General features: G+C 30.6%; 1 protein-coding gene and 1 long non-coding RNA gene across 2 annotated transcripts; one reads left to right on the top strand and one right to left on the bottom strand.

Moving 5' to 3' along the window:
- Window positions 1-315: 315 nt before the first annotated feature.
- LOC142320409 (uncharacterized) lies at window positions 316-33,858 on the top strand. Its single transcript, XR_012755376.1, has 3 exons — window positions 316-597; window positions 31,529-31,606; window positions 33,762-33,858. It is a non-coding gene; the product is annotated as an uncharacterized LOC142320409 (long non-coding RNA).
- A 1,898-nt stretch (window positions 33,859-35,756) lies between these two features.
- On the bottom strand, window positions 35,757-63,524 carry LOC142320408 (cytochrome P450 4C1-like). The gene is made up of 5 exons (XM_075358116.1): window positions 63,379-63,524; window positions 59,247-59,424; window positions 54,686-54,855; window positions 51,821-52,003; window positions 35,757-36,211 (listed from the first exon to the last, which is right to left on the bottom strand). Exons 2-4 carry the CDS (start codon window positions 59,407-59,409, stop codon window positions 51,860-51,862), a joined length of 477 nt encoding a protein of 158 aa, XP_075214231.1. The 5' UTR covers window positions 59,410-59,424; window positions 63,379-63,524; the 3' UTR covers window positions 35,757-36,211; window positions 51,821-51,859.
- Window positions 63,525-121,896: the final 58,372 nt, after the last annotated feature.

Genomic DNA, 121,896 nt, shown 5'->3' with positions numbered 1-121,896 from the left:
CACATCTGATATAGATCATAATCTGTGTTAGGGCTTGCTCTACAAGTCAGAAGTGAGTTTTCTAGATATGAAAATGGGCAGACAGATTAGTATTTGACCTTCATAATTTGATCTGTATTTTTATTATTCCCATTTTTTATATTTTTCATTATGAATCGTTGGGAAAATAGCCAAAAAATTATAGTCACTTCAGTTTGGGACGGAGAAACCATTTTTTATATTTTGGGGAATCACAGAAAGGACCTCGGCGTTGTTTAGGAATACTGATTACCTGCATTTATTTTCTTTAAAGAAATAGTACCAAAGTTACTGTTTATTTAGGTAGATTAATTACAGAGTACGATATTTTAGTTACGATTCGAAGTAACATCGATTACTTACATCAGTGTTGTCGATTACTTCACATCATTTCTTGTTAGCTGATATTCGTTTCAATTATAAACGTTAAATGAACTGTGATCTCTTTACAGACTGCAAGAATTATATGCGTGAAGTCTGTGCCGATTCGTTATTGAAAAATCCTCTTAAAATAGGTTATAAAAGAAAAAATTGATAGTCATGGTTATTTAAATCAAAACAGTACTGTTAATTAGTAAGGTTAGTGAACGTAAGTTAAGTTTTGTTAGATTATATTTATAAAGTAAGTGGTTATATCGGATGATTGGATTATTTCCCAACCTGGTTATTATTATTAACAATATTTCTTGCTTTTTGAGCTATTTCCAGGTGAAAAACTTGAAAACTTTTGTGGAGGGGGAGAAACAATAAAGTACATGTTTTTCTGATCGAAAGTTGATTTCTACAATTAAAAATGCGCGACCGAAATTAACATTGATAATTTCATGCAAATATGAGTGAGTGAATTGGATAAAAAAAAAGTGGGAAGGGAATGATAGAAAAGACCCGTATGATCTTGTAGATCAGTATTTAGAAAATTTTAATCGTTTAGTTAACCTTGTTATTTCTATAAACGTGCAATATTTGCAAAAAAGAATCGTCAATTATTCTTTAAAAATAACAATATCCATCTCTATACACAATACTTTAACTTATTATGGTTTCTGTACCATTTTTGATTACAAATCCAGTTCAAACATTTCCCCACCAATTTGTTTAAAATATAATTGAAAGATCTCTTTTTGACGTTATGTTTGAATTTTTTAATACTATTTAAAAAACCCCGAATTTTCTTCATCGCATTTAATGTGCATATAAATAATGTTCTTATATAATTTTCATTAACTCTTTATGAATTGATTTATTTTATATATTTAGGATCTTTATGCATTCCTATTTAACTAAAGTATATGAATCATATAGAATCTTATATATTGTATAGAATCTTATTCTAAAGTATATGAATCATATACTTTAGAATAAAAACTTGTTTATTTTATATACCAAAAAAGGTTTAGGAAGGTAAAATTAAGGAAGAATTCCATTCTACTGTCACAACCTTCATTTTTATTTATATCATTTATTATGTTAAGTGACATGACATAACACTGTTGTAATTAATGAACTTATCAGATATGATTGTAACTATGTAGATCATTTTCTGAATTATACTGGGTATTTAATAGATTATTATCTCAATCTTTTTATTTTTAAAACTGATCTCATTTAAAACGGACTATCATAGGAATTCATTTAAGAAATGTATTTAAAAAAATGTTAAGTTATCGCATTATAATTATAATTATTTCGTATTGTAATGTATTTATATACATTTTTTTAACATCATTTCAGCTGGGATATACAAAAACAAGTAAATAGTTAATACTCATTAATTTATTATGTTTATATGTTTTTAGAATATTAATATTATAAAATTGTTTAAAATTTGTGTATTACATTACTATTTATTTTAGCTTATTATTATTACTATGTATTAAATTGGATTAAAAGAAATTTTAAATTAAGCACCGTTGGACTATAGTGTTTTTAAACAGACATATTATTAATTTTTAAGCACAATATGCTTAAAAACCATGTACCATTCTTGAATGCGATAAAATATATAATTAGATTATTCTCCTGCTTCAAGCTATTCAATTTGATTAATTTTTTTTCAGCTTTTATTATTTTACAGAAAAGTTTAATCCTACCTTGAAAAGGCCCAGAAAAGAAGTTTCTGGAGCAGCACCCCCACTAATTTTAGCTATGAGCTGCCACTGCTGGCAAACTCCTAGATAATAATTTACAAGTGTTGAAAATGGTGTCCAACCATTTCTGTTCACTTCTCGGCACGTTTGAGTATGTTTCTGGCTACTCTTGTTAGATGTTTGTCTTCAATTCTTACAGCATACAAGGATTGCTTCTATAAACAATTTCTTTTAAGTAACTCCACAGAAAGAAGTCTGGACTAGTCAGATCAGGGAATCTAAATTGAACCATTTAAAAAAAATCTTGTTACGAGTTTATTTAAAATATAACTAAAATATTTTATTTTATTGAAATGATAATATTCAATTGATAAATCTCTAATATGAGGGTTATTTTATTTTGAAGGTCCAATCGGTCACGAAATTAAAACCATAATGAAAATAAAAAAATTTTTATTTGTAACAAGTACTTACATAGTTACGCTATTTCTCTACATAGTACCCACTCTGATTTAGACATTTGTCGTAGCATGGTACCAACTTTCCAATACTCTCATCATAGAACAGAGCCGCCTGTGTTTTCAGCCATGTTTCTACGCTGGTATGCACCTCTTGGTGGAAATCATGGAATGTGGCACGACCATCACTGCAGCCTTATACTGCATGACTCTTCAACATCTACAAAGGGCAATTCAGAATAAGCGGAGAGGAATGTTGTCATCAGGCATTGTCTTTCTCCATGACAATGCTCAGCCACACACTGCAGCTGTAACAAAGAAGTTCCTGCAGCATTTTCGTTGGGAAGTGTTTGATCACCCAACATACAGCCCGGAGTTGGTTCCATCTGACTTTCAACTCTTTGCTCACATGAAACGCTGGCTAGGAGGACAACATTTTGGCACAGACATCGAGCTGCAGACCGGCATAGAAACATGGCTGAAAACATTCTATGGCGAGGGTATTGGAAAGTTGGTACCACGCTACGACAAATGTCTAAATCAGAGTGGCGACTATGTAGAGAAATAGCATAACTATGCAAGTACTTGTTACAAATAAAAAATTTTTTATTTTTAACATACATAAATATTTACTAAAACAATTTAAATAAACTTGTAAATATTTCTGAGAATTGTGAATCACAAGATTTTGTTTTAAATAATTAATATTGAATTTAATCACATTTATTTTTTATTTTATAATAAAATTTTTACCATATTTTCCTTGATCCACTCAAGTAAATGCTGAGGCAGTTCCTTTTTATAACCATTTAGTAGCATATAATAATACAATGTATTATTACGTATGGATCAGAATAAAAAAAATTTAATTTACTACAAACTTAAATGTAATATTTTATCATTCAAGATTTCCATTAATAAAAACATTTTTTAATAAGTCATCGAATCCAGATGTTTAAACTGATTTTACTATTTTTATTTTCTCAATTTTCATTGTTTTCTGTTGGTATTTTGTATGTTAATTATTAGATTTAGTTTAAATATCACTTGTCATTAATAAATTGCATATAATTATTGTTAATTAGATGAAGCTTGTGAGTGAAGCGAGCATTAGGTTATTATGTTGATATCATATGAAGTTCAGGAAACGGAATCATTAGTTACATTACTAACCTTAACCTAACTAAATAAACTTAACTAAATTTCACCTAAACCAAGTTATTTATTTTGTAAATAAGAATATTGCCAACAGAAAACAACAAAATTCAAAATTGAGCTGTCCCCCATTAACACAAAGTGCAAATTTTATTATTATTTGTTATTATCGCTCTTTTTTCTATAAAGTTCCAGAAAATTAAATATTAAAAAAAATAAGCAAATTCTAACAGTGGAGGATTACAGAAAAAATTGATTAAAAATGTTTTAAAAAATGTATTATGATGTATTACAAAATTATTCTCTTATAAAATATTTTCAAAATAACCCAGAAAATCAGGTATGTTAAATAGTAAAGAGATAAAGATCTTATATTAATCCATGAATGGTTGAACAGAAAAATGGAGGATAATTAAATGAACAGTTTCTTATAATGACAGAGTTCATAATATTATCTCAAGTGATTTCTCGATATGTAAGTGAAAGGCTCGCTTGGCTAATTTTAGAACCAGTTATTAGTTAAGTAATTTATTTTGTAATAAATAGCAAGCATGTTAAAAAATTAATTCAAAACTAATGAATACTAAATTGTTGAATGCTCCCAAAAATTATACAAATTACACGAAACCTAATTTGTGGTGTATCAAATATGTCATCATTGTCACGTATGAAGGAAGATGGTTGGTACAGCAAACTTGTCTACAATATGATATAAAAACATACACAATTTCAATGAAACAGAGTTATTTGTTTGATTTGTTTTGATCTGTATTTTAATTATATAATATATAATTACAGTATATATGTATATAGATTATAAATAAAATAGGTGACAGATTGACAAATAAAATAATTTATAAAAAAAAAAATGAAAACAGACTTCAAAAAATAATATCCCTAAAATTTACAAATACTTATATTTTTATTTATTAACTAAAGTAAAGGGATTTACAAAAAAACTATTTTTGAAATCGGTTCTGCCAACATAAGTTAAAAAAAAAAGTACGATCTATATAATACAAATCCTACTTTAAACAATGCAAAATCGGTAATACAACAATAAAATGCAACATATAAAAATGTAAGAATTCTTTATGGATGCTTACGTACATATATTATCATGAAGTGTATATGCTTTAGCAAACTTAAGGAGAGGTAAGATCGTGAGATTCTTAAATGGTCTTGAGACCCCGCTTATGCATGGGAATCCTGTTTAGCTTTTACTTTGATTAAATAAAAATAAAATTATTTGTAACGTTTTAGTACTATTATTTGTTGAAATCGGTTTTAAAATAAAATAATGGTAATTAAGAAATTACTTTTTTCTGGGGGCCAAAAAACGCTTTCGCGTTTATCATTACACAGGTTAAAATAATAATAAAGGCTTCTTTTGGAATATTAAAATATAAGCGCAAAAATATAGTTTTAATATGATTAAAACTAAGATAATAATAGGAATAAAATTGAAACTGTAAAAGAAAAGCAACAGTTAGGGTAATACATGAAATACGAATAATCTTATTAAGTATATATTAATATTTATAATAATACCCGGTCTAATACAGCCTTGTCATTTCCTAGGATTCATCGTATTTCCCTTTGTAATTTCAGTTTGTAACATAAGGTGGCTGCACAGTTCACAAAGTTGTAGTGGTCAGTCGAGCGGCATTCGCATCAGACCCACGGTGGTGCATTCTTCGCTGACATCAGGTATCTGTGAGTAGCTTTGGTATGTCCTAATCGCAATCGACAGAGGACTCTTTGTGAGTTGTCCTGCATGAAGAGTCCCATGTTAACACTGTGTCTTTTATTTGTCGTCGTTTATTATCTACTGTAGCGATCCGGTCATCTTGCCGCCTTCTTCGAAGTGTATGTTGAATGCGATCGATGGAATCTGTAGTTGTAACTCAAGTGGAGAAAGGCGGTTGGCTACGTGCATCTTTTACAATGGAATCCATGTGTTTATTACCCAGGAATCGCACGCGTCTAGGAATCCAGTAGAAATTCACCTGTGTGTTGCGATGACTTAATTCAGCGATTGTTTTATGTATTTCTGTGACAATAGGATGTCTGGAATACAAATCCTATAAAGCTTGGAGAGCACTATACGAATAGCTACAGATAAGCTATAGGATGTGATGGTATTTTGATGGCCGGTTCAGCATTATAGACGCTTGTAATACGAGGTAGATCGAAGAAATAAGTTCTGTCATTTACAACAAAAGTGCAACCTACAGTATCATTTTGCTTCAAAATTAAATTATTTTAGAATTAAATTAACTTTATTTTTAATTAAACTTATATGTATTGTTTACATTAATTCCCGCAACAAAATAACCTTCAATTCTTACTTCAATAAAAAGCGAAAGAGTATGAGCATGATTAACCGTTATCTGGAGATACCTTATACAGCCTACGAACGCCACTCTCCGATCTGATGCGAGATTTCAATCCGTGTCCGAGGTGGAGGTGGCGCAGGCGCGCAGACTGTTCGGGAGAGCGGCTGTGTCCGAACACAGTCATCTTCGGGACATCTGCCGAGAGGACCCAACTCCGACAGTTGTAAGGAAGCGGCCTCACGCCGTACTGGACGAACCACCGTGATGGTGCGGTGCGGTAGCCGAAAATCGACAAACCAGGCTTAGGGGCCTTCATATCGCATGAGCCACAAACGGAATAGTGCGTCAGACGCGTTTCCGGGGTCGCGAGTGAATAGTTTTTCGCGAGTTATATAGTTTGAAGACTTCAAACACGGTAAGTCGCGCATAAAACAAAAACGAGGTCTAAATTAAAAATTTTTTTTTTTTTTTCCTCGTGTGTGTGTTCTGCTTCTTTTGTTGCAGATGCCAACAGCCACCACAAAAACAAATGGTTTCTTCACTGCGGCCACGCGGTCCCCCCAACCCCTTCTCAGACACACGCGTGTCTGAAGGTTAATAATTACGTGGAGAGAATAATTACTGTTTACTTCTTTCCAGAAAATCGCCGCCCCAAAACCGCGATCGCGAATAGGTATCACCATTTGTAAGTTCCCTATTACCTTCCTTTCCTTTCAAGAAAGAAGAAAGAGGGAACGAGCCCAGCAGCTATCAGCCCAGCAGTCGCAAGCCCAGCAGCCACCTGCCCAGCAGCCACTGACAGCACAGAAGAACGAAGAAACCTGCACTTTCCCCCGTTCAGCCCTTCGGGGCTTCGGGAATTACAAGGTTAATGGTATGTAACTTCGGTTACTACCAATTCTTGGAAAGTGTAGGCCAAAGAAGAACGAAGAGGTCTTCGGGAGAAGAAGAGGGAGAAGATGAAGATGAAGAAGAAGGAAGACTCGTCTCAACATCACGGACTGGAGTCCGGAACAGAGCCCAGCAGAGATGCGTCCTGAAGGGCAGCCATACCAGAAGCGGATGAAGAGCTTCTACACAACCTCTCCTATTTCAAAACTTACAGTAAGATAAAATAACCCAGCAATTGCGACTCCTCCGGAAAAGGGGACGCATTGCTCCCTCCTTACAGGTAGTGCCCCGTTGTGGCGTATTCCTGCTAGCCTATTAAAGAGTTAGCACCGAAAGGACTTCAGTGGACGGTCTGAAGGGGAATTACGTCGGGAGGACAGGCTTTATAAGCCTAGCCTTCCGCGGTCGGCCCATGAAATGGGTTCGATAACGCTGGTTTAACAACGGATTGGAATGCAATTAAATCCGTCTTAAATTCACTAAATTAATAATAGACAAAACTTGAAAAACTAGATCCGAGATTAAAAATAACCCTTTTAAAAAAACAAGCCCGATTAGAATGATCCAGCGCAAGGGACTCTGTCCAGGTTCTGCGATGGAGTAGGGAGTAATAAACTCCTGCCAACTTTGCATTCCATTCCATACAGCCATTCCATAAGCTAACAGGCAAGAGAGTAAGTCTATAACTTAAAATGTGAATTACAATGCGATACAAAAATAATATAATTTTACGCTTATTGAATATAAATAAATATTTAACTGCGGGTTAATATTATAAAGATTAATGGAATATTATAACTTAAATTTTTATTCGATTATAGTGTGAAATTTTTTTTAACAAAGTAAGTTTTTATATATTTTTTCTGGTTAAATCAGGGATGTTTTTTTGATATTCAAAATTCATTCATTCACCGCAAAAGCTTATATATGGAATTATACAAATATAGTTTTATAGCGTATGAAAGGTTCAGACGCTACCACTCCATCATGGAGATCAGCGATTCCATTCTGATACAGCTCTATTATGTTTGATATCTTCAATGAATGAAGTAATTTTTGATGAAGCTTAATTATCATAATCTTTTATCTAAATTACTGAAAACTATTTTCATTTTTATGTCAAATGCCTTTTTTTAAGTACAATGTTCATAACGTAACCGTTTAATTCTTTTAATTTATTTTACAATTTCTGAAAAAATTAACAAGTTTGTTTATTTGCTTCTAAGTTATCATTTAAAGTGATATAAATTAAGCTGCAGTATACAGTACTCGCAATTCTTTATGTAATTTACCATATTTGTATAAAATTTTATTTCGTTTAAGAAATTCTATTTTATTAAGTTATTTTAATTCTAAATGAACATAAAGCGCTTTGATTTATAATATACTCAAAATGCATATACCGTTGAACAAGCACAAATATTCACTGCGGTAATTTGTTGCAGCCGGTCCTGCCCCTATTTTTGGCGATGTAATGTTCAAACAAATATAATTAAATACACTAATAAATATTACAAACGGTAAATATATTTTTTGAATTAATATTATTTACAATAAATATCGGTTTTACAAATCCAATGAATAATGATTTTACGCTCGACGTAAACAACTTTAAAGGTAACTGAAGTTTTAATTACTTAAATTTTGCTGAATATTTAAAAAAATATCCATAATGGAGCAAAACATTTGTGAATTATTCCAAATTGATCCTATGGAGCGTAATTAACAAGTATAAGATGTTGGAAATTTATAATTAATTAAATACGGCAGCCCATGATATACACAAGAATTTTGGTCACCGACGTGTAACCGTAAATAAACTTCCAGCGTAATATGTAACTGAAAAATTTGTTTGCCGATTTCCTCACCGCCTAGCAAGTGGCGCGCTTTTTTTATAGTGCTGTCCCCTATAGGTGTAATGCACTGCTTTTTATTTGTACAACAATTACATAGATAATTGATAACCGATGTTCTATTTTAAGAAAAAGAAAAGAATAATATTAAATCAACACATTATTAAACCTATTAATAAATACCGCTCTTTGCCCGATTAAAAACAATACTGTTTTCCTTGAACACTGTATTCTTCCTTGAAAAATAAGTTTTATCGTAAAGTATTTTTCACTCGTGGCTCTGATATTCATTTAATGAAAATTTTTTATCCCTCAACACATGCAATTTCTTTACTACCTGCCTGAACTTTCCTTTCCGCTTAATTTTTTCATTCTGAAAAAAAAATTATAAATAATTACGGATATTAACAGTATCTTAATTTTTTTGTGGAATTTGTATGAAATTGTTATTATCACAAATATCTGTACCGTATCTATCAGATTAAAAAAAACTTTATTTTATCTCATAAGATTTGAGCCTTAAGATAATATGAAGTTTGGAGTATGTAAAACAAATTGTTGGGGATATAGGATGTAGAGGGTATACTGAAATGAAACGACTAGCTCTAGATAGGGAATCTTGGAGAGCTGCATCAAACCAGTCAAATGACTGAAGACAAAAAAAGAAAAAAAAGATAATACGAAATCAAAAACAGAAAAAACTTACAAAAAAAAATGTTCGTAACTTTGAGAAGTTTGTATACATTCATTGAAGGTAAACATTTTGTAATATTACTTACTACTGTCTTTACAAATAAATCTTTTTTAATTTCATGTTCTTATCGAACTCTGTTTTAATGTTGCCTAATATTACAACAGTCGAGTAAATTTTAATTATTTATTTAAGTTTTCATATTATAGCTTCATGGTTTCCTACATTATTAATAATAATTATACTTACGATGGGATCGTATTACGAGGTAATTGTTCTTTTACCATCCGTACTTTGATACTTAATAATCCCTTTTAGAGGTACAGTTAAATACCATGTTTTCTCTTTTCACCTGGTAAAATGACAAAATCATTATCACGTTGTGTCAAAACGCTCTTTTGTGTGATGTTAAAAACTACCGTGATCCAGATGTAGTATCTTTTTAAGTTAGTGCCCCTCCTTTAACCTCGCCCTTTGTCCTAATCCGTTTCTGTATAGCGATAACTTTTCCGGTCTGAGGTAGCAGAAGTTTCCTGATATATTAAAAATTAAAAAGTATAAATGTCTGTGTCAAGTATATCTTTAAAGAAGTACATTTAGCTTGTAGTTAATTAGATATAAACCGGTTTTTATTATCGTATAATTAATTTTTTAATACGTTAAATTTATTTATAGTTACTGCGGTTTCTTTACTTGCGTCTCGAGACAGGACAGTGAGGAGCCACGAACTCGCCTGAAATGAGCCGATCGCTTGCTAGAGTCTCCTCACAGTCGAACTGCGCGCGTCAAATTCAACATCTAATAAAGAAATGACTTGAACGTGAATTAAATTGACGGCTTTTTGTTTATAATTTCAACATTTAAATAATTATTAATTATTCGTAATTTTTAGTTATACTTTATGAAAAATTATTTACGAACAAACTATTTACGATTATTTTTGAATAACAAATAAATATTTGATTAATTATAAATGTATTATTTCGATTATTTTTATTTACATTTCTTTATTAGAAGTTGAATTTGAAATACGCGCGTGGCTCGACTGTGAGAAGAACTCGAGCAAGTGATCGGCTCATTTTGGGCGAGTTCGTGGCTCCTCAACGTCTTGTCACGAGACACAAGAAGTGGTGGAGTCGTGATATATTCAAAAAAAAATTATTTATGGATCGTTTTGACTCGTATTCAGATTATATGTCGGTTTCGTGAAACGAGATATTTAAGAAAAACATGGTCCTCCTAGGTGGCGGTTAGGTCGTGTTATTTAAAAAAAACTTGATTTATGGTCCGATTTGTTTCGTATGCAGAATATATATTACGTTCGGGAAACGAGATGTATTTGAAAAACATGGACCTACTAAATGGTGGAAAGGTCGTGATATATCAAAAAAATTTATTTACGGTCCGATTTGGCTCATCAGAATATATATTGTTACGTGAAACGAGATATATTTGAAAAACAAAAATATCTCGATATTAAAAAAAAAAAATTATCTAACAGTGCGATTTTGTTCATATTCAAAATATGCGTTAATTACGTGAAACGAAATATTTTTGCATAACATGGACCTCTTAGTTAGCATTGGGGGGTCGTGATATTTAAAAAAAAAAATTATTTATTGTCCGATTTGACTCTTATTCAGAATATATATTAGGTACGTGAAACAGATATTTTTGCAAAATACGGCGGACCTTCTAGACGGTGGTGGAGTCGTGATATTTAAAAAAAAAATTATTTGGTTGATATTCAGAATATATTTACTTACGTGAAATGAGATATTTTTGTAAAACATGGACCTTCTAGGTTGCGGTAGGATCGTGATATATCAAACAATTTTTTCTTATAGTCCGATTTGGTTCATATTCAGAATATATATTAGTTACGTGAATAGAGACATTTTTTCGTAGCGATGCGGTCGTGTTATTTCAAAATAAATTTATTTACGGTCCGGTATTGCTATAATTCAGAATATATATTAGTTACGTGAATAGAGATATTTTTCCAAATCGTGGGACCTCCTAGGTAGTGGTGGAATAGTGATATTTCAAAAATTATTTTTCTACGGTCCGATTATTACGTGAAACGAGATATTTTTGCGTGGTGGTGGGGTATTGTTATTTCAAAAGTTTTTTATTGTCAGATTCGGTTCATGTTGAGAATATATATTAGTTACGTGAAGCGAGATATTTCTGCCGATCATGGACCTCTTAGGTGGTGATGGAGTCGTAATATATAAAAAAAAAAATATTTATGATTTGATTTGCATCATATTCAGAATATATATTACTTATGTGATACGAGAAATTTTTGTTGAAATACCACCACCACCACGCAAAAATATCTCGTTTCACGTATGTAATATATATTCTGATTATGAACAAAATCGGACCGTAAATAAATTTTTTTCGAAATATCACGATTCCACCACCACCTAAGAGGTCCATGTTTTGCAAACATATTTCGTTTCACGTAACCAGTATATATTCTGAATAACGGCCAAATCAGACCGTAAATAAATTTTTTTTTAAAATAACACCGTTCCACCACCACCTAGGAGGTCCACCTTTTGCAATAATATCTCCTTTCTCTTTATCTATTATATATTCTGAATATGAGCGATGTCGGACCATAAATAATTCTTTTTTTAAATAACACGACCCACCACCTCGTAAAAATATCTCCTTTCACGTAAGTAATATATATTCTGAATATGAGCCAAATCGGACCGTAAATAAATTTTCTTGGAAATATCACGATTCCACCACCACCTAGGCGGTCCATGTTTAGCAAAAATATGACGTTTCATGTAACTAATATATATTCTGAATATGAACCTAATCGGACCGTAACTAAATTTTTTTTTTAAATATCATGTACCTTCCCTCTATCTAGGAGGTCCAAGTTTTACAAAAATATCTCCTTTCACGTAAGTAATTATATTCTGAATATAAATCAAATCGGACATAAATAAATTTTTTATGAAATATCACGACTTCACAACCACCTAGAAGGTCCATGTTTTGCAAAAAATCTCGTTTCACGTAACTAATATATATTCTGAATATGAACCAAATTCGACCGTAAGTAAATTTTTTTGATATATTACGACCTTACCGCCATTTAGTAGGTCCATCCACGGCTTGCTTTAAAATCAACTTTATTCAGCGATTTAGCGATTTGACGACCATATGATTGATATATTTCTGTCGTGACAGCATAACCGCATTTCCTTTTTTTCGATACAGTCGTACAACTTTTTTTCTATGTCGGTGTATTTCTGTTTTAAGCCACGAAAACCCCTTTTATTATCAGTGCCTTTCGCCAGAAGCGGTTTCTTCTTACGCCAGTCTAGAATGCAGCTTTCATCTACGTCAAATTTTCTTCCTGCCTCCCGATTTACAATTTTTTCAGCCTCTTCTATAACGCTTAGTTTTTCATTTACCGTAAAAGATCGTAGACGCTGTCCTTTTGTACTCATTTAAATGCCGTAATTAAAATAAATTACCGTATTAAACTTTACAAGATAAACTAAACAGATAAACTGCACATAACCGTCCACATATACAAACAGTACAACGGCTATGGCGAATAGGCAAGACGACGATGGGTAAGTGATACTGAAAGTAGAGTGTCATTAGAACCGGATGCAGCGTATATGGAAGTGTTCATTTTTCGGCTATACGTCCTGCCGATTCTAACATATGCTTTCCCGGCGTAGGGAGCTTTGTTGAACTCCACGCTTCAAAAGAAATTAGAAGCCGTCCAAAACATAGCGTTGCGGAAGATATTTGGAGCACCGTGGTTCGTCAGAAACGTCACTCTTCGCTACGATGCGGGATTATACACCGTATCCGAGGTAGGGGTGGCGCAGGCCCGCAGACTGTTCCGGAGAGCGGCCGTACTCCACAGGGTATAAGAAAACCGCCTCGTGCCGTATTAAACGAACCGTCGTGAAGAGGCGGTACGAGAGTCAAAGATGACAAACCGGGCTTAGAAGCCTCTATATCGCGTAACCTATAAATGGAAACCGCACGAAAATTCCGGCCGCGAAAGTTTGAAAAACCGTTTTCGCGATTAAATTTTGTTAAAACTATAAAAAGCTAACCTACACCCCACACCGTCCTACGAAGAGACCGCGATTTCATTTAGTCGGCATATGCGACTCCCTCCGGAGAACGGGGTGCATTTCTTCCTCCAAATAACTAGGGCTCCGGTAGGGGCACTCCTGCTAGCCCATAGGTGCTGGTACCGAAAGGACTTCAGTGGATGGACCGAAGGGGAATCACGCCGGGATTACTAGACTCAACAGCTTAGTGTCTCACGGTCAGAACCGGTAAATAAATTTCACGATGGTCCATACGGATAGGAACGAAAATTACCGTAAATAAAACTTAAAATTTATAACCGCCACTAAATAACCGATGAAATCCGCCCGACAATAGAAAGGTATAGCAGCAAGGGACATTGTCCAGGCTCTGCGATCTGTAGGGAGAAATATTGAAACTCCCGCCATTCTTGCGTTCCCGTATCCAAGTGTAATTCAGGAAGGAGAGTAAATGATGCAACACGCTATTTTAAGCCGCGTAAATTTCTTCTTGTGTAAAGTTCGGAAAGATTTAATCTTCTTGTCAACAGCAATAAGAGAATCTCCTACACAACGTTTAATAATTTCAGTGTATTTCTATCAGAAAAAAATATATCCAACAGCCAGGAAAATACGCCGTTAGATTGGTATCGAAAAGAAATTTCTCCGTAAAAGTAATAATATCACGTTGTACTGTTTCCACCGATGTAAAAAAACAGCGTTCGTTCGAAATCCTCTAACGTTTCGATATGAAACATCAACTAATTTGATGTCAGTTTTCAACGTCTACGTTATATATTTTGTGTTCCTTCAGCGCTCCATAAAATATAAGGGAAACATTTTCTTCGGCCAGAACTCTGGGTCATTATGACACTGTAATACGACCGCATGAAAAGTCCTGTATCCTTTATCCTCGGTTTTGATCTTCGCACAACCGGTTTTTATATAAACTCATTTTTTAAATTTTAATAGATCGTTAAATTTAACAAATACTGTCGTTTTATCTCCGGGATTTAAAGTTGAATTACAAGAACAAATAATCGGTTTACGTTCACCGTTCTGCAATCATCGCGTATGAATTTTGTCACACCGTTAAAAACTAGGAAGTCGTAATCTTCGTCCGTAATACCGATACATTTCAAATCCAATACCGTTGTTAAGCCGCAGAACGGCCTGAATGTATATAAGTCCATCTACCGACACTTCTTCGAGGTAGAATACAAAAACTGATAAATTTTATGTCGGCCAAAGTGCTAATGATGACCGAAAATAGAGGGCTGTGAAATTGAAAACTAGATTAGAACAAGTTATTTTTGTTATTATTATTACTCGTTACTATCGTTATCATTTACACTACACGATATTTTCTTTTGAAAATATCTTAGAAGAGATAGTCTGTACCTGGAAGACTAGAAGACTAGAAGCGAATTTATGATGACTATAATTACTCCACTGAGACGTATTCTGATTTATCAAATCCGTTAGGATATTCCTATGTTACTGTGTTTCTATCGCAGCAAACGCGTTTTCATAATGTTAGTTTTACTTTTTGGAATGCAGTACGGCATATAAGAATGAACTTTCATAACATTTTGCTTCTTTGAGAACCGATCTGATATCTTTTTTTATTTTATATAGATTGAGGGCGTTAAAGGATAACTTGGCGATCGGTAAGATACTAAATACTTATGTACGGTCACCTTATTACGGGATTTTCTCCTGACAAACGTCATCGTTTTAACTGCTGTCGAAGACAGTATTATAATTTTGTTACGTAATGTATCCATTATGTTTTCCTAGCGTGTGTTTATTTCAATGTATACGCTGATATATAAAACCCTCTTATTAAGCTTTTAATATAATTTGTAACCTTTTAGCACGTCATAGTCATCCTTGTGTTTATAAGAACGCATTACGTTGCTATAGATGAAACGAAATTAAAAAACGTTTGCGTAACAATGAATTCAACCGTTTTCGTCACTTTCTGAAGAAAAATAATGATAATAGAAGACTTCTTTTACAGAAAAACCGGTAATTTTGAATGTTTGAAAGCGCAAGTGTGCCCAAATACTAGCTAGGAGTACATCAATGAATTTTTTTTTAATAATTACTTGGACGATGGTGTAGGAACATGCAAATATGTATAAATTTCGGTTTTTATAAAAACGTATCAAATAAATTACTTAAAACTGTTTTTATCACTCTCAGAAAACTTGCAAATCTCATAATATTATTATTAAAAAAACAGAATTTATTTAGATTTTTTTTTTTTAACCAAAGTGATTTGTTTTTATTTTATTTTAACGCGTAGGTTGTACTGAATGTAAAGATTAAGTTGTTAATAAATAATTTATGAAATTTCAGCAAAAATCAATATACTACTATTTTATTAAAACTGAAATGCTATTTACGCGAAAAGCAGTCATTTATCATCGATTAAATTGTTGTTTTGTTATTAGGCGTAATGTAACTTTTTATTGTAAATTTTTACTATTAACGAATTATAATTTAATGAATGAAGTACAATTATATATATATACTTTAAATGCTAAGTCTTACGCAATAAGGAAGCAAAACCTGAAATATTTCTACACGATATGGAATGGAATGCAAAGTTGGCAGGAGTCTATTACTCCCTACTTTATCGCAGAACCTGGACAGAGTCCCTTGCTGCTGGATCATTCTAATCGGGCTTGTTTTTAAAAGGGTTATTTTTTTAATCTCGGATCTAATTTTTCAAGTTTTGTCTATTATTATTTTAGTGAATTTAAGACGGATTTAATTGCATTCCAATCCGTTGTTAAACCAGCGTTATCGAACCCATTTCATGGGCCGACCGCGGAAGGCTAGGCTTATAAAGCCTGTCCTCCCGACGTAATTCCCCTTCAGACCGTCCACTGAAGTCCTTTCGGTGCTAACTCTTTAATAGGCTAGCAGGAATACGCCACAACGGGGCACTAGCTATAAGGAGGGAGCAATGCGTCCCCTTTTCCGGAGGAGTCGCAATTGGTGGGATATTTTGTCTTACTGTAAGTTTTTTTTTAAATTTAGACCGCGTTTTTGTTTTATGCGCGACTTACCGTGTTTGACGTCTTCAAACTATATAACTCGCGAAAACTTTTCACTCGCGACCCCGGAAACGCGTCTGACGCACTATTCCGTTTATGGCTCATGCGATATGGAGGCCCCTAAGCCTGGTTTGTCGATTTTCGGCTACCGCACCGCACCATCACGGTGGTTCGTCCAGTACGGCGTGAGGCCGCTTCCTTACAACTGTCGGAGTTGGGTCCTCTCGGCAGATGTCCCGAAGATGACTGTGTTCGGACACAGCCGCTCTCCCGAACAGTCTGCGCGCCTGCGCCACCCCCACCTCGGACACGGATTGAAATCTCGCATCAGATCGGAGAGTGGCGTTCCTGACGAACCACGGAGCTCCAAAGATCGTCCGCAACGCGATGTTTTGGACGGCCTCGATCTTCTTTTGAAGCGAGGAGCTCAACACTGCCCCCCATGCCGGGTAAGCATATGTTAGAATCGGCAGTACGTATAGCCGAAAAATGAGGAGCTTAGTTGCCAGTGGGTACGGGCTGGCACTGTTCAGCACTGGGTATAGCGAGGCTCTGGCGGCCTTAGCCCTCCGGGTCGCATAATTTACATGTTCGCCGAAGGTAAGCCGCCTGTCCAACACCACCCCCAGGTACTTAACCGTTTTCTCAAAAGGGATTTTCTCCCCTGAGATTTCCAGCTCTCTGGTCGGTTTTCGTGTCTTGCATGTGAACATCACGGCCACCGATTTTTCACCGTCGACCCTGATTCTCCACATGTCGAGCCACGGTTCCACTAAGTCCAGCTGCCTTTGGAGCCTCCGGACCGCGTAATCCACATTTGCGGATTCGTAGAAATATGCCGTGTCGTCTGCGTAAAGGGCCGTTTTGACCCCTTCCGACAGCGGCATATCGTTCACGTACAAGGTGTACAAGAACGGGGAAAGTACTGCTCCTTGGGGAACCCCAGCGGCTATTTCTCTGGTAGAGGAAATCGTTTCCCCTACGCGCACGACAAAATGTCGGTCTAGCAGATATGACCGCATCAGTCTGACATAGCGGTACGGGATCGCCGATCGCGCTAGCTTATAAAGCAGCCCGCTATGCCAAACTTTGTCAAAGGCCTTGGCCACATCCAGAAAAACGGCTGCAGTCACCCGTTTCCTGTTCAGGCCTCCGACAAGGTCGTCTATTATTTTTACCAGTTGGAGGGTGGTTGAGTGACCCTCCCTGAACCCAAATTGCTCGGGCCGCACTTCTCCCTCCATGTATCGCCTCACACGATACACGATAGAACGCATAGACTTGTACGTTAAAAAAATGGTTTTCGAAAACTTGTATCAAATCGTAAGAAATAAAATGCTATCGTGAGTTAAAATTCACTTAAAAAAGAAAATAATCCGTTTATGAATGGTCTTCAGTCGCTGTCTGTTTTCTTAAGATGTGTACCATTATACCCTGCAGTTTACTGTTAAAAGAGGTCTCAGCGACCGATAAGAATAATAGATTTAATACTTCAATGTTTTGTAATATTTTTAGTTGCGGTATTTGGCTTAATCCGTGCAGTGAGAATTCACCAAATACTAGATTTCCTACTAACAGTTGCCATCGCGTACGGTGCACTTTTGTGGCAAGAATTAACAAAAACATATGGAGCAGTGTAACGATCTGTTGATTAGTGTCGAACGCAACATCGCCAAAAAGAAAAAAATATCGTGGATTATACGACGCCCCTTTGTGAGTGTGGTGAAAATCAAACTGTTAGCCGCATCGCAGAAGTTTGCCGTAGGACAGCTTATGAAGGGAATCCTTAAGATTTCCTGATGGCGACTCCAGAATCGGTAGCATAAGTTAGTTTGTTAAATCTTTGTAATTTTGACTGGTGTTCTGTTTTGGTGCCGTACGCTAAATAATCGTTTGATTATACTTCATATGTTTTGCTTAAGGCAACACTACTTCATTAATACTGTCTCTTATCTCTACGTTTTTCGGTAGCATCCTGTTTCACGCAATCTTAGTAAAATTAACCTTTGCGATAGATCTTCAAATCGGGATTATGTTGTATGTCGCTAAGGAGTTACTAGATTTTACGAATTCGTCTTCAAACTATTGCAAACATATCTACTCTAAAAATCCGCACAAAAATAATCCTGTATTAGATGAATCGTTGCGGAAAATGAATAGCTCTTGCTTCACGAAAAATTCTCTAAACGTATGAACGCTTTTTATTCAGCATTCGGTCTTTTTATAATATTGTTATTCGTATGTTTCGGAGAACGGTTGATTTTAGTTCCTTTGGACTTATTAGCGAAAGAAGAATCGACAATTCTTATGATCGGATCGCTTTTAGGAAGAATTATCTATTTGTTGTCGGTTTATGTGCTGGCCGACGTAGGAACAAAATTTTCCAATTTGATAAGTTGTAATTACAATTTCATCAATAAGATTTATGAAACTTTCTTGAAATCGCAAATCATTATCGATATCGAAGAAAATACGATGATAATAGTTCTGTACTGACTATTACGTTCGTTGAATTTCCAGAACGCGATGTACGATGCACACTTCGTCCGGTTAAGAAGTCAAAGCGAAAAAAAGATCTTTTTATCAATTATTACATAGGTGTTATAAATGTACTAAATTGTCTATTCGAGTCGAAAAATATTTAACTCGGAAAAGCTAAAAAAATGTCTTAAGGAGATGCAAAATGTACGCGCTAGCGACAAAAAAAATAAATCTCCTTAATTTCAAAGAATTCAAATTAGGTAAAACTTCTGTTTAAAAATGTACAATTAAAGATGAAAGCGACTTATTAAAACTCATACACCCTAAAATAATTACATTACTATTAACTAATTATATGTAAATAATCTTTCGATGTAAATGGCTTATCTTGAAACACATGCACACAAAACAGCTGTTATTCAATGTGTAAAATTAGTTCTATTCGTCAGAGAATATTCATTTTAAAAACGTTACCGCTAGTTTTTACTGAAGGTAAGGTTTTTCTTTGTAGAAATTGTAACGTAAAAAAAAAATTATTTTAAGCTAACTTAAAAAGAGGAAAAAAGACGTCGCAAAAGTCAATCGTTTCCTTCGGCTATTCACCTATGAATACGAGGTTCCGTATCCGTAGGTGAACGGGTGTGGGAAAGTAGTATACATCTCAAGGAATCTTGAAGTTAGCTGTTTAATAGGTGGAATATTGAAATATACGTAAAAAAATGTATCGTTGCTGTTGAATCGGCGATGGGATTTGAAATTGTCTTTGAATAAATATTCGGGTTCTCGTTAAAGCAGTTTATTACAGCAGTTATCTGATGGCAGGAATAAAAAATTCAGTATTTTTTATCTAAACATTTAAGTTACGGTGAGTTTATAAAATATTTTTTTATAAAACTGTATTCTAATTTACATTCAGAACACAATTTCAGACAGACTCTAAAGCACATGTAACAACTACTTTCCTGTTACTTCAAACATCTCGATATTTGCCTGTTCAAACAACGAACTAAAAACGCTCTTGTAATTTTCAGAATCCGTTCAGTTATTTATATAATAATTAAACAGACGTTACTCAGAAATTCTCAACGCGCTTTCAAATCGGACTGATATTTATTTTAGTAACGTATGTTAATTATACATTAATTGGATTACGGGTATCTAAGACCTATCGCTAAAAATATCCATCTATCCTTAATGTTACCAGATAAAAAGTATTTTTCACCTACGTTGAATCTTATTTAATTTATTTATTTACAGTAGATCTCTTCTTTTGGTATTTGTTTCTTTTAAAGGGAGAAGACATCTAAGACAAATTTTATTTGTTCGTTCAATTTCCTTTCGTTTTGTTTGTGAACAGCTGAAAGAATTTTAACGTAGAATCCTAGAAGATTGAAAGCGAACGGGCTATTTTTGTATCGGTTGAATGCCAAACCCCAATCAGATGCTATTTTTGTTCGTTACTCGATGTGTTCTTTATATTTTTTGTAACTTACATTACCGGGTTTAGGTTGAACCTATCCAATTTCATCAAATAATCAGTGGCGTAACCAGAATTTCTGTCTACCTTTCTTTCGACAGTTTCTTATTAATGTTTTTACTTGGATCTTATCCTAATAGACAACGTAGGGGCTCATGTATCCGTTCAGTACGTAACAAACGCTAAATATTTAAAGTATTATGTTTATTAAAAATTCAATATTTATAATCTCTTTTTAGCATAATCGCAGAATTTTCATTCGATCTCCAAGCTATAACCTACCGTATAATTTTACGGTTATACTCGTATATGTAGAAAAAAAAATGATATTATATTTGATTAGTTTTGTAAGCGGTTTTAAATCGGATAAAAACTTTTTGCACAACTTACGTACAACAATTAAATAATTTTCTTTAATACATTTTGAAATATAATAATTTTATCGACCGTCAACGTTTGTATAGTATCTTCAGATAATTGTATTAACTGAACGTTACATTATTTATAGATTATTTTTATAACGTTTTGTATTAAAATTATAAAACGCAAATGTTCAATTAATTAAATCATTAAGTTACGCGGCAGAACCTTTTAAATTAAATTTACATTAAAATATAAAATTGCTCTTTTATCACAATATATTTTTATGAAGCGTATATATAATTCATTTCCTAATTTATTAATTCACAAATATCGATACACTTTAGCTGCTTTGTGCAGAATATAAGCAACGTACTACTTTTTTAACAGATAAATTTTATTTGGTTAATCGTAAATAGTTACACGGGAATAATATAAAATGACGGACTCGCATTCGTTTTTATATAATTCAGTTCGAATAGTATTAAACATTTTAAAATTTTTCGGTTTACTTCCATTAAAAATAACAAGTCCCGAATTCGGATACTTCAGATACGACTGGAAGTGTTACGAATTTTGGTATTCGTATTTAATCTTAGGCGTTATTTATTCCTACTTGTTCTTTCCGGTATATTTTCACGACATAAATACGCAAGAAAATGACAGGTTTCATTCTTAACTATTAAATATTCTACTGTGTTTTTATTCATCGACTATGATTATACAACAGATAACACTGATACCTCTGTTTAAGAATATTAATAATATTTTTATAAAAATCGAAAGATTTGATAAAAGTGTTCAAACGTATTTTCCTTCCTATAATCTAAACAGATATTTTGAAAACGAGGACGATAAATATTTTAATATTGCTTTATTACTGACCGTCATTCCGTTTCCATTGTTACTCGCTTACCTGGACTACAAAAATTTCAACATTCATGCGGTGCTTGTTACAATCTTGTTTGTTTATTTAATGACTTTAACAGTTCGTATGAGTTTCACGCTGAATGTTATATTTTTATTATGTTTACAAAAAAGGATGAAAATTTTACATCATTTGCTAAATAAGTTCACGGTAAACATTAGACGAGGCGCATTAGAATACGACACACCATCACAATTTATAGGGAAAGTAAGATTGCTGCATAATGATTTAAACGAATATTTTTTAAAAAAACGTAATAATGCTCATTAAGATGTTTGCTAGTTATATTTACACAACTATTTTAACCATTATCCATACAATACTTCAATGTTTAATTCTTAGAAGAGATATCGTGGTAAGCCGACTTGGAATAATTACATTTTTAGTTTTTATAACAAACCAGATAATTTTAACTGTTAAAAAGAAATCACCTAACTGACTTTAAATTCAATTTTAAATATTGATTTCAGGAGACGAAGACATCTGTTGTGTTTAATAGATATCTTATTGCGTTTAATAAATGTTCTACAGAGTGATCTTTTAGTCCTATTACCCAATTTTAAATGTAATTTAAGAAAGGGAAATTTCCGTGGAATAAAAAAACGTATTTGTTACTTACTAAAGAGATTTAATAAAAAGCTATTACTTACATAATCGTTAATGAATATGCTCAAAATGCCCACCCCTTGATTCTTTTCAGCATAATAGAAGAAACCTTTTTAAGAGTCGCATTGGAAATATTCGTGATCAAGTCTATAATATTTACTTTAAGTTCATCGATAGCGTGAGGATTGTTTTTCAAGTCCTCGGACTTAATATAGTCCCACAAAAAGCAGTCAGACGATGTGAGGTCTGGGGACCTTGGAGGCCATAAGTCCTTGCTTATTATTCGATCATCAAAGAACTCTTGCGGAAACTCCACGGTTTCTCAAGACGTGTGGAATGTAGCGCCGTCTTGCTGAAACCAGCAATACCGTTCTTGAGGTTCCAAGAGGGACACAAATTGGCGCACAATATTCCTGTATACTTCACCGTTTACTATCTGTTCGAAGAATACGGGTCCGACTGTACGATGACGAGATATCACACACCACACGCCAATTTTTTCAGGATGCAAAATTTGTCTTGTAAAGCGTTAGGATTTTCAACCGCCCAAATTCGACGGTTTTGACTGTTCACATAACCGTCGAGATGGATCCAAGCTTCATCGCTAAAGAACACTGTATTTAAAAATTCGATTCCGTTACCGTTTACGAGAGACCTAAACCGACGGCGATATTGCAATCGCTTGTTTAAATCTGGAGGCTGAAGCTCTTGGACTAATCGCGATACGGATACGATTTCGATTTTTTAGCGGCTTTCTGAACACTCGAATATGACAAACCGACTTGCGTGGAAAGTTTTCGTAAACTTTTCCGTGGAGAATCGAGCGATCTTGTTTTCACATTCTCTAAAACGTCATCTGTCAAGCGAGTCGGTCGACCGCTACGTTTTCTGTCGCAAACACTCACTACCTGTCTCTCGAAATCGATTTTCTAGCCTAGAAATTGACATTTTTTCTGTCGGAGGAACACCGACAAATTTAATTTGAAACGATTCTTTTACACTCGCGTACGGTTTCGTAGCAAAATATCGTTCAAGAATTAAAACTCGTTGTCGTATGGTAAAATACATTTTGTTCGTAATACGACCGGAAACGGCACAAAATTTTCACAGTTGAAGGAGAATCAAGTCACATTGCCGCATCTATACCCGTCGAGTAGCGCTACCGACTTTGTGTCGCAAAACAAAATTTTCCTTTCTTAGAAAACAATTACCAGACATTAACGATCGGGTAACAGGACTAAAAATTCACTCTGTATTTGGATATTTGCAACTGAAATAATTTCAATAATATTTGATATTTGGACTTAAATATTCCATTTAGCTAACAAAAAAATGATTATATCATAACATCGACAGTTATATATTTAATTATTTTTGTGTTAATACTGCTATCTAACAAAACATTTAAATGTTTCATAACGATCAAAATATAATATTTTCTCAGGTTCGTGATATCATAAAGGATTTATTAAAGATGAACACAGTTCTTATTGATGACGACTTAAAAGATGAGGTAAATACAAATTTATATCGCGAGTAGATGTTTGCGTTTGTGGATGCACGCGAAAGTTGAGGATTTTATTTATTAGTTTTAGGTTTGTATGTAGACCTAGCACACACTCGATAGAAAAATGTTCACGGACAAATCGACTAACGTTTAGATAAAAAAATAATGTAAATCTAGAAAAAAGTACAAGTTTTGGATAAATGAGTGTTCAAGGAATATCGTCTCCTACTAATAATTTGCATATGTTCTAGTAAAACAATATCGTCTTGAATAATCCATTTTTATATGATATATTTTTAAAACTAAAATTTAGTTTTTACAAGCCTTCATGTCATGTATGCGTAATTAATAACTTTTTTACAAGTGGAGGCTCAGAAAAAGATTTTATTTTCCACCAGATTCCTTGAAAACTCACAAAAAGTACATTATCAGTTGCATCCAGACAAACTCTTATAAAATTACTTATTGAATTGTAATTCCAGACTTGATTTGATTTTTTTTTCGATTTCTTATAAATTTTTATATTCTAGTCAAGAATAATTTTTAAAGTTTCAATTTTACTTCTTTATAATTTCAGCTACAAAATTTTGCGGTATGAACAAATTTTGCGGTAACGAATGTATTGTCATAAAATTGTCAAAAAATATATTCACTTTGTAAATAACATGGAATGAAAAAAATTTTAAATTAATAATTTCTTTTATAATCCTTGGCAATTACGAGGGTAAGTCGATTATTATCCGCAATGTAGTTATAAATTTTATCGCAATACAAATAGGAATCTTGTATGCACATCAGTTTTCAACATAGTCCCCTTGCATTTCATCGCACTTGGTCCATCGTTGCACAAGCTTCCTGATGCCCTCATAAAAGAAGGTTTTCGGTCGAGCTGCGAGCCTGGAATGCACCGCTTCTTTCACCGTTTCGTCCGAGGTAAATCGACGGCCCCTTAATGCCTCTTTAAGTGGACCAAACAAGCGGTAGTCAGAAGAGGCAAGATCAGGACTATACGGAGGACGAGCCGGTACTTCAAAGTCGAGTTTCTGGAGCGTTTCAGCAGTTTGGGCAGCAGTATGTGGACGGACATGGTCGTGCAACAACACAACATCTTTCGACAGCAGTCCTCGGCGTTGTGAGTCCCAAAAAACCGTAAGCATCAGTTTTCGTGCGGGTGGAAGGGTCTTGAAATTTTTTTGCAGGGCTAATTTGGATGTCTCCATTCCATACTCTGCCGTTTACTCTCCGGCTCGTAACGATGGATCCGTGTTTCGTCACCGGTAATGATTCTGTCTAAGAGGAGTTCGTAACCCTACCGATCCGAATGTTTTTGGCAGATGTCCAAGCGCGTTTTTTTATGCGACTGTGTGAGTTGTTTTGGGACCCGTCTTGCACAGACTTTATGAAACCCGAGTCTGTTGTGGACGATTCCGTAGCTGCAGGTGTCCGTTGTCTTCTTTTGAAGGCGTAAACTAAAAACTATCTCGGGGTGAACTTTACCGATGTAGACGTCCCTTTGGGGCATCTGCGTCGGTGGCATCTCTGCGGGGCCTGAACTGAAAGCTGTAGTGCGCAATCAGTTTGAGGGCGAAAAGATGTCCTCCGTTAAAGCCACTACCGGCTACGAACGGAGGGGGTGGTGTAGCGACCGGACACGCTACGAGGCGGGATCTTCTCACCTCGTGGGGGGGGGGGGGGAATGTACCGAAAGTCTTCGATGAATTTCGGCCTCTGATGCACCTTCCGACCACAAAGAACAGATCACTGAAATAATACTGAAGCTTCCATTATTAGGGTGTGCAGTATCTTTTTCATGTAACCAGGTTGTGACAACTAAACTTAATAAGTTTAAGCATGTTTATGTAATGAATCACAAAACCCTAAAACACAAGATTAGGATGGGAACTAGATTGAAGTTCTATTAGACTATGGCAGTACCAGTTTTGTTGTACGGAAGTGAAATCCAAAAAATCTATAAAAGAGAAAAAGATCAAACCAAAGTTGCAGGGAGGATCTGCAACTAATGGAGAGAATACCAAATGGAAATATTAGACAGCATTTGAAGATTTTTAATCTGGAGGAAAAGATGAAAGAATATAACATTACTACATGGTTTTAAAAAACTTATATCATTTACAGCACCTTAAACCACTGACTTCAGATAAACCATTACCTTAAATATAATAGAATGAAATCTCATCACACCTGTGTCAACTAAAGACTACAAAAAACTCAATACTATAAAATATTTAGCGTGCACAAACAGATATCCCACACTTCTACATAAAATAAATAAACAAACAAAAAATACGTCAAATAAACCAAGAATTACAGAAAATATCTCACAAATTTAAAAAAATCTGCTGATTATCCAGAAGACCTCTTTGCAATAATCAAAAATCTTGATAATTGGGAATTTTTTTTTTTGTTTAACCTCTAGGTCCATCGTTAGGCATGCTTCAGAGGATGAGATGAATGATTTGTAGCGTATATGAAAATGCCATGCCTGACTGGGGTTCGAGCCTGAGACCTCCGGATGAAAGGCCGAGACGCTGTCACTTGGATAATTAAAAAAAGTTTACCTACCAGACTTATAATTCTAATGTTTAATGCATACCCTACATAGTAAAAGTAAAAAAATAAAAAAAAATAAATATCCCTAACTTAAATTAAAAAAGATACTCAAACCATGTATGCAACGTATAAAAAAGTAATTTGTTACAAAAATCCAGTGGGTAGAAATTTACAAATAAAGAATCTAAATTTACAAAAATGATCTAAAACGAATTAAAATTTACGATCTTAGTGTTTTATAAAAAATGTCATTTAAAAAACTTATTACAAAATTTATAAAAAAACACATTGAAGAGAATTTCTTAAAAATGACAAAAAATTATAGAACGTTTAATAGGATAAAACTTAGCGACAGTCAATAATTGAAACATATTTTAAAAAATAACTATTTTTTCTTTAAAAAGATATATTATCTGTTCCTGCTTTAATATTTTTTTATGAGTTACAAGATCACGTAATTATTTTAAACTATGAAACATATTTGGTGTTTTTCGATACAACAGAAAAAGAACAATATTGATTCCTCTAATTACCTTTTTATTTTTGGATGGAAAAACGTGCAAAGAAATAAAAGCAAAGTTGGATTCTCTCTATAGGGACTCTTCACCATCTATGACAACTGTGAGATATTGGTTTAACAAATTTAAATGTGGCCGTACATCTGTTTTGGATGAGCGCTCAGGTCACCTGGTAGAATGGTTACTGAGAAAATCGTTGAAAAGGTCCATGATGTGATTCTTGCTGATCACTGAATGAAAGTGCGCAAAGTAGCAGAGACCATAGATGTGTTGTACGGAACATCAATAAACATTTTTATAAGTTAAAATTGAGAAAGCTGTCGGCCTGATGGGTACCGGGATTGCTCACTTCAGACAAAAAGTGGATACAGCTGTCAACTTCAAAGCAGTGATTGGATCTCTTTAAGTGAAATCCACAGGAGTTTTTACATTAAGTCATCACCATTGATGAAACCTGAATCTGTTACTACATGCCAGAGACAAACGACAATCAAAACAATGTACTTTCTTTATTTCCTCATTTAGATGATTTAGGAAAGATGCATAATATTGCTCAGTGTTCATTCCACGCTTCTCTGGAAAGTCACCGAAAGACGAAGATTTTGCCATGAACATCCCAAAATTCCATATCTCACACACAAGCTTCAAGCTTATGTGGCAATACGAAAAAAAAAGGCAGTGGCCATCACATTTTCCACATATGGAACAGTTTTTGTCTTCTTTGGATCAAGTTTCCTGATTACAATCCACTGTTTTGACTGCTGCATAGTCTTAGATTAATTGTAGTGTATTCAAGTTTCATCACCTGCATAAAAATACCACTAGACTACATTTAAACATCTCCAGTACTGTGTTTAAAAATGTTTACTTGTTCATGGTTTTGATCAACTTTGAGCACTAGTCCTGCGAACTGTTTTCACATATATAAATGTTCATATAAAAATTTGATATACCATTTATTTTGATGCCAATAATTTTAGTGATTTCATGCACTTCAATCTTTCATCCTCCATTACTATACTATGGATTTTTTCAATATTTTCTGGAGTTTTAACTTCAACAGGTAATCTACAGATTGTACAGTATTGCTGTGGTCATCATGTGACCTCACCAAAAATAAACAAACCACTACTAGTAAACTGTTCTAATTGATGGAACTGATTCACCATAACACCGTAATACATGAATGTTGTTTGATTATTTCTTCTCTTTCATGTGGTTATAAAAAAACCTTTACTAGGAATTATTTCAAGTATTTACATTTTTGTTTAAATAAAAAAAATTTTTCTTATTTATAGACATAATGAAAATTTGATTACTAGACTTTTGAATTTTTGTTTAATTTTAAATAAAACCAAAATAATTTATGGAGATTTATTAAAATTTAGATACTTTGTTAACTTTTAACTAGCATATTAGAATTTAACATTTTTATCTTGGTCATTTTAACTCAAGAAAGTCTAAAGAGGTTTAATATTGTAACTTTTTATTGTTTTGTTTTTAGATTAAAATATGTTAATATACCAATATCTAATAGCACTACTGGGACTGCCATAGTCTAATAGAACTTCAATCTAGTTCCCATCCTAATCTTGTGTTTTAGGGTTTTGTGATTCATTACATAAACATGCTTAAACTTATTAAGTTTAGTTGTCACAACCTGGTTACATGAAAAAGATACTGCACACCCTAATAATGGAAGCTTCAGTATTATTTCACATCTTTGATCTCACTTGGTATGTTTGCAGAAAGCCATTTACCTTTGTTTTCTGAGCAGATATCTTTAAGCCGTACTCAGTATTGATATTTTGTAATGAATATATCTGTTGCTGCAACATGCCCTCACAATCTTGTATAATGTCTATGTCATCTCCATATGCAGTTATGCTGCATATATCTAGGTTTTAGTTACACCTCTGAGTCAAAAATTTGTCTCCTGGCAAAAATTTGTGTAATTGTCCAGATAAATACTAAAAAGTATCAGAGAAGTACAGCAGCCCTGCTAAACACCTCTATTGGTTATTGTATCTATCTATTCTAGGAATTCTATACTTAGGAGTATCTATTTATTTCCTAAGTACCATTAGTATGATAGTACCCAAGGTACCATCATATTAACTTTTAATTGTTTTGATTAAATGAAAAGGAAACCTCCCTTTTTTTATAACAAGCTCCATAGCTTAATTCAATCTAGACTGTTAGAAATTTTCAGAAAATCAGTATGCATTTCCAAATTACATCCATTCTCTTTTCAGTCAGCTGTTTAACTGTAAAAATGGCATCTGTTGTCAATTGGCCCTTTCTAAAACCTATTTGTTCTTCCCTAATTATGTATTCAGTAAATTACTTTCAATCTATTATTAAGTATCTAGTTTAAATCTTTTATATGCTATCTAACAGGATGATTCCTCTATCATTTTCACATGTATCTCTACTGCCCTTTTTAAACAATGGAACACATTGTTTGCTTTTAACCAACTGCTTAGGATTTTCCCCTGCTTCCAATGCATATTAAACAAATATAGAAATCTTAAATGTAGTAGAAAACTACCTTACTTTCTATACTCAACATTGATGTCACCCATACCAGTTGCTCTCCTATTTTTTTTGTGCTTGTATAGTATTTACAACTTCCTCAATTAAAATATCAGAACAAGCCAATATTGATGAAACATACATGCAAAGGATTATAATGGGAGATGAAAGCTGGATTACAGCTATGACTTTGTCAAAAGTTCAATCATCAAAAAATTTCACATTACAAAAATCACTATTAACACTTAAACACGTTGCACTCAAATAACAGTAACATAAAAACTAAACTAGATAACAACAATCCAAGAACACGTGGTTACAGAGGAGGTTATAAGGAACACAATTTTGCCAATTTCTTATCACTAAATATCTGCATTGGCACATAATTAAAAATGTACGTTTATTTTCTGAACAGACCTCATATACGAGGTGCGACAATAAAGTAATGCGACTGATTTTTCTTTGCAAGATGTGGCAACCGTGCAGCTTGCATAGGCACACCATCTTTGACCTTGGTCTATAAGCTACTTCTAGTCCAAGCGGCACATTGATGCAACTGCTCAGTCGTGAGTTGTGATGTAATAAGTGAATACGTGTTTGTGTCTCTCGTCACAGAAATGAAACTGCAAAATATTGTGCAACGGTATGCCATTTCTTTTTGCGTTAAATTGGGTGAAAACATGACGACAACTTATGGTAAGCTTCAGAAGGCTTTTGGAGAGGAGGTTATGTCAAGAGCTCAAGTTTTTCGGTGGCATAAAATTTTTAGTGAAGGCAGAACGAATGTTGAAGATGAAGACCGCAGTGGACGACCATCAAGCTCACGAACAGATGTCAACTTGACCAGGGTGCATGAAATCGTATGATCTGATCGAAGATTATCCGTGAAAATGATTGCAGAAGAACTCAACATCAATCGAGAAATGGTTCGTCTAATATTAACTGAAGATCTTGGTATGAGGAAGATTTGTGCAAAAATGGTCCCCAAAAATCTCACACAACAACAGCGAGAAACACAGAAAAATGTAGCAGCCGATCTGTTAGAGCAAACGGAAATCAATCCAGATTTGTTGAGCCGTGTTATCACTGGTGATGAAGGTTGGTTTTTTCAATACGAAACGCCAAAGACAAAACGCCAAAGTTCGCAACGGTGCTCAAAGGGATCACCCAGACCAAAAAAAGCTTGCATGTCAAAGTCAAAAGTGAAATGCACGCTTGTGTGCTTCTTCCATTCCAAGGGAATTTTTCATAAAGAGTGGGTGCCTCCTGGACAAACAGGTAACCAATATTACTACAAAGAAATTTTAGAAAGACTTCGTAAACGAGTTCTTCATGTCCGTGCCAACATCGCTGATAATTGGATTCTGCATCACGATAATGCGCCATCCCATACTGCTCTGTCAGTACAGCAATTTTTAACCTCAAAACAAATTTCAGTACTACCACAGCCACGTTATTCACCAGATATCGCTCCGTGCGACTTTTTTCTATTTCCAAGAGTCAAAATGGCAGTCAAGGGACACCATTTTCAAACAACAAAAGCTGTGACGAGGGTCTTGGAGGATATTACAGAAGATGAGTTCCAGAAATGTTACCATCAATGGCAGAAGCGCTGGAATAAGTGTGTGCAATCAGAGGGGAACTACTTTGAAGAAGACAACACTAAACATGACTAAAACGGTAAGCAACATTTTTTTCACATCAGTCTCATTACTTTATTGTCGCACCTCATATATACATAATTATTATTATGTACCAATCAAAATAAACTTTTATTTATTTTATTCAATAAATATTTTTATTAATATTTTTGAATTAAGATCATTTTGAAACACTTTGTATAATATCCATTTTATATATTTCTTACTATAAATAAAACATTTTTTTAATTATATTTCAGACTCGCTAGCAAGCAAAGGGTCATCATCAGATATTGATTCTGCACCAAATTCACCATCTCCCACTACTAGTCCACCAGGTAAAATAAAACTTGATTTTTTAATTGTTTTATTTTTAAGAATAGATGATCATTTTTCTGTAACTTTAATTTGTTGTAGATGGTGAAATGAATAATCATTTATGAAAAAATTCTAAGACTAAACTTGAAACTAAGCTCATTAACTTTAGAATAAAAATTTATAGATTTATAACAATATTTCTGAATATTGTGTTATCAAATATTTATTGCAAGCTAATGAATTTCTTATGAAAGAAGTAGTTTCCAAATTTAACTGTGGGTTAGTGATTTATAAAGCATTGTTAAATTTTGTACTACAGGTTCTTGAGCATATTGGAAATTTAATAAAATTCAAAAATTTACATGTGAACTGTTAGTAGCATGCTATTAATATAAATATATAAGTATAATTTACTACTATGTAATGAAATGAAAAAACAATTTACTACTTTGTAATGAAATGAAAAAAAATCATAATTCAAATACTTGTTTGCTTATTTTTAATTTCTTAGATTATTAGTAATAAATAATGTTACATATAAAAATAATAGAGGTTCTCCTAACAGCACCAAGACATTTCAATATCAGTGAACCATAAATGTTAATATCAAAATAAAGTTTGATATCATAGATATATGATTAAAAGAATTAATAAAATAAAATGCATAAAATTTGTTTTTAATTAAGAACTCATTTAATTTTATCATAATACATTTCACGTCTAAATAAGTTTCCATCACGAATATATGTTCTTCAGCAGTTAACCGCATTTTTACAAACAGTTACATTTTACTACACACTTATTAAAAAGCCAATGCTCGACACAGACTAACTCAAATTCGGAGGCAATAAACAGGCTTCTCGCATCCGGCTCTAGTCATACCAACATATTCCACATTATTTTACCCATCTCATACCAAAATATGTATTTTTACAAAAATATACATTTAGTGAATGATGAGGCCTCTTTTAAGCTGAACACTCTGTACTAGGTGAGCAACTTAAAACCAAACCGGTATTAACTAAAGTAGCAGTTTACACATTTACCATATTTTTTATAAAAGATGTTTGAAATGGCACCCTTTGCACCGACGCATTGTTGTACTTGAATGATCATATTGAGAATCACCTGACATAAAAATCAATGTTGTCAATTCGTTGTTGAATGTTCACCTTCGGTTCTTCGATTGTGAGGGGTTGTGATTCACAAACTTTATCCATCAAAAAGTACCGTAGGAAAAAAATCGTATAAAAAATCGTAATTCTTCTGTAAAAGCCACATGAATGTGTGCTAGTGAATTGTTTTATGTGTGATACGTTGCTTCGTCTTGTTGTTAGAAGCTATACTCTTTTTCATGATCTATTGACCAAGCATAGAATTCTTCAAAAATTATATGACAGTCTGGTGAAAAATTATTGGCCCTGCTACACAATTACCATACACCAATTTTCTATTCATGAAGTGGACACTGAAACATCTGGTAAGGATTTTCAGTCATAAGATACCTGACTTATACGAATTAATATGCCCAGATAAATGAAAGTGCCTCATCTGACATAAAATACAGGAACAGGTCCATTTCTCAGTCAACAATTTTTTTTTTTAAAGCCAGTCGCAATAATTAAATAATTTCAGTTTGTTTCTTCTCTTAAGTTGTTGGAAAGTTATTACACAATATGATTCCAAATTTTAATTGTGAAAAATCTTACACCAAGATGTGTGTTTTACACCAATTTCTTGTGTTAACTGGTGTATTGATTTTTAGAATGGATATTAGCTTTCACTATAGCAATAAGGCATTTTCCTTTCCTTGATTGAATAAGGCATTTTAGAAAAACACAACTGCAAACTATATTGCTTTGAAGCATGAACAGTTTACAACTGACAACAATAGACAAGAGTTATAACATACACAACCAATAGTAGCAGCGTTAAAGGTGACCTCAAATTACTGCAGTTGGAGCCAGCTCAGTTTGGTTGCTGACCCCATATGTATGTATATATTTGTATATATAGATGTATACTTACATTTACATAGTGTATTGAGTTATACTGTTCTATGAGAATTATAATTTTGATTTACTTTTTTATTACACAAAACTTTACCATTTATAATTTAATAATAAAAAATAGAGTATCATTAAATTATGTAAGTATTTTTCTTATTCGTTTCAGCTAATTTTGTATCAGTAGCAGAAGCTACAGCAAGCCATGGTTTCTCAAATCCGACATATCATAATTTAGGAAGACCTCCTATAAATCCATATATGAATACTCCTTATGTCATTGAAAAAGAAGGTAAACCATATGGTGTGCAGTGGAACAGTAGTAACAGGTAATTTCTTATCTTTTTACTTTTTGAGAAATTAATTCTTATCTTTTTTTCTTAATTTTTTCCTCTAATATTTCAGATTAGTCAAATATCTTTTACTTGCATTAAATTAAGTAGGCATATATTTTCTCTTTTTCTGCATAAAAAAAGTCATCTGCAGGTCTGCCCCTTTCATTAAATGGATGTATGTACATTACATTCCATAGTTGTTTAATGTGGTTGTCATAAGATATCAGCCTCTTCCAAAACATTTTTTGTCACCAGAAACTTTTTTCTTTATTGATATTTTATCTTTGTAAATGTTTTTTCTCTTGAATTTTTCTTTTTTAGTAACACTCTCATTTATTAACACAATGATGATCATTTTATGTTTCTTTGTTGATGATAAACTAAATAAAGTTTAATAAATCTAATTTTTTTTATAGTTATAAATTGATTTATACATTTCATTTTATACATATTCATTTTATGCATTTCCGTATAAGACTTAGTTTTAAAAAAAGGCATTTCAGAATATTGTAAATAGATTTATTTATTATTTATTGAAGGCTATATATACAGAAAGTTACATAATCAGTATAAACATCTAAATTACTGCAGAGACCCAAAAGGTCTGTATAAAGGCCTAAAAACACAAAAATCCAGTTGATACTAGAAACTTACATCTAAAACTTATGTTTTAAATACTGTTTACATTGTTTATATATCAATTTTGTGATTTTGCTGTTTGTTTATATGCATTTAAAATCTGTTTTAAATATTACACTCGTATATAACTAATTTATATCAACGTAAATATTTTTTGTATTACCATTTGATTAACTCAGTATTATTCCTGTTTGATCTTATATTCAAATCTTTTACATTTCATGGTAGCTAGTTATAAATTTTAGTACTAATAAATTCAATTTTTTTTCGCAACCTATTTATAACATTTAGGTAATATTGTATTTTTGTATATTTTTATTTCTGCTGTTACTGTGACTTTTTCTTAATCATCTTTTAATTTCTCAGATATGTTATTTAGACTGGTAAAATAATACATTTTTATTTCTACCAAAAATTATTTGAATTATTCTTTCCTGTATATTTTGTAGTTTTCTATTACATTAGCATATGCTCTGCCTCAAAGTAAAATTCCACATTGTAATATTGATTCGAAAAGTACATAAGCTTAATTTTTTAAGCTTACTAGTTTGTAGAGTGTTTCATAATTTAGGAAAAATATATAGTAAGTATTAACATTTACTTACAGCATATTGTATTGCGCTTCTCATTTTAAGATTCAAAAATATTTATAGAACTGAATGAAGATAAACATGGTGAAACAGTCTTGTTTCAAAGTAGGTAATCTGTTCTTGATGACAATGATATGTGTAGATTACACTAACAGTTATTCATATCTAATCAAGCAAGAGATATAAATTAAAATAAGGAAAAAACGTAATTTATAAGTTTTGTGAATGGGATTGTTTTAACTGATATAAATCTATTTGTAGATAATGCATTATTGGTTAAAGAAGATGTTATTAAATCTAACATTTTCTGAAAAAATTCATGATTTAATGGGTGGTGGGAAACCCCTCCCCTGTTTTATTTCAAATAATTAAAAATATTGTTGAGTGTTCACTGTTTGACAAGGATATTGGAAGACTAACAATCGTAACAATTTCTTATAAATACAATTTATTACAAATATATAAAATAATATATATATATACTTATATATATATTATTTTATGTAACATAAAAAATAGTAAATTCAAATAAAAAGATAAAATTTATTTAATGACCGTTAAATTATAAATACCAGAATATAATCCGGTTTACTAGAAATGTTATAATGACTGATAGAAACTAATATTGCATTAACAAAATAACAATTGAAAAGTCTAAAATTCATACAATTCACTTTCTGTAAGTAACAGTAACTTTTACTGTTTACAAAAGACCTATCCTTTATGAGTGAATATAATACTGTCACTTTCACATCTGTACCATATTTGTTTTCAATCACTTTCCAAAGTGTAATACGTGTGATGCAGACTTCGGTCATTGTTACAAATTACTGTTATCACAAACTGCACTGAACTCAGGCTTGCAAAACTATTTACTCTGTCCACTGGTCCCCAGTAGTATTTATATCTCATGGCTTGCAGAACCAGTATCCAACTGTTCTTCTGATTGTTGAAGTGTAATAATTTTCATTGTCTGCACCCATACATCTTTCTTTAAGTTTTTTCCGGTTCGGTAATCCTTCTGGTAGAACAGGAGCATTTGTTGGTGTCATTGTCTGTATTACAAAAAACAAATTGTTAAACAGACCCATTTTTCTAAAAAAAATCCTTTTTAGTTCCTTCTAGACTCTTCTTTCTCTATTTTCTCTTTCTTTTTTCTTAACTGTTACACTGGACCTGTTACACCATTACATAAATACAATTGATGGACCTGACTGACTGAAATTTATATTATGTGTTGTACATAACATATCTGGTATATCTCCGATAACCAGAAATTAAATAATTAATTAATATAATTAATAATATTTATTTGATACATTCAAATAAATATTAATTTATTAGTGTTTTCTTTTAGGTTGTAATGAACTAATTAATTTGTTTCTACTTTTATTAACTGTAGCACTTTTTCTTTTTTATACTGTTATCTCTGTTTTACCACATTGGTTGTAGACAGTACAATAAAATTAAAAAAAAAAAAATATGTTAATTTATGTTGGGTATTTCTTCTGATTCAATTATTAATTCACATATATATATATATATATATATATATGTGTGTGTGTGTGTGTGTGTGTGTGTGTGTGTGTGTGTGTGTGTGTGTGTGTATGTGTGTGTATTAATGATAATGAATAGGATAAAGTGGCAGATATTTCTTCAAGTAATTATGTTGGCCAGTATCTGTCATATTTTCACTTTATAAAATTTAAGCCTATAAATCCATTTATTGTGAAATAGAACAGTTTCCTCATGATTTACGTAATAAAAATTACATTTATAATGATATTGCATGCCCCTTTTACAGTTTATTACAAGTTTCATCTCATTATTTTCATTCCCTCTTCAAATAAAAGCCATAAAACAATTAACTTAATACTTGTGAAAAATTTATCATTATAGAGATTAAAACAAAACTAATTCCTGTCAAAGATTGACTTAAGATTTATTTTGAAAGCACTTAACACTTTTATACAAATTACTAATTATTAATTATGTAAGTTCAGTACACCTAAATTTATGTATGTATATGTATAAAAGGGAAATAGGAAATGTTCAAAAGAGTTTTAACAAATTAAAAAATAATTTTAAAAATTCATTTTTTAAAAAATAAAAAGTAGTGTACATGTTAATGAATTACTTTATTATTATTTTTTACTGATCATATTATTAATATGTAGGTCATTTTTTCTTACACATTCCACCAGTCTATTTTGGAAATTCTGCATAATATGACATAACACAAGAACTGGGAAGATAGTGATTTTTCTCTTCAAATTCCATTTTCAGTTTAGGAAATGGTTATAGGAAAAGTCAGTACACTATACTCTTGACATGTCCTCACAATATAAAATCACTAACTGTTAAGTCAGAGAATCTCAGAGACCATATAGTATCACCATGATTTGAACTTATTCTACTGCAAAACAATTTTCTTAAAACTACTATCATCTGCCAGGCGTATGTGATTTAGCTCTGTCCTGTTCAAACCAAGTGTTTTCAATTTCAGTTTATAGAAAAGTTTGCAATTTACATCCTAAAAACTTTCCACAATGCTAACCTGGTTATTGGACATTGTATGGTTGCAAAATACCCTATTATTTTAAAAAATTGTAAAGGCCTATGACACCATGTGGTAAGCACAACATACTGTACTCTAAGTTTAGTGCTGTGTAATAATTTAATTTGTTTAAATATCCATTGAAGTGGAAATGTATTTCATCCACCTCCTTATGTTGTTGATAAAATCAGTATCCTCCTTCACCTTCACCAACACTTGTTTACAGAATTGTCAACACAATTGTCTGTGGGTTTTAGTATGTGAACGTTTTGCAACTTGCTGGAGTGGAAGTGCAACTTGTGCAGTATTCTTTTTATGTTACTATGGCATAAATATAGAGAAAATACACGTCAGACTGAGTAATGAGGGCTTCTGATGAAAGCTTGTTGAATTGCCTTGTTATTCTCTGGTGTGTAAGAAGTTTGTACAACACCCGGTGGTTTCTTCTTTACAGCCAAAGTGATTAGTTCATCCTTATTTTAATAGCATAAATAGCTGGGATACGTACATGCCATCCTACCATTAATAATGCTGAAATTGTCTATGTGAGGTTATTATACTTTCACCATTCTTATAAAAAGACTAAACAGCAAAAACAAGTTTAATCCCACTCTACTGTTTCATACTTAGTAAATCGCAAAATGTTTTAGATAAGCTGACATTTGTCACAGCCCTGTCACATCCCAAGATTGCCAATAGAATTTGCAAAATTTAAAGTTTCCTTGTTCAACTCTGTTTTTAAGCAACTGAATTAATTTATTATAACTTATGAAGTAATTTTTTTAAATGTTTTTAGTCATTTTTTTAACTAAATCTTTTTGAAATTTTTAAATTAGAATTAAAAAAAATAAAAATAAACTGATAATGCGATTATAGATGTCTGAAAAAAGACAAATAATTTTATATTATTTGGCAGAATCATTGTTATGATAACAATAGTGGTATCTTAATGGCTCTGAAATAATTCTTTTTTCTAATCATTGGATTCATTGTTATTTAATTTTTAATTAAGGCTGTTTGTAAAAAAACATTTACAAGCCTGTATTATGCTTCCACTGGTTGTCTAACATAGAAAAATTGATTTGGGTTGTGCCTTTTATTTATTCTCCTTTATTTTTTTACAAATTTAAATAAAAATTATGTTGGTATAGTTTATTTGTATGTCTTTCTGTTAAAAAAAAAAAAGGTGGTGTATTTGTTTGTTTGCTGTATGTGCTCACATTTTTATTTTGAATGAAGCACATGAATGATTCATTCTTTTGAATGATAACTTTGATGACTTGTCGATAAGTTGTTTAAGTTTAACTTGTTCTCATTTTAATAAACTCTGGGTAATCGGTTGTTAATTGTATTCACTTATCATATTTGAATATTTATCAGATTAGTAATTAAAACTTGACCTGATACAGATTAAAGACAGTTGTGGCATAATTTTATTAATGAAATGAAATTAATTATGTATTTACATTAGGAAAAGTTAACTATCATATTTACCATATTATTACAAAAGATATTTGAAGTTAGTGCCCTGCAGAGCTAATGCAGCAACGCTAAAGTAATCATACTGAGAAACACCTGATGCAAAATGTTATCAGTGTAAACGTTCGTTTTTAGTGCAATTTTTTTCGATAGTGCAATTTCAAAAGTATGATAGTGTAGAAGGTTTTATATTTGTATAGTATTATAATGTTATAAAAAGTATATATTCAAAAATAGTAATTTAAAAGTTTTTTTAACTTCTATATAAAATTCCCATATTCTTGTAAGGTAAAAGGATTAATCTATTTTTTCCTCAATGAATATGTTTAATTTACAACTTCAACCACCTTGGGGGCGAAGAAATAATGAATATTTTTAATATCTTAATCTTCAAAGGAGTTAGGGCCTCTGTTGATGGCTTAAAACCTTCTCTGAGATAACCTTCCTGCAAATTTAAAAGTAATTGGTCAGTTGGTTCTCTGGTTCTTGCATGATGCATTAACAAACAGACAATAATATATATATATATATATATTATTTTGTATTTATTTAATCAACCAAAGTACAGAATAAATAAAGTAGGATGAATTAACTTATTATACTACAACTGCATTATATATTCATCTCAAATTACATTACAAACTTCGTAAAATATAACATATCATGCATTTATTTATTTTATTTAAAATTTAAAACCTTTAATCTTTTTTTTAAACATAATTAATCTTTTTTTTTTATGCATAATTAATTGCTTTACTTAAAATTATTTTTTTTAATTTTAATTTGATTTTATGCCTTGATGTCATATTTTTAGATATGTTAAAATGTTTAAATGTTAATTTTAATTTTTCATATTTTAAATTTTGTTTAATTTTTAATTTAACCGAATAAGTTTAAAATAAAAATAAAAGGATTAAAGGTTTTAAATTTGAAATAAAATAAATAAATGCATGATATGTTATTATATTTTACGAAGTTTGTAATATAATTTGAGGTGAATATTTGCATATATAGTGGAATAAGGTAAGTTATTCTACTTTATTTATTCTGTACTTTGGTTAATCTAATAAAATAAATATATTTATATATAGTGCAGAGGTGCACTATGTGTTTGTCATGCGAAAATGGTATGAAATAAATCCCAAAAATATAAAAATGGGTACTAAGAAAAACTCCATCACACTAAATTGCCTAGGATTTGCAGATGACCTCGCTCTTTTAGCAAATAATATTCAAGAAGCCAAAACACAAATCATGAGCCTTCAAAACCTAGCACAAAAGATAGGGCTTCATATCTCTTTCGAAAAAACTGAACTAATGGCCATAGATCCTCTGGTAATAGAGCACATTACGGTAAACGATCAGAAAATTAAAATAGTAAAACAATTTAAATATCTAGGGGAAATAATAACTTATAATTTAAATGAAAAAGTGACATGGCAAAACAGGACAAATAAAATGATTAAATCCCAAAAATTAACTTGGTCAACATATAACAAAAAATGCCTTTCTGCTAAAACAAAACTTAAACATTATAAAACTGTAGTACAGCCAGAAGTCACCTACGGAAGCGAGACCGTTTTCAAAATCACTCAGAAAAACCGAATTGAAAAAATTCTGAAAATAGAGAGGAGAATTGTCAGAACGTGTATCAATAAAAAACACCAAAAAGAAGGCCAATGGTGGATTGTGCCAAATGAGGTGGTGTATCGAGAAATAGAGCCTGTTACTGATACTATGCGGAAAAAAAGAATCTCTTTCTTCGGTCATCTCATAAGGACACCGGAAACAAGACTGTCAAGAAATATCATTGAAAAGCTCTGGTTCCAAAAGCTAGAAGTAGGATGGATCAAAGAAATTAGAGAAGATATGAAAGAATTGGGAATTTCCCTGACCGACCTACAGAATAAAACTGGAAAAATTACAAAGCTAAAAGATAAAAGCATTAGATTTAAACAAAAGACAGACAAACGACAAAATACAACGAAGAGAGTGTTTACGGATGAAGAAAAGAAAGCAAGATCTGAACGGATGAAGAAATACTGGGCAGCTCGAAAGAGTAAAATAACACGTCTTTCTCAGAAAAGATCCAACTAAAATTGACTTAAGTGGTCCCATGTTGGCCGTAAAAGCATAATAATAGTAATAATAATAGTGCAGAGGAGTATAATTCTTAAAAGAATTGTTTAAAACAAAAAAATTATATATATATACATTTTTTAAATAATTGTGTTCTGTTAGATTTTGAGTGTACTTTGTGCATGCAAAAGTTAGCCTTTAACCTTCTAACAAATACCCCATTTGAAAATCAAATGATTGTTTGCAGACATATTATAAGAACACAACTCTGCCCTCCCAAAACAGTACCCCAGGGACATCCCATTTGTTACCAGTTGATGGTAATGATTGGTCTAGCCTCCCACGAGGTGCGCTCATATATCTCACCACTCTTGCCTCACACGCAGTCCCCACGGAAAGCCCATTATTATTGTTAAACAGAAATTTTTTTAATTTATTTAATATTATTCTTATTATTTTTGTAATATTATTTAGTTGAATGATACGAATAATTCAGTTCAAAAACCCAACTCACACAGTGATAGAAACTCACAGTTTAATTAAATTCAAACTCTAATTCAATTCATTAGAGTTTGTGTTTCAACCAGCAAATCATATACTTATATACTCATATATATATATATATATATATATTTTTTTTTTTGAGATTGGTATAATATCTAAAATCTTCTTAGTTATGCTGAAAAATGTGGGTAAAAATCTGGTTTCATTGATCGAGTGGTTTTTTTTGTGTATCTCGAACAAACAAAAACCCTCTTCCTTTTTATATAATAGTATATAATAAATCTTTATGACTAAGAATATACTTTGTTCTTAAATAATTTTTGATAATAAGTAGATCCATATTGTTTTTGAAACCTATGGAAGTTTTTCTTATTAAAAATTGTGATAATAAGTTCACTAGAGAACCGCTTTGAAAATTACATATTTTTATGAATATTTTTGGTATGTACCAAAAATATTATAGTCATGTGACTAAAAATATTGAATAGTCATGACTATCAAAATATTGATAAAGTCATGACTATCAATATTTTGATAGTCATGTAACTATCAACAATATTATTTATTAATACATAGTTGCAATTCCTAAGCAAAGATTTCTATATCATGATCAATATCAAATCTCAGTCAGGTGAGATATTTTTCATATCCTGTAAAATTCCATTTCTATGTTTCACACATGAGCTTCATGCTTATGTGGCGATATAAAAAATAATTATTATTTACAATCAAACTCTCATTAAGTAAATGCTGAATATTACAAAATGAGTATTTTTATAATTTGGTAAGTATTTATGAGAAATAATATTAGAATTCAAAATCTTAGATAACGTTATCCGTGATGATGTTTGTGATAAATGAAAAATTTCACAATAAGCAATATTAACACTAATGTCAGTAAGATGAGTAGCAGCATTTTCTGATAACGTTTAGCAAAACTTGGCATATTAAAGTCACCGAATAATAATAGTAAGCAAATTAGAGATACAACTTATTTTTATTTAATAAATTTTACAAAAAATCATAAACATATTTACTTTATAACATTCATGTTTTGCTTTTTATTACAGCAAGTAAATTTACTACAACTGGGAGAGGAAGTGCTTGATATTAGTAATGGTGATATTGAAAAAGATCCGTTAGCAATTGAAGAGACTGACTTAGTTAAATCAGAAAATTGAAAAGATGAAAATAAAGTGGTAAGGGTATTAGATTTTACATACAGTGGAACACCAATTATTCAGATGGACCTTTGCAAGGCCAAATTTGGATAATTGTAAAGGACAATTTAAAAAAGTTTCATCATATATACTGCAGATATCATTTTAATGTTTAATAGGTAAGACATTAAAAGTAAAAAGTAAATAAAATAAAAAGTAAATGTATTTCCGTAAAATTAAGAAGAAATTTGGAACATATGTACAATGTAAGAAAAAAGAGATATAGTAATACGGTACAATGTGTAGAAATTTGCTTTTATAATTAGTTTTACAGAGGCTGGTATCTATATGTTTTTGCTAAATGAATACAAAAACGTCAATTGAAAAACTCAGTAAAATAAATATCATTAAAAATAATTTACATTGAAGCAAAGATTTATTTTTTCAAATAATGTATTGGTTTTTTTTTTTAAATTGCCTAGTTTGGATTTAAGTAGTCCAGTTAGTTGAACATCTGGAAAATTGGCATCCTATACTGTATTTTTCATTTTTATTACTTTATTTGTAAATTGTAAATTTTGGATTACATGCAGTTCATTTCTTAACTCATATATATACACATATATAAAAAATGTTTTTGGGTCCATGCCCATCTTTAATGATATTTTTTATTTAATAAATTCTTCTTTGTTTACATTTACACATTAATTTTAAGCTTTTTACATTTCATTTTTTTTAAATTGTTTGTTAATAAAATTAAAATATTTTAAAACTTTCAGAACAAATATTTTGTTCAGTCAAGAGAATGAAAACGTATTCCAATCTTATGATTAAAATTGATGTATGTATATATACACATTAATCAATTATATAATATATAAATATATTTATTTATTTATTTATTAATATCACATTTGGGTGTAACATTTAAGATCAGACTTTCTAAATTTTCTTCAAAGTAACTTTTACAAAAGTCAGATTGAGCCTCCACAGATTGTTCCACATATAGCTGTTGGCTATATGTGGAACAAACATGAGAAAATTGTCTGGTGAACTGAATCTAAACAAACTTCATAGCTTCATTTATCATCAAATCACACCTCACTAGATCACATCTAGAGTTGTAACTCAGGACCTAGTCTCACTACAGGTGACCCCTTGACAGTCAACCATGAAAGGTCTTTTAAGAAATACTCCACCGTCTGAACTAAACAACACCAGAGTTCAGAGAAGGCAGCATTTGGATATGGTGGGCTGCCATTTAGAAGATAACATACAATCGGAGGACTCGAATGCCTCAACACTACATACACAAATAACAAAAATACAAAGTCCAAAGTCAAACCAAAGCAAATGACCTACATTTCCATACACAATCTACGCTCACTGATGCAGACTGGTAAACTAAAAATAATAACTGGCCAAATTGACCACCGCAAAATTCTCATCATGGGTCTGCAAGAAGTAAGAAACACTGACAATGGCATGGAATCTCGGTAATTATAGAGTCTACAAAGTTATACCTGGATAGAAGTGGTGAAAATGTCCCACAGTTTGGAACAGGCTTTTTAGTCAGCCTCAAAGTAATAAACTCCATACAAGGATTCAAGTCGCAGTCCCCAAGAGCCTTACCACTCAACCCAAATAAATGTAATAAAATCGACACTATAGTAAATGCCCATGCATCCACTAATAATAAAAATAACTCTCCAAAAGACCATTAGGAAACAGAAATGTTCTTGGATCTGCTCGACCTAACTATAAATAACATCCTCAAAAATCATCTTAAACAATTAATTGCAGTTTTCAATGCTCAACTAGGCAGAGAAAGAAGATATCATGACGTCATCGGGAAATCCAAAAGAAAACAAAAATGAACAGAGGCTCATCGATTTCTGCAGAAACTACAACCTTATCTCAAAATCCACATATTTCAAGAGGAAAACTCAAAACATGGAAACATCTTGACTACACTAAAGGAGATTGGCAACTGGACTATGTCTTCATGGATAAACACCACCTCAAGGAGATCTGCAACGTAAAAGTCCTCACAGGCTTAGACCACTATGTAGTCAAAATTAAATTTACTTCTCAAAGAAAGCAACAAAACCAAGCCCCTAAAACTAAAAGAAAATTGAATCCTACCCAACTGATCAAGAGTGAAAATGACCAAAAAGCAATAGAAAAAAAATAACAGTCACAGGTACACTCGAATATCTAGTTGATAACATTAAACAGATCACAGAAGAATTAGCTCCAATAAAATCCTGTAAAAAACATCAATGGTGACGAACAGTGAAAAAAGACATCGAGCATGGCTATTTTACCAATCCCAAAAATCAGAAATATACTTCTAAAATCTAGTAAAACAAAGAAAAGAAACCATCCGAACCCGAAGGAGAATAAAGAGACAATATAAGGACACACTGAAATCAATAGAAGAATTCAATTAAACACAGTCGAGAGACTAGTACAAAATCTCCAAAAATACCAACCCCAACCCCAAACCCTGCTAATAAAGAATGAAAATGGTAAACTGGTCCATAATAATAAAAACTGTTTGGAAATCCTAGCTAAATATTTCAACAAACTCCTAAAACTGACTGAATTCCTAAATTTCAACACTAACACCCCAATAACAACACAACCATCATAACATCTACTCTCCCTCAATAAAAGAAATCTACCTAGCACTGGGTGAGATGAAGAATTACAAAGCGGCAGGAGAAGATCAAACTTTTGTAGAGATTAGGAAACTTGCCAGAAGATCAGCAAAAATTGCACTTCATCAATAGCTTGTCAACATGTGGTTCAATGAAGAATTACCAGAACACTGGACGACAACCCTCATCCATCCGCTACACAACAAAGGGGACAAAATGACCCTAACAATTACAGGGGAATGTCACTCGCAACATAAAAAATTCTTTCAAGAATAATCTTCAGCAGGATCGGTCCACAACTCGAGAAAGAACTAGGAGAATACCAGGAAGGTTTCAGAGCCTGGAGGAGTTGTCCAGACCAGATCATGAGTCTCAAGCTAATAATGGATTACAACTGGAAAATAAAAAGAGACGTGGTCATAACATTTGGAGATTTCAAGAAAGCTTGTGACTGCATCCACAGAGAATCCTTACAAAAAATCCTGAGACACCCTGGACTATTTATCAAATTAATAAACATGATAAAACTGACCCTTGCATACATTGAGTCAGAATTAAAATTTAGAGGTGACCTCTCAGAACCTTTTGAGATCAAAACAGGACTATGCCAAGGTGATGGGCTCTCACCGCTATTATTCAACTGTGCTGTAGAAGTTTTAGTGAGGGAAAAACTGTTAAGTTTAATTTTGTATTCAATTTACGGCGCATAAAAATCAAGTCTGTTAAAAAATGTGAAATTCTGTTTAGTTTTGTTTTGAAAAATGTATCTTCACTAATGCCGAATATGCCGACATGATTTTCATCTATGGATTTTGCAATTGAAGTGCCGCAGCAGCGGTTACGGAATATAGGTCTAAAATTATTGTACCTACTAGACACATCTGTTTTCTTTTTTGTAACATTTTCTTCTAAGTTTTCGTTGGTTTTGTTGTTAATTAAAGTCGCCATGTTTAAAATTTTATTTCTTTTTTGTTGACATTATTTACATCGATCTTCTTATAATTAAATTCTCTACAATTTATGTTTATAACATGTATGATTTATTGCCAATTTAACGTAATTGTACGTCAAACGTAAAAAATGTGTATTTTGACCCTATTTTTGGCGTTTTACACAGGATATCTTAGAAACTAAGAGAGATACAGTTCTGGGACCTATTTTTTTTTGATTTCCCAAAATCCAAAACCCATAAGAAACAATTGAATTTGCCCAATAATTGACCTTCCCAGAATTTCAGAAAGCCTTAATTTACCCCGAGGAACTAAAACTCGGGTGAAATGTTTCACCTGTATAACTCATTAACGAAGCGTTTTCGGACCTATGTTTATATGATTTTTTTCTTACTTTTCAAGAATGAGTTGTCTATATATATATATATATATATATATATATATATACACCATCATTTGTATATTTACATAACTAATTTACCTCCTTGTTTTTTTTTCTTCAAAACATCCAATATTTAAATCCAGTAATTCAAATTGTAATTAGCTGCTATAATTTTGTTGTGCTCATGAACTAAGTATTGCATTTTCAAGGTTTCTCTTTACTGTATCTACTAGATTTATTACTATAGTTAAATTAATGTTTTTACTAACAACAAGGTCTTAAACCTTTGCTGCTGAAACTAAAATAAATTTGTAAAATAACATTAATATTTTTTTATTTTAAATGAATCAACAAAACTATATTTCTTTTTAAAATGTATAATGCTTGTATTGTATTGAATTTTGTATTATATATTTTAATGTATTTTGTTATTAAATAAATTAATAAATAAAGGTGACAGAAAAGTTAAATATTATTTGTTTATTGCCGACAAAATATACCTACATCTTAATCAACTGTCATTATCAGAAATTAATTTTTTTACAGAAATAACAGGTTGAATGAAGAAACAACGATGAAATAGATCGTTCTACAATTCAAGTAGATATAGAAATTCAGTATTTCCATTAACCTTTTCATTTTTTAAAATATGTTCCCATATAATAAGAGGTGTTGAATTATATGACAAATTGAAAACCATCTCTATTATGACCTTGTATTCTTTTAAATCTTTCATCTATTTGGGAACCAAAGTGAAAATTCATCCAAAGGAACTTGGAGAGAAGTTACATTAGATTCTACATTTTATTCATTTCACCCGGTGTTATAATGTAATTGATTGGGTCGAAATTTCCTATTTATGACAGCAAGCGCAACCGTTAAGCATCATTACAATTTGTTATTCTCAATTGTGATATAACTTATATACATCACACCCTTTTTGAACTAGCATGAATAAGCTTGGTTCACTGCAAAATGACACATCAATTAGGTTGCTAATGGCAGCTTTAGAATATTATGGGCAGATGTAATTTTATGTATATGCATATTATTATAAATGTAATTATGTAAAATGTATAAATAATAATTTACTAATCGAATGTTAAGTGTATAAGTGCCCCTGATTTTAATATATATATATATATATATATATTTTAATTCTCTGATTGTTTTTTTGTTTTTTAACATTATATATATGTTATAATTTTTTTATTACATTGAATTGAAACTAATGTCACTGAAGTTCTGGTTTAGTTAGTAAGAAGTAATTATGAAGAAAATAATAATAATAATAATAATGAAAAGAAATGTGAAGTTTTAATAATTCTTCATCGATTTGGCACAACACCTCTTCATGTGCTACTTTATCCACCCATCTGATTTTTAACGTTCTTCTATAGCATCACCTTTCAAAAGCTTCTAATCTTTTCTTTTCAGGTACTCCAATTGCTCGAGTTTCACTTCCATATAAAGCTACGCTCCAAACATATACTTTCAAAAATACTTTCCTTATGTTTAAATTAATTTTTGATATAAGCAAATTATATTTCTCAATGAAAGTTCATTTCACCTGTGCTAATTGGTATTTTATACTGCTCCTGTTTCATCCATCTTTAATAATTCTACTTTCCAAATAACAGAATTCTTCTACCTTCATATTCTTTTCTCGCCCTGTTTTTATATTCAGTGGTCCATCTACATTATTTCAACTACATTTCATTACTTTCATTTTGTTCATGTTTATTTGCATATGGTAGTTCTTGCGTCGGACTTAGTGGGGGTAGGAAACATCCATCCTTGTCAGACTCCCTTTTTTATTACGGCGTCTTAATTATGTTCTTCGATTATTACTGTTGCAGTCTGGTTCCTGTAAATGTTAGCAATTGTTCTTCTGTCTATATTTGAACCCTAAAGTTTTTAAAATACTGAACATTTTATTCCAGTCTGCATTAGCAAATGCCTTTGTTTTTCTTTAATCTTCTTTCTACTATTAATCTGAGCCTCAAATTGCTTCCTTTGTCCCCTATACTTTTCCTGAAACCAGATTTATCTTCTCCTAACACGTTTTCCACTCTCCTTTCAATTCTTCTGTGCAGACTTCTAGTTAACATTTAATAGTTTAGCTAACTACTAACAATTAGCTATTCTGTATTCTTCACATTTATCTGCTCCAACTTTCTGTGGTGTCATGACAAAATTTGGTTCAGAGATTCGTGTATATGGGGTAATTTTCTGGTATAATTTTGGAAGCAGAAGAAGAATTATAGCAAAAAAATAGTTCAATTTGATTTTTATAAGTAGGAGTAAATTTTAAAGGTTCATAGAATTACTTGTATATTATTTTCACTTTATTGGGATCATAGCTCTGGAGATATGCTGCAAGAAGGAAAGTACAGTAATCAGTCAATAAATGTGGATTAGGTTTTTTCTGCTTCTCTTGACATTTCATGACCCAAAAAAAAAAAAAAAAAAAAAAAAAAAAAAATGTGGGGGATAATGTATATATGTAAGTGTGTTAACATTTCTGAAGCTCAATAACTTTTAACTGGATAAACTGATTTTGATGAAATTTGGTACAGAGATTAGTGTATATGGGATAATTTGTTGATACAATTTTGGGGACAATATCTGCAGGGGAATAAATACTTTTTTAGGGTCAATTGTATCAACATTTTGCAAACATAACCCCACTTTATATTAAGCTCAGTAGTGCGTGCTTATCTTACTGTTCTTTAAAAAAATTTGCCCCAAAATTCCTCCTTCCCCAAAAAATAAAAAAAGCTATCTTTTTATTTACATTTTTTTAACAACTTCCTAGACATAGTAGTAGTAGTGCAAGTGACCCAAAAAAATACTTTGAGGACAATATTTGAGGCAGGGCAGTCTATAAAATTTTTAAAATATTGATTTCCTGAAATTTAAAATGTTTCTTGATTTGTTTAAACTTTTCATATTATTAAAACTTTAATTAATAAACTTTTAGTAATAATATTACAATAAAATTTCATTGTAATTCACCCCTACCCATGAAAAAGAGATCTTAGGTAACGTAATATTATACAATTAGAAGTTATACTGTTGTGTCAAAGTTATAATTGTAACTTTGTTTTGATTTATATAATTTGCTGCACAGGGGAATGATAAGCCTAATTTTTTTGTCAATTATCATTTTACTTGATATCTTCAGACTGGATTAATTTATATTTATGAAATTTTGAATGATGATTTCTGAATGTCATTGATGTTATTCAGTTGTGGTAGCAATTGCTCAAGGTAGTGGGGAGATAAAGTAACCATCTGTCTCGTATCAAAGAATTTTACTCGAAGAGTAGAATTATTTTTTTATTTATAATTTTGTACTACCTAACTTATCTTATTTACTAATTAATTAATTTACTTACTAGCTTACTTATCTTAATGTTCCATTTAACCATCCTTCTATGAAGTAGTCTATCAAAAGCAAAGACATCAGTTGCCAAAGTTGTGTAATTTTCCTGGCTTTAACAGGAAAATCTCTTTCATGGCTTTTACAAATAAATAACAAGATGCGTAAAATTTTATGGTATTATTTATTGCAAATTAAAATTATTTTTTCTAATATGTTTCAATCTTTTATTAACTTCAGCTCAAGAGAGCCAATATTTTTTTAAAGCGCAACTTTATAATAGTAAACATTAATATTTTATATGATAAGTGTAAAACTGGCAGAATGAATGTATATAATCTATACAAAGTAGGATGAGATACTCAGCATATTTAAACATTGCATTTTTGTAAACTCCAAACGAAACATCCATTATGAACTGAGCAAAAAAATTATTATGATAGTATGGAGAAGTGAGTTAAAGAGACTTTTTTAATAAAATCAATTATACTAAGTCATAATTAATTAAATTTTTTAAATTACTTTATTTGATCATTCATTCATAATGTACCCTACTGAATACTTGTTAATGGTCATTCTCGTGCAATTCAATGTATTTTTAAAACTTAGTTTTCTTGTTGATTGATGTTTACTGTGTATAAATTTATTTCAGTCACATATTTTATTTATAATAGAAAGAAAGATTCATGAAAATCTTAACATTTTTATTCATAAAAGGTTGTATTGCCTTATAATCCCTATTAAAGAATATACTGTTAGATTTCATTATCAAATTCCTCATTCTATAGAAAAATACCATAGAAAGTATAATTCCTCCTTAAAATATTATAGAAAGTAAAAATACTGCTTGTTCTAATGCAGATAATTGTATCAAATTTAACCCTATGGTAATTACAGTAAACTGTTATACAGTATGCTTTTGCATTAATGGTTTGATGTAATGATAATTATGAGACAGCTGGCAAGTAACGTTGGGTGTTTCATTTACATTTCATTCTTAAATGGAAATATTATGTAAATGCTACTTATATGATCGAAATATGAATCAATAAGTTGGAGGCAACAGGATTTTTACTAATAGAAAAGTCATCAGGAGGATGGTTTTTAAATTATAGAATTTTTATTTTATTTTTATTATTTTTTTATTTTTATTTATATATTTTTTGTTCAAATATGAGTCAGGTTTGATTTGTAAGAAGTATTTGTCTGTAAGTAGTTAATGTAAAATATTCTCACTCAAAGAAACTTACATGTTCCTAAGCTAACATGCTTACTTGCTATACACCTGTAAATTACATAAGTTGAGTTACAACTTGTGCAATTATTTTAATAACAATAATTAATCAATTATAAGTTAGTTCAGTTATTATTTGAATATGTATATTTAGTTTATAAAAAGTCAATGCCAGTCCATTTCATTTTTTTAATTCTTAAATAAAACTTAGATTTTATTGTTATTATTATTTTAATTTAAATATTCTATGATAAAAAAAAGTAAAATTTACCTTTAAGAACTACAAAATCGCCCACTTTTACGTCCTTTTCTAATTGTCAATAGCTGGTAATGCTGGAAATAATCTCATAGTCTCTTTTATAACCCGTTCTAAATATTCTAATTTATTAAGATCATATAGGCCAGGTTCTGTATACTTATCATTACCAAATATATAATCTAGCTCTTCATGAACCTGTTCAAAAAAGAACAACGAAAAATTAAAAAGTTTTTAATAATTTAGTCATTAATCCTAACTAAATATTTTACTAGATATAGAAGAATTTTATTTAATGGGCAAAGGCTAATACTAATTACGTATTAGCCTTTGCCCATAAAGAATCTTATTGCATAAAGAAAATATTGATTAGAAAAATACTAAATGATTTATTAAGATGTGCGCTGATTGATTAGAAGGCTCTTCAAGAAAGTATATTTTCAAAGAAAAGGTAGAATGATAGAATAGTTGCTAGGACATTATAACATGAAACTATAGATGCATGACAGGGGAGGTTAAACAATAAACTTGTTAGTAAGTTTATCTGTTACATAACTCCATTAATTATTTTAGAGATAACTTAAAAAGTAGATGGTCATAGAGGATTTTTTAACACATTTGTTCCCATGAAAAATCACTGGTTAGGAAAAATAAGAATTATTTATAATATTTCATGTAGGCTGAGAGGGTACATACTGTGTTATTTTTTATTTGACCACTAGAAGAGGATTTGCAGAGAAAATAATGCTTGTATCAGCGTGCGAGAGAATCTTCGGAAATATAGGTAATATTTAGTATTAGGAAAACAAGAAAGAATTTTACATCTTTTTGTACATCAAATGATGAAATGTAGTCAGGAGGTATATAATAAACTGATGCTTTTTTGTAGAATTCTCCAGGTTTATAGATAGTTAGGGTAGATAATTAGAAACAGGTTCTGGTGTTAACTTTAATGATTGGGAAGTAATGGATTTTTTTTTATTTTTGTTGTTGCAGATATACGAGGTTTATAAATAAACTAATGAGTATGGTTCAGAAAAAAATTTTATTTACAGTCCAATTATACATCAACTCTAACACCTTTGAAATAGTTCCCTTGGGAAGCCACGCGATGCTTCAAATGGTTTCCCCATTCTTCACAGCAGTGTTGGAACTCAGAAACTGAAATATCATTCAGATGTCAGTTACATTTTTTTAATGTTTTCTACTGTTCGAAAATGGTGTCCTTTGGTGTTTTTTTTAAGTCGCAGGGACTCAAGTCAGGTGAATAAGGTGGTTGAGGAACTACAGTAATGTTTTTCTTTGCCAAAAAATTATTAATTGTGAGTGCAGTGTGACAAGGTTCATTGTCGGGATGCAGCATCCAGTTTGGTGGCTGTTCTCATGCAGGCAACTTTTTTCCGCAGTCTTTCAAGAATTTCTCAGTAAACATATTGATTTACAGTCTGTCCTGTAGGCAAAAACTCCTTATGGACAATGCCATTACTGTCAAAGAAACAAATTAGCATGGTTTTGATTTTTGATTTGCTCAGTTTTGCTTTTTTAGTATGTGGGGAGTTTGAAGTGTGCCACTCCTTGCTGTGGCATTTTGTTTCTGGGTCGTACTCAAATATACAAGATTCATCTTCAGTAATAACATTAGTTTTAGAAAATCAGGATTAGTTCAATTCATCCAAAAAGATCACGGCACACTCCCACATTGTTGTTTTTCTGTTCAACATTGAGGTTTTTTGGGACCAATTTTGCACAAACTTTTTTCATGTCCAATTCATTTGTAAAAATTTGATGGACAGTGGTATGGTTCAAATTCAATTGTTCTGCAATTATGCTGACAGTTAATCGCTGGTCTTACCATATCAAGTCAAGATTATCAAGCCATATCATATCAAGATTTGTTCAACATTGTCATCACTTTTTGACATTAATGGTCTTCCAGAGCGTGGATCGTTCGCAACTGATTCCTGGCCATTTGAACAAACGTTTTAAACCACGTTGAAAATTGGGCTCATGACAGAGCATCATCTTCATACGCCATTTTCAGTAGCGTTCTCACAGAGTTTAACACAAAACTTGATTGCACAATATTGTATATAATTAATATCACTCATTTTTGTAATGCACAACAAAAACCTGTTTCACAAAAAGTTTGTTTACTCTCATGTGGTAACAATAGACTAAAAATATTAATACTGAATATAAATCAGCTGTTCATATAATTGTATGTTTACTTTGGCTGCCAAAAAAACTAGTCTCATTACTTTATTTACAGAATTTTTAAGTTGGTAATCTTATTAATATTTTCATTGATTCATTTCTGTTCTTCTTGGCTTAAAGGAATGTTCTTAATGGCTTAAGGGAATGTTTGGTAAGGCTATGGGTTATTTCTATTTTATTTTATTTTTAGTCTACATGTAATGTATGAACAACATAAATATTGCTTGGAAAAAATATTACCTGCAGTATATATGATGGATAAACCTGGTTTTTTTTGTACCATTGATTATATTATAATTGTATTATCATTAATCAATTAATTTGTTATTGATAAATAAATCTACGTAGTGCTTTCTCCAACTTATTTTTGTTACATTAATTAAAATTAAAAAAAAAATCATATCTATGAAGTTGTTAAAATTCAACACTAATGATGCCTTTATTTTTTTCTGGAGGTTACACCATAATCAAAAGCATAATTTCAAAATAAACATAAAAAAATTAAAATGTAAAAGAAAATAGTGTTTCTTTTTATTTAGATGATTTAAAATTGAGCATATTGATCCACAGAAATTATTATTTTTATCACTATAAATGACAAAAGCAGTCTTAATTAAAATACAATTTCTTAACTGTTTATATTTAAATTATTAAAATAATACATACCAATTCTTGTACATCTGGATGCATGGCGATTAATAAAAGTGCAAAACTCAATTCAGTAGCTGTAGTTTCTTGGCCACCAATTATAATAGTCATTGTTTCATCTCGCAATTCATTATCAGTCATTCCATTACCTAACATCAAATCTAAGAATGCCAATTTACCACCATCTTCTGTAAACGATAAAGAAAGTTTTACTTAATTACAATCTTTAAAATATCTTTTAATGAAAGGCTTACAATTTATTGTTAAGAAGAATCCTGAATAAATTATCCTGAACATAAGCAGTACCTTGGTCGATTGTCTTCTTTGTCTACTTCTTTCCTGATGAAAGATAGTATATATTGTTAAGACCTCAAACATAATAAGATGTAAATTTTGTTTCTACATAATTGTAGATCTCTATTGAGATTATCTATTGGATAAGTTTTTCACAGTTGTTCCAGTGTTTTTCAGTTGTCAGTTTTTGTCTAGTACAAAGAAAGAAAATTCAGTCATAAAAAAAGAGAAAAAAAACCATCTTTCATATAAGATTTTGAAAATTTTATTTACTTGAAGTTTTCTTCGTAAAATCTTATTTTTTGATAAAATGCCTCCTATACAAGAAACATATAAAAAACTTATGCAAGAGAACTAGAAATCTGTTTAAACTTCCTGTAGTTCTTATTGAAAACAGAAATAAACAACAAAATTGCATACTTTAATTTAAAAAAAAAAATTAATTACACTGGTCAACATAAAATTTGGAACCGAACAGGGAGTTCTATATAATAATTTGTATGTTGAATCTGAATATCTATTTTGAAACAAACCATCACGTAACATTCTTAAGTTACAAAACACCTTAAATTTATTTATTCCATTATTCTTGGAACGAACAATACAAATAAGTTAGAATCTCTGTATGTTTGCTCACATCTGATTTATATTGCAATGCATGTTGTAGAACCGTATTTGATACATAACAGTTGAATGCTGTCATTTCATGCCAAGCCAGACATGTATAGAAAAGTCATAGAGTCAGATAATGAGCAATTCAACATGATGAAATTTTCTTCATGTTGTAGCTCTTGGCATACCAAGACTAGCTGTATTCTTTAATTGTGGTAGTGGTTTTATCATACATATATATATTACAAAGATTGTTTCTAACAATCAACAAAATTGTTTATAAGTAATGCTATCTATGTAGTGAAAGATTTTTATGACAGAACAAATTTTGGTATTATTTTATTGAACATCAAGATTTGTTAAGTTGTGTGTATGTGTGTTTGTGTTTTATTGCACTCCATGGGAAACAATTTTATGAAGAATTTTGAGTAATTAAGTATTAACAAATTAAAACTTAATTATTTTTATAATTAAGTATTTTTGTAGTATTTCAGTTTACTTTCTTTCATTAAAACATTTTGAATTTTACAATAAATAAAAATCGGTTTTGTAAAAATTCTCCAAATATTTTTTGTTACTTTTGCGGAGAATTCGCCACCAAAAGTTAATAAAAACCACTATCAAATCTGCTGAAAACTGTTTACAGACATTATTTTGACTGTCCCTTGGGAGACCGAGATAAATCCTGGGGTCCACATATAGCATGTATCAAGTGCTACATTAAACTAACACAGTGGTTAAAAGGAAAAAAGAGCATTTGCGTTTTGGCATACCTATGATTTGGTGACAGCTTACTAACAATTATGATGACTTCTATTTTTGCTTAACAAATAATAAAAGCAGTATTGCATACCCAAATGTTCGTTCAGCTATAAGATTAGTACTTCATGGTGTTGATTTACTGATTCCGATTGCTCCAACTTCTTGGAAAGAAATTTCTGATTTCCCAGAAGGCTCAACCAATGAATCCTCTACTTCAATAGATATTAATTACATTCCAGAAGAATCAAATACCTAACCTCACCTCATCACACAAGCAGAACTGAGCAACCTAATTCGTGACTTGTATTTGTTGAAACAACATACAAAATTCCTAGTTCATGTCCTAAAGAATGGAATTTATTAAACAACAAAACTAAAATTTCAGTATATAGAAATCGAAACAAAAATTTACTGAAATACTTTAGAAGAGATAGTTTAATTTGTTCCTGCCATGATGTTAGGGAGATGTCTGAATTGGACATTGAATATGTTGTTCATGATTGGCGTTTGTGCATAGATTCATCAGAAAGAAGCTTACAGGCACTATTATTGCATAGCTTGAATAAGTTTTCTTCTATACCGGTAGCACATGCTGCAGGAACGAAAGAAACATAGAGAAGTATGTCAAAAATTTTAAAAGCTACTAAGTATGATGAACATGGCAAATCATTGCTGATCTGAAAGTGATAGGGCTTCTTCTTGGTCTCCAGAGCGGCTTTACAAAATATATGTGTGTGGAATAGTTGGGCTACAGATAAACATTATGCAGTTAAAGACTGGCCAAAAAGAAATTAGTTTATCCCAGGAATGGAAAATATTGTCAATATTTCCCTTGTCAAAACAGATTGTATTATTTTACCACCTCTACACATAAAAGTAGGCCTGATGAATTTTGTATAAACATTAGATAAAGATGGAGGTGACTTTAAACATTTAACTGAGGTTTTTTCACAATTAAGTGAAGCCAGATCAAAAGAGGAAATATTCATCGGGCCACAAATAAGAAAATTAATTCGTGAAAATATATTTGACAACAAACTGAATCCTCAAGAAGTGGCAGCATAGAAATCATTCAAAAATTTTGTTACTGATTTTCTTGAAAACAAAAAATCATGATCAGCTTATAAATGAACTCTTAGTGAACTACAAAAATTTAGGCTGCAGAATGTCATTGAAATTCATTTTTTACATTCTCATTTGGATTTTTTCCTTTAAACTTGTGTGACATCAGCGACGAACAAGGAGAAAGGTTCCACCAAGATATATTGCAGATGGAACGTTATCATGGCAGATGGGATGAATCTATAATGAGTGACTGCTGCTGAATGATAAAAAGAGAAGACTTCACTGAAGACAAAAGGAAAATAAGAAAAAAGGAATTAAGATAAACATAAATGCCTGCAAAATAAAAGTAGGAATTTTAATTGTAATTATTATTATTTTTGTATTCTATTATTTAAGAAGTTTCTCAATAATTTAAAGGGTTATAACTAAAAATCTGAGGGTGATGAAAAAAATTGATTTCATTTTAAGATTCAGCATAAAAAATACATTCTAATTCATCTACTTTTATCTCAGTTCCAACTTATTTATTTCTTTTTCTGATAACCTGTGTTGTCTGTGTATATGTAGGTACTTGAAATTTTCTCAGTAAATCATTGTCTTTTATCCCAGATTTCTCAAAAACTACTAAAAATATAGTTGTGGGACCTATGTTTTTCTTCTATTTTTTAGGTCAGATTTCCTATAAAATCACTGAATTTATCCCTTAATTTGGGTCCCAAGAATACAGTCTGGCTTAATTTTACCAAAGGTGCAGAAATCAGGACGAAATCTTAGCCTCGTTAACAAAGGATTTCTAGACCCATGTTTATATAAATATTCTTCTTTGTTTTCACTAGTAGAAAATGTCCTTATAGTTTGCATTGTTCATAAATCACCTTTTTCTTTTTTCTGTTTAGCCTTCGAAATCACTGTATGGTATTACTTCAGAGGATGAATGAGGATTATGTAAATGAATTGTAGTCTTGTACAGTCTTAGGCTGATGTGTGGTTAATTGAAACCCAACCACCAAAAAATACCAGTATCTACAATCTAGTATTCAAATCTATATAAAAGTAATTGCCTTTACTAGGATTTGAACCTAGAAACCACCAAAAAATACCAGTATCTACAATCTAGTATTCAAATCTATATAAAAGTAATTGCCTTTACTAGGATTTGAACCTAGAAAAGAACTCTCAACTTCGAAATCAGTTGATTGGCGATGATGAGTTCACCACTAGGCCAACCCGGTGTAAAATAAATTATACACTATACAGTAAATGTTTGTACAAATAATATAATTGTTGAGCTTTTTAAATATTAAACATTTAGTTTTAATCAAAAGGTTTTTCTACATAGAACTCTACTTCGATTTTAGATCTGATGTAGCATTATTGTCAGTGTCTATATTTGGTTCTATTACAATAAAAATAGCACATTAATCACTCTTGTGTTGATTTTAAATTCATATTATCATCTTAGAATCCATGATATCAACACTTTATTTCTAATTTCACAGGTAAGAGCTTACAGTAGGTCTAGATTTACACTGTGTTGTTGATGTCATTTCTAAGAAATCTCATCAATTAATAATTTTGTGAAAATTTGCTAATAATGTTGCCATAGTATAAGTTTACAATTTATATATTGTCAAAATATTATCTAATCTTCATCCTGGAAAAATTGAAAATTATAAATAATTGAAACTGATTGTTCATACAATAAAATGTACTCCCATCATGCAATGTCAATTTTCCAGTAACATTTAAAAATCTAAAATTCCATATCAGTTTTTAACAAAGGTTTTTCAATTTTACTTCTGACAATTTTAGACAATAAAATTATGAAGGAGAAACCATTACTTACCTAATTTTTTATAATACTCATCCTTGCTCATTTCCCATTCTTCATGTTTTTCTTTTATAACTTTTTCTGTGAACTGTAGAGTCGATTTAACTGCTTCATCATGAACTTTTTTTATATTACTTAGTGAAAATAATATTGGTATTTGTAACCATATTTGTACCATTCTTTGTTGCCAAACCTTAAACAAAAAAGTTTTTAAAACCTATTTCTTTAACATTATTACTAAGAGTAGATGACACAAGGGAGATATTAAAAGTAGATTAGCAAAAGAAAGATCCTCCAAGAAAAATAGACGTTTTACTAGTATTAAATTTAGATTTAGAATTTCTTAAAAATATTTTTTAAGTGTATCCTTTATGGTAGTAGAACATGGATGATAATTAATTTAGAAATGAAAAGAATAGATAGGTGGTTTCTGAAGTATGGGTTACAAGCGTACAAGAAAAATTAGATTGGTTGATCAGGAATAATTTCTCTATAACCCAGTAGGCTATTGTCATTAATACACCACTTTCAGGATATCAAATATTTTTTAAATTGAATAGTTTTTTATTACTTCTATGTATATTATTTATTAGATTTTACAATTACACTTAATGAAAAAACTTAATATTCTTTAAAAGAAGTAAAGTACTTCTTGATGCTTGTAATTTGTGAAACTGTCAAATAGCTGAAATGATATGTGAATACTCTAAATATCAGCAGAATAAATTTGTTTACATATTGGTAGCTCAATATTCTATATTGTTGTGTCATATTCATTCTTAAACCTAATTTCAGAGAAAATGAAGTGATTGTATTAACATATTTTAATTATAAAGAGAACCTATGTAATAACATATCCTGAACTCATTGTGAAAAAAAATTAAATCTTGCTTAGCAAACTACATAGTTATAATTAAATTTATATAAAAATTAAACATTTTTATAAATGGGAATTAAAATTAAAATAAAATTTAAAATTATTATGTTCATAACAGTTGATTGTCAATAGTTAAAATAAGTCAACGTTAAAAGAAAACATCTTGTCAGTAAGATGTTTACAACTGTTATGTATTGATTACATTTATAAAAATTTATATGCACAACTATAAAATTCATAATTTATCAGTAATCCCCGATGATGGAGGAATAATCTGAAAGCGCTTGGATAGTTGATACTCACAATTGTTGGTAAGTGGATTCTCTATTTTTATATAAATTGTATAATACTAACAGTGCCAGATGTTAAGATAATTGAACCTTATAATTAAATGTTTATAAAGATTATAGTTTTTATATTCATCCCCACTAGTGTGATTAAGATTAAATTTACACGCAGAACATTCCAAATCAGGTTGCTCTGGATTGACAAATGTAAATTTCATAAATGTAGTCATCCATCAATCTTTATTACTGTTAGAAACAGCAGGTATCTGATGATGAATGTGTACAGTTTGGAAGTTGTTCTGGTTTCACTGAGGTTATAAAAAGATATCAGTCATTGAATTCACATCCTTTTTATATTTTCAGACATATGTGGTAATTGTAGAATAGTCTTCTGCAATTCTCTTTGCACATAATGGGTTTTATTAACATGCTCTCTTTTGATTTTAACGTCTCTATTTTGACATATAATTCAATCAATACTCCGTTTGTTGTTAGGAGATGTATAATTAATAATATGCAGCAACCTTTTTACCTCTAAAAATGTACAGTCTTTAAATACCATATTTGATCTCCTAGAAACAATCTTGAACATTCTTGGAGATGTCTGGTCTAAGGACATTATGGTTTTGAATATATCTCAAGATTAAGGAACAATTTTGATTTAGATTCTGTATTTGTAGTATTAGGAGCACAGTGATAAATAAAAAGGAAGGTATTCAATCATTTTTATAAAGTACCTTTGTAGTTATTAACATGGCTGCAGTATTTTTTTTATGCATTTAATTTTTGTGAGTTACAAGTCCCCATTGTCTGGTATTCACTTTTCCACAGGTGCATTATAAGGCACCTGCATCTTGTAAGCATTTTCCTCTTTTAATGCTAACTGTCAGTCACTGATAGAACTATTTGTAAATTTTATATTCAAATGGTGTGGTACCAATCACTCAGCAGCAATACAAATTTAATCCTTCTAATGTCGAAATTTAATCTTTAAAATTACTCATTGAGTAAATCCTGTCCTGTGGACTGGGATCCCTAGCTGTGAGCATCGGTTGTATTTCCAGGTTAAGGGAACAGGTATCAGTATGATGGTTTGCTGAGATTAAGGGGCAACCCGAATAAGCAGTAACAGGCAGCAAGGCCTGAATAAAGCTGCTTGAATAATTAGCAAGGTCTGAAGTGGTGTGGTGAGATACTGTCAAGAAAGAGGGACAGTGCACTTAAAAAATGCAACTAAGCCAAAAACAGTCTTGTGAAATGGTGAGTATCAACTACCAGTAAATAATTTGACTCATCCCTCATGTGTGGCGGCAGAATAACGGCTGTGGTGGGCCATAAAATAGCTTCCAGCAGCTTAAAAATGGCTTTGAAACAAAGCGACCTCTTTGTAAGAACAGCTTATGGAAAGTTTGATTAGGAAACAACCACGGTTAGGGCGTTCCCCTGAGGCAATGTGTAGTACTTGGACTTCCAGGGGTGCTATGAGAAATAGGTTACTAGGAAAAATGAAAGATGGGAAACAGCACAGGAAAGGTAAAGAGTTAAAGATTGGAATACAAATGTGGGACATTAACTGGGAAGATAGAGGAAGTAATAGACATAGTGATTACTTAAGGTTTGGATATCCTAGGTTGAGTGAGACAAAATTGCATGGAATGGGGAATAAAAAAAAAGCGGATACTATAAATTGGCGTGGAATGGAGGTAAAGAGTGTAAAAATGGAGTAGGAATTATCCTATAAAAGGAGTGGTATAACAGACTAAAGATGTGGAATATGTAAATGATAGAATAATTAAATTAAGCTTTCCTATCAGAGGAGAGGTTAGAGAATTTATCCAACTCTATGGTCCTCAACAGGGAAATAAAGAGAATGATCAAGAAAAATTTCTGGAGGTTGTAGAAGGTTTAATAAGAAAGAATAAGGTATCAGATATGAATGCACAGATTGGTAAGAAGAGGATAGGAATGGAGGAGTTAGTTGGTTCTAATGGTTAGAGAAAAAGGAATGAGGAAGGAAATATGTTACATGACTGTCAAAGGAACGAACTTGTAGAAAAGACATGGTTCAGAAAGCAAATGTGAAAAGTAAACAAGGTATGGTTGGGATGATCGTTGGGATGTCATTAATTGACTAATTCCTGATAAAATAGGATGAAAGAGAGAATTAATGGATTAGAGGCTGCCCTGGGAGAAGCATTTGATGTTAAACACAGGTAGTGAAAGTGAGAGTAAGAGGGTTTGTGAGTAATTTTAAGAAAAATACAAAACATATTATTCTAAGGAGTGAGGTAGGAGAAATGGAGAAGGAATAGAAACAGTTTAAAGATACCATGTGGTAAAATGTGCTACAGAACATTACAAATTGCACAGGGAAAGATGGAGATGTTTTGTAAGATAAAAAACAGAGAGGGAAAAGAAAAGGGTGTTTCTAGAATGAAAGGTGATGTGATAGCCTAAAGAAACAAAATGTGTCAAGAAGAAAAGAGGAATTGAAAAAGGATAATAAAGGAAGATAAGGAGAGGTGTTGGAGAGAGTTTGTAAATGATTTAGAAGAGAATGTTGGTAGTAGAAAGAAACAATTGTACGGCCTGGTGAAGAAGAGGCAAAATAAAAATGAGATAGCAGCGTTGATAAAAAACAAGGATGGAAAAGATATGGTGAAGAAGAATAATGATAAAGATAGACGGAGAGAGTATTATCATGATCTGGTGAATGTGTATTGGGGTAGCCCAATGGGGAATATAATGGAGAAGTTTAGTTTAAATTTCTCTCTTAAATACGTAACTATTAAAATTTTTTGATTCATATTGATAAATAGGATGAGGATTTTACTCTTGCAGATTTTACATTCTTATTCTACATATAATAACTGGATTTAAATCCATTAAGTCCAATTAATAAATATATTTCAATCTAGTACTGATGCAAAGACAAACTTATTATCAAGATTTATACCGATTATAAAATTGCATATAAATTTACCTTGAACACAGTTTCCAAATTTTTAACAAAATCACCTCCATTTCCATGTTGAGCTTTTCTGATACACCCATTGCTGTTCTACAAATTGCATCTAATGTACATAATGCTACATATGGATATACATCTGTACATTCACCAACTCTTGAATTGATCTGTGACATTAGAATTAATTATTCTTAAATCCAGTTTAAAGGATTTTGAAAAAGTAAACCGATAATGAGCGTATTTAAAAAATGAATTGTATTTAGTACCGATTTGCTTAAGTTGAATTTTAAAACTTCAAAGTAAATAAATATGTTTTTCTGATCAGAAAATAATTATATATTATTTACATTATGTTAAGAACAGTGTAAATGTATTATTCCACTGATAACAAAGAACAGCTGCTTTAATATTTCACTGGAAGAGAATAGTGTGACAATGAAAAAACCAATGATCAGTTAAGCATTAAAAAGAACTTCATGAATCATAAATGAGAAGAAAGTAAGTGTTTACAATCCATGTATTCATATATAAAAATAATAATTACATAAAATAATTTTGAAGAAATTATACAAAACTTATAAATAAAATTGAAACATACAATATAAAATAACAATTTTGAAGGTTATACGTTCTAATATTGTAATAAGTAAATGTCTGTTAAGAAAGCAGAAAGTTCAAGTTTATCTAATCAGTATTACTTTTTAGGAATGTGTATATATATTTTATTTTTTACAGAGGAAGGATCTTAAATTAATTTTAAATAAATTATGTGAAGGTTCTTTTGTAGGTTGAAGAATGATTTATTGAAAGTAGAAATTAAGATTAATTAAATCCTTTCTCATTGGCTCAAAGTATTGCACTGCATCACTAAAAGTAATTTTGTTATCTGGTTTGATAAAAGTTAATATTATTATATTTTGTAGGAGTGATATTTAAAAAAAAAAATTTATACAATCATAAATGTAAGCGCAAAAAAATATTAAAATTTTTAATTTAGTAAAAGGTGGTTTATATGATTTTTTTTTACTGGCATAAAAGATATGACTGCCCATTTTTCTTCTGATTTTTTTAAAGTAAATGTAATATTATATTTAAGACAGAAATATGTATGGGAATAACAGTTATTTATGACTAGCTTAGGGATTGAGTTAGATGCGTTAAAACAAAACAAGTGGTTTAATATTGAACTAAACAAAATCAATTTAATCATTCTATGAAAATTTATCATCTAACAAGACATCTCAAACATTTTACACAACAGTTCAAAATGTAATTCCATTATGCATTCAAGTGTAAAATGAAGAAATAAATTATATTTTATAAATCATTATGTTTATATAAAAGGAACTTCACTCTTTTAAAAATCACATATTGCAAGTAGTTGCATTAAAAGCAATTAAGGGGAATGTCAGTACGGAAAGAATTCTAACATTTGATCTCCAGTTACTAATTATTTTCAAATAGATTGTAATGGTCAAAGATCGATCTTATCTAAAGTTAAATACTGCAAAACATCTTTATTAAAAAAATAATAAAATGTTTTTAATTGTTTATATACTGCATAGTAAACAAGAATGAAAATAATTTTTTCTTTACCCATAAATCTTTTAATGTAGACTCTTTTCATCATAAATTTACTTGTCCCTGACTGAGAAATACCTCACAAAAGAATTTTGGATTAATCAGAGAGGCCTCTTTGTTTACTTGTCATGTAATCTCACATTTTATTTCCAAAATTAAAATACCTTGTCTAGATCGTTCATGTAAATAACAATATGTAAAATAAAACCGGTAATGCAAATAAGGGGACTTCATAATAGGATGCTTTCTTGTTAAGCTATGAATCAATCATAAGCAAAAATCTTTACTATTGTATTAGCCCAATAGTTAATTAAAACATACGCAGGAGCAGACATTGATTCTGACTACAATTTAATAATGATGTAATGTATACTGAAGTTTTAAAAAAAGAAAAAAAGTATGAGAAGAAAGAGATGGGAAATAGATAGAGAAAGATTAATTTTTGTAAACATCACATTTCAGCCACGGGCTTTTAATTCTTCTTCTTTTGTGTTTACATAATTCAGAGTCTACTTAGGTATTCTGGTATCATTAATTCTTTCTAGGTACACCATCCACCCAGCCCATATCTTATAATTAATAGAATCCACATTTAACTTACTTTTTATAAATTAATTTTTACGTTCATTTGTTCAAGAAACTTCCTTCACTCTTAAAAACAGCATCTTCATGTCTATCTGATTCTTTCTTGTCACAGATATTGTTGTTCATTGCTATATAGGAGCATTGGGACAGTTATATGTTATATAATTTAATAATGGTGTCCATCTGGACTTTATTTCTTAAACAGCAAATTATAGTACCCACTTGTATGCGGAAAATGGATTATTTTATTTTTAATCCTATTAAATATTACAAGAAATATTGCACTGCATGTAATTAATTGAAATATGAGTATATAAGTTGCTCCAGAATGATTAAAATAAACAGGCACAGAATTTACTGCAACTGAAGATTTGAAAACAAATAAATAAAAAAATAATTAAAGCAGAGGTAAAGTAAAATTTAAGAGTAGTAAAAGACTTAGGATAATGAAAATGGACAAAAATGAAATTAATAACAAGAAATGTAGCAATGAAAACTGGTTGAAAGAGAGATCTATTGAAGTAGCAAAATGATAGATTGTAACATACATAAAGAGATTAAAAAAAAGAATTTGGAAAAATTAAACAAAGATGTGGATGGTAATCTTTGTTACAGAGAGAAATGTATGGTAAAAATACATAGAAGAAGTATGTAGGAGAGTTTTTTTATTTAATGAAGTGCAAGAAGAGACAAAAGAAATTGATTACTTTACAGATAACTATATTTTAAATTCAATTCAATAGTATTTTGAAGGATTTAAACAAGAATAAAGTACATAAATTGGGTGACATATCACCTGAATTATTACACTGTCCGAAAGAAATAAAACTGAATAAACTGTATTTATTAGTAAACTAAATTTATGAAACTGCGAAATAACTTCTTTCTTTTAAAAAAAATGTAATTATTGCCATTTATAGGTAGATTAAGATAAATTTGAGTACTATTTCACCGCTAGTTTATTATACATAAAAAACAGGGTAGATCACAGGAAAATAGAATATATGATAGAAGGCATATTAGGTTGATTTGGTTTCACAAAAAGCATTTATATAAGGAGGGGCCATTATGGCTCTTAGACTAATCTTAGGAACAGTCATAAGAAGAACAGTCACCTTTTCTACTTTTCTGTATAGTTATTTGCATCTATTACTTTCCTGTTTCTTCTACCCAAGCAGTAAGGTGATTTTTGTCTATATCCTCTTTTTCCTGTTTCTGTTTTTACTGGTCTTATTATTTCTTATTCTTTTCCATTTGGATTTCATCCATAACACTGATAAATAACAAAGGTTCTGCACGGGATTTTAAACTAGTTTCCACCAAAAAAAAACTGTCATTTTTTTGAGGTTCTAATTGTGCTTTCACAATTTTCATTTCCTCTTTTATGCTGCCCTCACAATTCTTCTAGACAGGTTACTATAGGCTTTCTTAATATTTATAAAATTATAATCCACTTTTTCCACACTCCCAACTCTTCTCAATTATCAAATATTCTTTCAAGGATCTTTCTGTGTATGAGTTTAAAAAACTCTATAATTGACATCTTTTTGATAACTGGAAACATGAATATTATTAAGCTATTTACTTTTAAAAGTATTAGTTTTTAGAGTAACCTTTTTTTTCTGGGAGTGTTGGCCAAACTTAAGGGACTTATTCAGGGCATCAGAATAAACAAAAACGTTCCTGTGAACAAACTTCATTTTCCTGTGTCTGCCATTTTGTGTTTTTTTAATAAAATTGTATATCTTAAGAACAGATTGCAATATTTTAATGAATTTTGGATACATCTACTCAATGGCATCTTCTACATAATAAATGTAAAAACATAATACATATATAATAAAAAAAAAAAATAAAAACATATGAATATATTTAAAACTTGTATAAATATTTATACAGTAAACATATACAATTTTTTGAAAATTCCAAAATGGTGGTTATGTAACTTTTTTAATCATGAACCGCTCCAATTTTAATCATTAATAAGGGGTTATTATTAATTATTTTTAATTCAATTAGTGAAAAAAGTGAAAACAAGCACAATTATCAAATTGCATCATTTTTGTGATCCACTGTAACAATTTTAGTCATATCTCAGCTGTTTATCAATCTATTTGAACAATTGAGGTGTCTTTACAATAAAAGGCTTAACATACTTTCTAATAAAACTAATATTTATGGAATTATTAATATTTAAAGATTCAAATGGCTGCCATTTTGGAATCTTCAAAAGGTAGAATTTTCAAACTTACTTATTTTGTAGATTTTGAGTATACATGCACATTGAATTTCATTAAAATATTTCAAAGCTTTCTAAAATGCAGGATGTATTTTTTTTCATCCTAAGTTTTCTATTTTGTTTTTTTAATTTTCATTTGAAAGTAATCTGCTTATCAGAACAGATCATTCTGTATTATTATACCACAAAAAATAATACTAAGTAACATTATTGCATCCTCTTATGAGTGATGAATTTCATAGTGAGTGTAAAATAATTAGTCATTGCTTCTAACCAGTGGCGGCTCTTATCTAAAATTAACGAGGGTGCTGCTCCAGAAAAGTTTTAGGCTTTGTTTTAAAATTGTGTAAATGGAAGCAAACATGTATAAAACGAAAACTTATTGAAAAACTTGATAAAACCCTAAAAGAACAAAATCAAACATTTTTTACTTACTTTAACCTAAATTGTTACAGTTCAAGATTGATCTACTCATTTAAAAATGAAATCCATTGTTGTTGTTTTAAAAAAAAGAATCAAATAGAATAGCTGGAAGCAGGATAATAATCTAATTCTACACTTTATCACATTCAAAAATATAGTACACAATTTTTAACACTATCATTTTTAACACACCCAGAGTAAAAAAAAAAAACTATCTTCCACCAGTACGCACGCCAGGGATGGGCACTGCAGGAGTAACAGTGCTTTCTCTCCCTTACAGCCTCGCGCACAGCTATGTGCGCCTGTGCACAATAGCCAAACACCACACTGGTGGAACTATGAAGCGCACAGTTTCATACCAAGATTTTTGTATGTTTTACGTAAACTGGGGGATGGCTACTGACATTAAGCTCAAGGATTATGTACTGTACAAATATAAAGAAAAAGGATCTTATTATATTAAATGTTATCAATAAAATCAAGTGGAAATAGGGGGTGCTACAGTTCCACAGTGCCTATACGTGAACCACCACTGCTTCTAACGATCTTGTCTGTTGCCTGAAGAGGATGGTTCCTGATGAGGTGCAAAGTGACTGGAATGCTACCATGAAAAATACACTTCACTCAATTAAGAACACTGTTTCACCATGGAGCTTCTCATGCAGAAATAACTGTCGAGAAGAGGTCATTATCTGCCATTTGTGAATAGGTTACATTAGACTCGCTCATGAATATCTGATGAAACAAATGGATGCACCAGTTTGTGCTCGCTATGACAGCTGACTGAGAACGATCACATTCTTGTGGATTGATCTGTTATGCAGCACTGCATTGCAAATTTAAACTGGGCTAACATTTAAACTATTCTACGGATAATGAAATATTTTTGTTTTATGTTTTACGGTTTCTTAGGACCACCTGTTTATACTCAATAATTTAAATTTCTGTAATGTGTATCAGCTATTCATACCAATTGCCATATAGCAATTTGAAATTTTAGTTTTCTAATTGAGACATAAAATGTGATATATGTTTGTTTATTACAACAAATACGTGTCCAGGAGATGAAAACACAAAAGTGTTTTTCACCCAGAATAAACCAAAAAAAAAAAAAAAAAAAAAAATTGACTGGAATTGAAACCAAGGTTAATAAACAAATTGTTGGGGATGTAGGATGTAGAGGGTATACTGAAATGAAACGACTAGCACTAGATAGGGAATCTTGGAGAGCTGCATCAAACCAGTCAAATGACTGAAGACAAAAAAAAAAAAAAAAAAAAAGAGAATAAAAGTGAAAAGTTTTTAATTATCTATGTAGACAAAGTATTATGACTAAAGATGTATGTAAAAAGTTTACTATTGAACCCTCAGAAGAATCTCATCTCAAAATAAAAAAAAAAATGTTTAAAAACATCCTTTTTTAAAGAGGATGTTAAAAAAACTGTGAATTTAAAAAGAGTAGTTATTAGGGATATACACAGATTTGTGACAAGATGGCAAGTAGCTGCTGAATCCGACCAGACATTTCTGTAAGAGGATTTTGGAAAAGCTTACTCTGTTGTTAATGGACCAGTGGCTTTTATACTGTTGATGAGTATTAAGGTAACAGTAAGAGTTTTGTGTTTTTTTTCAGGATGCTATTTCTTAATAGCATCCCGAAATGTGTATTTTTATAAAGTATAAAGAAATAACAATATAAATATAAAGAATATAAAAAACTAAGAAATATAAATATAATATTTATATTTTTTAATAGTGTTTTTTCAGGATGCTACTAGACTTAATTATTTACAGTTGTTTTTTTTTTTTTTAAATAATTCTGGTCTGTGGTTTCTTTTATTAAATTTCAATGTTAATTTGTTGTCTTTGCTTCACAACCTGTATGAGAAAGTTTTTCAACTATTTTGAGTCAACATAATTGTATGTTATGATTTGTAATATAATTTTTTTTGTTAAAATGATGCAATTTAATTTGTTATAATTTATTTATCGTATATGAAAGAAGAATAAGTAAAGAAAATGTTTTAAAAAATTTAGTGGTGTCTTGTACAACTCATTAAATTTTAGTATGTTCATTTATTATTTTTTTGTTACAATTATTATTAATAATAATCATAACTGCATACTAACAGTTTGCACATACCTAATACTACTTAATAACCCACTTATTAAAAGACATAACACACATCACAAAGTTTTAAAAAATTTAATTAAATCATATGTACAATAGAAGGTAAGATTTTGAACTCTGAATTCTTTATTTACAAAGAAATTTTTTAAAATAGCAAATCAAAATATTAATAACTTTTTTGGTGTGACTGTGAATCTTGTATGGTTACAGGTATAAAAACCTATAAAATTTGAAACTTAATATATTATTTTTTAAATTTTATTTATTTTGTTACATATTTACTTTGATTTTCTGTATTATTATTTCCTGCATAAATATTTATTCGACAAAACTAATTAGAGTTGGATCTGATGCAAAATTTTAGTTTTATTATTTAAAAAATATATTATTTCATATTTATCTGTATTATGATCTGTAGAATTACAATAATTTATTTTTTGTTTCTTTTCTTATTTAATGATTATGCTAATTTTATGGAGTAGGATTTTATTGCAAATATTAAATATTTCTCATTTCTGAAGGTCTTGTGATATATTTAATTTTTCTTCTGTTTAATAATGGTATATTATTATTGTTGTTGTTTTTACTATTAAAATTATTATTAATTGGGCACCCATTTAAACTGAAACGATCCACAAGTGGAATTATGTACATGCATGGAAAGTAAGAAGAGCAAAAAGAAGGAGCAAAACTCTGAAGATAAAGAGGCTGCAAAGGAGCAATAAAAACCTCCCAGAGGCAGCACCCGGAGCAGCAATAACAAGAAAAAGAGGAAGATTCTTAAAAAAGTGATCCTCATAAAAAAGATTGAGGGGAGAACTTATGCTGAAACCCTCAGTCAGTCTGGAAGGAGGTGAAACTGGAAGAGAGTGAGGTGGAATAAAAAAAGGCCCGAGCAGGAGACGTTCTAATTGAGTTTGGGAGCAGCACCAAAGACAATCGAACATTCAGTGTGTCCTAAAGGCTGTACTCAGAGAAGGTGTTGCCTGCAATCTGGAACCACAGGAGACCCTGGAGATCCGAGATCCGAGATTTGAACTGTGTGACAAAGAAGGGAGAATGTGGAAGCAGTACTAAGAAGAGATCTTGGAGATATAGGAAACTGAAGGGTTAGCATTACAAATACTAATGTCAGGAAGCAGAAGGTAGTCATGATAGAGATTGGCAAGAAGGCTGCTTTCAGATTACTCAGCCAGTCTATGAAAAAGATTGGCTGGGTGTACTGCCAGATTAGGTCTAGAGCACAAGTCCCTCAGTGTTTCAGGTCCCATGGGTATGGGATCTGGCTTGTGGATTGTTGAACGCACTGATGTGGTGGCTGCTGGTGAGGTGGTGGTAGCTGGTTACTTCAACTTCAGGCTGTGGAGTGGGGTATGGAGCATAATGACTCAAGAGGGAAATACATTCTGGATGTGGCAGCACATACTGGACTCGCAGTCCTCAATGTAGGGAACATGATGACGTTCCCGGTCTTTAGATAGGATATCCAAAGACCATTCTCGTTGTTTCACTCATCTCATCAAAGAGCTGGTCACGCTCGTCAAAGACTGGAGAGTCCTGCACTGTCAGAGACCACCAATGCATCTCGTTTAGAGTCCTAGACGGTGCACGGGAGCGCCCAGAGGCTCCACGGCTGGTGAAAAAATACAATTTCAATAAAATTGATGAAAAGAGATTCACAGGAAAGATCTCCTCAGGGGCGGTAATCCCTGGGAACATAACCACCGGGAGGCCATTGGCGCTGAAGTCGTGGTTCCTTAGACCATGCGACTGATCGCTTCTGCATGTGTCGCCTCTATCCCCCACGGGAAGCCGAGGCACTGGAAGTGACCCGTTTACTGATGGATGCAGGAGATTATGGGGTTGCGCTGAGAATGTCTTATTAAGGGGTTTTAGAGAACTATTAAGTAAGAGATTGGTTGCGGCGATGAATCAGGAGGTGGTCTATCATCCTACCAGTACGGTTTTCAGCAGGGTCGGTCGACCCTGGATGCAGTTCGAGGTTGTTGAGGCAGTGCGTCGGCGAGCAGAGGCCACAAATATTTTTCGCGCCATGTGGTCCTTCTCGTTTCGTTGGACGTGAAAAACGCGTTCAACTCTCACAATGGAACGACTTGCTTCGGGATATGGAGAATTCATTCTACGTGTTCTCGATACCTCCTCAGAATGGTGGATGCATACCTAAGGAACTGCGGTCTCATCTATAAGACAGCGGCAGGCTGGCATAGAACCACCATCACGTCGGGGAGGTGCAGGAGTCGATCCTTGCCCCCGACCTTTGGAATGCTGTCTACAATGGCTTGCTGAGGCTGGAGATGCCGGAAGATTCGGCCTTGGTTGATTATGCTGATGACGTTGCGCTACTTGTTGTAGCCCGCGACGTGGGATACGCCGAACTAAGGTTCAGCCGAGCGATGCACAGTGTCAGCGGTTGGCTGGATGACCAAGGATTGTCTCTAGTCCTCAGTAAGAAGGAGATCATGGTTCTAACGAACTGTATTGACATCCTCCTCCCCTTGCGTGTCGGGGATGAGGTTGACGAGATCAAATCGTCCGCGAAGAACCTTGGTATGATCATTGACCGGAAACTCAGCTTTGCTGAACAGTTATGAAGAGCCACCGACAAAGCCACGAGAGCATAACCGCTCTCTCTCATAACGGCATGGAGAGCTGCTCTACTAAGTGACCCAGTTTTTAATGTGTTATGGTCAATTAAAAATGGTCAGTTCCAGGCAGAATCCTGATAGAAAGGTGGGTGGTTTTAACCAGTAGTTTACTAGTGGTGGTTTGATAAGACCACCAGAGGGAGCCCAACACTCCATATGTAAGTGCATTTCAACTCTCCACCCAGAAAAAAAATATTATTGTTATTATTTTCTTTGAATTTATTGATGCTGAATTATATTAAAATTTTATACTACCATTACTACTTTGTTTTACATATTTTTGCTTAAAGAAGATTGTTTTATTTCCTTTTTTTTATATATATGTGTATTCTTTTGTTCAGTAGATATTACAAATAATGTATTCATTGTAAATAATTTTCTATGCAGTAATATTAATATTTTTCCTGGAAGAAGAACTTTAAAGAAAAAAGCTTATTCCTCTGTTACTTATGTACATTTATTTAATATTAGCTTCAATATGTTTTTCTTTCTGCATTTAATTTATTATTTCTTACAGTTCAGTAAACTGTAAAAGTTAACATATAACTATTGATTTTATTTTTTTCCTGTATTAGAAAAATTAAAATAAATTAAAAATACAGAGATTCTTTAATAATATACCAATTTTATTGTATAAAATTTTCTTTCTTGAAAACGTTTTTTCTTAAAAAAAATTACATAGAAATAGATATAAGTTATGGTTAATATAAAATAAAATTCAAATAATTTGTAAATCTAATTGAAGAATTTACTATTATTATTTTTTAGTTTGACAAAACAAATATTTTTAAATAACAGATTACGCTCTGATAACAAAAGAATCCGGGTACATTTAATTTAAATTCTAGTGATTACACTAAATTCTCCATTGGCTAGATTGGATGTATATTCACCCTTAAATACAAAAACAGAAATATTCATGCACTTGACACAATAACAGAATAATCTTTTGAAAATCATCTTACAGAAACAAGACATCCAGTCATCTCTTCTCTTCTTTTTCTGTTTAGCCTCCGGAACCACTGTAATGTATTACTTCAGAGGATGATATTCCATTCAAACATTTTAACATGTACATAATAACTAAGAATCAACATGTTTGTACAATTTTACTGATCAATATATAAGATATTTTGGAAGTCTGATATCCAGAGCAGTTTTCTTGATATGGGTCCTGTAACTAGCTGTCACTTGTTCATATAATGAGAGTAAGTAACTTGTTACATGTAGATTCTCAAGCCAGGATATGTGAACTAAACAATAGAATGATGGCCTCCTCAGTTAGGAGTTACGGCTCCTATTGGGAAGCCATTATTGTTAAAATATAATTGGTATTGATTTCCTGGATAGAAAGGCTAGCTCTGACCATGTATATCACTCTGATACACATGTTTGAACAATATAAAATTATAAACGCACTAAAAATAAAATATGTAAAATAAACAAACAACATACATTGAATATATTAACTATATACTAAAATGGTTTTCTAATCCCACTTTACAATAGATATCAATCAAACTAATTTTCTAAGAGTAATGATGTTCAATATTGTTAACAGAGTAAAGATATTGCTTGTAGGATTGAGTATCATTTACATGTCAATGAGATTAACATTCTTTGATAAGCAAAATTATACTTGGTTTTATGAAGAAAGCCTGGCGAGGGAAGTTTTTTCTTGGTGAGAATAGCTGTCATTTTTTTTGAACTGGCTTTTTTTAGTTGCATGTCATCATATATATATTTAAGCATGTATATATGTGTTTATTTTTGTTTATTCAAGTACAAGACTTGATATTGTCATTGTAGATTACAGTACAATCAAATATCATTAATTAATTGTGAGAGTAAAGTTATATTTCATTTCTTGATTTTCTAGTCAATTATAAAGAATCCTCATATGCAAGTATAATCTATGAACTCAAGTACTTTGTTTTTTTGAATAGGTAATGTTGTTAGAATTAATTTAACATTTTTTAAAAATCTACTTTTCCAGAATATCCCATCATTTTTATTCCTTTCCACATTCCCTTTCCTTTGTCTTGTTCTCTTGATATCCCTTTATATTTAAGTAACTAAAATTATGAAGGTTTAGTCTGTCTGCTTTAATTAGTTAACCTATTCAATTTTGAAAAAATAGTATAACAAATTAGTCATATATGCCAATTGATTTAACAGCTATGTATCAAAATTTTGCTGTTCTATTTCTTATCATTTTTATTTCATATTTAGATACATGGTAAAAATTTAAAAAAAAATTAAGTTTACTGATGAAAGTTAAGTTATTTTGATGAAGTTTAAAGCGGAGGTTTCAATTTTAAGGCAAAGGAGAACTGTTTCAATTTTAAACTGAATTATAGTTGCTGAACTGAATGGTGGAGAGCTAGCGCCTGCAGTTTTTATGAGAATGTCCTAGGTTCAGATCCCAGTCAGGCTTAGTATTTTTCATATGCAACATAATTTTTATTCCACATTCCCATATAAGATGAATTAATAAACTAGTTTTTAAGTTGCTTTTTCCAAACGAATCACATTTAGAATCATAAAATAAGATTTTTAGGTTACTCATCAGATGATAAATTTTCAAGTGCCAATTATATGATTTCGTTTGCAACATGGTCAAACCATATTGTTTCTCTCTGAAGCATCTTAGTCTACAACTAAATTTGCCATCATCATTCAAGATTAACATGCCTGTGTATGATATAGTATTGCTTCTTGAGATTATTTAAAAATGTTGGAATAAGTTTTCAGAATTCAAAAATTGGATGTCCAATATTTGTTTGGTGCCAATATATGTAACCTTATATATAGCCAATAGCCTTCCTCAAAAAAAAAAAAAAAAAAAATACTATCTAAAAAAGGAAACTAACAATATTTACGTTACGTTCATGTATTAAATTAGACAATCAAATTATTTTGATGTTATATAGTATAAAACATTATACATACAAGAAAGGGTCTTATTTATCAGTTTCTATTTTTAATAAATTATTCAGAAATCTAACAAAATTTGTTAAGTAATTTTTTTTTAAATTAAAATTTTCTTTTTATATGACCAATATTACTGAGTAGGTGAATTTTTAAATAATACTAATTACATAAATTTGAATTTTTCATATCAATATTTACTTAAATTTGCATCCAAATATTTATTAATACCTTCAAAATTTTAATTTTTTCTCCAATGATTTTATTTATTTTCATTACATTGCTATGTCCATATTATTCTTATTTTTATATATTAATGTAGACAGAACTATTAATTATTTTGTATTTAATAATATTTTTTCTGATCAAACTTTCTGTATATCTTTCATCGATCCTTTCAGGAAACTGCTGGACTAAATCCTTTCTGTTATTCGTTAAATAGTACATCTAGTAATTACAAAAAACGATCTGCACGGGCAGTTATTTTATTTATTTATTTTTGTGTGTCATACACTAAAATTGATTACTCTTATATTGTCCATAAACTGTTCGTAAGTACTTTGATTCATAATTATCAATACATAAGTATTCTCATTTTAAAATCAAGGTTCTATTATCCAACGTTTCTGAGACTATTCTCTTAAAGTTAGCTTGGATAAGTTAGTATTTTTACCTTCAGAACAATTGTACTGATTTCCATGAAATAAATATCAGACAGTTTATTTCAATTTCACAAGCGATTGTGATTTAAACAAATATAAAAGATTGCTTGTACTTATTCATATTCAAACAAGCTCTTTAAAAACAATAAAAAAATAGTCATCACATCAATACCGTATTTTTACATTTAGTTTATATATAAACTAAACGTCTCTAATTGAAATTTCCTATTCAATTTAATTTTCTATACTTCTCAAATGATATGCAGCTTTAAATAAAGATACAAAGAAACATTTAGAGCTACAATATATAGTCAACAAGATACAATAGTCAACATTTTCCAATCATTTTATCGATAAAAGAATTTACTTGAACTTTGTCAAGTATGTAAATACAAAGAGATGCACAATAATAATGTGCTACATATATATATATATATATATATATGTAATTCAAATCAAACACATTTGTCAACTACATTCATAATTGATGTCTGCCTAACTTAAAAAAAAGGTGAACATTAAAATCAACTAAAATCATTCATTTTTAAATCGCTGCATCAGTCACTGAAGATAGTTTCATGAGCGAATAAAAACATAATGATTTAAATTTTCAAAATGTTGTATTCATTAAATTTGGTATAGATAATTATTTAAAAAGTTAATTTTTTTTTAAAAATATATCTATTGTATTAATGTACTGCAATGCTCATACAAACAATGATTAAAATATTTTTTTATTTATAAACATATCTGGGTGGTTGGTTGATGTAGACATTTAGAAAACAAAACTAAATATTTAAACAAATTTTGCTGCTTATTTCTTTGGAGGTTATTTTTTATAAAAAATTAATTTTGGTGTAGTTATGTAATCTGGAAATTAACTGTTGATAATTACAGTTGTGTAAACCCATATCTTTAATTAGATATTGTCAGTAAATTGGTTTGGGATACACTGATTATTATACCATAATCTATATTACATTAATGGAACAATATCGTTTATTCGTCCTTGCCAGAATATTAACAGTAAATATCATGTTATAGTCTCTATTGTACTGTTATATATAATGTACGAAACAGTACGTTATTCTATCTCAGTACATATAAATATATGTGTGCAGCTTTGTCTGAGCATGACATCTCTCAAAGAGATCTCTTTGACAGGTAGAGGGGTATATAGATAGATAGATAGAGAGAGAGAAAGAGTATTTGAATCCTGGTGGTATCAATTTATGTGCTGGATTAATTTATTTTTGTTTATTCATAAAATCTATTACTCTATAAATAATTTTAAAATTATAAATTTATTTACAGATGACTAAAATAAATTTATTTGTTTATTAAAAATACTAAAATAATCTCAGTAAAGCGTTTTGGCCCTTAAATAATTGTAGAATGCATGACACCTATATGTAGAAGGTAGTATTTGATTATGTAGAATCTAAAAGAAGTTAAATTTTAATAAAAATATAACTGAAATATATGAAAAGAAGACTTTACAAGAATCAAATAGCATCAATAAGTGTAGAAGATGAAAAAAGGTTAGCTTTGATTTACGATAAAGGAGATAAAAGAATGTTTATCCAGTACTTATAAACTTGTATATATAGAAGAAACAATACAGGAATTTAAGAATTCATACAAAAAAATAATAAATTTAAGAATTGAATAAATAAAAGAAGAAAAAGTTAATTTTAAGATTCACTGATGATTTTCTTCTTTTGGTAGAGACCAAAATTAGCTTACAAAAAATTCTGAATGACTTGAATTTATTGCTAGGAGAGATATTCAGCTTTAAAGAGGTTGTATAAGTATGATGGATGCCAAAAGCAGACTGGTACAACCAAACAGATCTTTCATGGCAATAAAAGTCTGATATTATTAAATATAATATCATGTAATATCATATAATATCATATTATGTTTAAAAATTAAATATATATTTTTTAAAATTTGTAAGGAGCAAAACATTTTGTGCTAGTGAAAGATGAAGAAAATAAAAGTGAAAAAGAGGCTTTTTTAAAATCATGTTAATGAAGGAAGTTGAAAATTCAGTGGGTTGATAAAGTATAAAATGAAGGTATCTTAAGACAAATAAGAGGGATGGAGAAATGTGCAGTAGAATCTTATAAACAGATGAAGAAAATTGTTAGAAAGACATTCAAGTTTGGTTAATTTGATACTGGAAAGATGTTTGTATGGTAAATTTTATATAGGAAGATAAAGATTGGAATTTGTAAAACAAATAAATGAGGTCCTAGGAAGTAGAGCAATATTTATTGCTCTACTTCAGGTAGAGCTTCTATTCAGGTTATAATATTAGCACAGAATTGGAAGGGATGTAGCATAGTATTAAGCAAGTCAAATGACTGATGACTCAAGAAAAAAAATGTTTGCATATCAATAGAAAAATTATTCTGTTCTTTTCGATTACTAATTCCTTACAAAAGGTCACAAAGCAGGTATTCAATCATATCAATCATTTGGTTATCTACCTTGAAATAATCCGTTGCCCCTTCTTGTTCAACTCCATTTCCATCTACTTCTAGTATATTTTTTGAGTTGCTGTTAGCATTATTTCCTTTCATATTATCCACAATATTTACTCTTATTCTTCCTGTCTTCTTTGGATTTTCCTTCTGACACTGTTTTAATTAACCTTTATTCTCCTGAAAGTCCTAATAGTTTGCTTTCCTATTCTGGTTTCATTTAAGTTCTATTCTTCTTTACTATTTTTATTACTTCATTTTTCATCCATCTATCCATTCATAAATATTATAGATAACATCTCTCACGAGTCTGTTCGTTCGATTTTGGTGGATATTTTGGGCATGAGATGCGTCGCTGCACATCTTGTTCCAAAAGAGCTGAATTTTGTTCAAAAACAATACCATGAGTCAGTCTCTTTAGACATGCTGAATGTCGCCAATTCTGATCCCACATTCATGGAACGCATCATAACTGGTGACGAGACATGGGTCTACGAGTTTGCCATATATACCATCGATCAACCACTGGAATCACCAGATTTGCCCCATGTGACTTCTGTCTGTTCCCGAAGTTAAAATTGCCGCTTCCAGGCACCCATTTTGACTCGATTGAAGCCATAAAGCAAAATTCATGAAAGAAGCTGAAGGCCATACTGGTAAGCGCCTATAAAAAGTGTTTCAAAGGCTAGAAAAAATGGTGGCATATGTGTGTTACATCAAATGGGGCCTACTTTGAAGGCGATAAAATAAATATTGATGAATAAATAAAACTTGTGCATTTTATGACAATTACCAGTACAATCCCGTACTTTTTTCACAGTACCCAGTATTTTTTTGACAGTGGAGTACGTAATCAAATTAAAAAAAAATAATTATGGGTTTGTTGTATGCATATTACCATAATTGGCATGTAAAATATAAATTTGTATTTTAAAAAGTTAAAGACTGTTACTAAAAAATAAAAATTCTTTGGTGTGCATAAAAAAAATGTTAGAAATTAATATAATTAATTCTAAGTAATCATCTGATTTATATTATCCTTTGAATAATATGTAAGCAGTTATTATAATGTAAAATATATCTCAATTATATTTCTTAATCGGGAGAAAAATAATCTAATTACACCTTCCTACAGGATTAGATATAACAAATTAATAATTTTCTAATTTTACAGAAAAATTTTCAATAAACATTTATATTCATTTGTTTATTAGATCAATAATGAAAAATCGCATGAGCTTTCTAGTGCCAATCATGGACTCTTATAAAGATTTACCCTATTGTATTTTATATAATAATTCAGCACAGATAATTCCTGTCATTAAAAATAATTACAGCTTTAATACAATCTGTTTGAAACATTAATCCTTAATACATCCCTTGATGAGTGAAATAATATATAAAGTATTGTTTTACAATTGATAGGGGTACATAATTTATTGTCTTTTATTATTTATCTCATTATTTATCATGAATGAGACTAGAAAAAAACCCTGAGTTATAACCCTGTTATATAAGCTGCTTTCTTTGAATGTAATGCTACACAGTCTTGTAAAAATTAATAAGAACAAGAATATATTTTCAAAAATAATCACATTTATTACATATAAAGAATGTTCAGTATTTATTGTGGTATTTTTTGCATAGTATTTTTTAATATGTCCTTCTCGCTTTTTAATAGCCATTTCAATTCTTTTAAGCATTGAACCTATAAGTATTTTTTTTACATATTTCTTGATCGTGAAACCACACCTTTATCACAGGACAAATCATCTTCTCTTTGCTAATGCAGTCAATTTTTTTCAGTCTTTTCTTCATAACTACCCACAAATTTTCAATCGGGTTCAGGTCTGGTAAATTTCCAGGCCGGTCTAAACACTGAATTTCTTTTTTAGATATGAAAACTTAACTTTTTTTGATGAGTGGCAGCGAGCCAAATCTTGTTGAAAAACAGTGTTTTTGACTCCCAAGTAAATCTGCAAGTTTTTAAAGTTCTGGTAGATTTGGTTTTGGTTTGCTTGGCATTTCTCCTGCCACCACCCAATTTGGTCACCCTAGATCATAAGATTGAATGTCTGTGCCACAAACAGCTACAGAGCCTTGAAACAGTTTAGCGACTAGTGTTCTAAATAGCTCCTTGAACTTACCTAACAGCGTGAGCAGACTAAGCGTGGTGCCATACACCACCGGCTTATGTGTCTCAAATGCTCACTTGTCATATATTTACTAAAATGGGTAGACGCATCCCGTCAATTACTAAAAATATATATGACATCCATAAATTAAAATTTACTTTGTCTAGACATTAATTTGCTGCCACGCCTAGGTCGCTGAATACCAGATGCGTTTTGAAAACTCCACTCTCCTCCCTATCTTCTTGTTCATCACGAAACCTACTCCTGCCTGCCCATTATTTGACGCTGAGTTAATTACTCTAAAATCACCTGACCAAAAGTCGCCTTCCTCTTCCCACCGAACCTCACTAATTCCTACTATATCTACATTTGTCCTACCCATTTCCCTTTTTAAATTTTCTAGCCTACCAACCTTTTTCAAGCTTCTAACATTCCACGCTCCGACTCGTAGAATGTTATTTTTTAATTTTCTGGTGACCCCTTCCTTAGTAGTCCCCACCCGGAGATCCGAACGGGGGACTATTTTACCTCCGGAATATTTTACCAAGGAAGGCGCCTCCATTATTGCTATGTGAAAATGCAGAGAGCCACATTTTCTTGGAAAAAAAGCAGCTGTAGTTTTCCATTGCTTTCAGCTGCGCAGTACTCAGAGGACTGAGTGATGTTGATACGGCCGTTTAAGTCGTCCTGACTCACGCCCCTAACAACTACTGAAAGAGCTGCTGCCCTCTTTCAGGAATCATTCCTTAGTCTGGCTCTCAACAGATACCTCTCCGATATGGTTGCACCTTCGGTCCAGCTACTCTGTATCCCTGAGCACTCAAGCCCCCTCACCAACGGCAAGGTCTCATGATTCATAGAGGAGGTCATAAATCTTATTTCATCAATTTTCTCAAAATTAAATTCTTTAAAAAGATTTAATAATAAAATTAACGCTTTTATTAGTTTACAACAAAGTTATTGTAATTAAAACTTAAAAGCGAGATACTTTAGGTGATTGTGTGTTTTCATTTGTTCAAATACTACCGGCTTTCTTATTCTGAAAACACTGTTACTATTATACTATTGGATAGCGATGAATGTTCAATGTAAGATGAAATACTGAAAGGTGAATTTGTGTAGTCATTGGTATAAATATAATTGACTTCTGTATTCTGATAACACTCTTACTGAGTTACTAATGGAAGGCGATGAATATTCAGTGTGAAGAAAGATACTGAAAGGGGAAAGTGTGTTGTCATTTTTCAAATATTACCGGCTTTCTAATTCTCAAAACACTGTTACTACTTTACTTTTGGATAACGATGATTGTTCAATTTAAATCGAGATTCTGAAAGGTGAACATGTGTTGTCATATGGTCAAATATTATCATCTTTCCTATTCTGATAACTCTTACTAGGTTACTATGAGTGGTGATGAATGTTAACTGAAAGGTGATAGTGTGTAGTAATCGGTTGAAATATTATCAAATTCCGTATTCTGATAACACTCTTACTTACACTATTACTTAGTTACTCTTACTAATTCACTATTGGATGGCGATGAATGTTAAATATAAAGCGAGATACTGAAAGGTGAATGTGTGTTGTCACTGGTTTAAATATTAACGGCTTTCTTATTCTGATAACAATGTTAGTAAGTTATTATTGGATGGCGATTATTGTTAAATGTAATACGAGATACTGAAAGGTGAATAAGATCTGTCATATGTTTAAATATTACCAGCTTTCCTATTCTGATAACACTGTTACTAAGGTAATGCTTGGTGGCGTTGAATGTTAAATGTAAAGCGAGATACTAAAGGGTGAATGTGTATTGTGATTTGTTTAAATAATTTCGGCTTTCCTATTCTGATAATACTGTTAATAAAGTAATGTTTGGTGGCGTTGAATGTTAAATATAAAACGAGATACTGACAGCTGAATATGTTTTCATTCGTTGAAATATTATCTATCGGCTTTCCTATTCTGATAACATTTTTACTGAAATAATCTTACAGGTCGTTAATTGTTGCAGGTTGTCATATTGAATGGTGAATTTTTTTGTCGTTTGTTAAATATATCGGTTTTCTATTCTGATAACACATTTTGTAAAGCAATTTTAAAGACCGTTGAATGTTAAATGTAGGGCAAGATATTTAATGGGAAATGTTTGTTGTCATTGTTTTAAATTTTATCACCTTTCCTATCTGATGATACTGTTAATGAAGAAATGTTAGAGGGCTTTGGATGTTAACTGTAGGGTGGGATATACAACGATGAATGTGTGGTCATCGGTTTAAATATTAATCCGTCTTACACAACTCAGCTAAATGACCTGTCTTACCATAGTTGAAGGTCAGTGCTGTCTTGGCTCACTGCGCCTTCCAACGATGTGATAAGTGCTCAAACGCACATAACCCCCGGCCTCCTGGTGACAGTTATTCACAACCTGCAAGTTACCTAGGCGACTATAAATTGTGGAGTTATAGTCGACGCATTTGTATGTGACGATCGCATGACCAGTCAGTCCCTTGAAGGCCTGTCTTTTTGACAAATAAAATAGTTTATTAAGATGTCAATCAATTATTTTGATTATATATACAAAGTTTTTTATCTTATCACAAAGGTCAAAAAGGTTTTTTGTTTCACGTAAAATTTATTAAAACCAATTATGTGCAGTTTTGATATACCACCTTTTGTCATCTCTGACGTAAAAATTGAAATCCTCTCGCTGTAGACTAACGTGTTTTCTGAATGAACTTGTTTTAGTGTCTGCGGAGATTAAAACAAACTGTAGTCGGTCAAGTACCAAGTCAGGTCTCGTATATAGTGGTGCATCAAAACTTACAGTTAAGCTTTCTCAATTTTTGATGGGTCACTAATGATGTGTTGGGTTCAGTATTGATAAAAGCTGTTACCTTTCCTATCGACCAATTCTGCTCACTATTTTTAGCTTAAAATTTCCATTTTTTGACAGCAAAGATTAAATCGGTTGTTTGACTTGATGACAGCAGCTCGTAGTCCTTTTTGATCCATCATACATAAAACATTACTTTTCCACAGTTTGTGCAGCTTCCCCTTGCTTAAACTACAATCTCTTCCGTAAGGCCCATTTTTTATACAACTGCCCAAAAAGGAGTGTAATGAATTTAGGGTGTACGTATGTATGTTTATTCCACCATAGCGGTTGAATGGCTGAACCGATTTAGATGTATGACCCGGCATTGTAATCCTTACATTACCGGAAGTGTCATAAGCTATATAAATATGTGTATATATTTGTTTACTTGTAACTACAAGGCCATAAAGAATCATACATATGATTCTAAATTGATAATAGCATTTTAAGTATCGATTTATTTGAATCAAAAATAGTAGTTTTATGATCTGCTGTGATATTAAATGACTGAATTATGGTAGTAAATTTTATTAATTTACTTCTGTTTAAATAAGTTTAAAAAAAAATTACAAAATTGTCACTCGGGACGCTTATTTATTATCCTTTATTAGTAATTTATCTTATATTAAAGGGCAATGTTTGTCAGCGACGTTTTTTTTTGGCAGTCAAGTTTTTTTTATTTTTAATATTTTTTCTCTTGTTCATCACCTGTAATGAGCTATTTCAAAAACGGTTTGATTTCATTTTGTTTTAATAACAATTTGTATTAAAACCAATTACGTGCCATTTTGATATACTATCTTTTGTCATCTCTGACGTAAAAATTGAAATCCTCTCGCTGTAGACTAAAGTGTTTTCTGAATGAACTTGTTTTAGTGTCTGCAGAGATTAAAACAAACGGTAGTCAGACAGTACTAAGTCAGGTCTCGTATATAGTGGTGCATCAGAGATGGAAATTTGATATATTTAAATTTTCATTGTTAAATCATGTGACTCAAACATTGAGTTTTTACATACATCAATGAACGGTTAAGTAAAAAAAATTTATTTTACATTAATTAATTTTTTTAAATCAAAATAATAAACATTCTTAATTTTAATAAAAATTTTTTTTTTAGAAGAAGGTATAATGATAATAAAATTGTGTTTAATTTTATAAACAATTTATTAAAAGAAATTTTTTTTTAATACAATTATATTTTAATATAATAAATAATTTACAAAAACAAAAAAAATTATGTATATATATTTAATAAAAATATTTATTAAAAATGTATTTTTAATTATTTTTCAATGAAAAATTACTAAATATATATATATATATATATATATATATATATATACAGTAATCTGTTAATTTAAATTAAGTTTGTGAAAAAGTTTTTATTTTTACTTTTACGACATATAAAGAAATAAATATCAATTTTTACATAACATAGTTCATTAATTACAGAAGCAAAGTTTAATTTTTAATAACTTATAAATAAACATAGAAATCTACATACTATCATAATAGCTGTATATATCTGTATTGCTTATGAAAAATTATCAGAGTGAGAAAAAAGGCAGAGTAGCAGCAGCAACAACATATTTCATATGCTTTATTGTAAACATTTAACATAAATCTCAGGTACAATATCTTTAAATTGGCTTCAAGTTATAAACAAATTTAAAAACAAAAATAAAGAACTGTATTTAAAAAAAGGTGTAATAACAAACGAAAATGTGTATGTTAAAAGTACAATCCACATTATATAATCGTTAACATGTAAGAAATAATAATAATAAAAAATTTGTCCTAGGTAAACATACCCCAGTGTGTGAAGTGTGTGCTTAAGAAAAATTAAAGTTATTTTTAATACTCTGAAATCTTAGCTCAAATAAAAATAAACATACAGGCTCACCGAATAAAAATACATGAAACGATAAAGCCTAGCTCCAAAGTAGTTTTGAATAACCTAACTACACCAAAATATAACTCACAATGAGCTATTTAATTCTATAATAAAATACAGTTCATATATTCAATTTTTACAGCTTTTTGGATTTATTTATTACTTTATTTATCTAAAAAAAAAATTCACGAACTTAGATCATCATGATAGATAAGAGAACAAGAATTGTTTTATTTGATTTTTTATTTACTACTTAATGAACATCTTAATTTTACTTCAAATTAATATACTAAAAAAATAAAAATTATTTTATATCAATTCAGGTGAGGAATAGTTAAAATTGTTCAAGAAAGATTAGAAGAATTACTTAAATTTAATCTTAAAATATTTAAGACATACATTTAGTGTTCTATGCATTTATAAATAATTAATAATACATTGCGGTTGATACCTTTTATGTTTATATCAATATTTAGAAAATACCAAATAAAAGAGAAACGGCTTCTAGTTATTTACATAACTATATTATCTCTATTTACATGTCACATCCTTTAACAAAATTAAACTGAATTGAACCTATTACAAAATAGAATACCATAAGAAACATAAACTTTTAACACAAAAAAAGTAATAGAAAAATATCTTACACACAATAGCATTTATGTATGACATTTAATAAAACAATGGTTATCTCGTTATTTATATAATTACAACATAATTATATATTTAATTACGCAGGTCAAATTTTTGCCATCACTGTAGTCTACATATTTATTTATATGACAATTATACTTTTAAAATGAAATCAGTCTATGACTGAAATTTGTATTATTTTTTTTTAACTTCCATATGATCCTTTTTGAAATTAAAAAATTCCAATTTATGAGTTTTAATTAAACGAGTAACATTTCAAAGCAGTCGTTTCAAAGTTATTTTTCAAACTTACCGTTTCGGAGCTGTAGCTTGTGAAAGTGTGAAAATGTTACTATTAAGATTCTTGACCTGTGAATTGGGCACGTGTTCAAAACCGGTCTAGTCGTTGAACAATGCCGATCTCCCCGGCTACAGTAACAATAGTACTGCTGCGTTGTCATTGTACCACTCTATAACTCTAGAATGCTAAGTCGTACAAGAAAATTGTTTGAATAAAAGTTGTCTGTTTTTTTGAGATTGACTTTTCCAAATGCAATACAGACGAAAAACAATTTTTTCCGGTGAAAAAAACAAAAAAACACGATTTTTACAACTTCAGCGCCACCTGGTATTTAAATTTCAAATTATACAGCATTACTTCAAAGACATTAATTGTAGAGGAGAATGTCCTGTACAGTTTTTGTTTGAAAAACATTTCTCTAAAATGCATAGATTCAGAGAAAAACGCACTTCAAAAACCTTTTGAGTTTTTCAATAATCTATGGGAGGGGGATGTTAAAAATCTGGGGTTAAGCTTCCCTCATCACTCCTAACGCATGGACAAAAGATCAATCGATAAGTAAGGATTTTCAAATACAGCCTACTTTGATGACAAATTGCCTGTACTATTTTTTTTAAGTTAAAGTAATTTAAAATTTTCTTAAAGATTTGTGCATGTTCATGGAAAATCATAAACATATGAAAATTTTTTTATTTATTAATTATACAGAAATGTAATGAATTATTAAATTCAACTGTTACCACTGTTGAAAACATGGCTGTCAAATAATGTTACTAAAGATGAAATATGAATCACTTCATAGCAGTATCATAATTAGTCACTGAAACAAATTGATAAAATGTATAAAAATAGTTTTTTTTTAAATTATAGGGTCATCGAAAAAGGTTGCAGCAATTTAAAATAATCATATCTCAAAAATTACTACATAATTTTTTTAAAAATTCACCGACAAAAGGTTTTTTATGTATCAAAATGTTTCAATATGAGCTGCGTAGGTCACTCTGCAAACATCCAGCTGATAATCGACTTCTGCCCAGGTCTGCTGGATCATTGCAGGCACAACTACAGCAATAGCGGTGAAGTGATCTGTTGTCTTAAATGTTCTCAGTGACTCGATGAGATTATTGAGTACATCAGAGATTCCCCAAAAATAATAAACATAAGGTGCGGTTTGAAATTCGATCATGTGATCGGCCTATTCTTTTTTCATGAATCTATCACAGGGATGTTTATTTAGACGTGTTAAAACTGTATGTTTTCCCACAAGTTGACCAAATTGAACATTGGTGTAATGTTTCAACAAGATGGTGCATCCCCACACTTTATCCTAGGGGATCAACAGGTTCTTAATTGAAAGATTTCATAATAATTTCCTAAGGCACAGAGCAGTTTCTGTGCTTTGGCCTCCAAAAAGCCCAAATTTGACATCCCCTAAACATTTTGTACAAGGATATGTTTAAAACCTTGTCTACAGTAAAAAAATCAGTGATGTACAACATTTATGACAATACATCACCACCGCTATTTTGCCACAGTTAAGCCTGCAATGATCCACCAGTCCTGGGCACAAGTTGATTATCATCTGGATGTTTGCACAGCAACTGACGCATCTCATACTGGAATATTCTAAGGTATGTAGAAAACTTTGTCGGTGAATTTTTAAAAAAAATATTTGTTTGATTATCTTTAGAAGTTTCTGAGATATGATTTTTTTTTAAATTGAAGCAACTTTTTTCGATGACCTGTATTTCTTATGCGATAGATTTTATAATGCACAGAATAATTAGGAAAAATTACACAACCGATCTGCGTACATAACCACAGTTATTCATGCTAACCATAAATGACAGTGACTTACAAATAGTGTTGTGATTTTACACCGCTAATATTGCAGCGTATCTATGAAACATAATTACACATATAATTTAAGAAAAAATTAAGAATTTAATAAGCGATAATGATCATCAAGTAAAGAGAATGAAAAATGTGATGGTGTGACAAATTAAATGCATTAGCAGCAAATAAATATGAAGCAAAGTATTTTTAAACTTACGTATATGAATATGAAAAATATCTCAATATCAGTAGTAGCAATTTAGGGAGGTGAGTAAAATTATTAAACAGTACAATGAACTGAATTTCTTATTACTTCACAAATTTATACTTTTGTAATAACATGTAATAATTTATTTGTTTTACATAACAAAATAAAACTACAAATATATATATGTGTACTATTGAGAATAATGGGCTTAAAATTACTAGGTTTTAATGATCTGCCAGTAAAGAGAATGAATAATTTAAAATTTAATCAAATATTTATATTTTCAAACAAAAATCAGTAAAATTTTGTAAAATATTACTTAAATTTTTAATGATGAAAATAATTATAATTTCATTACTATTAATATTAAAAAAAAACTTTTTTCATACCAAGCTAAGACAAAAATTAAAATACATCTACAAATTTGTTTCTTTTACTTCATTATTACAATTAACTATATATATAATTTATCAATTCAAATATGTAATTGACCCTTCTATTTTAATTCTAGGATAAATGAGTTTTTACATACCAAAAGAATGTGTTGTGATTTTACACCGCTAATATTGCAGCGTATCTATGAAACATAATTACACATATAATTTAAGAAAAAATTAAGAATTTAATAAGCGATAATGATCATCAAGTAAAGAGAATGAAAAATGTGATGGTGTGACAAATTAAATGCATTAGCAGCAAATAAATATGAAGCAAAGTATTTTTAAACTTACGTATATGAATATGAAAAATATCTCAATATCAGTAGTAGCAATTTAGGGAGGTGAGTAAAATTATTAAACAGTACAATGAACTGAATTTCTTATTACTTCACAAATTTATACTTTTGTAATAACATGTAATAATTTATTTGTTTTACATAACAAAATAAAACTACAAATATATATATGTGTACTATTGAGAATAATGGGCTTAAAATTACTAGGTTTTAATGATCTGCCAGTAAAGAGAATGAATAATTTAAAATTTAATCAAATATTTATATTTTCAAACAAAAATCAGTAAAATTTTGTAAAATATTACTTAAATTTTTAATGATGAAAATAATTATAATTTCATTACTATTAATATTAAAAAAAAACTTTTTTCATACCAAGCTAAGACAAAAATTAAAATACATCTACAAATTTGTTTCTTTTACTTCATTATTACAATTAACTATATATATAATTTATCAATTCAAATATGTAATTGACCCTTCTATTTTAATTCTAGGATAAATGAGTTTTTACATACCAAAAGAATGTGCAAAAACTTTTACAAAATGAAATTATTTCAAATTTAAATTTACAATTTGTTAAAAGTTGTCTATTTCTGTTTAAAATATGTTAATTTAATTTGTTCATTTATTTTGTCGATAAAATAGAACTTTAAAAAAACATTATTTTATATGAGTTATTATTTTATATCAGCTTGTTCTAATAACAGGAAGAAAGATTCTGTTAAAAAATTATCATTTCCACTAATCGTACTGTGTATAATAGGATATTTTAAAAATAATTTTATTTTTATTATTTCATTTTTTTTTTAAATTTATAATCTACAACCATGTAAATAACATATCATTCATGTTTGGAATGATTTTCTAATAAAAAAATCATTGATATACAACATTTGTATTGGAAATCTTTTATTTCAAATCAGGTGAGATGTTCACAAACTCTGATAGTTATTATAATAATATCATATGATTTACACACAATATTATTATTGACATCAATAAAATGTTAATTTGAAAGTAATGCAATATTTGGGGAAGAAATGCGAGAAAATAAAATATGTGTTAACCGAGTCACTACAGATAAGTCACCTCAAAAAAATTTACTACAGCAAATAAATTATTGGAATGGGCTTAGAAAAATATATAAAATAAAAAGGGAATGCCATAGCGTGGAAATTAGCGATTAACTATTTAATTTGTAACAAATTCAGGAAATTTATTTTGTTTTTCATCAACAGCGGCTTTATTTTTAATCGCATGTAAAAATAAAGAGCACCAATAGATAGCTGAGAATTTTCTAAGAGCAAACCTAAAATTGCTAGCAAATTTTACAATAAGTACTAAAATCTTGCCACAGCTACCACACATAACTCGAGGGCATGCAATAAATAAACTTTGGTAACTCAGTTCCTATTAGATAATTAAAAAAATGAAAATGTACAGATTCATAAGACTCAAGGCTATAGATTAGTCAATCTTTTAAAGTATTTTTAATTCTGATTGCCTTTTAATCCAGATAATGTGAAAATTTGCAAGTTGTTGATAAAATTCTTATAACAATAAGCAAATTGCAAAAAATTAAAAAAATTCAATATAGCATTTTGTCTTGAGCTTACTACCTATTAGGTCCATTCGGTATAACTCTTTTATTTGTTTATTTATCGTCATTTGAAAATTGTATTTTTTAAGAAAAAGTGTGTTTTGGTACCTTGGCTAATGCTCAAAACAGATCATTATTAATTCAGTTTATTCATTTAAAAGTATTTTAATTGTTAATTGTAAGGCAAAACACATGCACTTTATGGCAGAGATGGTTTTTCAAAAAATTTCAATAGGAAGTAAAAAATATCAAATTTTTCATTTATTGAAAATCGATGAAATTATTAATTTATCCACTTAGTCTATGATATAAGATTTATCGGTGCCTTTTATTTTTACATGCGATTAAAAATAAATCAAAAAATTAAAACTTTTTTCCTTAATTTGTTAATAAACAAATTAAATAATTATTCGCTCATGTTTGCTAGGACACACTTTTATTCTACATACTTCTTCCAAACCCATTCCAACAATTTATTTTCTGTAGTGAATTTTTTCAAGGTTGAAGCCTTTTTGAGTCTCTGATGACTCACTATATGCTCCATGAGAATATTTGGTGCTCTATGTGCTTCTTATTCAAACATTTTCAAAAATAAAATTTCACCTCCTTTTCATGTGAATTTACACGACTGGATTTCTTTCTGTTTTCAAAAATGAAAACTACACTGAAAGGAAACTGTTTCCAAATAATGTGAGATAAAAAAAATTTACTACTGAATATATAGATATACTTCTACAGTAAAAAAAAAAAACCTATTACAGTGTGAGAACACTAGTTCAAAGGTGATAAATCTAACTAAACTGTACAAACATAAATAAAAAATTTTGTTTTGCTGTAGGCAAACTTCTTATCAATAAACAATATTATAATAGTTTAACGTTACCTGAACTCGTGTCTTTTTTTGACTCTGGTACCACATTACAAATTAGAAATACGTATAAAGAAAATTATTTTATAAATACTTAATCATTTTACATAAATAACAGAAATCTTATTTAAAATCACAGAGATAAAATATTTATTAATATCTAATTTTATAATATAATTAACATATCGATTACGATTAACTCCTTAAGCAGGTCATTCCCAGTTCTTATACTGCAAGAATGTAATCTAGTAAAAGCTACATAAAAAACTAACCAAACATACTACTTCTATACAATTTTAATATTAGTTTATATACCTGCCGGTTAAAAAAGTACAGGATTTAAACTTAACCAGTTTTTTATTCAAGTTACATAAACTGACTTTATTTAACAAAAATTAATTTTTTTGTACAGTATATTCTTTTAAGAAAACATTTTTCTTATTAAACCTATACCTAAATTACATACGCTATCCTTCTAGATATTTAAAAAGGAATAATCAAAGTACCTTTTTGATTTTATGGAAAAAGAAGTATGCTAAATGATTTTGTATAGTGTGAGATAATATATACAAATCTGGATCATGGACAGTCAAAGAAATAATTGTATTTTGAAATGTGATTAAGGGAAAGAGTAGCAGAAAAGAATATTATATGTAGGAATTGTCTTTAATGAAGAAAAATGGAAAAAAAGGATTGCAATATTGTAGGTAACAGAAAGCAAACAAAGGAAAATGATGATAAAAAGACTGAGAAAAATGGGTGTTCACAAAACTTATTTTTATACATCTCTTACAACATCGCAGAAAAAAATACACAACTATTACTTAAAAGTATAATTTATTCTAATTTCAAATAATGTAAAAATGTCACTACCAAAAAATATTTGAAACCATTTCTAAAATACTTTGCATTAAATTTTTTCATTCAAATTAAAAAAAATATTTTATTTAATAATTTAACCCTCTAACCAACACACTTGTACATTTATGATTTTTCAGAAATGGCACCTGACACGAAATTCACGAATATTCAACTATTGTTTTACCTGATATATTTGTAAGTTACTGTATCGATAAATGTAATGATTTATTAAAAGATTTCATTAATAAAGGTTTTTAACCCAAATGTTAAAAAACTAAGTAAGGCTATTTACGGCCACTACACGCTTTAGTCTAGTCTTTCAATCTAGTTCTCACTTACCGTACTATTCCAAAATCTTTCTGATGATGATAATGGAAAAATATTACAAAAAATTAATCATAATTTTGATGAAGCAGTATGAAAATATTGAGGATATGGAACAAAACAAATCAAATGTAATGATGGATTTGTATGTAAAAAAAAAAGTAACCAAATTTTATTCAGGATGTTTTCCATTAGATATATTTTGAAATCTACAGAGGGGTCCAAAACGATGTACTCACTGTTTGCTAGTCCATATCTCATGACAAATCTGACTTAAAGTGACAATTTTTGGCACTAAGAGAGACTTATGGTATGTGTTAGAAATGACCACCAGCAGCTTCTATACAACGCCCATGGTGCCAAACTTCACACCAAACCACAGCTGTTAGTGTATCTGGCATAATGGCAGCACATGACTGTGACTTTTTCACGTAGGTCATTGATTGTTGCAGATTTTTGTCAATACATGTCAGTTTTGACGGTCCCCCAGAGGTAGAAATCCGGAAGTGTCAAATCAGGAGACCAAGATGGGTTTCAACAGCTCTCAACCCATCCACCCATGTCCAGGTAGTTTTATTGAGGTACAACCTGACATCTCGATGGTAGTGAGGCGGGCTTCTGTCATGTTGCATGTAAAAAAGTTCATCACCATACAGATTTTGGATGGCAGGCAAAATCCTTGTCTGAAGCATATCAAGATACGCCCACCAGTTACAGTACCCTTGAAGAAGAAGGGATCAATCAAACCATGCACTTAAGGACTACACCATACAGCAACCCCTGATAGATTCACTGCCCTGTCCACATGAGCGTGAGGATTTTCAGGAGCCCTGAAAATCCTGACGCTCCTGAATCATGTGGGCTGTGGACTCCTGATTTTCAGGAGCCCACAGGAGTACCGTTAATTTTTAATTGCGCCTCATCAGTCCACTCAAACTTCCCTGCAAATTCCTCATCCTCACCAACCATGAGCAGAAACCATTCACAGTACTCCATCCTTCGATTTGGGTCGTCACAGTCTTGGAATGTACGCTTTCCACTCTTCAGAATGTGTCTTACACTTGACCGCCGGCTCACCCCACATTTGCGTGCTCTCTGGTTCACTGATTTTTACAGTGATCGAGCAAAATGTTGCAACACCGCAGCACTGGATGTTGGACCTGTAGCTGTTCACGTTTGGTCAGATCTATCCTTGTTCCAAACTCTATCTGCCGCTGGCACTGTACCTCATGAATGTTCTTGTACTTCTAGTACCACTTCAGTACAGCCTTGCATTCAACAAATGAAAGTGAACCTCAGCCATTGTTACTACTCGACTGTCTTCTGCTGCACTAGCTAATATGACTGACTCATTCCACTACTGGCATAAATTGCCAGCTCTGCCTACCACAACAAATTTAATATCTTACAACTACACATTACATTAGTGAGTGTAAGTCTTTTTGTTTAGATACTATTTAATTATAAATAGTGAATACATTTTTTTGGACTCCCTCTGTATTATTGTTTCTGGTTTTCTAAACAAATTTGAAATGATTTTTTTTTAAACAAAAATGAAATTCTAAAAAACTTTGATATTACATTTTCTAACTAATATTTTTACAATTACAGTTTACATTATGAAATTATTTTAAAACAAACAAAGAAATCAGAAAATCTCTTTGAATTCATTTAACATAACTTATTCGTGTATATTGTACAATAAGGATATTGTTATGTGGTATTTGCTGTAAAAAATCTTTAAAAATTAGTTTTTGTCCTGTTGGAGATAATTGTAAAAAAATAAAACGGAATTACCTAGCTTGGTTAGAAGTCAGTGTTAAAATACTTGTATTTTTATTAATAAAATTTATAGACATAATCACAGAGTTAGATATAGATTTAAAAAAGGAGAAAATATGCACAAAAAAAGAAATTAAAGTAAAAACTAATTGGTTTTTTCTGAACTAGGAATAAAATTAATAAAAAAAAAAAAAATTAAGAACAATGACTATATTTGTATAAATACTGAATTTTCAACATTATTACATATAAAAAAATATTTAAACTCAATAAATACACAATGGTTTTTTTTACCATGCAAATATATGATAAAAGGTGCAACATAAAAACTTGACAGTTTTAATTAGCTGACAGCACAGGCAGTAAATGGAAGGGAAAATAGGTAGGGCCAACTTCCTACACAGTGCTATTTTGATAACAATGGAAGTGCAGTCGTGTTCATTGTATTCATTTTTTCAAGAATGGTGAGTCTTCTGTTACTACCCAGCGACACTTCTGCCTACACTTCAGTGCTGAACGTTGAGGTCGTATTCAATCCTGTAACACTATTTTTTACAAGTACAGAATTTTATAGTAAATGTTCAGTTTTAAAAACAGAACCAATCTGAAGATCAAGGTCAGCAGGAGATCGGAGAATATCGAGCATGTTAACAAAGCAGTGGAAACTACCTCCCGTCGCATCAAAATTACCTGATACCCAAACTTCAAAAGAGATCCATTACTCGCAAGTCAATTTAGTAACAGCAAGTGTTAGGGCAACTATAAACCCAGCTACCGCTGCGGTGGATTATTTGAAACAGAAATTTCTTGCGTGCCTAATCTTTTGATGTAGATAATGTTCCTTGGCCTTCTTTCATTCGGCATATGTGATTTTTTCCTATACAGGTTTCTTAAATCCAAAATATACTTGAATAAACCTTGTAATTTGAATGAAGTTAAAAAGGCCAAAAGCCAATTACCAACTGCTGCATAAAGCACTGCCTGGTGAACATCATTTGAACAATATAATTTTTAAAACTTAACTTTTTTTTCATCTGTTTGTATAACTGAGAAATGCAATTACACTAACGACACCATATCGGGAAAATAAATTTTAAAATATGTTCAGTAATTAAACTGTTGTCTCCGTTAAAAAACAATCAAATTTTTATAATGCACCCAACATTATTATAATCTTTATTTATTATATTTAGTTATAAACCACTTATTTAAATTAAATTGCATACAAAAACGATGCAAAAATCATTTCACAGACAATTTTAAGTGTAAACATTCATATAATATTAGCAACTTATTAAGAACAATTCACTTGTTCTTAAGAACAAGTCACTTATTCCAACTACAACATGTATTACTTCTTTTTCCCACAACTAAAATGACTGATAATCTTATCGGTTCCTTCCTCTAGTTCCTTTGTATAAGACAAAATAATATATTTAAACATAATATTTTGAGTGAAAACAAATAAAAGCAGCTAGGTAAGGTAACCCACAGAATTGGAGTTCATTTTAGGAATAAAAGTAAAGGTAAGACATGACTGTGTTAGTGATGAAGTTAGAAAATATTACTGAATTATGATGCAGCTTCATATTTGTTACGTAATGAAATATTACGTCCGATACTGTCTGGAATAGTCTATACGATGGTTGTTTATGTTAAAAAAAAAAATTGGCCAATAATATTATACATGCATGGTCTTTTATTATGCATATATATATAGGATAATTTTATTATTATCAATATTAATATAAAATAGAGTAATAAAACATCGTCTCAACCAAGACATCTTTAGATCCTTTGAGATCAATTTCAGTCTTGATTTTTTAACACAACTTAGACGCACATTTTTCTAATGCGATTATAATAAATCTAAAAATGAAAAAATAAATGCAGATAGGTAAATAATATTTACCCTTTATAAATATACAATTTATCCCTGATTTTAACGTCAATACTTGTTCATTTTATAAAACTCTCCTATGTTTTTAATACGATTAAATAAATTTACAGTGTGAAACAATTAAAAGAAAATAATAAACAAATAAACTACTTGAAACTATAAAAAAAAAACATATATCACCGATTAAATTCAGATTTATTTTATTCATTTGGAATATTTTATCTTTCTACTACCAGAATCTCATTTTTAGATTATTTAACAGATTGACTACCAATGACACATTTGAATAAAGGTGGGCCATGTGAACCAAACACGAGTAACAGTTCAAGATTTACTTCCAACCCTTATGCTGCATTACTGCATCGCATAACAATGCATTACAAAATATATTTCAAAATTATAACCTCACAGAATATAGTAGTTTATTTACCCTGCTTTCTCCCCCGAGTGAATCGTGTTAATTCTTAAATATTAATAGATATATAAGATAAAAGACTAAGGAGTAAAACAATTTTTGTTCTTTAAAAGAAAAAGTAAATTTAATGAGCTGTCATTAAAATTTTGATGATAAACAGAAACCATATTTTATGGAAATAATCATTAATTTAGCATTTACCATATTTTATTTAAAAAATTTTATTTCAATTACATTATGATTTTACAACAAGAAAATAGTTTCTTATTAGAAATCATTCGATTTACTGTAAAATCTAAAAAACAACTTCCTTTCCATGTCCGATAAAAATTTGAACAAGACTTATCAAAAGCAGTCAAAGGCTCATTTCGGAAGAATCAACAGCATTTACTGACACATTGTCATCAGGCAGAATATTGAACCTGTATTTAAAGTTTTAGAAGATTATGCTCATAGAGGGCTGTATTTTATTACTAGTTACTGCGATTTTAAAACGTTACAACAAAATTATTTAAATGTTCTTCAAAGATGAACCGAACAATTATCCAATTATAATTAAAATATTCAAATGCGATAGCCCGAATGGAAACGTTCTCAGATATTATATGGCAGTCATTTTTTTTTTATATAATAATATTACAATTTTATAAACTAATACATTTAAATCATAAATAACACTTATTTTTTTTACATTCTATAACAGAGAATTTCATAAATACTGTTCTTATCATCTATTATCCACATCTTAAAATTTCCCACATCGTAGATTTCTACATATGCATACACACATATTAAAAAAAAATAATAAATATAACTTGGGTTGGATTGTATTTATTTAATCCAGAATTTTCACACACTACTACAATTAATATTGAGAACTTAATTAAACAAAATATTATGTTAAGTGGATTTTATCCACTATTTTTTTTTTTAACCATTTGCAAATTCTATACTAAATTTAATCTTATGCATCTAATTTTAAACATAATTTTATAATACAACTTAGATTGTAAAAAAAATCAATAATTTTACATTATGCAGATGTAAAAATTTTATAAATCAATCCGATTTTTTTCTACTGAACAGAATTACATAATCAACAGTAATCGAATTTGACCTGTCACCATCAAATTCAAATAAACAAGTTTATAATGCAGGCCTACCTATTATTAATTCAAACTGGCTCAGCCTGAACAACATTTTTTTTATTTAAAGTACATAATTTGTTTTTCCATGTGTTTTTTTTTTACCTATTTACTACAATTTTTTTCTTCTAGTAGTTGTCATTCTATAAATAGTCAATAATTAATAATTAATTAAGAGAAATTGTACATTTCTCTTATATTCTCTAATATATATATATACTTTACATGCATATGTATACACACCTTACTAAACAAAACACTTTGTCAATATATTATTAATTGGCCTCCTGTGCCGAAAACAACCATCTTCACTTTCATATCGATATATTTCTGATTACGTTATAAACTGGATTATGGTGTTTATAACGACGATGATGACAAAGAAGATGTTAATAATGATAACAGCGATAAACAACGGCAATGAAGATGAATACAGCGGTTGGTACGATGATGCTGCTGGAACTACGTAGACACAGGTATTACTTACATCTGTAAAAAAAAAAAACATTGATAAAAGAAAAATGTAAACAATAACAATCATTGTTCAATGCAACAAACGGTTATTCCAAAATTAAACTATTAAACTTCTATAATTACACCACTTAAATTTCAATGTAACAAAATTGTCATTGCAGAAGAAAGACTGTTTTCTTTTTCTCATAAAACCATAAATTAATAAACAAGGGTTCAATGATTAAAGAAATGAATGACTGTAGAAACATAATTATTTATTCAATAACAATGGAACTAATAATACTTTTCAACATAATCCCCAGCGACACTTAAGTATTTGTCGCATATTTTTTATCAGCTTTGTTATTCCAGTTGCAAAAAATTCTTCACCTCATTGTCTAAGACATTTCTGTACTGCAATCTTGACCGGTGTATTGTCATAAACTCGGTGTCATATAAAAACTCTTTGAAAGGACCAACCAAACAAAAGTTTATCGGTGCAAGTTTAGAATGTAAGGCCGATGTGGTAACACATCCCACCCTGACTTTTGAATAGTTTTGGGCTGTATGGGAACAAGCATTCCATGCAAAATAATAAGGCATTTTGAAAGAAAACCAGGATGTTTACTTCTATTTCGCTTTATATTTTAGATTATCACAAAAGTACTTGCTGCTGACTGTACATTGTTCTTCCAAATAATTGCAATAATTTTGGACTTTAGCAGCTTTTACTGTGAGCAGAGGACAGTGGCCTCCTTGTTCCCCAAATTTGTCTAGCTGCAATTTTTTCCTTTAGGTTATTTAAAGGATTGAAGTTTATAAATCAAACTTCTCCACTATCGATAACCGAGTGTGAAAATTCACAATAAGAGACTGAAGTCATTGAAAACATTTTGTGTAAGGTGACTCTCAGCATGACTTTAGCATTGATGCATCAGCTCAACAAATAAAAAAAGATAAAAAGATTGAAGTGATTAAAGTCTATATTAATTGTTCATATAAAATAAATGAAATAATGTTAATGTAAATATATAAACATAAAAAAAATCATAAAAAGACAATTCATAATTCCGAAGGCGGTAATGAAAATTAATTTTGAGCATACATTTATGTATATTTTGTTCAGAATGCAGTTCAATTGTGCTTCTTTTTTGTAATTAGTATTATTTGAAAATTTATCGACAGAGGAACATTGTTTCTGTAAAAGAAAATTATTTAATTGTATTATAAATAAATTGGTGGGAAGATTTGTTTAAAATGATTCAGTAATTCAGAATCACAATAAGCCCCTTACTTGTAAGTTGACGTATTGTGTTTAGTTATACAAGGACAGAACTGTTGTCTGGTTCAGTTAACAATTTTTTTTTTTTCAGCAAAGATTGCATATTCATAAATAGAAACACAAGAATCGAATAAGATATTAATTTTCTAAATATAGGTCTACACGATTCATACTTATAAACACCAGAGAATGATCTGACAGCCCTACAAAGAATGAACCCCTAACAGACTATTTGCACACTTTAAAAACCTAAAAAATAATAACAACTGACTAGAGAAACTGAGAGAGACAGAAGAAATGAAAATAATTCAGGAAGACTACAAAGAACATTTACGTGAGAAAGAATTGCAAAATATCTGTTTCCAGGAAAACAAAAACCACGAAGAAATATTTTTTACCCGGACAGAAGAAAAAAGTAAAATACTGGAAAACGATGAAGGAGATATGGAAGAAAATGCAAGTGAAATAACATGTATATAAAAAAAATTTGATCTAACAAGCGAGATTAGAACTACAATTTAACCAAACATAAATCATGTAAATTTTCTGATATTAATATAGTTATTTAACCCCCTTACTGGTTTTTGACAATATAATTTGTCAATAACTACCTTGATAAAATAATTTATCATCCGCTTTTTTGCTGAAAAGTGCTACTGACGAAATAATTTGTCAATATGAATTGACTTTATTTATTCTGTTTGTTGATATGTTGCTGCAATGTGCAAGATTAAAAAAAATTTTAATCTTTTTAATTATTATGACTATGTGTTTTTATATATTTACAACTATAAGTTTTAAATTTTAATGTGTGATTTATAAAAAGAATGTTTTATTAACTGATGATGAGGGAAACCCTCGAAAGCGCTTTTATATAATAACATACTTAAGGTGAGGCATTATTGAATTCTGTACTCTTGGTGGTAAACTTTTTATACTTCTGTCTTTGACATAATCAGTACAGAGGGGAAATACAGACAAATCCAATAACAAAAAAAAAAACTGATTCTTCTAAGATATACATATACAGAAACAATATATATATACATATTGTTTGTCTGTTGTTAATGCATCAATCGAGAACCAACTGACCAATTACTTTAAAATTTGCAGGATACATTCATCTTATCCCAGAGAAGCTTTTAAACCATCACCCAAGGCCCTGGCTGCCTTGTAAGTTAAAATATAACTTAACTTTGCCCCCAAGGTGGGTGAAATTATTTATTAAAGATACTCATTAAGGAAAGGAAAAAATAGACTAATCCTTTTACTTCATTATTATATTTCTGCACCTTGCAAAAAAATAAGAATTTTTTCATCGTCAAAGGTGTGTGTCCTTTATTTACCATAGTTCCCATTATTCTACCTTTTGTAATTTAGGTTTGAAATATTCTTTCTAATAGATTATACAAAGAAATAATAAAATTAACGCAAACTCAACTTACAGAGCAATCAAAACTATGAAAACAAATACATAGTAACAGCTCTTCAGAATGATAGGAAACAAGACATAAAATAAAGAAACAATGTGCTATTAGCACTTCAGCATTAAATTAGAGTAAAAATGGAACTAGACGCGCATGTAACAGTAAACCATCAACAAACAGAATAAAACAATTAATAATGATAAATTATTTTGTCAGTCACACTTTTAAGCCAAAATGTGGATGAATAATTATTTTGTGAAGGCCAATATTTATCAAGGTAGTTGACGAATAGTTATTTTGTCAAAAATTGTTAAGGGGTAAATAACTAACTATTACTATCAGTATTTGGTTCATAGGTTTACACGATTTGTGTTTGGTTAAATTGTAGTTTTGATGTTGCTGTTAATCAAATTGCTTTTATGTACAATTTATTTCCCTTTTTCAGTTTCTTTTTCTTCCATATCTCCTTCGTTATTTTCCAGTATTTTACTTTTTTCTTCTGTCCGGGTAAATATTTCTTCAGTGGTTTTTTTCTCCTGGAAACCTGAAGTATTTTGCGATTCTTTCTCATAGTAAATGTTCTTTGATGACTTGATGTGTTTTCCTAATATGTCTTTTTCTGTCAGATTTTTAAAGTGTATAAATAGGGGGTTCATTCTTTGTAGATTACCATAAAAGGTGATTCTTAATTTTCTGATTAAATGTGATAGTTTCTCCATGTTCATGTAAAGTTCATTATTGTGTTCTTTTCTGTCTTTGATGGACTGAAACACTTTTTTTTTTAGTATTCTTCGTTTTTTTTGTCGATTAGAAGTTTGTCAAATGTCAGACATTCGGTTGGAAGTAGAGCTTCCGATGAAATGACTGTAAAGTACTGCTATAGTTTACCATTGAGTGATATTAATTTTTTACCGCAAGTGTTCTTTGTTAATCGATAGGCTAGCCATTTTACTGATTTTGGCCATAATGGCTTCTTTTTGAGAGATGTTGACTTCAATAATCTCCCCAGGGTATTTGAATTTTCAGTTTCATTAATTTCCTGTATGTTATTGTTAGTTTTTTAAACTGCTGATTATTTATCATAAGAAATTTTGTAGAGTTTATTTTATAATGTAGTAATAATAAAAGGGAAATTTAGAAAAGTATGGTTTATATTAGTTGTTCTGAAAAATGTTCATAATTTATATACAGTTAACGTAGTTAACAAATTTACACAAAATTTGAAAATATTAATATGGCATGGTATAATCATATACTATTTATTAATCTTTATTTCTGCTTACATTTACTCATGGATGATAATGAATTTTTGTAGCATGACATGCTACAAAATAGCATAGTTCTAAAAATAGTTTTTGTAAAATGACATGCTTGACCAGTATTCGAGCCCAGACCTTCTGATAAAAGTTAACTAATCTGCCATGGAGATCGGCATGAAACAATGTTTATGACAATAAATCAATTACCGTCATTTTCATTCAATCATTTATTCTTGATCTGTATTATTTATCTTAACTTTTTCAATTGGATTAAGGAACCTTTAGTACCAATTATCAGCACTTTCATCAAAGGAGTTTCTGAAAGCCCTGTTGTTAACGATGACCATTCTCCAAAAGGTTAGGAAACCATTTTAGCACGTAGATGAATAATATCTAACTTTTTCCCCTGTGACATGATAAGTGTTTTTTTATGAGGCGATTTGCAAAATTTTATTATTTTGTATGTTGTGTCTTTATGTAACTTATATCTAAGTATGAATAACTGTGAAGTCTGTTCAATTTAGTATTTATTGCAATCAGTTCAATTAATACACATTAAACGGGTATAAATTAAATATATTCTAATATTTCTCTTTAAATATACATTTATTTTGACACATTTACCTTAACATATCTAGTCATCCTACACAGTACAAACAACAAACATGCTACTAGCTTTCTTACACAAAGTACACACATCTTTAACAGCTGATAGACTAACCTGAAGATTCAATACAGTAAAATATGTGACAATATTGATGACCACATTCTCATTTACAGACAACATGCTGCATAAAATAAGAAAAAGATACACATAGTAATAGGAAATGCATAACAGACATCGACATTTTGCTAAGAAACATAAACCGACAGTCATACAAAATTTCATATTTTGAGGAAAAAAGGTTTACGTGTGTCGCTTTCAAAATTACAATCAAAGTACACAAAATTATAAAGAAAACTAATAAAGCAATACAACAACAAACACAGTAGCAATCCAATAGGATAAAATTTTTACACTAATAATTATACTAAATAATACATCAGACAGAACAACAAAAATGTTGCTTCCATTATCTCTTTCTGAAGTTAATGCATGCTATAATGTAATCTAAGAGTTATATAAAATATGAGCAAAAAGAGAAATCATAATTTTTTACCACATTCTGACAAAGCTCGTTTGTGATGAGTAAATAATCCCACCAAAATTGACACTTATTTTTATACATGTTATCGCTTAAAATGCAAAAAAAAATCTCTCCCGCTGTTTACCTGGCTCAATCAAGAGAAACCGTAGTAAAACCTTGATCAGAGCATCATAACAAAGTAACAATTAATTATTTGTAAACACATGAAATAATAGTAAAGTAAATAAATGAAATATACATTAAAAATAACAACAAAATAATTCACAATTCAAAACGTGTTAATAATATAATTACTGAAAATAAAAGTTTATATTTATGAACATGTTGAATGGAATACAGAAAGTTCAGGATTTTTTTGATATTTTAATTATATTATTTAATTTATATAAATTATTTATATATTTTTAATTTATATTATTTATCATTCTGAAAAATGACAGAATGATATCTGTATAAAAGAAAACGACAAGGTAAGAAGATTATTAAATAATTCAATGATCTATTACAAATCGTAATAATTCCTTTTCTCGCAAGCCAAAGTATTGTGCTAAACTTAAACCATTATCAAATATTTATTAAGTTTATGTATATTCCATTTAAAATATAATATATTTTGGAGTTCCCTTAAAAAATCATAAGTTTTTCTAAATTCAAAAATGGGCTGATCAGTACCCATAAGTATGAATATGTAGATTGATATTTATAAAAACAAGAATGCTTATGTATCCTTTTGTTTATATTTATGAATATATAATCTTTGCCGAAGAGAATAATCACTAATTAAATTAATCGCTTATTAAAATTATTATTATATCACTTATTTTATCTTACACTTATTAAAATTAACGATATCCACTGCTATCAAACTGCTGAAAACAGTACTGTTTTCATAAAACTCAACACAATACTTTGGCTTAATTAAAAACAAATTAGAAAGGAATTTATTACAGTTTAAAAAATTACCAAACCATTTAATAATTTTCTCACTAATTTATTAAAATACAATTAAACATTTTTTACAGAAATAATGTTACCTTTGTCAATTTTTAAATAGTACTAATTAAAAATAAAACCCAAACTTTCCATATCCCATTCAACTTGTTTCGTAAATATGAGCTTAAATAACTTTCATTAACACCTTCTGATTTTTATATTTTTTTTTATATTTAGTGTATTCCATGTGTTTACCTGAATATTATTTTGTGTGTATAAATAATTAATTGTGTTACAATGTGATACTGGTCTAATTAATTAAGTTTTACTGTGATTTCTCTTAATATATCCACAGGTAAATGTTGGCACAATTTTTTTTTTATCTGTGGAATATAATATCTCTTTCATTTTTCTGTTTAGCCTCCACAAACAAAAAAATCTACATTATAAGACAAATCAATAACAGTGCTGATCAAACAACCCATAAACCCACGAGTATAAAATTAAATTGCAGTACCTGTAGTTAATATTACATTGGACAGACTGAGTGTATATTTTCAAAATACATGGGACATGCACAAAAAACATTACTTCATATAAATGATATATATATACTTAAAACACGTGTACTAGACCTCCCATCCTCCTTTTCTAAAATTGAAGGAAGTGATTTTTCTGGAAGATGCAAAAAAATTCTGGTTTTGACCACGCTAACTAGATTAGACGTTAATTTTTTTAAATGGTACACACATATTTGCACCTCGAATTTGGATTCTAGAGACATACATAAGTCTTGCCCGAAACATTTTTCCATAAAGTGGTATCTTTAACCTCTAAATAACCTTCGAACGAACTTTACCTAGTCCTGAATTCCTTTCAAAAACTCTTTTAAGCACCAAAAACTTTATATTTACAAAACTTGTAAACACTATAGATAAACAGGATGTATCATTAAGCTCTCCCGGGACTTTTATAACTAACCTATTCTGTATGTGAAAATAATGGAAAAAATTCATACAAACATATGTCCTAAAAAGGATTGTTTGCAAGTTACGGCTTGTGCAAAATTTCACTCGGATTTCAGCTACCCAGATGAAATGAAATCATATTGAAATTTTTAGGAAGTTAATTAAGGGACAAAATTAGTGATTTCTTATGGCTTTTAACTTGAAAAATCTAATAAAATAGGTCCCAGAATGATAATAAGCTGTACTTATTTACAACAGAGAAATACACGATGTGGTATTCATTTTGGCTGTCTGTAATGGTAATGCTACAGCTGCTGCAGTAGAATATGAAATTATCTTTGAGGCTGACTAAAAAGCCTGTTCCAAACTGTGGGACATTTTTCACCACTTCTATCCAGGTATAACTTTGTAGACTCTATATACTGAGATTCCATGGCATTGTCAGTGTTTCTTATTTCTTGCAGACCCATGATGAGAATTTTGCGGTGGTCAATTTGGCCAGTTATTATTTTTATTTTACCAGTCTGCATCAGTGAGCGTAGACTGTGTATGGTAATGTAGGTGATTTGCTTTGGTTTGATTTTGGACTTTGTATTTTTTTATTTGTGTACGTAGTGTTGAGGCATTCCAGTCCTCAGATTGCATGTTATCTTCTAAATGGCAGCCCACCATATCTAAATGCTGCCTTCTCTGAACTCTGGTGTTGTTTAGTTCAGACGGCGGAATATTTCTTAAAAGACCTTTCATGGTTGACTGTCAAGGGGTTACCCTTGACTAAGACTAGGTCCTGAGTTACAACTCTAGATGTGATTTAGTGAGGTGTGATATGATGATAAATGAAGCTATGAAGTTTGATTAGATTCAGTTCACCAGACAATATTCTCATGTTTGTTCCACATATAGCCAACAGCTCTCTGTGGAGGCTCAATCTGACTTTTGTAAAAGTTACTTTGCAGAAAATTTAGAAAGTCTGATCTTAAATGTTACACCCAAATGTGATATAAATAAATAAATATATATATATATCAATTGCAATCGTAAGATTGGAATACGTTTTCATTCTCTTGACTGAACAAATATTTGTTCTGAAAGTTTTAAAATATTTTAATTTTATTAACAAACAATTTTAAAAAAAATGAAATGTAAAAATCTTAAAATTAATGTGTAAATGCAAACAAAGAAGAATCTATTAAACAAAAAATATCATTAAAGATGGGCATGGACCCAAAAACATTTTTTATATATGTGTATATATATGAGTTAAGAAATGAACTGCATGTAATCCAAAATTTACAATTTACAAATAAAGTAATAACAATGAAAAATACATAGGATGCCAATTTTCCACTAACTGGACTACTTAAATTCAAACTAGGCAATTTAAAAAAAATAACCAATACATTATTTGAAAAAATAAATCTTTGCTTCAATGCAAATTATTTTTAATGATATTTATTTTACTGAGTTTTTCAATTGACGTTTTTGTATTCATTTAGCAAAAACATATAGATACCAGCCTCTGTAAAACTAATTATAAAAGCAAATTTCTACACATTGTACCGTATTACTATATCTCTTTTTTCTTACATTGTACATATGTTCCAAATTTTTTCTTAATTTTACGGAAATACATTTACTTTTTTATTCTTTTTTACTTAGTGTCTTACCTATTAAACATTAAAATGATATCTGCAGTATATATGATAAATCTTTTTTAAATTGTCGTTTACAATTATCCAAATTTGGCCTTGCAAAGGTCCATCTGGATAATTGGTGTTCCACTGTATATAAAATCTAATACCCTTTTACCACTTTATTTTCATCTTTTCAATTTTCTGATTTAACTAAGTCAGTCTCTTCAATTGCTAATGGATCTTTTTCAATATCACCATTACTAATATCAAGCACTTCCTCTTCCAGTTGTAGTAAATTTACTTGCTGTAATAAAAAGCAAAACATGAATGTTATAAAGTAAATATGTTTATGATTTTTTATAAAATTTATTAAATAAAAATAAATTGTATCTCTAATTTGCTTACTATTATTATTCGGTGACTTTAATATGCCAAGTTTCGCTAAACTTTAAATGCTGCAATTCATCTTACTGACATTAGTGTTAATATTGCTTATTGTGAAATTTTTCATTTATCACAAACATCATCACGGATAACGTTATCTAAGATTTTGAATTCTAATATTATTTCAAATAAATACTTACCAAATTATAAAAATACTCATTTTGTAATATTCAGCATTTACTTAATGAGAGTTTGATTGTAAATAATAATTATTTTTTATATCCCACGTAAGCATGAAGCTCATGTGTGAAACATAGAAACGGAATTTTACAGGATATGAAAAATATCTCACCTGACTGAGATTTGATATTGATCATGATATAGAAATCTTTGCTGAGGAATTGCAACTATGTATTAATAAATAATATTGTTGATAGTCATGTACCAAAAATATTCATAAAAATATGTAATTTTCAAAGCGGTTCTCTAGTGAACTTATTATCACAATTTTTAATAAGAAAAACTTCCATAGGTTTCAAAAACAATATGGATCTACTTATTATCAAAAATTATTTAAGAACAAAGTATATTCTTAGTCATAAAGATTTATTATATACTATTATATAAAAAGGAAGACGGTTTTTGTTTGTTCGAGATACACAAAAAAAAACCACTCGATCAATGAAACCAGATTTTTACGCACATTTCTCAGCATAACTAAGAAGGTTTTTAGATATTATACCAATCTCAAAAAAAAAATATATATATATATATATATAAATATATATATGAGTATAAGAATATAGTAGTGATTTGCCAGTTGAAACACAAACACTAATGAATTGAATTAGTTTGAATTTAATTAAACTGTGAGTTTCTATCACTGTGTGAGTTGGATTTGAACTGAATGATTGGTATCATTCAACTGAATAATATTACAAAAATAATAAGAGTAATATTAAAAAATTTAAAAAAATTCTGTTTAACAATAATAATGGGCTTTCCGTGGGGACTGCGTGTGAGGCTAGAGTGGTGAGATATATGAGCGCACCTCGTGGGAGGCTAGACCAATCATTACAATCAACCGGTAACAAATGGGATGTCCCTGGGGTACTGTTTTGGGAGGGCAGTGTTGTGTTCTTATAATATGTCTGCAAACAATCATTTGATTTTCAAATGGGGTATTTGTTAGAAGGTTAAAGGCTAATTTTTGCATGCACAAAGTACATTCAAAATGTAACAGAACACGATTATTTCGAAATGTATATATATATAATTTTTTTTTAAACAATTCTTTTAAGAATTATACTTCTCTGCACTATATATAAATATATTTATTTTATTAGATTAACCAAAGTACAGAATAAATAAAGTAGAATAACTTTACCACCTTATAAAGTAGAATAACAATACCACCTTATTGCATCATCAGCTGCATTATATATTCAAATATTCACCTCAAATTATATTTTACAAACTTCGTAAAATATAATAACATATCATGCATTTATTTATTTTATTTAAAATTTAAAACATTTAATCCTTTTATTTTTATTTTAAACTTATTTGGTTAAATTAAAAATTAAACAATATTTAAAATATGAAAAATTAAAATTAACATTTAAACGCATCTAAAAATATGACGTCAAGGCATAAAATCAAATTAAAATTAAAAAAATAATTTTAAGTAAAGCAATTAATTATGCATGTTGTCCATTTAACTGAACTTACTTCACCAACTACTTTACTAATTACTACTTTCTTTAATTTGTAATTTAACTGAATAAGTTTAAAAAAAAGATTAAAGGTTTTAAATTTTAAATAAAATAAATAAATGCATGAAATGTTATATTTTACGAAGTTTGTAATGTAATTTGAGATGAATATATAATGCAGCTGTAGTATAATAAGTTAAGTCATCCTACTTTATTTATTCTGTACTTTGGTTGATCTAATAAAAAAAAAAAAAAAAAAACAAATATATATATATATATAAATATATATATATTATTGTCTGTTTGTTAATGCATCATGCAAGAACCAGAGAACCAACTGACCAATTACCAATTACTTTTAAATTTGCAGGAAGGTTATCCAAGAGAAGGTTTTAAGCCATCAACAGAGGCCCTAACTCCTTTGAAGATTAAGATATTAAAAATATTCATTATTTCTTCGCCCCCAAGGTGGTTGAAGTTGTAAATTAAACATATTCATTGAGGAAAAAAAAGATTAATCCTTTTACCTTACAAGAATATGGGATTTTTATACAGAAGTTAAAAAAACTTTTTAATTACTAGTTTTGAATATATACTTTTTATAACATTATAATACTGTACAAATATAAAACCCTCTATCATACTTTTGAAATTGCACTATCGATAACTAAAAACGAACATTTACAGTAAAAAACTGATGTCACTGATAACATTTTGCATCAGGTGTTTCTCAGTATGATTACTTTAGCGTTGCTGCATCAGCTCTGCAGGGCACTAACTTCAAATATCTTTTGTAATAATATGGTAAATATGTTAGTTAACTTTTCCTAATGTAAATACATAATTTCATTTCATTAATAAAATTATGTCACAACTATCTTTAATCTGTATCAGGTCAGGTTTTAATTACTAATCTGATAAATATTCAAATATGACAAGTGAATACATTAACAACCGATTACCCAGAGTTTATTAAAATGAGAACAAGTTAAACTTAAACAACTTATCGACAAGTTAAAATACATGCATTTCAGATAGCACTGAAGTTTAAAAGCAACACTTTTGCCCTCACACTTTTCCTGTGATAGGGGTCCCATAGCAACACAGTATCTTTGATATCAAAGTTTGTTGTCTACTGTAGCAATCCAGTTTAAAAACGAAAAAAAGAAATCTAAAAAATCTAAAAACGAAAAAGAAATCTAGCCACTTTGCGCAAAGTGTGAGTTTTACACAGTTAATAAATTAGGATGTAGTAACACTAGTAGTGAAAGCGGGTTGACTAAATGCGTCTTTATAGCAGCGGAATCTGCAATTCATTACCCAGAATCCCCTCATGGCTAGAGATCCAACAGAAACTCACTTGTGTGTCGCGATGGTTCAACTCAGCGATTGCATTGTAAATTTTGATGACGATAGGATGTCTGCTTTGTCGATGAAATTTCGGCCCCCCGAAGGGCTTGTACCGAGTAGTTGAAGACGATTCCACAACGTGATTTCTCCAGAAAGTTTGACAGGCTCTACTGGCACCGCAACGAGTATAACTAGAGAAGGGTTCTGTGTACATGGCTGATGTTAGTTGCTCATTTTCTTGGGGATATTACCTATAATGAGCACGATAAGGGACAGGATTTACAGCCTCCTGTTCAAATAGGTAAAAGACCTCGAATATCTGTTGCCAAAAAAAGAGACAAAACATTGGGTTTAGAATGGTTGACATACGATGTTACCACAAAGCTTTGTAATTCTAATCACGGCTGCACCACTAATATTGTCGTGACTTTTTTAGAAGCTAGCAACCTACTGTAAACTAGCCTCTGAATTTGCTCTGGTTTTAAGCGGGCAAAATGTTGACTTATGGGTAATGTTAGAAAATAGAGGCATAGTATTTCAAAAGATATATTGCAAAAGAAATTTAAAAAAATGAAATTCATGCAGTATGTGATAAGGCAGGAAAAACTGATGTTGAAGTAGCAAGATAAACCAGATGTTTTGTGTTTGACAACTAAACACAAATTAGGCTGTGTAAGTAATATTGAAAGGAAAGAAGGCAGTGGTTCCAATGTTGTCAAAGATTATTATATTACAAAGGTTATTAAATATAATAAATTCAAAATATTAAATATATATATTTTATTCTCTTAATTTGTAAGTTGCAATTTGTTCAACTAGTGAATAATAAAGCTACCCCACCGTGGCCCAATGAGATAAAGATGATATGTATGACACCTAAAGAAGGTGTAGTCTTGTACACTCAAATCTCTGCTTCATCAGCAATTCTATTTATCGATCTTTATTTTACTGGGTTTTTTAACTAACCTTTTTTGCAATTCATATAGATAAAACATATATATATATATATGGACGAAATGATTCCGGAACCGATTTAAACTTTCTCCATACTTAAAATCTCAATTAAAAAAATCGGTTTGCGCCTCCACGTTGGTTCGTCTGGATAACCAGTTAGAAACGTGGAGATTTCTACTGGTGAACTAAATCGGAATCACCTCTCTGGATCACATCCAGAGTTGTAACTCGGGAATTTATTCCCACCCAAGGCTGACTTGCCTTTGAAAGTCAAATATGGAAGGTCTTTTAAGAAAAAATCCACCGTCTGGTAAATACCAGAGAAGGCTGCACTCGGATCCGGTGGGCAGCTGCTTAAAAGATAACAATGAATTGGAGCGTTTGGAAACACCCAAAAACAACACAACTTCAAAATTGAGGATAAGAAACAAGCAAATAAACTACATTGCCACTCACAACATTAATTCTCTAACTCAACCCGGCAAACTAAAAACTCTAACAGACACAATGGACAAACAAAATATCCTAATCGCAGGACTTCAAGAAATGAGAAACACCGATCGAGAGCCGTTTGAATCTCAGGGTTACAGAATTTACAAAGGAATCCCCGGGAAACGTGTGATGAAGAATTGCCCACAGTTCGGAACAGGATTTGCAATCAATCTTAAAATAATTGACTCAGTCGTAGAATTTAAGTCTTACTCCCCCAGGATTTCAACCTTAACCCTAAAATCAGCCAATAAATTCTACACCATAATAAATGTCCATGCTCCCACCAATGACAAAAACAATCTTAAAAAAGATAGAGAAGAGATGGACAAATTCTGGGAACTTCTTGACCAAACTGCAAACAACATAAATAAGACCCACACGAAGATTTTAATAGGGGACTTTAATGCCCAACTTGGTAAAGAACGAAGATATCGTGATATTATCGGAAAATGGCCTGCCCAAAAGAAAACTAACAAGAACGGCCAAAGACTTGTCGAATTTTGCAGAAACCATAATATGATCTCAAAATCCACCTATTTTATGAGAAAACCAAACAAATTGAAGACTTGGAAACACCCAGATTGGAAAAAAGGAGAATGGCAACTGGATCATGTTTGCATGGACCGGAATTATCACAAGGAGATTTATAATGTAAAAGTCTTGAGAGGAACAGATACTGGATCGGACCATTACTTAATTAAAGTTAAAATAAAATTCACCCCGCATAAAAAGAAAAAAATCCCAACCTAAAAACAAAAGAGCTTATGATCCACATAAATTAATAAACAATGCCATCTTTGAAGAAACAACAAAAAAAATCAAATTAACTAATAATTTAAAAGAACTGACATCCCAACTGAAAGAAATAGCTGAAGAACTAGCCCCTATAAACCCAAGAAAAAAACACCAATGGTGGAATGAAGAATGTGACAAAGCAGTCAAAGACCGACACCGGGCTTGGATCAACCACCAAACCCAGAAAAATGAAGAATCTAACCATGAATTCACCAAACAAAGGAAAATAACTCAGAAAATTATAAGAGGAACCAAACGACAAGCCCAAAAAAACTTGATTCAGCAAATAGAAGAAAGTTCCAAGAAAACTAATTTCCGAGACTATTATAAAATTTTTGGTCAGGCTCTTCAAAGATATGAACCACCCACCCTTATGCTGAGAGGAAACAAAGGAAATATGGCCCACACCAATAAAGAAAATGCTGAAATTATGGCAGAAACCTTCAATAGACTCCTCAAGTGTGACGACCCCCCAGAGCTTTTTGAGATTGACACTGAAACTCCAGTTAAAACTTCACCGGTAAATATCAACCCACCAACAATTCAAGAAGTTCTCGCAGCCTTAAATGAAATAAAAAACTACAAAGCAAGCGAAGACCAGCTTTTCGCAGAACTCTGGAAACACTCATCAGTTTATTCAGTCAAAACTTCCCTACATCTATGCCTCGTGAAAATATGGAATGAAGAAAAACTTCCAGAACACTGGACCACAGTCCTCATCCATCCATTACATAAAAAAGGGGATAAAACTAATCCGGAAAACTACAGAGGCATATCTCTCCTGGATTGCACATACAAAATCCTGTCGAGAATCATATACAACCGATGCAAAGACCAACTTGAACTGGAACTTGGGGAATACCAAGGGGGATTTAGGCCATGGAGAGGTTGCCCGGAGCAAATAATATCCCTAAAACTTATGATGGACTTATATAAAAGACGGAAAAAACAACTAATAATCACCTTCGTCGACTTTAAAAGGGCCTATGATTGTATACACCGACCATCCGTGCTGAATATTCTGAGAAACCTGGGCCTTCACCCTAAACTCGTAAACATGATAAAATTAACTTTAACCAATACCCAGTCCAGAGTGAAATTCAGAGGTGAACTCTCTCAACCCTTCTACATAAAAACTGGATTGAGGCAAGGAGACGGCCTCTCACCACTCCTTTTTAACTGCGCCCTCGAATTTGTCATGAGAAAATGGTATGAAATAAATCCCAAAAATATAAAAATGGGTACTAAGAAAAACTCCATCGCACTAAATCGCCTAGGATTTGCAGATGACCTCGCTCTTTTAGCAAATAATATTCAAGAAGCCAAAACACAAATCATGAGCCTTCAAAACCTAGCACAAAAGATAGGGCTTCATATCTCTTTCGAAAAAACTGAACTAATGGCCATAGATCCTCTGGTAATAGAGCGCATTACGGTAAACAATCAGAAAATTAAAATAGTAAAACAATTTAAATATCTAGGGGAAATAATAACTTATAATTTAAATGAAAAAGTGACATGGCAAAACAGGACAAATAAAATGATTAAATCCCAAAAATTAACTCGGTCAACATATAACAAAAAATGCCTTTCTGCTAAAACAAAACTTAAAACATTATAAAACTGTAGTACAGCCAGAAGTCACCTACGGAAGCGAGACCCTTTTCAAAATCACTCAGAAAAACCGAATTGAAAAAATTCTGAAAATAGAGAGGAGAATTGTCAGAACGTGTATCAATAAAAAACACCAAAAAGAAGGCCAATGGTGGATTGTGCCAAACGAGGTGGTGTATCGAGAAATAGAGCCTGTTACTGATACTATGCGGAAAAAAAGAATCTCTTTCTTCGGTCATCTCATAAGGACACCGAAAACAAGACTGTCAAGAAATATCATTGAAAAGCTCTGGTTCCAAAAGCTAGAAGTAGGATGGATCAAAGAAATTAGAGAAGATATGAAAGAATTGGGAATTTCCCTGACTGACCTACAGAATAAAACTGGAAAAATTACAAAGCTAAAAGATAAAAGCATTAGATTTAAACAAAAGACAGCCAAACGACAAAATACAACGAAGAGGGTGTTTACGGATGAAAAAAAGAAAGCAAGATGAACGGATGAAGAAATACTGGGCAGCTCGAAAGAGTAAAATAACACGCTTTTCTCAGAAAAGATCCAACTAAAATTGACTTAAGTGGTCCCATGTTGGCCGTAAAAGCATAATAATAATAAAAATGTTATTTAAAAACTGTTATTGACAACTCCATCTTCAACTCTATGCAAAAAAATTAAATCAATGCACATCCCATCAAGTATTTTTCAAGATTTATTAATTATTTATACTGAACACTGTTCATAGATACAGTGTTTTTCAAAACAGAAATTTTTCTCCATATTTATTTTTAAAATTAGTGATAATTTTTTTTTTTACAAAGAAAAATTATTTAGGAGCAAGTATGACTATTTACATGAAACTCTACAGATTCCAACTTCAAGTTTAAACGTTCATTCAATAATCTTCTTACTACATGAGGTTTCTTTTACATTTCAGTATATGGCATGTTTTTTGCAAACCATTTATATACACTAGATCTCAACAAAAGAAATGTAATGAAAAACTGTATCACAACTTATTTTTAAATAAGTTGTTTAAATAGCTGTATGAGTGAACATTGTGCAATATAAATATTAAATAAATCATGAAAAATACTTGACAGGATGTGTTAGATATATATATATATATATTTATTTATGCTTGTGTATAAAATGTTGAGGCTCAAAAATCTCCTACTACATCAGTTTCATTAAAATGTAGATATGAACGTTAAAATTTGATGTAAATGGTTGAGTCGTAGGAGTCTTTCTTTACTGATCAGTATCAGCTGGACCACTTCTGAAGACTGAATATTTTGATAGTAATTAATAAGAATGCTAATAGAAAAACTGTTTTGCGCATATGATTGCATTTTTATTCAGGACTCTTAAACACAATCTTTCATAAGACATCACTCTTACTTATTTAATGAAATGTATTTGAATGTGCGGAAGAAGTCGAAAAACCCTATTTTAAGGATTATAGAGGTAGCATCACCGCCTCTCTGTCAAGAAGAAGGGCTAGCAACACCCTTCCAACTTTTTCTTGCATAACCTATTAAAAATTAGTTTTAGAAAAAATTTATCATTCAACCAATCACAGAATTGTGACATTTGAATTAATAAACAATTTTTTTTGTTTAATTATGGCAATAATATTTTGTCAATAATGAATTTTAATAACACAGTAAGAAAAAAAGAAGACGATTAAAACATCTCTGAATTTTTGAAAACCAAAAGGTATTCCACCTTCAATAATGTAATTTACAAAATAACAGAAATGACATTACTGGGATTAAATGAATAATCTCTTGAAAACTAAAAAGTGAATAGTAACTAGAGAATCATATTTCTAATGTGAATTTTAAGCATCGCTGGCTACTATGGTGATTAGCTATGAATAAATGTTAACAGCATACAATGAAACAGTGTCCACGAGCATTTATTACTTTCTATTTACATTTTAAGTGTAATCTTGCAACATGAAAGAACTTAGCAAGTAAAAGGTGCTTGATGTCTTTAATGGTTTGGTTTCATGGAAGCGTGCACGTAGAAAAAAAAACTAGTATATCTTGTTTGAATTTGTTGTGTTTTATTGAAGTGATTATCATTAAAAAATCTTTCTTTTACACTTTAGGTACATATTTATAAAATAATACACTATTCTGTTTATCCTTTAGAATAGAATTCCAGGTGATAGATTCTATGTATTTTTCTTTCGAGGCAAGCAATAACCCATGTTAAATAATAGTTCACGTAAGACAAAATTTTGTTACAATATTACAAAAGATTCTATCCTAAATTAGAAGTCTTGAATCGTGAAAAAGTTCTGGAAACTACATGAAAGATGGTACTCAACCACCGCCGCCTGGTTCATATGGATTTTTTTTCATTTTGGATTGAGTACAGTCCTTCTAATAATTTCTTTACTTCAAAGCTCTCAATAAAATTTATTTTACACAATTAGTAACAGTTTCTCTGAAATGTTATAAAAATTTTTAAATTTTCATTATATAAGCGCTGAAGAAAAATCCTGTTTTTTAAGTTTAATAGCTCTGATTGATGGCAAAAATAACATCACATATTAGTTATTTATTCTTTATGAAAAAAATGGCTTAAACAGGTAAGAAAGATAATTGTATTTTTCAATACAACTTTCTTTGGTAATTAACTAAAATCTGGCAAATGAAAAGAGGTACCTGTATTTTGAGTAGTTATAACTTCTAAACAAACAGTTAAAAACAGATTATGTCAAATTAAAGCCTGTTCTATTTTAAGTTGTACTTATTTTACGAAGCTTAAAAAAGGTTGGTAGGCTAGAGAATTTAAAAAGGGAAATGGATAGGGTAAACGTGGATATAGTAGGAATTAGTGAGGTTCGGTGGGAAGAGGAAGGCGACTTTTGGTCGGGTGACTTTAGAGTAATTAACTCAGCGTCAAATAATGGGCAGGCAGGAGTAGGTTTCGTGATGAACAAGAAAATAGGGAGGAGAGTGGAGTATTTCAAGACGCATAGCGATAGAGTCATTGTAATAAGGATAAATTCAAAACCTAAACCGACAACGATTGTTAACGTCTATATGCCTACAAGCGCCCATGATGATGATGAGGTAGAATGTGTATACGAAGAGATTGATGAAGCAATTAAACACGTAAAAGGAGATGAAAATTTAATAATAGTTGGAGATTGGAATGCAAGCATTGGAAAAGGCAAGGAAGGAAATATAGTGGGTGAATACGGGCTGGGCAAAAGGAATGAAAGAGGGGACCGACTTATAGAGTTTTGCACGAAGTATAATTTAGTAATTGCCAACACCCAATTTAAAAATCATAATAGAAGAATATACACTTGGAAAAAGCCAGGCGATACTGCAAGGTATCAGATAGATTATATCATGGTTAAGCAAAGATTTAGAAATCAACTCGTGGACTGCAAAACTTACCCTGGAGCAGACATTGATAGCGACCATAATTTGGTGATAATGAAATGTAGATTGGGGTTTAAAAACCTGAAGAAAAGGTGTCAGATGAATCGGTGGAATTTAGAGAAGCTTGAGGAAGAGGAGGTAAAGAAGATTTTTGAGGAAGACATCGCAAGAGGTCTGAGTAAAAAAGATAAGATAGAAAATGTAGAAGAAGAATGGGAGAATGTTAAAAAGGAAATTCTTAAATCAGCAGAAGCAAACTTAGGCGGAATAAAGAGAACTGGTAGAAAACCTTGGGTTTCAGACGATATATTGCAGCTGATGGATGAACGTAGAAAATATAAGAATGCTAGTGATGAAGAAAGTAAAAGGAACTATCGGCAATTAAGAAATGCTATAAACAGGAAGTGCAAACTGGCGAAAGAAGAGTGGATTAAAGAAAAGTGTTCAGAAGTGGAAAGAGAAATGAACATTGGTAAAATAGACGGAGCATACAGGAAAGTTAAGGAAAATTTTGGGGTACATAAATTAAAATGTAATAATGTGTTAAACAAAGATGGTACACCAATATATAATACGAAAGGTAAAGTCGATAGATGGGTGGAATATATTGAAGAGTTATACGGAGGAAATGAATTAGAAAATGGTGTTATAGAGGAAGAAGAGGAAGTTGAGGAGGATGAAATGGGAGAAACAATACTGAGATCTGAATTTAAGAGAGCATTAAAAGATTTAAATGGCAGAAAGGCTCCTGGAATAGACGGAATACCTGTAGAATTACTGCGCAATGCAGGGGAGGAGGCGATTGATAGATTATACAAACTGGTGTGTAATATTTATGAAAAAGGGGAATTTCCGTCAGACTTCAAAAAAAGTGTTATAGTAATGATACCAAAGAAATCAGGGGCAGATAAATGTGAAGAATACAGAACAATTAGTTTAACTAGTCATGCATCAAAAATCTTAACTAGAATTCTATACAGAAGAATTGAGAGGAGAGTGGAGGAAGTGTTAGGAGAAGACCAATTTGGTTTCAGGAAAAGTATAGGGACAAGGGAAGCAATTTTAGGCCTCAGATTAATAGTAGAAGGAAGATTAAAGTAAAACAAACCAACATACTTGGCGTTTATAGACCTAGAAAAGGCATTCGATAACGTAGACTGGAATAAAATGTTCAGCATTTTAAAAAAATTAGGGTTCAAATACAGAGATAGAAGAACAATTGCTAACATGTATAGGAACCAAACAGCAACAGTAGCAATTGAAGAACATAAGAAAGAAGCCATAATAAGAAAGGGAGTCCGACAAGGATGTTCTCTATCTCCGTTACTTTTTAATCTTTACATGGAACTAGCAGTTAATGATGTTAAAGAACAATTTAGATTCGGAGTAACAGTACAAGGTGAAAAGATAAAGATGCTACGATTTGCTGATGATATAGTAATTCTAGCCGAGAATAAAAAGGACTTAGAAGAAACAATGAACGGCATAGATGAAGTCCTACGCAAGAACTATCGCATGAAAATAAACAAGAACAAAACAAAAGTAATGAAATGTAGTAGAAATAACAAAGATGGACCGCTGAATGTGAAAATAAGAGGAGAAAAGATTATGGAGGTAGAAGAATTTTGTTATTTGGGAAGTAGAATTACTAAAGATGGACGAAGCAGGAGCGATATAAAATGCCGCATAGCACAAGCTAAACGAGCCTTCAGTAAGAAATATAAGTTGTTTACATCAAAAATTAATTTAAATGTCAGGAAAAGATTTTTGAAAGTGTATGTTTGGAGTGTCGCTTTATATGGAAGTGAAACTTGGACGATCGGAGTATCTGAGAAGAAAAGGTTAGAAGCTTTTGAAATGTGGTGCTATAGGAGAATGTTAAAAATCAGATGGGTGGATAAAGTGACAAATGAGGAGGTATTGCGGCAAATAGATGAAGAAAGAAGCATTTGGAAAAATATAGTTAAAAGAAGAGACAGACTTATAGGCCACATACTAAGGCATCCTGGAATAGTCGCTTTAATTTTGGAAGGACAGGTAGAAGGAAAAAATTGTGTAGGCAGGCCACGTTTGGAATATGTAAAACAAATTGTTAGGGATGTAGGATGTAGAGGGTATACTGAAATGAAACGACTAGCACTAGATAGGGAATCTTCGAGAGCTGCATCAAACCAGTCAAATGACTGAAGACAAAAAAAAAAAAAAACTTATTTTACTGAGACCTTATTTAACACTCTTAGCGCTACGCCTAAATCAGTAAAACTTCACCCCAGGCCAGACATTTTTTATTTATTTATTAAGACCATTACGTGTGCATCAAAATTATACACATGGCCGTTTTGACATTGCTAAAAATGTATCAGATTGATACACATGGCGCTAAGAGTGTTAAACAGCATGAAAAGAATCATTTACATTTTCCATTATTTTATTGGTATGTGCAATTTCCAAGCTCTGTAACTATTTTTTTAACTAAACATCTGTAAAATATTTAGTTGACATTACAAAATATGGACTTTATCTTTTTCCTAATCAAATTTCAAGTTGTTTTGTAATTACTGGGATGGCAGTGTGTTTCGTTAATGTTAAGTGGATTTAAATAAAACAAATACCGATTCGAATTAACAATTGTATATTAACATATTCATGATTTAATTAAATTTGTATTACATTGTTGAAAAATATATATAATTTAATGAATATATACATGTCTACTATATGATGGGTAAATTTTGACTGAAGAAAATGAGTCTTCAAATGACAGATTGAGACTAGACTAGACTGCCAGATTCTAGTGCGGAGCCAACTTATACAGAGTAGATGGAGCCGAGTGAATCATCAGGAGAGGAGTGAATGATATGGAACTGTGTCTCAACATATTGCCCGCCATAATTTAACAATTATCTTACAATAATATACTATAAGTGAATCCAACAAGCTTGGCGACTAGGCCGTATCATATGGTTGTGTTATGCATTTGATAAACAATTAATGAATACAACCACATGTTAAATAAAATAGAAACAATTATGTTGAAAAGAAAGTAAAACTAATATTTAACATCACATGGTGTCAGACAGCACTGCTGCCTGAACATAGTAAACATGTTTAATGAAATTTATTACCATAAATGTTTTTTTTTTCTTTTCAGACATAAGACAACTTGAAAACTAACAATGAAAGTGAGATTTTAACATTAGTGAACAAATATTAAGAAATGGATTTAAAATGTCAAAATGGATAATAATTTCCAGGTTAAAGAAAAAATCTTAACATATATTGTTATATTAAAAAGTGTATGCAACACTGAATACACTGATAGAGAAAAAAACATTTTTAATGTTTCTCTCAGTGTGATACTATTTCTTGAATTGCTTTTTTGTGTGCATTACAGATCTGTAAATACAATTTTTCTATCACCCTTAGTTTTAAATAAATAATGCTTCAAAAAGAATTACGGAAAAATATAGTTAAAATCTGTAAAATTTATCAT

The sequence above is a fragment of the Lycorma delicatula genome, chromosome 2 (genome assembly GCF_047948215.1).
Source record: "Lycorma delicatula isolate Av1 chromosome 2, ASM4794821v1, whole genome shotgun sequence".
Taxonomy (NCBI): Eukaryota; Metazoa; Arthropoda; class Insecta; order Hemiptera; family Fulgoridae; genus Lycorma; species Lycorma delicatula.
Note: the sequence above shows the minus strand (reverse complement) of the source record. Positions and strands in the feature narration are given on the sequence as shown.

Bases quoted from the DNA above. Each gene is read 5' to 3' on its own strand.
- LOC142320408 (XM_075358116.1), bottom strand. From the start codon at position 59,409: ATGGTACAAATATGGTTACAAATACCAATATTATTTTCACTAAGTAAT. The intron at 54,856-59,246 runs GTAAGTAATGGT...TATCGTTTACAG, and splicing joins TGAGTATTATAAAAAATTAG to AAGATGGTGGTAAATTGGCA. The intron at 52,004-54,685 runs GTATGTATTATT...TTTTTTGAACAG, and splicing joins ATCCAGATGTACAAGAATTG to GTTCATGAAGAGCTAGATTA.